Below are 144,179 nucleotides of genomic sequence, written 5' to 3'. Positions count from 1 at the left end.
TGGTCAAATGTAACTAATGTTATATTTGGGATACCACTTTCTTCGTTAAGTACAGATCAACCCCAAAAGTACTAGAATCTGTACTTTACTAAGAAAGTGCTATCCCAAATATAACATTAGTTACATTTAACCACTTTCTAAATGACATTGTGTATTCATAGCTTTCGGCCATGGGAGCCGTGCCAATTTACACTTGTCAGCGGGGGTACTCAAAGTATGTGATCTAGACTACCAGTTGTCGGACTTTCATTTTTGTTGAAGCCTCGGTGGCTGAGTGGGTTAGATCGCTGACTTTGTGTGCTGGCGATTAGGTGCCTCACCCTGGCAGGTGTGGGTTCGAATCCCGGACGGGAATCAACCCAAAAAGTACTAGCATCTGTACTTTACTAAGAAAGTGTTATACCAAATATAACATCAGTTACGATAGTTTACCAGTTAAGCCTTATATTAAACGACAAAGATACAACGTTTTAAACTTCCGGTATGCATAACAATACTTTGAATGATGTGGGACTGACATACTCTCTTAGGGGGACAATAATTTTACGCTACTTCACCCCCCCCTCGAGGGTACAGCCACTTAAAATCTAAGTTATTTATTAGCACTACCAAAATATATAAAATATATTTTATGTACATCAAAATTTATGAATCCTTTCAATTTCCTATAGAGAGTACAATACTAAATAAGTGTTGACATGACTAAAAGGTCCTTGACTGTTTTGACACTATAATATTTATCCCTTGTGATGGAAAAAAATCAATAGAGTAAAGCAGAACATGCTTGACTGTGATTCTTTCATCACAAGGGATGCAAAACTGAGGATCCTCACCTTTCAATAAATATGCATGGGTATACCTGCTGTGGCCAATATGACATCGTCGCATAATGACCTCTTCAAATCTGGACTGGCAGCCCAAGAAGGTATATCTGATAATTTGTTTAATTTCATGTAACGTATTTATACTTACTTGGGTGTCCCACTTCTTTTGCATTAGATCACGAATGTAAGATCCAATAACAGGTTTATAATCACTGTATTGGATAAGAAGTGGTGTCAGATTTGTTGAGTGCTGCTTTAGCAGCAGCATCGGCCTTTGTGTTACCAGATATACCAACATGGCTTGGTAACCAACAAAAGACGTTGTCATATTGGCCATCAGCAAGTCATTAAATAACTCAAGAATTTCAATTAAAAATGGACGTTTACAAGACATATTTTTAATGGCCTGAAGGCACGAAAGTGAATCAGAAAAAATAATGAATTCTTTATATTTGGATTGATTTTTAATATATTTAGTGCTGTTAAAATTGCGTTTGCTTCAGCTGTGAAGATTGAACTATTATCTGGTAATCTTGATGATATTGTTCTGGATCCAATCACAGTGGCACTAGCAACTTTGCCACCTTCCTTGGATCCGCTTTAACAGACAGACTTGGGATAGCAGAAGTGCAAAAGGCTCCAAGGCAAAGCCTCAGGCCTTGGTGGTGGATAGTGTCAAGTTTTTGTATATTACTTTTACATGCTCCACCATAGACGATGGAGCCGTAATCAATTTTGGAACGGATCAGTGATCTATGCAAATGTAAGAGGGTTGTTTGATCCCCTCCCCACTTAGAATTAGTTTACTACTTTCATTGAATCGAGTGCCTTCAGACATTTAGCTTTAAGGTATTTTATGTGTGGTAAGAAAGTTAGATTGCTGTCAAAAATAAGTCCCAAGAACCTGGCCTCCTATACCGCTTTGATAGCTGTGCCATTCAAAAATACTTCAGGGTCTTTATGCGTCTTATATTTTCTGCAGAAATGTATACAATTAGTTTTTGATTTAGAAAATTTAAACCCTTTATCAAGAGACCACTTGTGAATTTTATTGAGACAGATTTGTAACTGCCTCTCTATGGTATGCATATTTTTACCACAACAAGAAATAATAAAATCATCGACAAAAAATTATCCATCCACTGAATCACTTTAAACCTTGGACAGACTATTTGTTTTAATACTAAACAAGGCGACAGACATAATACTGTCTTGTGTGACACCCTGGTCCTGATTATAGTCAGACAGGGTAGAGCCCACGCGGACTTGAAATTGCCTGTCAGTTAAAAACTGAGATACAAATAGAGGCAATCAAATACATTATGTAAATCTTTTAAAATACCATGTTTCCATATGGTATCATATGCCTTTTCCAAGTAAAAATATAATGATACCGCGTTCTGTTTATTAACAATGGCATTTTTTATAAACGGATCCAAACGTACTAAATGGTCGATGTTACTTCTGTTTTTTCGGAAACCACATTGAATGTTAGTGATTAAATTGTTGGTTTCCAAGTGCCAAACTAATCTATTGTTTACCATACGTTCCATGGTTTTACAGACACAGCTTGTTAATGATATCGGTCGATAATTGATAGGATCTGAATGATCCCGGCCAGGCTTTGGTATAGGGATGACAATGGCATTATGCCAAGAAGATGAAAAATTCCCTGAAGTCCATAATGTCGTCAAAGATACAAAGCAGAACTTCTAAACATGATTCAGGCAAGTGTTTCAGAAGTTGATAATGGATGTTATCAGCACCCGTTGTAGTTTCATGGGCCTGTCTCAGTGCAGTATTTAGCTTATGAATTGAAAATATTTCGTTATAATCTTCACCATTGTCGGAACTAATATTAATACATTTCTTCTCTTGTTGTTGTTTGTATTTTGAAATGTTGGTACGTAATTAGATGATGAAGAGTGTCGGACCAAAGTTTCGCCTAGTTTATTTGCAATGTCAGTTTTGTCAGTAAGCAATTGACCACCATCTTCAGGATGATGAACAGCAGATTTTGAACCTTTACCTTTGATTTTTTGTAATATGTTCCATACTTTTGAAATCGGAGTTCGGGAATTGATTTTGAATACATACCTTCTCCACGATTGGCGTTTTGTTTGCTTAATTGTACGTCGTGCCTTGGCGTTTGTTATTTGTTATTTTCACATCATTGAGGTTATGTGCTGTAGGATGTCCACGGAAATATTTTTCCACCTTCTTCCTAATCTCCCTAGCATTTTTACAATCTGTATCAAACCCTGGTTTTTTAATATGTGGAAGTGCAGAGGACTTAGGAATAGTGTCATCAGCAATTTCATTTAGTTTGTCCGAGAACACCTGAATCGTGATCCTAATTATAATGGTCAGACAGGGTGGTACCCACTCGGACTTGAAATTGTCTGTATGTTAAAAATTGTGATATAAAATGAGGTAGTATCGTATGCTTTCTCAAGATCAAAGAAAAGTGATAGCATTTTTAACAAAGGATTCTAATCGTACCAAATGGGCCTGTCTCAGTGCAGTATTTAGCTTATGAATTGAAAATATTTCGTTATAATCTTCACCATTGTCGGAACTAATATTAATACATTTCTTCTCTTGTTGTTGTTTGTATTTTGAAATGTTGGTACGTAATTAGATGATGAAGAGTGTCGGACCAAAGTTTCGCCTAGTTTATTTGCAATGTCAGTTTTGTCAGTAAGCAATTGACCACCATCTTCAAGATGATGAACAGCAGATTTTGAACCTTTACCTTTGATTTTTTGTAATATGTTCCATACTTTTGAAATCGGAGTTCGGGAATTGATTTTGAATACATACCTTCTCCACGATTGGCGTTTTGTTTGCTTAATTGTACGTCGTGCCTTGGCGTTTGTTATTTGTTATTTTCACATCATTGAGGTTATGTGCTGTAGGATGTCCACGGAAATATTTTTCCACCTTCTTCCTAATCTCCCTAGCATTTTTACAATCTGTATCAAACCCTGGTTTTTTAATATGTGGAAGTGCAGAGGACTTAGGAATAGTGTCATCAGCAATTTCATTTAGTTTGTCCGAGAACACCTGAATCGTGATCCTAATTATAATGGTCAGACAGGGTGGTACCCACTCGGACTTGAAATTGTCTGTATGTTAAAAATTGTGATATAAAATGAGGTAGTATCGTATGCTTTCTCAAGATCAAAGAAAAGTGATAGCATTTTTAACAAAGGATTCTAATCGTACCAAATGGTCGATAGTACTTCGATTATTTCGGAAACGACATTGAATATTGTTAAGAAGATTGTGGGTTTCCAAATATCATACTCATCTATTATTTACTATTTGTTTCATAGTTTTGCAAACAGAACTGGTTAACGATATAGGACGGTAATTTGAGGGATCTACATGATCCCGGCCAGGTTTTCGTATCGGTACCACAATGGCATTATGCCATGAAGGAGGAAAATTCCCTGATGTCCATATGTGGTCTCAGGACATGATTCAGGCAAATGCTTGAGTAACTGATAATGAATATTATCATCCCCTGCAGCAGTATCATAAGCTTGCTCAAGAGCAGTATGGAGCTCATGCAATGAAAATACTTCATTGTAGTCTTCACCATTATTTGAATAGAAATTAACTTTTTTTTTCTTTTCCTGTTGTTTCTGATATCTCTGAAACTCGGGAACATAATTTGATGATGAAGAACTTTTGTCAAGAGTTCCGCCAAGTTTATTTACAATGGCAGATTTATCAGTTATTAATTTGTCACCGTGTTTAAGGTGGTGTTCAGACGATTTAGAACCTTAACCTTTTATTTTTTTTAACCATGTTCCACACCTTTGACATGGGTGTCCATGAATTAATTCTGGAGACATAATTCCTCCAAGATTGACGCTTACTATGTTAATAAGCACGTCGTGCCTTAGCACTAGTAATTTTAAAAGTGTTCAAGATATGTACTGTAGGATGTTTATGGAAATATTTTTCCGCACTCCTACACTTTCTTGATTGTTTGCATTCATTGGTAAACCATGGTTTACGAATGTGAGGATTTACAGAGGACTTAGGAATTGTTAGGTCGAAAACAAATTGATAGGATCTGGTACATTTGTGAAATGGTCCGATTTCAATTTTTCAGCACATAATGTTTTATACAAGGACCAATTGGCCTTTGACAGTAGGAAAGTGATCACTTCCACAAAGGTCATCATGCTCAGACATTTGAACTCATTGTAAATATTTGAATCAGTGAGGGACAGATCGAGTGCAGAGTAAGTTCCTGTGGCTGGATGTAAATAGGTGCTGGAATTGTCATTAAATAAGCATAAAATTATTATCAGATAGAAAATCCTCAATAAATGTCCCTTTATTGTTTGTAGTTGTACTTCCCCATTGAGGGTTGTGCCCATTTAAATCGCCCATGATGATGCACGGCTTTAGGAGCTGATCAGATAAATGCTGAAGACCAGACAGTCGAAGTGCAGATGAAGGTGGAATATACAAAGAGCACAAAGTAAATGCAATGTAAAAGGTGAGGCGGATACCAAAAGCTTGAAGATTAGTAAAGGCACAGCACTATGAATGATGTCCTGCCTGACTAAAACAGTAGAGGCTCCAGTGGCTTTGTCACCCGGAGGAGAAAAAGAATGATGACAATTATACTGCCTCAGATCAAATGTATCTGTATGTTTAAGATATGTCTCTTGGCGACATATAGCTGATGGCTTAAATCTTTAACTAGTACTTGTATCTCATTAAAATTCTTACGAAATCCTCTGCAATTCCATTGAATTAAATTTTGAGAGCAACTCAAAGAGGCTCAATTTGAGAATGTGAACGGGGTGAAGGTCCCTTACGCGGTAACGACAACGATGGAGACACTTTCATATCGAGAGGTTCAAAGGTGTTGTGAACCTCGACAGGGATTGTTTAAGGGTCCTTAATTCATTTTTTCGCATTTGTTTTCTCTCTTTCCTTGTTAAAAAGTGAGGTTGAGGCTGTGGGTGCTTCTCAAGTTTAGGCTGTGGTTCAAGGCTCTGGCTCCAGAGAGGGAGGGGTTAATTGGATATCAGCCTGTGTTTCAGACGATGACGTTAATTCCTAGGTTTTGGAATATTACATTGTCTGTTTATCCGAGACCCAGGAAATAGCCGTCTGACAAGCATGATCAACAGTTTGCTTGGGAGAGGAGACTATGGCAGAGTAAGATTTTGGTTGTAGACTGTTTTGAGGTTGGTCCTATACCATTTTTTTTGCATCAGAAAAGGAAATATTGTTTGTGTATTTGATCTTTATAATTTTGGTCTCTCTTTCAAAGACTGCACACTGTTGTTTGGAGGAGGACATGTGCTCACCGTTCCAGTTCGCACATCTGATGTCACCTGTGCAATCAGAGCTATCATGATTCCTACTGCAACGGGAGCAGACTGCAGAGCCACGACAGGACTTGGCGCCATGGCCAAACTGTTGGCACTTGAAACATCACAGTGGATGTGGTATATACACATCCACGCCGATGTTAAAATAACCAGCTTTAATAGAGGTTGGGAGTTTAGAAAGAGCAAATGTAAATAAATAGGTGTTAGTGTTTACAACACTATCATGATCTTTTCTTGTGAAGCCTTTAACAGCTGTTCCTGAGCAATCTCCACTTCTGACATGTCAGACAGGCATTTCGCTTGGTTGCGGACAATGCCCCTGCAGAAATTTAAAAATTTATGGATAGATACTGTAAATGCAGTATTGGCAAAATGATGAGCATTTAACAAATTAATGGATTGTTGGAACATTCTATCAAGAGAGAACCAGACCGGAGACGAGTGACGTTTTTAACGTCACCACAGCCTTTGAAACCACAAACGGGTTGATCTTGAGATGCACACATCATCAATGCCTTCTACAACCAGAAATATTGTCCACGAATCAATATTGGTTGGAGAAGATTCATCATCAGAAGATGAAATATTTTCTGTGTCAACATGTCTTCTCTTGTTTTTGCTACGAGAACCAGTGTGTTCTGGGGTATCCAGAATGAGAGAAAGAAGATTCGAAACCCTGCACAATTTTGCACAAGCAAGGTCATCATATATCTTGATCAAAAGATACATCTAAATTATCAAGTATTCCATGTACAGGGCATGACGTGACCAGTCGATAGATAGATAGAGTCGGGCCCATTCTACTGCCCGTCTAGGTGAAGTTAGGGTCAAAGTGGTGTGTTGGGCAAAAGGAACACTGTTTCTTGCTCCAGTGCCCTCAACCACCAGAATCCCCTCCTCCACCGACACAGGGGCCCAACCCACGGCAAATAGGTTGCCCAATTCGGTCGCCTTTTATTCTGTCCCGGTTCCACACGGAGAAAGAGCTATTAGCGTTACCCAGCACTCACCACGGGGAGGCTGCTCTTCACGAGTGCAGCAGTTTTTTTTTATCTATTCTGGTATATGTATACTGCTCAGACAAGCACCAGTGTGGCACCAAAATCTATACTGGTGCCCTGCTCAACCAAGCTTCACCAGTGTGGCTTCAAGTTCTATACTGGTACCCTGCTCAACCAAGCTTCACCAGTGTGGCTTCAAGTTCTATACTGGTACCCTGCTCAAACAAGCTGACCAGTATGGCACCCAGATCTCTATTGCTCACACTAGCAATCTGAAACACATGTGGTTCTTGGTTTGTCAGCCCTCAATCGTGTGGGTTATATCAAAGTGGTAAACATCCAATATCTGCATGTTTCGAAATTTCCACACATATTAAGCTGTGATGAAACTGAAATACTGTTTCAAACAGTGTTAAATCACAAAACGCATAGTGGGTTGTTGGTTTTATTAAAGTGGTAAACATCTCATAGATGCATATTTCTAGATTTCCACACACATTAAGCTGAGAGCTGTGATGTATCTGCAATACTGTTTCAAACAGTGTTGAAAACACTCCACTCGGGCACAAAACGCATTGGAATGAATGTTATGCACGCTTCTTTGTCACATTGTATCACTTTGTGCTTTGCTCTCGTTAAGGAGATACCTAGCAAAGACGTTGCATTATTTAGACCATTATTCGTCTGTTGGAATGGTAAGGTTTTTTTTTTTTATCTCTTTAAACACTTAAAACGTTCTGTAATAATATTTATCATGACGTGCTAAAATAAATGTAGCTATCTGATTCGTCATGTCACCATCGCAACTTCGGCCTCGTGGTGTGCATGATATTGACATCAGTAACATTATTACCAGCTGATCATGTATCTTAACAACAATATTTTTATGAAAGTACATGTGTAGATGACAAATACTGACAGAGAGTCCTATGGTGGTCGCAAGACATGCCATTCAGACTTGATACAATATTACATTTTGAGTTTTTTATATCATTGCTATGTTAAAATATGTTTGTCAAAATGTTGGTTGGTTTGTTGTTAAACGCCGCACTCAGCAATATTCCAGCTATATGACGGTGGTCTGTAAATAATTGAGTCTGGACCAGACACTCCAGGGATTAATATCATGAGCATCGATCTAACGCAATTGGGATACGATGACATGCATCAACCAAGTCAGCGAGCCTGACCACCCGATCCCGTTAGTCGCCTCTTGCGACATGCATAGTCGCCTTTTACGGCAAGCATGGGTTGCAGAAGACCTATTCTACACCGGATCTTCACGGGTCTTTACATATTGTTGTTGTATGTAACTGTCTTGGTGACATGTTGATTAGCTCTACGTAAACCTTAAACTCACTCTATGTTTGAATGTGTGAAATATGAATATGTGCCAATATGAATATGTGCCAATATTTGTTATTAAATACACAGATTATCTGCCCATTGTTTTGCTCTTCATCATTTCATCGCAGTTTACCTAACTGATGGCAGAATCCACAGATTTGAGAAAAACACACATAGACAATTTACATTTAAAACTTTGTGGTAGTATTTTGTGATTTCGTGAGTCAACGGTTTGTTCATAATAGTCAAGTGAGTGAGTTAAAATTTAAAGTCACAGCGGCATTATTTCAGCCATATCGTGACTTGAGCAAGTTATGTATGTATATAATATAGTAAGACCTGTCGTCGAAGGACAGTACAACAACTAGCAAAACATCACAGATTATAATTGTAAAACTAGTTATAGAATAAGAAAATAATCAGATTATAACAGACGACACAATATAAAAAACGGGCTGTAGATCGCCAGCAACCAAAGTTAGGCCACCATACTAGGGACCATGGGGACTTACGGTACTTCTGCTACCTACATGGTACCCAAGCAGGATGTACACCATCCCTCTGGCCACTGGCGATGATCAGTAAGATTAGCCAAAGACTTAAAATTAACAAAAATACTACGATTAATATCACAGAGAAATGAAATGATACGTTGAAAGATACCGGACTTACGTACCTTCCCAGGGGGACGATGCTTCAACCCCCTGTGAAGATACAGCCACTAACAATCTTAGTTATGATTTCATTCCACCAAATTAAAAATCTATTACTTTATACTGAACATATGATAATCAAAATTTATCTAATAATTCTATTTCTTTTAAAAAAACTGATGATTAAATGAGCACTGAATTGATTAAAAAGATCCTTTTTGGATGTATTTTGAAATACTTGGAAAAATCAATGCAGTCAAGCAGGACATGCTTGAACGTGATTCTTTCATCACAAGGGATGCAGAATGTAGGATCCTCACTTTTCAATAAGTATTCGTGGGTATATCTGCTGTGGCCAATACGACATCGTCGCATAATGACCTCTTCAAATCTGGACTGACAACCCAAGTAGGTGTAACCAATAATTGGTGTTATTGCATGTAATGTATTGATACCTACTTGGGTGTCCCACTTCTTTTGCATAAGGTCCCTGATATAACATCTGATAACAGGCTTAAAGTCACGGTATGGAAGAAGAAGTGGTGTCACAGATTTGTTGAGCGCTGCTTTAGCTGCAGCATCAGCCACTGTGTTGCCAACAATTCCAACATGGCTTGGCAACCAACAAAAGACGATGGCGTATTGGCCAGTTGCAAGGGTATTAAATAACTCTAAAGTAGCAAGTATCAGTGGATGAGTCGAGTTGACACTTTTTAGTGCCTGTAGGCATGCCAATGAATCCGAAAATATGATAAACTGCTTACATTTACTTTGATGTTGAATAAATTCTAGTGCCGCCAGTATAGCATGGGCTTCAGCGGTAAATATGGAACTTTTATCTGGTATTTTAGCAGTGTTGCCACAATCCTTCGATCCATCAGTAAATATAGAGCGGTGACAATCATATTTAGACCTTAATTGGATATATTCCTGCTGGAAGACTAATGGGTTGGTGTCTGATTTTTTTAAATTCGCAAGTGTTAGGTCCACCTCTGGTTTGACAAGTTGCCAAGGAGGCGTAGACAGCAGCTGATATAGTGCAATATTATTTAGGTCGATGTTAGCTGCTATGATATGTGGTCTAAGTCTGATCCCAAGAGGAAGAACAAGTTTGGGTTTTCTTTCAAACATTTCTTCATAAATTGGAGAGAAAACACAACTATATGCTGGATTAGACGTATTTGAGCGTAATTTAGTAATATATTGTAATGTGAGTTTAAGACGGCCTTGTTTGAGGGAAGGTTCATCGGCCTCCACGTATAAACTATCAACAGGAGATGTCCGGAATGCTCCAAGACAGAGCCTCTATCCCTGATGATGTATGGAATCTAATTTCTGTAAATTACTTTGACAGGCTCCACCATAAATGATGGAACCATAATCCAGTTTTGAGCGAATAAGTGATCTGTACAAATGGAGAAGGGTTTTCTGATCTCCTCCCCATTTGGTGTTTGATACGACTTTCAATAAGTCAAGAGCTTTCAAGCATTTTGCTTTTAGATATTTAATATGCGGTAGGAATGTCAGATGACGATCAAAAATAAGTCCGAGAAACTTGGCCTCTTCAACTACTTTGATGGGAGTGCCAGATAGATACAATTCTTGGTCCTTTTGCGGTCTATATTTTCTGTAGAAATGTATACATTTTGTTTTATTTGTGGAAAATTGAAAGCCATTGGCAAGTGACCATTTATGTATTTTAATCAGACACAATTGTAGTTGTCTCTCAATAGAAGACATGTTTTTACCACGACAAGAAAGATTGAAATCATCCACAAACATCGATCCATCCACTGAATCGCTCAGAACTTTTGAAAGACTATTTATCTTGATACTGAATAGAGTGACAGACAAAATACTGCCATGTGGGACACCCTGATCCTGATAATAATGGTCAGACAGGGTTGTACCCACACGGACTTGAAATTGCCTGTCATTTAAAAACTGTGATATAAAATGAGGTAAACGACCTCTCAAACCAAAATCATGTAGATCCGGTAAAATGCCGTGCTTCCAGGTAGTATCGTATGCTTTCTCGAGATCAAAGAATATTGATACTACATGTTGTTTATTGACTACAGCATCTTGAACAAAGGATTCTAAACATACTAAATGATCTATAGTACTTCTGTTTTTCCGGAAACCACATTGAATATTAGTAATAAGATTGTTTGTTTCCAGATACCAAACTAATCTATTATTTACCATTTGTTCCATGGTCTTACAGATACAACTGGTTAAAGACATAGGACGGTAATTTGAGGGATCTGTATGATCCCGGACAGGTTTTGGTATGGGGACTACAATGGCATTATGCCACGAAGGAGGGAAATTCCCTGAAGTCCATATCTGGTCAAAAATGTCTAAAAGGATTTCGAGACATGAGTCAGGCAAATGTTTCAAGAGCTGATAATGGATATTATCATCTCCTGTTGCTGTATCATGAGCTTGTCCAAGGGCAGTACGTAGTTCATGGAACGAAAATAATTCATTATAGTCTTCACCATTGTCCGAAGTAAAATGTATTGTTTTCTATTCCTGTTGTTTCTGATATTTCTGAAACTCAGGGACATAATTGGTTGATGAAGAATTTTTGGCAAGAGTTTTGCCAAGTTTATTTTCAATATCTAATTTATCAGTCATTAATCTGTCACCTTCTTATAGATGGTAAACAGAAGATTTTGAATCTTTGCCTTTTATTCTTTGTGTTTAAAAGAATGTTGTGCCTTGGCATTTGTAATTTTAACCCTATCCATATTATGGACTGTAGGATGTCGGCGAAAATATTTTTCTGCTTTCTTCTTACACTTTCTGGCCTGTTTGCAGTCATTAGTAAACCATGGTTTACGAATATGGGGATTCACAGAGGACGTAGGAATGATTGGTCAGCAATGTCATTCAGTAAATCCGAAAACAACTGTATCAGATCTGGAATATTCTGGAAAATGTCTTTTTTTAATTTGTCAGTACACAGTACTTCATATAAGGACCAATTAGCCTTGGCAAAGTTCCACCTGCATGATGGTGGCTCATCAGTAGGATTAACAGTTTTAAGTAGAGTGGGAAAATGATCACTCCCGCATAGGTCATCATGGACTGACCAAGCAAATTCATTATACAAGTTTGAGTCTGTGAGTGACAGATCGAGGGCAGAATAAGTTCCAGTGGCTGGATGTAAATAGGTGCTGGAATCATCATTAAAGATACATAAGTTATTGTCAGAAAGAAAATCTTCAATGATTTTTCCTTTATTATTAGCATTTGTACTTCCCCACAATGGGTTGTGTCCATCCAGATCACCCATTATAATGCAGGGCTTTGGAAGTTGATCGTATAGACTTTGAAGATCAGACTGTCGAAGATAGGATGAAGGAGGGATATATAAGGAGCACAGCGTAAAAGCAATGTGCAGAGTACAGAGAACAGCAACAGTTTGAAGATTTGTATTAAGAGCTACAGGGCTATGTATGATGCCCTGCCTTACCAAGATAGTTGAGCCTCCCGTTGCTTTATCTCCAGGAAGAGAAAAGGAATGATAATCATCGTACTGTCTTAAGATAAACTGATCAGTAGTTTTCAGGTATGTTTCTTGAAGACATAATGCTGACGGTTGAAGATCCTGAATCAATAATTGTATCTCATTAAAATTATGCCTAAGTGCTCTGCAATTCCACTGTATTATATTGGACAACTGAGTCATGGTGGCTCAATTGGAGATCGCTCGCGTGAATGTGAGGAGGAACTACTCCTCCGCCTGTCCTAAGAGGACAGAGTTACTTCCATGTCCAGAGGCCCAAATGAGTTCTGTAAAGGAACTTCTGAAGGCGAAGGGACAATAGGTGGCTGTTGTCTACTCAATTTCTTTTTCTCTTTTTTTCAGATTTGCTGGTTGTTTGCGATTTGCGATTGTGTCTCAGACTGAATCTCAGTCTGAGATCCTGAACTTGATTGACTGATGGCAGGAATAGGTGTGGAAATAGTGGAATAGTAGCAACAGGTTGTTCTGACTTGACCCATGTCAAGTCAGTCTGACACGAAATAGATGATGTTGTTACGGGGCGTGAGACTGCAGCGGAGTAAGAAATAGTTGATGTAGTTGTGGTCTGATCTTTCAATAGTTTCTTTGCATCCAGGTAGGGTATGTTCCTTTCACATTTCAGTTGCATTATTTTAGATTCAATCTGCCACAAAGGGCAAGATTTAGATGAAGCAACATGTGGGCCAGAACAGTTTGCACATTTCAAATAATTTTCGCAGTCAGTGCTCTCATGGTTGGCACCGCAACGATGACAAACAACCGAGTTATGACAGGATTTGGAGCCATGACCCAAACGTTGACACTTGTAGCATCGGAGCGGATTGGGGACATACACATCCACTCCTATGTGGAAGTAGTCCCCGAGACGATCTTCTTCCATGACACAATGATTGAGGTAACGTTCACCTCGACGTCGGTACACTCGAATCCGTCCATCGCTGTGGCTGAGGTGAAAACGAAACTCGTCAGTGAATAGAACTTGTCCCCACTGCATGGCTGTCCAGCGTAGACGCTGTCTGCACCACTGTTGACGTGCTTGATGGTGGTTCCCTGTCAAAATGGGACGTCTGGCGGGTCTTCTGGCGACGATCCCTGCACATCTGAGGCGGCGACGTACGGTTTGTGAAGATATTCGTCGAAGGCTTCTTTCTAGGTTTGTCAGCACCATACCCGTGCTCGTGGGTTTCACCGAAGTGGTAAACGTCTGAGACCTGCATCACGCCACGATATAACTAGAATACTGTTAAAAGCGGCGTTAAACACAACTCACTCACTCACTCTCTTGATTTAGTTCGGTTCAACGTGGTATTGTGGTCTGTTAATTGTCATGTGAAGTTTATGATTATACGAAGTGAAGCCTACGATAATGATACTACAGTACAACAAATGCAAGACTGCAAACACCAGATTACAATAGTAAGTCACTAAGTTACATGCAGGTATATTTCACATGTCATACTTTAATTGTACAGTAACCTCGACGAAAAAGCATAATTGGTCCCTTGCAACCAATGGTTGTCATAAGAGGAAGTTGAATGAATAAGGCTGATGGCCTGTCAACGTACCCTGCCGGCGTGGATTGTTGCTCATGGTATCAATCATAGGATTGTTTGATCCGGACACGTGTATTTACAGACAGCCGTCATATAGCTACGACATACACCTTTCCAAACTGAAACGCTGAACCTAACAGAAATAGATGTCATCCAAACCAACTCACGTCCTCTGTTTTGATTACGAATCATCAGAAAATATATTTTTACCAGCTGTGAGGTGCATTGACAAAATTTTACAAGCATTCGAATTTTACAAGCATTCGAATAAAGAGCATAAAGTAGAAGGACCCCTCGATGAGGTTCTTGTTCACTTAAGAAGGTCAATGGCCATGTTAGATGAAAAACAAAAAGCCTGGTAGCTCCGTCCGAAGGGCCAAATTGAACTTTATATTGTATGATATGAGCTGTGATGCACTGGCTCACGTTTTTCTTTTCCTTGTGCTGCTCTTCCTGGGTGTTTCTCCGTGAACACAACAGTGGAACTAAACGCAAGCCCACGAGTAAAATGATGGCAAATATACATAATCTCGTGGGTGGTGTGTTACATTTCAGTCTACATGATTCAGTTAATTATATAGAATTTGCTTTTGAATATAAACCATGGATAGACCAGTCAGGAAAGGTGGAACATTAATATCACAGGTTATTGTGAATCCACTTTAATTAATCACACAAAATAATATTAGAACTGGATATTACTTTGTGCGTGATCTAAAACTGGTCCATATTAGTAACGTTCACAATAGTCAATTTAATTATAATGAACAGGCGATGCTGCAGCGTGGCGTCGACGATAACTATGATATCCTTAATTGCCATGTGACAATGGACGACAATTTGATATTTCTAATATTCGCGTGCATACAAACATGTAGTTCCAGAAATAAAATGATCTTATTTAATCATACATATTTACAAAATATTAAATAAAATCCAAATCGAGCCCATAACAATGCTTACTTTTAGAGATGAGGCAATTTAGATACCAAATCATTCTGGACTTGAGTTGGGTATATGTCTCTATTTATTCCGTAGGGTGTTGGAGACATGACGAACTGAATATACAGAAGGGAGAAATCGGCTTGGGACTGTCTGGGCCAGTGTAATCGGATATGTTGCTGAGTCTCAGTAAAGTCTCTGAGTCTCTGAGTAAACAGGCGATGATGCAGCGTGGCTTCGACGATAACTATGATATCCTCAATTGCCATGTGACATTAGACGACAATTCGGTGCAGAGTTGCGTCCCTTGAGCACGCCAGAAACCTATGATTATGTTTCTAGGTTTGTCATCACCGTACCCGTGCTCGTGGGTTTCACCGACCTTCATCACTTCGGGCTTTCCTCCCACATTAAGCTGACACGCTGTGATATAACTGAAATACTGTTAAAAGCGGCGTGAAACCCAACTCACTCACTCACTCACTCACTCACTATTACAGTAATCCTGCTTGTGATTCAGACTTTCCACTTCAGTTCATAAAGGCAAATACCACAAGGGTTCATGTTCATACCTGTACAAAACGTACCATCTATATCAATACACCATCTTCATGTAATGTAGTGAATGTTGAATAAAAGCTATTCTTATTGTGTTTATAGGTCCAAAACTATTTTTACTGACATTTGTTTGGCATTCTGTTGCAAAAAATGGGGTTGACAAGAGGGACACTCTCAACTACCTTCGAGAGTTTCATTTTATCACCGGTGGCCTAAGTACTTTCCTGGGCATTGATTGATGTAAAGTGACGGGAGATGTCATCACTGATAGGAGATAGGAGCAAAGAAGTTGAAGCTCTAATACATTCCACTATGTGTTGTGGTAAAAAAATTCAACACGCAATATGAAGTTTGAAAAAAGATGTTTACTAGCGACAAGCGACAAAGTGGTTGCTCTTTCAACGGGACGACCCAGAATACGTAGAGAGTGTCATGGAAAATGATAAATACAAAAATCTTTTGAATAGGTCTGTATACAGCCTCAGACGAACCTGATCTTGTCCTTTTTCATAGATCCAATTAAATCATTTATACCATTTTTGTCCCTTTTGACACTAGTGTGAAAAAACACATGGCAAATATGCGGACCTCGCTTTCCAAATGCCACGCTTGCATCCCCTGTACAAAGTTGTCCGACTCCCATTGTTCTCGGTGCCTTAGGTTTGGTGTCTTACAGATCTTGTGTCATCATACTGCGCTTCGAATGGCATTACCTACAGGGAGCAGAAAGGGATATTTGGGTTGTCAGGATCAATGGCTGGTTGAGAAAATGATCCTTGAAGAGGCTAAAACTTACCACCGTAACGGCTGAATGTGTTGGATAGACTACAGAAAAGCTTATGATTCTGTACCTCACGTATGGATTTTGAAGTCACTGGAATGTATTGACCTCCCCGAGTGACTACTTGGGCGTTAAACAACAAGAAACTTGTTTCACTCAAGTCTTTGATGATCATGAATTGCTGGTCAACTCATCTTGAGACGTATTCGCAGGGACAGGTGGTGACTTTGGAACACATTTCTATTAGAAGAGGAATATATCAGGGCTATTCTTTCAGTCCTTTGCTTTTCTGTTTGTCAATAAATCCTTTTAGCTTTTTGCTTAGCAAAGAGTAAGGTTATCATCCTGGACCCCCTCAGCACAGATCCCCAAAACCCCTTACTTATCTCCTTTACAAGATTCTCCTTGTCAAGTCCTTTTCTAATGAGATCGGCATGTCCTTTGGACTCGATATATGTTACACTCTTCATTTGAAACGTGGCAAGGTAGAAGAGGGAGGATCAGTCAGTTTACATGGAGGAGGAGTTATTGACCATCTCGTGGAAGGTCAGGCCTATAGGTACTTGGGAACGCAGATTTGGGTCAAACTCCATAATGGTCATATCAAAGAAAAACTTCGGGCAGAGTACAAATGTAGATTTAAGAAAATCTGGAGTTCAGAGCTGAATGTTCGCAATAAAGTTAAAGCCACAAAAACTTATGCTGTACCCGTCCTTCCATATTCTTCTGGTGTTGTTGAATTGACGAAACAAGAAGTTCAGGGTATTGGCACCCTCACACGGAGAATCATGTCAGACAATAGATCCAAGCACCCTCGCTCTAATATACTGAGTCAAATGAAAAACTTCACATTAATCCCATATATGATATGCAACGGACAAGTGTATCAGAGAAGGTAATTTGTAATCATTAATGTCCAAAGAAGGATTTTAATTAACGGTGGTAACCATAATTTGTTCCAATCACCTACGGTATTCGGTAATAACAACAACAGTTTAAATCATATGTCCCAGGCACGAGAATCTGATGGCACACAAATTCAGTAGCGTGTATGGCCACCATGTGCGTTGACAACTGCCACACAACGCCTCCACATGGACCGTGTGATGCTTGTGAACACATGATTGGGAAGACGACGCCATTGTTGCTGCAAAATGGTGCCAAGATCTTGCAAATTCTGTTGTTGGTTCTGGAGTGTGCGCAGACTTCTGCCAAGATCATCCCAGACATGTTCAATGGGATTGAGGTTGGGAGACCTTGACGGCCAGTCCATGACGTTGACTCCCGCATTTTGAAGGAAATTCCTTGTCAAAATTCCTGTGTGGGGTCTGGCATTGTCGTGTTGGAAGATAAAACCGGGTCCATGATTGCCACGGATGACAAGAAGCCTGGAACGTGCATTGCCACAGAAAGCACCCCACACCATGACACTTCCGCCTCGAAATCTGTCAACTTTCTGTACACAACACGGGGCGTAAGGTTCATGACGGCGCCTCCACACCCTCGCCCTACCATCAGCAAATCGAAGATTAAATAGGGATTCATCACTGAAGACGACTTGATTCCAATTCCTCTGAGTCCATCGTAAGTGTCGCTGTGCCCACAATTGACGTTGACGTCTGTGTAATTGAGTGAGAATCGGCCCGCAGTATGGCCGTCGTGTTTGAAGGTGAGCAGTTCCTCCCAATCTGTTGACTTAGATTGGGAGAGTGCCTGGGTTTGCTACCAGGAATACAGCCCTTCTGGGTAATGCAGAAGGCTGTATTGTTAGGGAGTCTTCCCATTCTCCGAAAAGTTCAGGGTGGGTTTGACTTGGCAGCGCTTACTTGGAGAAGTCCCATCCGCTGTCTGAGCTGCGTGTAGAGGAGGCAAGGCCCTGCGTTGATGATGAGCCTAACCAGCCGGACTGTGCCAGGATCACCCAAACTCTTTTTGCTGCATTTTTTATTTTAATCTGTATATAATAATAATAAATAATGTGTAATATAATGTGGTGTGATTACCAAAACATTTAATGATTCTGCGTTAATATACGTATGTAGGTATTAGATCTTCTCATAGTTTATGTATACATAGAAGCAAAAGAAACTGAACCTCTTAGTTGATTTTATATGTTTGATTTGCAGTTTGAAAGTATCTTACGCAAGCGATAGTATATATGTGAAAATTAACCACCGGCGCTTAGTCAGCACTCAAAGAATACTTCTACGTGGTTTTATTTTCTTTAAATAAAATTTGATTGAAAACTAATAATAATTACAAGAATACATCGCATACCAGACGACTGCTGATGTGTATCTTAGACATCCTGTCTTTGAAAATCATTAAATGTGCTTTTTGCGAAACAAATTTACATTTCAAACGTGGTATGGGTTATGTGGTAGCAAATTCATTTCTCACCCGTTTCATTGTACCAATTTATGAAAATTACCCAGATTACAATTTACCAACTGATGCAGGAATGAGTCATGGTCCAATTGACATAATCTAATTTAACAACACTTCTTTCAAGTGTCAAGAACATAAAACACAAACTCGGTACCCTTTCTTTGTGCCTCAGTTTCTACGTGAAGAGAAATAACTGGTTGTGCCTCAGGCAATGTACAAAAGTATGTACTATTTTTAAAGATTTCAATTACATGTTCTCTATCATTTCTAAATTTTCAAAACCTCATATTTCGGAGCAGTACAAAAGGATTGGCACTACCATCACGTCAAACGCCCTCAATAAACAATCTAATGGTAGGTTAACTTTTCGTGCTCTTTTTATTAGGCAGTACATTGCTTTTGTCGCGTTTGCTCTTAGTGATTTCATATAAAACACAATTTGTCTATTTCTGTGAAGATTTATACCTAAATATGTATAATTATCAACAATATCCAGTATCTTTCCCCCCAAATAAAATATTGATTTGGTTGATTTGGCTGGACCCCCTCCAAAGATCATTATTTTTGTTTTTGAAATATTTACGTTTAGCTTCCATTGTTAGCAATATTGGTTAAAGGAATCTAACGATTTTTGCAAATCAGATTGGGTATCGCTAAATATGACTGTATCGTCTGCGTAGAGTAATACTAAAATATGTAACCAAACTGTGATGTCATTTCCCGATATACAATCAAATGAGATCCCTTGGCATCCTTGTTTTGTAAGATACGATTCAAGATCAATTAAAAAATTTGAAAACAGTAGTGGTGATAGATTTTCGCCCTGTCTAACACCTGATTGACAAGGGAAGTACTCTGATTCTGCATTATTTGATTGTACCATTGATTTAATATTACTGTACATATTTTTAACTAAAGTTAGGAATCGGCCCTCAATTCCACTGTTTTGCATTTTAGACCACAATCCTACTCTCCAGACAGTATCAAATGCTTTTGTAAAATCTATGCACGCACAATAAAGTGGTTTTTTTTGACAGTTTCAACATATGTATCAACGAATGGATAACGAATATATTATCAGCAGTTTGAAATTGTTTCCTAAATCCCGACTGTGCCGGATTTAGGATATTATTGGCATCTAGAAATTTTGTCAGTCGTTCGTTTAGGATACTGGTGAAAAGTTTTCCGAAACAGCTTAATATCGTAATGGGTCTATACGAGTTTGGATCAGAAGGGTGGCCTTTATTTTTGAAGATAGGTTTTATAATTCCCGAGAGCCACCGCATGAGAATACAAGATTGAAAAATTCCGTATATAGTGGGGCAAGTACTCCAATGCTATCTATTATATGATCATTCTCGACAAAATCTAGCCCAGAAGCCTTGTTTCTTTTAAGTTTCTTTGCAGCCTTTATAATTTCTTCAGTCGTTATATCATCGTTTAAGGTTTTAGAATCATACACCAGTGTTGCAGTTGCATATCTTTCTAATTCAGAGTCATCAATTTTGTTTTCATATAAGTTTTTATAAAAATTATAGAAGGAATTAATATCAGGAGCATTCGGATTTGTGTCTTTCTTACATCCTGTTAGGATCTGCGAAAATTCTTTAGGCGAATGGTGAAGATTTTGGCGAAAAGTCTTATTTAATTTGTCTTTATATTTACTTATATTCCTATCCATACATTTCTTGTAAGCCTTTGCTTCTTGGTGATATGCCAATTTATTAAATACTGTTTTCGATTTTCTAAGTCGCCGTTTTGCTTTATTAAATTTCTTTCGGGATCGTCTGCATTCTATTCCGAACCAAGGTTTATCTTTTTCGCGTTGTCTGTATTTAACACTGGTTTCTCTGACTCCGAATGTTGCTCGTGCAGCGTTAACAAGCACGTGCGCGATTTCATTCGCGACTCTGTTTACACACGACGAGTCGCCGTGACCTGTCCGTGCTTCGTGCACAGTCTTCATCAGTTTATTTATCTGTTTAACATTTATATTCTTTATGTATACATCTGATTTATCAAGCTTGTAATGTTTAGGTTTGTTAGCGGCATTTATATAGATGCATAGTAGGCCTTTACATGGATTACTGACAGGAGGTGTGACTGCGCTAAGTGTAAAGGTGAGAGGGCAGTGCACGTCTGAGTAGAGGGGTGAGTAGTCAATTATATTAAAATCAGAAAAGATAGGAAGGCACATTTGCGATACGATAACATAGTCGATAACACTTTTATCTTTACATGTTGTTTTACCTATTATTTTATCATTCCTAGCCTGCCATTACCAATAAACAGATTTAATTTTTTACAGATTTCAATAAGTTTAAAGCCAAAGTTATTTATTCTTGTTTTGTCGTGTGTTGCTCTCACGCGTGGCAACCCAAGTCCATCGAGCACAGATTCAGGGTTAAGTTCTGATCTAATTTCATCAATATCCAGATTAAATTCTTCGATTATGTATTCATCAAGAATTTCGTACTCGCATATATTATTTGTCCGGGCATTAAAATCCCCAATTAAAATGATATACTCACTTTTTGACATAATATTAATTATTGATTCCTCAATTTCATAAAACGTATCGTTTGAAATATACTTTGATCCTTCGGATGGAATATAAACAGTCCCCAAGTACAGATCCTTATCAAAACTAAATAGTTTTTTACATACTTTAGTCCAAAGAATGTAATCGCATTTTTCTTCAGTTACGGATATATAATCTCTATATTTACTTTTATATGCTACACCTATGCCTCCTGGTCGCCTTACAGTACCCAGCCTATTCTGAAGAAAAAGAGTATATCCGGGTATATTAAACTCATCCAAACTGTTTGTTTTCGTTTCTTGAAATCCAATTATGTCTCTTTTAGCTATTAGGTAAAAAAATCCCTTATATTCTAGGCCATGTCTGAGGCCACATACATTTAGACTTAAGAAATTAAGACTATTATTTTGGTCATGAACAGTACAGTCATCATCATCATCATCATCATCATCATCATCATCATCATGTGCAACAACATCATGTGCGACAGCATTGGCATCATTATCACAATTACTAGCAAATTCAGAACCGTGGTTTACAGCATTTATATTATTAAGTACAGATTTCTTTTTCTTTAATTTACATGAAATCTTTGCTTCACGAGCTGTGTTAAAAATAACTTGGGTATAGGCATAATAGTTCAGGACATCTGTCACATCATTGGTATTAGGTACATCTGTGTTTGCATATGTTTCGATGGAAACATTTACATCAGTTAAATTTGTTTCCTTATCTAAGGACACATGGTTATTCAAAATATTAACAGAGTCCATTGTATTATACACATTGTGAGTACCATTTGGTTTGCTTGGTACATTTATCTTTAAGGTTTCCCTGGACTCATGTGTAGGTTGTGTGTGATCTATGGTTTTCAGAATATCAGATAGATTGTGAGCATGGTTTGTGTTTTCTGTTGAATTAACTATTACCTGTACAGCAGAACAATTGCCAAGATTACATACAGTAGGGGCGCGGTTAATCAGTGCATTTGAAGAGTTCGCGTTATCAAGTACTTGGTTAACAACATTCGTGTTTACAGTGGTTTGACTTGAGATATTTACCCCAGAGTGTGTATGGTTATTTGGGACAGTCTTAGGGTTATTACACATATCTTCTGTGTCGGTAACATTTGTGTTTACATTTAGTTTATATTGAATGATTTTCTCAGAGTTTTTATTAAGCTTGTTTATGGTAGAAACATCCTTCTTACCCCTCTCTGCATGAACCTCTTTATTGATAAATGTTGTGATTTGAGCACTTACTTCGACATCTGTTATTTTATCAGCTGTGATACAGATGTGATTATCCAAAGCTACTGCAACAGGCATATCATCACATATATTTCCATCAAATTTGTTTACATTTAATTGGGTTGAGATATTTACCTGACCTTTTGGAATATCATCATCATCATTAACAACATCATTTGCAACAGCTTTGGCGTCAATATCACAATTAATAGTAAACTCTGAATCATGACTTACAGCATTTACATTATTTGGAACAAATGTGTTTGCCATTGGTTTGCATGAAATACTTTCTTCATGAACTCGATTAAATGTAACTGGGGTACAGATGAGATAATTCAGGGCATCTGTGACATCAGTGTTGTAAGTTCATCTGTATTTGTGTATGTTTGAGTAAGAATATTTACATCAGTAAAGATATTTTCCCTATCTGAGGAAACATTGTTATTCAAAATATTCACAGAGTCCATTGTGTCATAAACATTGTGAACACCATCCGTGTTTTCATTTGCCTTGCTTAGTACTTTTACATCAGAGTCTTTCTGAGGGTATTTTGTTGACAGAGCGTGATCTATGGTATTCAAAATATCAGGAACATTGTGGGCATGATTTGTGTTTTCTGTTGAATTCGCTATTACATCTCCATCAGAACAATTGTCAAGATTACATACAGCATCAAAATAACAGCACTGCACCTCGACCTATGGCGTAACCTCCCAATTGTCAGACTGCTTTAACCGGGATTAGGTAAGGTTGAGTACACTAGTAACAGACCGATCCCGTTCCGGCCGATCACCCCCGTCCCCTAGCTTCCGTCCTCGTTTTAGACATAAACGGGGACAACCAATGGTTAACCGCAAATGCGCCACGGCCGGCGAAAGTTGATTGCACGGGCGATAAATTTGGCTTTGGATATTCTGGTACCAGTCTTTGTCAAAATATACAAAAAGGCTTATATGTATTCTGTTTTGGGTGATATTTTAGTTTTCAAATTTTGTTCTATATTTTTTTAATCAAAATGAGTCATTTGTCCGAAGTAATTGTTTATCGCTCAATGAAGAAAGTCACCAGTGCTGAGAGTTAGAAGTGTGCAATACTTCGAACCACTCATGTTAAGCGGTGACAATATATTGTCAATATATAAAAGGTGAATATATATGATATATATTATAATATAATATCCATCTGTGGACAGGCCAGGGTAATTAAATTGTGTTTATTACTTTCCATCGTAATTGTATGGAAACTGCTAATCCAACAAGTTGCAAATCATATGGATATCTGTAAATAGATTTGCCAACAGTTACAGCATGCAACATTGCCCACGTTCTATATCTGGTGCTCTAAGTAAAATTAACATAATATAGACTGAAAGGCATAGAGTTATGGGTTTTGTTATGAAGCAAAATAAAAGAATAGATTCTCAAAGTAGTAACATGTTTCCCCTCTCTGCTCCACTGCTTTTTTTAATAATGCATTAATCATAATATCTTGTTTTGGCATCTGGGACATGGGATTGAACATTTCAAAAGGGATAAATCTAGACCTGCTCAAAATCTGATATTCAAGGCCAAATCTGCAGCAAATGTCAGTAAAATTTCCCTTATCAAAAGTTTCAATGCCATCCTATATGAACTCAGAAATTATGAGTTACAAATTCCCAATTTAGAAAAAAATGGGTTTTTTTTCCAATTTCGTTGCCATGGGCACGTAGTTTGGAAATCTAAATTTAGATACAAATCTCTGGTCACACTTCCAGAATATTGGAGGTAATGACGTCAGTATTTAGGTACATGTATGTGACAACAGTGGAAAACATTCAGAGAATCCACGATACAATGAGCACCTGTATTTGCCATACTTATGGGTAAACAATCTGAACCTTCATTCAGAAAAGGGAAACGTGTGATGCCAAAATTATCTGAACAGAGGGTCTGCAGTACGTCCAATCAATTGATTTGCATTGAAATCAAATACAACACAAATTAAAACTCAAATGTTATTTATTGTTTAATAGAATTGTTATTGAATCCAAGAATGTTAACTGTTAACAACTAAACGTGTAAACTAAGTACAACAAATATCTGAAACAAAAAAACACATGTTGCCATTATTACTGTTACTGAATATATACTCACACGCAAAAGAAACGCAAGTGGTTTTAAGCAAATAGGTAACAAACACGGAACCATAAATTGATACGAGTTTTAGTATGTAGTGAAGCCTGATGGTGTTATCAATATTTTTGGAAATTTGCTCTTTTGGAAGCCCCGAGTAAAAACACAACATACAAAACGAATCGGCAAATCGCACCATTTCAATGAATATGTGGGTATCATGCACCCATTTCTCGCGAAATCGAAAATGCACGAACTGTCACGAACTGTAGTGGGTATAAAACTGTGGCCGATTCTTGGACCTCCCAATCCTTTGTCAACAATGCCACGCCTAACTCAAATTCAGAGAAATCAGGCTATCGGACGTTTGGAAGCTGGAGAGTCTGTCCAAGATGTTGCCCGTCATTTCAACGTTAACATAACCACAATTACCGTCTCCTGCATCGCTACAATGCTACACAGACCACAGATGACCTTCCTCGGAGCGGTCTAGGGTCACCACACCTCAACTGGATCGGCAGATTACCAGTCAACACCAGCGACATCCGTTCCAAACTGCAAGTGAAAGTGCTCGACAGACTATAGGAAGACATAATCGACACATTAGCCGGGACACTGTGATCTGACGTCTCCGTTCCAACAACCTCAGATGTCGCCGACCAGCACGTCGTCCTGTTCTCCAACCACGGCATCGACAAGCACGACTTCAGTGGGCACAGGGTCATCAGAATTGGCGTCATCGTGAGTTGAGGCGTGTCATCTTCTCTGATGAAAGTCGCTTTTGTGTCTCCCATGCAGACGGAAGAGTCAGAATTTGGTGGCGTCGAGGTGATCGTTTCGCTTACAGAAACGTTGTGGAAAAGGATCCATGGGGTGGACCTAGCGTCATGATATGGGCAGGGATTGAACTTAATGCGAGACTTGGACCCATGTGCTTTCTGAATGTTGGTCAAGGTCGGGGACACGGCGTCACTGCTCAGCGGTATATCGACCAAGCGATCAGACCCCACTTTGTTCCATATTTTGCACAATATCAACAACACTTTTTCCAGCAGGACAACGCTCGTCCCTATGTTGCAAGAGCTACCATGGCCTTTCTGCAACAACACAACATCCGTGTTCTACCGTGGCCAGCCCTCAGCCCTGATCTGAACCCCATCGAACACTTGTGGGATGAGGTTCAAAGGCGTCTGCACAATGTGCGCCCAGTCCCTACAACTGCCGATGAACTACGCACAGCTGCTCTGGATGTTTGGAGGAGGATCCCTAGGGCCTTCATAAATCGTCTGATCCACTCAATTTACAGGAGATGTGTGGCAGTGATCAATGCTTATGGTGGTCACACCAGGTATTGACTGACATTTTGGGTATTGACCCGAAACTGTGTAAACCCTTAACATTTGAAAAAAAACAATTATGTCATCTGCCTTTTAATCCATTAAACTGTCTTCAGTCCAATTTTTGTCAATCTTGCCCTATTAGTATTTCTTGTCTTTACTGTTGAAAATAAATAACATGTATACTGCATACTCGACTTGCGTTTCTTTTGCGTGTGAGTATATATAATATGATATAGATTTAATTTTACAAATCAGGAAAACATATCGCATGTGAAATAACAAGTTTTACTTAAGCATGACATAGCATATATGTTGATGCAATTGTCAGGTAGCTGAACACTGGAATTCGTTAGATATCTAAAAATATATCAAAAGTTTGCTTCAAAAATACTGATGTGAAAATAACTTTTCCTTAAATATTAAAAGGACACACAAACAATGGGTCTCAGATCGGTTCATTTTCTAGTATACTGACTGATTGTCATCCAAAATGTCCAAAAGTTGTTTTAAAATTTGGTAAAGTGTTATCAATATATTCACGTTCGTCCACATGTGCACATAGGCGCACGCTCATCCACACACCGCTTTCAACTTTACATAGTCCACTTAGTTACAATCATAATATAATTATACACTCTTCACCCTTCACTTTATATGCAACAACCACACGTGCAAACAAACACTTCCGCTTGTTAATCCTCTTTGTATTGCTTCTCAAGTGACATCATATATTATACGTCATTTCAAAAACCCTCACTTCGCCATCTTGCAGGTGAGGTGAGGTGAAATGGGGTTTAACGTCGCGTCCAAGATTATTGCACTTATATAGCGTCGTGCATGTACGTGTGTGTGTTTGTGTGGCTGCTTGTACTAGTCTGGACTGATGCCGATTTAGAGTGCTAGTTCACTGAGATACAATGCTGCAGTTTAACATGAATACCCCACTCAGACACAGTATACCGACTCCGAGCCGACCAGTCCTTGTTTTAGCGCCAGAAAGGGTCACAACAAGTACCATCTTTAAACGTCTTTTTGTATGACGCGGTCGGGGATCGAACCCCGGACCTTCCGCTCACCGGGCGGACGCTCTACCACAAGACCACGGAGGCGGTCCTCGCCATCTTGTAACTGCTACGGTACGCGATTACACTTACATGACAGGTATGGTGGTGACTCCTGGGCATTGTATGACAACCATTTTCGCAACAGAATGGCTCGTGACCTGACCCGGTCTTGGGGAGATACGCACCTCTGGCTGCGTTTCATGCAACCAGGTAAGCAGGTAAATCCCCTGACAACAACAAGATGGGATTTCAACTGGTCGAGGTGCATGCTTGGCTTGTGTATACCCTCACAAGTGTTTTAGGTGCCATGCTACATGCTGGGAGTACAACGCAAACGCTGCCGGAGGACCACTACAGGCTGGTACATCACCTGTCATACCCAGAGGGTTCTTCAATCAATGATTTCATTACTCAAGATTTCTGTTCTGTTACATATGCAAAATTTGATGAAGCTATTCAAATGGTTCAAAAACTTGGAAAAGGAGCCCTGCTCGCAAATTTGGACATAAAGTCAGCATTCAGACTCACCCCGGTGCGTCCCGAGGATTATCATTTACTGGGAATGTGTTTTGGAGGTAAATATTACTTTGCCAAATGTTTACCTTTGGGATTTCAATCTGATGTTCGTTTTTTGAAAACTTCAGTACTTGTCTTTATATCACAAAGAAAACACTTTCATCTCATACACTGCATTTCTTGAAAGAGTTCTTGTTGGGCGGTGAATCGGCCTTTTCCAAAAGCAGTTACATGTTGGAATCAGCTATTGATTTCTTTCAGGAATTTGATGTACCTATTGCAGCACATACCTGTTGGCCCGACAACATCGTTGACATTTCTTGGCCTCACAGTCGACACTGTTGCCGTGGAAGTGAAAGTACCGGGCGACACAGTCACATATGTCGTAGATGTAATACAAACCTTGCTACCTTCAGGTAAGAGCAAGGTACGGGTTTGCGATTCAATCGCTCGCAGGTGAGTAGCAGTTTCTAACCAGTGCGATTACAGCAAGAATAACCACATACAAAACGAGTGATGAAATATAACCTATTTAAAAAATAAACAACCCATTTTGGCGGTGTCTAAAACGTAGATGCCTCTTAACGTTAAGGGTAGAGGCAATTGGGTGGTACAGCCCATCAATTTGCGCAGTTTGAGGATTTTCAATTTAGGGCACCGCTTATTAAAGGTTTCTTTGTAAACCCACCTCTAATAAGTTTATACTTAAATTCGGCATCTTAGAAAAGTAATAGTTTGCTCTTCCCTCATGCATAGCCCTGAACTAGTATAACGTATGCGTCCTCGTGCCTTAACTAGAACAGTTCAGGGCAAACTATACTTTATTACACTATACATGGGAGTAGAGCAACCTGTATTTCTTAATTATATGTCATATAACATGCATGATGTAAGATGTTGAAGACAAAAGAGTCACGTCCACTCAGAACATTTGAGAAATCCGAGGGAGTATCATACATCTTTGTCGGAAGGGGGCAGTGGTATAGTCTCGGCGTTAACGCGTTTGCTCGTCACGCCGAAATGGCGTGATGTTGCTAGTTTCCCCCACCGTGATGTTACTGGGAACACCAGAAATGGGTTACACACCTTGTACCCATGTGGAAATCGAACCGGGGTCTTCAGCATGACGAGCGAACGCTTTAACAACCACTAGACTGCGCCACCGCCTCCGCATCATACGAAGTGAAGAAGACGAGGAAGCATTCGAAGGGGGAGTAGTCGAATAACTATTGCCACAGAATAGTTACAAAATATGTCATTACATAACTGATTTCGGTTTCTGTATTTCTATAGTAGGAAGCCCCCTTGCAAACAACACGAAATGTGTCTTTTCAGAAAATAGATACAAGTTGCCATTTATAAAAATGTTATATTTCGAAATATATAGTTAGGAGTTACTTAATTACTTTTCCAGATGGGTGTATATATCTCTTTCAGTGACACGTGTGTGCGTCCACTGACCATGTCGAATACTATTACCTACCGCAGCTGGTTATCAATATGACGGAAGCTTATTCAATCCGTGGCACTATTTTCCTATCAATCTCCAGAGTGATCCCTCTGTCCTGTACGTAATTAGTGACGGGCCTCCAACGTTAACCAGCATCTGTTGCTTATAATAACCTTCCGAATGCTGCCTTTAGTTCATCATTGCACTGACAGTTGTCCGTCTACTTCTGCGTGTTTTATGCACATGTCCAGTGGTGGTAGGTACCCTTCATCATTTTTGTTGTTTAAACTGCAATCGAAATAACTTGTTTAGGTGCTCTTCATGGCTTATTATGTTTGTTCAGTAATACCATATTGAAAGACTTATTCTGACTATCCCCCATCTCTATTTTGTATCTTTCAATGCATCAGTGCTGAGCCAATAATCTGAGGCTCAACAGAAGAAGAAGACTTTGATCCTGAGGATCAACACAGGGCTTGGAAATTTTTTGGCATACCTACCTTTAGATGCGAGTACCTATACTGTCACAATAAGCACATAGATATGTAGCCCAGAAGAAAACAGTAAATTTGGCTGTTATACTTTCAGAATTAGGAATAAGCATATGACACATTTGAGTTTAAATACTTCTCTAATGACACGTCCCATTTTAATTCTTATATAAATCTGGAAACCCAATAGTCCAGAAACTCTACGGTCTTTGCCCAGTCTCGGTCAAAGGTATTTACAATAATAAACATGCTGTTTTCATGGGAACATTCTAAGGAAGAAAAAATGAAAAAAAATGTCCATGGGCGACATAGTGTAAATATTGATTTTTTTAACAAATTGTTTTCATTTGGCAAAGACCGTAGTGTTTCTGGACCATTGGGTTTCCAGAATTAAATGGGACGTGTTTAATGTAAAAATAGCAAACAAACAAAATGAAAACAAAAATAATATAATATTTTCACGACTTTCTGAAACATTTGCTTTTGTTATCAAGAAACAAGAGGTGTTGAATTGACACATAACGGCAGTATACATGATAACTGTTTATTTATGTATCTGAATGGAATGGCATCAAAACTCTTTCGTTGGCACATCGCAAAGAACAAAGAAGAACGAGGTGTGGCTTATTTTACGATAAACATTGTTCCATATGACGTCATTTCTGGGGATTCGAACATGCGCTCGCAATTTGATGACGTCTAGTGCGTTGCTCCCCATAGATGGAGCATGGAAACGCAGATAAGCGACGGCCGAAAGATCTCATCCAAAAGCGTGATAAACAATCGATATTGGGGGAAAAGGCACAGGTAATCTCGACGTGAGGATAAGGAGAATATGCTGGAACTATCCACTAGTGCCTAAAATGGACTTGTCCGACATTGCCTAGGTCGGATTCTATTAAGGGGGTCATCATTATTAAGAAAATATATATGTTTAAAGCTTGTAAATGTTATCGTCATCCTAAAGAGGCTGTAAATAATGTTGATGTCTCATATAAGAAATAAACGACTCGTGATCGTCGTTTATCGTACAATAATGCACTGCAGGGAGAATAAACCTTAAGGGGCGATTCCGTTGTCTAGTGGATAGAGCGTCTGCCGGGACAGCGGAAGCTCTGGGGTCCGATCCCCGATCGCGTCATATCACAAGATGTTAGAAGATTGTACTTATTTTTACACCTGTCTTCTCAAACCTGCCTGGATCTCGGAATTACGGGGATAAAACAATGACTGGTCAGTTTTCTTTTTCTGAGTTGGCTATCAATTTTAAAACTGTGGCATGGTATCTCAATGTGCTAGCACTATAAAACCGGCATTAATCGGGACTAGTACAGCCAGCCACCCGCACAAACATACAATCACACACGTGCATGGACGTCGCAAAAAGAGTGCAATAGTGTTGAACGCAACTTTAAACCCCATTACACTTATGAAATTTAATTCAGCTATGTATGAGATTTTCACGTTATTCATACATGTCTTGTCAAATGACCTTGATAAACTTAACTATAATGTAGGATTATTGTGGCCAAATACCCATGGCTTCTTCTTTCGGATGATATATTGAAAAAAGTAGCTGATGCAAGTATTATGGATCTTGATGAGAAAGACAATGTAGTTTGTGTATTCGCAGGAGTTAAAATTAGTAAATCAACATTTGTATGTACAAAATGTGCGTGTGAAAAACTGAAAAAGGCATTTTAGTATCAACCACGATATTGTTTTTTGCTTAGGTCGAATTAACCGTTCACCAGCTTCAAAGGAAAGGGAGATAATTATCTTGACACAAGGTCCAAGTGGTTGCAGTGAATGTAGGAAATTGTTAAACAAAATTTCTGTTGAAAAATGCAGGTGATCTAATTATACTGCATGATCTCATACTGAAGGATGTAACGGTGTAATATTGATGCCTCATGAAAGGAATAACCGATTCGTGGTCGTCGTTTATCTAACAATAAAACACTGCAGGGAGAATAAACCATGAGGGGCGCTTCCGTTGTCTAGTTGATAGAGCGTCTGCCGGGACAGCGGAAGCTATGGGTTTTAAACCCCGTTAAAAGATTGTATTTGTTGTTACCTGTTGTTACAGTATATTGTTATGTTATATTGATAAATGTATTCTCCTATGACTTGGTAAGCAAATTGGAGAACATGCAATTATTCGTACAAGACATTTTTCTTTCTTGGACAACTCCAGTTTGAATCAGCGAATAAAACCGCATATCTAATATGATCAGACTTGTTCAAAATATGAACTTGATACAGAAGTTTACCGTTGTAACATATTTGGCAAACAGTCATGGTCACATGTGGTTAAAGATCGATTAAAATATTTTCAAGAACGTTCTGGAGTGCAATATGTTGATCAGTTTGCCTGTAGTATTATACAATTCTTCCCTTAACGATGAAACGTTCCGGGAAGAATTATATATGACGCTTGAACCGACCTGTGACATGCCTGAAGCCGATTTTGTGCCAATGTGGTCCAGTGACAATGATTTATCATGAACATCCTAATGGGGGTACAGTGTATGCTTTCTTTAAAGTTGTTCCAGACTGTCATTAGTCGGGTATGATGGCAGTGATTTGTAAAACTGTGAGTGTAAACTCTCCATTTTGAACGGAAATATAGACAACCTGTCTCTCCATCTGAATAAGGTATTCTTTGAGTAGAGACCGCTAATTTGGACTGTCTGGTATGCGCACACTTCCATATACGTGCAACAGATTCATGAAGCATTGCGAAGCCGAGGACTGTGTTGCCACTGTGATCACCGTAAGTATATTGAGTATTACGCGCATTCACACACCGATGCATCACTTTTGTCTTTTTTCTGAAAAGGGTATCTTCAAATTGTAATCGACATAGTATGGAATATAATTGGGTTGCTAACGAGTATGTAATATGTTGCTATAATACTGACATCTTAAAACATAGAAATTGGCATATATGTAAATTTGGATATTGAGAAGTTTGTTATAACCGTTGTAATATGTCTGTTTATCAAAACGCAGAAAGAATATACTATGAAGATAGATATATGTTTACTGTACTTCTCATGAAGTAGTTTATCGTCCCTCATAACCTTATATGAATAGCGTTGTGTTACGTGTATGTACATTTTACTATTTATTATATGTTTATCATGATTCACAACGGTTAGATGAAATGGAATATACGTCTGTCGTTTGATGACTTGATTCTGATTGGATAAAGTTGATTGGGGTGCATCTGATAGGTATCATTGACAGTTTATTGACACCGTTGATTGATAGGAATTATATGTTGTCACCTTCACGAATTCATCTGCTAATTAGAATGTACAGCGCATTTCGATAACTATTTTTAATGTCTTTTCGTTGTTTTGTTACCCAAATATTCTAATATGAGTGATTGTCAACATGTATACTTATATGCGGAGTCATACACGTTGCATCTTATTGATTCTTTCCCCGATCAGTCGATAGATGAATTAAATGAAAGTCGTTAAACAATTGCGTCACAAATACAGATTATATACTTGCTTATTGGTCAGTGTTCATCTCATCCATGATGCTGCTTCTGTATGTAGTTGATAGATAAATTACCTCAGAACGCAGAGCTGATTACAGCCAGCTGACATTCATTATTCAATAGACGGAGAACTGTCAATTCACGTACCTGTATATTCCTACTCGAACAAATGAGCCGATGCGGTAATTGGTCAGCTGCATATGAAAAGTATTTTAGCAATAAATTTGAATTTGCTTGAAATAAAGAAATTATTTTTCTGAAATAATGTGTTACAGAACCTCTTTACAAACAAATTGACATTGACTGAAACATATTGTTATCAATATATTCGAAATTGTTTGGCAGGGCAGTACGTGCTTACCACTTTTGCAAACACATTGTGTCATTACTGATTATTAGTATACCATTCACATAATCTTCACAACTATTTTGCCTTAAACGCCCAATAGAATCTGTTTCGACGGACAACACAATGTTATATACATGTATAATAACTCTCAAGCAAAACTAATTGTGTAATGATTAAAGTTAATTGTGCGAACAAATATTGCTAGTTTATCATTATTAAATAACCAGGTTTGATTGTTCAGGCCTTTGGTATTTACGTAATGTAAATAATATGTAGGTATTACACTCTTGTGACAAATCTAACTTTCCCCATCCCCCCCCCCCCCCCCCCCCCCCCAATTAGACAGTTGTATCTAATTACAGAGTCGGCCTAATTTACAGGTGAATCTACAATACCTGTTCTCGATATAAAGTTCAACCTGCCACAATACACGTGAGTGAGTGAGTGAGTTTGGTTTAACGCCGGTTTTAACTGTAATCCAGTTATATCGCGGCGTGGCAGCTTAATGTGGGAGGAAAGCCCGAAGTGATGCAGGTCCCAGACGTTTACCACTTCGGTGGAAACCCACGAGCACAGGTATGGTGCTTACAAACCTAGAAACATAACCGGGATTCGAACCCACAATCAAAGGTTTCTGGCGTTCCCACAATACACATGAATAAACAGTTATGCAGGTGTCAAATACTTAGCGTGTATATATATTTTAGTGGATACGTGCATTACATATTTTCGTCAATTGTGGATATATTAGGCATAAAGACACAAAACGCTTATGTAACATGAATTGTTGCCTTGACATACAAGAACGAATCTTGTTTTTTCTCCTCGATCCTGATGTGTATAATCCTGTCAGTAAGAGTTATGTTATCGGTACACAAATAACTTTCATCCGAAGTCAGTGTGGAAGGAGTTTGAATTACGTCCGTCACTGGCCAAAGAAATCCTCAAAGTATAGTAACATTATGCAAACGTTTTTGCCCAAATCTAAGCTTCTACCAGGTTCATTTGGTTCTTAAGTTCATGTGAATTATGTGATGACAAATCCAAGGGGTTCTGGCTCACTGCCACCTAGTCCAGATTCACACCCCCAAAATGCTTCTATGGTGCTCTAACACAAATTATGCGATGCCATCCAATTATCGTCATGTGTCAAGATGCATTACGAGGAAACAATTTATTCTTAATCTCACAGACCCGTGAAGATTCCGGGGTAGAATAGGTCTTCAGCAACCCTTGCTTGCCGTAAAAGGTGACTATGCTTGTCGTAAAAGGCGACTAACGGGATCGGGTGGTCAGGCTCGCTGACTTGGTTAATAAATGTCATCGATCCCAATTGCGTGGATCGATGCTCATGATAAATCACTGGATTGTCTGGTCCAGACTCGATTATTTACAGACCACCGTCATATAGCTGGAATAATGCTGAGTGCGGCGTTAAACAACAAACCAACCAACTTAATCTCCTACCAGTTCCTTGGTTTTGGCATGGAATGCTTGCCGCGCTTGTTGTCTCCCCTGTTCTATGAACATGTTTTCTCGTCGTCACTAATGCCACTGGTGTTACGAGAATTTGAACGAATTTCCTGCTTCATTGCGTAGTATTTGGTGAGTTCTGACAACACTAAACGAAACTCCCCCTCGGATATCTTGCAATCAGCACGTGATGTTGAAATATGATCCTCAATGCTATTTAACTTTGCTTCAGCCAATACTCGAATACTATCCTGTTTTAATGCTTTTTTCGCAACTTACAAGAAATAAATTTAAGAGCTATCCCTACCAGTCCAGAGACTCCAGCTGCTACTTCCATGCCAAGTACGATAGGCGCGGCGATTATAGTTGATAATAAACCAACACCGGCTGCATTAAGCCCCATCCCTTAAGAGCATTCACAGTTCTGCGATACTTTTTTATATAATCCAGTACTAGAATCCTCTCTATTTGAAGACATCGGGGTAGAATAGGTCTTCAGCAACCCATGCTTGTCGTAGAAATGAGTGTGTTAGTCGCTCCGATGCCAGATGACCCAGACCATATGTTATTGGACCGTCCAGCATTTAAAGATACACTTATGGAATTCTTGTTTTGGGATGCGTCAGAAGATGCCTTCATGATATTACCTGTCTAGTAATTAAATGGTTTAAATGAAATGAACGTCAACGTTGTAGTACTATTGTAGGGTCAGGAAACAATCTCATCAATACAACCCTTGAGGGGTCCTAGTTAGTAGTCCGCACATTTCGCTTACTAAGATATTTATGCCCTATAATATACACCTTATAAGGCTAATGTATACTCTCATGACATTGTCGACCGACCAATGAAACACTCTTGTATGATATAATAATATATATTATGGGTTTATATCCGGCGCTCGATGAAGCATCTGAAAGTATGGGTTACATCAATTAAGTGAAATAAAACATCAAATAGAGTTGGTTGGTTGGTTTGTTGTTTAACGCCGCACTCAGCAACATTCCAGCTTTATGACGGCGATCTGTAAATAATCGAGTCTGGACCAGGCAATCCAGTGATTAATATCCTTAGCATCGATCCACGCAATTGGGATCGATGATGACATGAATCAAACAAGTCAGCGAGCCTGACCACCCGATCCCGTTAGTCGCCTTTTACGACAAGCAGAGTCACCTTTTACGGCAAGCAAGGGTTGCTGAAGACCTATTCTACCCCGGAATCTTCACGGGTCCCATAACGTATTGAAATATTGCGAAAAGCGGCGAAAACCCATACTCACTCGACTACAGACCTGGGGCCTTGAGGCTGCAGTTAAGATCGGGGGTGCTTTGTAAAGCAGACCAAACGTAATTCTTTGTCACTGTAAACGACGACCCTAGAATTATCTATCTTCAAGGGAAAACAAATCAAAAATTAAGGAAAATTAATGTTTACTGAAGTTTCCTGAGAAAACAATATGTGAAATTCTGGAATTCCTCATTGATACCTTCTATGTAGAAATTTGGAATCCCTTATGAGCATCACTTGCTTTCTCCATGCTTTCTCCTTCTTGCTCATCTGTTTCTTTATATGTCTAAATCGGAATTTCCAGTTTGGATTGCACAACAAGCCAAAAACGTCGCTTTTTTTCGTATATGATCGACCCGTGAAGATCCAGGGTAGAATAGGTCTTCAGCAACCCTTGCTGGCCGTAAAAGGCGACTGTGCTTGTCGGAAGAGGCGAATAACGGGATCGGGTGGTCAGACTCGCTGACTTTTTTTAAGCATGTCTTCGTATCCCAATTACGTAGATTGATGCTCATGATATCAATCACTGGATTGTCTGGTCAAGACTCGATTTATTTACAGACCGCCGTCATATAGCTGAAATATTGTTGAGTGCAGCGTTAAACAACAAAACAACCAACCAAAAACCGGTTATGGTCAATGGACACACAAAATGACGAAAAATTCATTAAAACCGATTGATCAGTTAGGTGTCTCTGAAAAGTGTCGAAAATGCATATGCGGCATAATTTCAAGTGTACAGTCAACGCCTTTCTCAACCCCAACATGACCGTCCAATCACTAACCAAACCATTCACAACCCTCCTTGTTACGTATCGTAATTATACAATTAATTGAATAATAGTTTGTTTTTCCAGGGATTCAACATTTGTCGACAGAAAATGATTCCGAAGACGCTTGCCTTCTTTGTGGTTTTCGTTTGCTGTAGTACGTACTTCCTTTATTGTAAACTGAAGAAAGATTTCAGAATGGATTTGACAAGGGACTTCTCCCGATATACTGCAGCAGAAATCACAAACAATATACAGAGTAATGCAAGAAACATTACAAAATATTTTGACGGAAATATCGAGCGAGATTACCCTGGAACCGGAAACATAAAAGAAGGCAAGGATGGATGTCTGGTCAGCGACGATGGAAACAGTGGTAACTATACGGAAAGACGAAAAAAGGCTCTATTCTTTGAAAGGGTATCACATAAGAACAAAGAGGAATATAGGGACCTCATCAGAACCTTCAGTAAATATGTGCCCTCCAACATCACTTACTTCCTCTATGCAGGAACTCTCCTCGGATCCTACTCACATCACGGCATCATTCCCTGGGACGATGATATGGATATTATTGTCAGGGAAAATGACAAACCTGCATTACTGACATTCTTGAAGTCTCTCGGTCCAGAGTATGAAATTTACACTCAATGGTCAGTAAACTGGAAATTGTATCACACAAAATCCCCAAAGGCAGGTACTCGAAAATGGAATTGGCCATTCCTCGATATATTCTTTTATTCGGAACACCCTTCTTTCATCCAAGATTGTAGGGAACTGTGGAAAATATATAATAAGCGTGATGTGTTTCCTTTGATGACACGGCCCTTCATGGGAATGATGCTGCCAGTACCAAGGAAGACCCGGGAGGTGTTGGAGCTGCATTACAAGATAGATCTATGTATGTCGAATTCCTATGATCACAGACTGGAAAAGGATGTGCCAAAAAAATGTGTATCAAAACTTCCTTGTTCTCTTCTGAAAGACAAGTTTCCCTTTGTGGTCAGAACGTACTCATCAACAAATACATCTGTTGAAATACTTGAATATGGCTATAGCGTTCATCAAAAAGAGACTTTGGCATAATAACATCTGTCCTGTCAGTTGTATTCATGCCAGTGTGGACAGTGCCTTCTATAAGTTTCCTTGTGAGAGAACATTATATTTTCCTGATCAGGATTGACTTGTGATTTCCGGTTGACGCCCTTAAGTTTTGTTCTTTTTAATTTAGTTTATTTTGCATCCATAATCCATTGATTATCCCTTCTGTCGTGTGAAGAACATATAAAATCCATACCGGTTTCCTCTCAAGTGTGAACCTACTCCACTTTACTTCAAGCTGGTAACACTCATTAGATAAACAGCTGTATAGATTTTAGCAGGAGTAGGCAGCGGTTGTTATGCTTGTTAAACGGGGCAAGGGATAAGGCGTTATACAGACTTGCAACTGTAGCAGCTTGATACTAAATCTGCTGTACAATGTTGGAGATGTAGATGATGGATGTTGCCTCAATAAAGTGAACAAAATACCTTCGCCTGTAATAAACAGTGTCTGCATTTACAGAAACGAGTCTTCAGTTTGGATTGTATACTAGTTCCCGGACGCAGAAATTCTTCCATACAGTTTATTGTCACTCCAGGTTCACTGCAGTTCCGTTAAGATTCCGGGTGAGACTCAGTCTTCTTCAACCCACGCTTGAATCAGGGGGCGACTGACGGGATCGGGTAGTCAGTCTCGCTGACTTGGTTGATGCATGTCATCGTATCCCAATTGCCTGGGTCGATGATCATAATGTCAATCTCTGGATTGTCTGGTCAAGCGCCATTATTTTCAGACCGCCGTCATATAGCTGGAGTGCGGCGTTAAACACAGGTAACGTTGTGCCGCCATTTTAAGACTATGTGTGTTGGTCAGTGGACATGTACAAAGGTTTACCATGTTTATGTGTTTGGAAATAAAACAAGCACAACATGTCAAATTATGTAAACTGCAAGTTTGCACATATTTTTCGGTTTTCTGAAAAAGAATCGTACAGTCTGAGTTTTGGTAACATAACTTTACTGCAAACCCTGACACAAGCTAAGTGATAACACACTGCACACAGGACAAACAGTGGAAAATGTGAAGACTCCACACGGAAAGTGACAAATGTCATGGTCATGAGAACTCAAATTCTCGTTTCTACCATTACACTGTACACTGACTGCCATGGACAAACTGATATTATGGATCATGATCACACGTTGGGGAACGTTAGCCCATACTGTCTGTAGTGTATGTGCAACCTGTTTCAGTGTCCGTTAATTAGGATAACGTTGTCGCTGAAGCAAATAGTTGGTTTGATAGCGTGCGTGACACCTTGACACGTCGCAATGGGGTCAAAGGGGTCGCGTTGTCCGGTCCGTGACTTCAAATAAGGACGACCCAAGAAAAGCCAGGGTAAAATAGCTCTTCAGCAATCCATGCTTGTCGTAAGAGGCGACTAGGGTTTATTGGTCCCGTCTGTGTATTCCAGTTGTTTGAAAGGCATGCAGAATCGGTGTTTAAAACAGGTACTTTTAAGAATTTTTATTACATGATTTAATTACAACAGACCCGTGAAGATTCCGGGGTAGAATAGGTCTTCAGCTACCCATACTTGCCGTAAAAGGCGACTATGCTTGTCGTAAGAGGCGACTAACGGGATCGGGTGGTCAGGCTCGCTGACTTGGTTGAAGCATGTCATCGTATCCAAATTGCGTGGACCAATGTTCATGATGTCAATCACTGGATTGTCTGGTCCAAACTCGATTATTTACAGACTGACGTCTTACAGTTGGAATATTGTTGAGTGCAGCGTTAAACAACAAACGAACAATTGGATAAGGACCTTGCCAAGAGTAATCGATTGTCCTGTTGCTGCAAAATCCATGTGCTTAATTTCACTTTAGTTTGCAGCTTCACTTCATTAGCATTACTATTCAATCGGACCGTGTATATCTGTGGTAGAATAGCTCTTCAGCTACCCATGCTTGTCGTAAGAGGCGACTAACGGGATTGGGTGGTCAGGCTCGCTGACATGGTTGATCCATGTCATCGTTACCCAATAGCGTGGATCGATGCTCATGATGTCAATCAATGGATTGTCTGGTCCAGACTCGATTAGTAACAGCGACGTCATTAAGCTGGAATATATGCTGAGTGCGGCGTTAAACAACAAACAACCTGGTCAGTTTTGTATTGTAGGGTCAACAATAACATTTAGTGTTTTGTCACGTGATCTGGATTAACCAATGAAATTAATAAATCTTAATAGGGGTATAACGTTGCAGACTATTCACTGAACAATATAGCTGAGTGGTTAGATTTGTTGACAAAGGTATAAGCAGCAATTGAGATTATTTTAATGAATTATTTAACATGTGTATGCACAATCCAGGAAGGGATCACAGGACTTCTCACCTGTAAGTGGGCCAGGTAGATCAGCATTTGATTACATCATCACTTCACATGGACAGTGGAGTACTGTGGGAGATTTCAATGTCCATGAAGTCAGTCACATCCTCAGTCAGTGTGATGATATCGCCAACAGTCTCCCTGCCAGATCAGTCAACACTGGCCTGGAGAATCGCACATAAAATACCTTGAGGAATATCGTCTAGACTACTCTTCATCCTCTGTTTCATTGTCATTTTGCATGTGATTGACTGAAGTGCAAACAGATGACACTTACGTACAATACTAGTATTAGATTTAAAGACTATTCTTGAGTTGCAGTTTAACATATATGATAAATCAGCACTCGGTGAGTCTGTCATGTTTGCGTTTACTCAAAGTGAGCTCCACACATTATATTCATGCGGGGGGTCGAACCGCGGCGTGACGAGCAAAAGCTTCAACCACGTATGGTGGTAGAGGTATATTTGTCGGAGATTTCAATGATCTGTTTTTATTGTTGTATACTGTTGTATGCTGATGATCTATGTATATTTGATGACTCAGTTATTGGTTTGCATAGAAAAATTAATGTTTTATCTTCTTTTAGTAAAAAATTGGGTTTGAAAGTTTACTTTGATATAAAACTGAAAAACTTTAAAATGTTGTAAAATGGTTTTATGATGATGTACATATAAAGATAGGAACATATTACAGTTGTTTAGGTGTTGTATTTTCATACAACCGATTATCATGGTCAAAATGTGTGCAAACTTTAGTCCAGAAAGCTAACAAAGCTCTTATTCCCATTAAGCAATTACACATTAAACTTAACTCCCTTCCTTTACCAATATTGTTTCAAATGTTTGATACGCAAATAAAACCAATATTATTTTACTGTTCAGAAATCTGGGAAACCCATAATTGGAATGTTTTAGAAGCTATACAAACTAAATTTTGTAAATATTTACTTGGTGTCCGGAAATCTTGTACAAATGTTGCTATTTTGGGTGAATGTGGACGCTATAAATTATATTGTAAGACTTATGTACATTGTTTGAAATATTGGTGTACACTAACCACTATGTTAAATGAAAGATATCCTATACAATGTTATAATATGATATTTAGATTAGATCAAGTAGGAAGAGTTACATTGGCTACTAACATTAAGAATATTTTGTATTTATATGGTTTTGGTTTTGTATGGGAAAATCAATCTGTTGGTCACGCTGATTTTTTTATATGTGAGTTTTCACAAAGAGTTAAAGATTGTTATATACAAACATGGCATTCACAAGTTAATGATTACAAACATCTACAATTTTATTCGTTACTCAAAACAGCATTTGTTATTGAACCGTATATTTTAAAAATCACTTGTAAAGAACTAAGAAGAATGTTATCACTATTAAGAATTGGAGAATTAAATATCATGGTGAATATAGGAAGAAAAAGTAATATTGATTTTAATTTTAGATTTTGTCCTTTTTGTAAGAACATCATTGAAACTGAATTACATTTTATGATATAATGTCCATTATATGATGATATCAGACAGAAACACATTCCAAATATATATATTGTAAATATCAGTTATTTAAGCATATAATCTCAGGCAAACTAACTGATTTACTTCAATGCTGTAAATATATTAAAGAGGCTATTGTATTACGTTCATCCAATTTGTAATTATTATACTTGTTTAATGTTGCACCAATATGTATATTCTATATGTCAATATATATTTGTACATGGGCCTGTGGTCTTTATACTGAATAAAGAAATTGAATTGAATTGTGTGAATTTATTGGTAAGCGATGGTTTACGCTTTTAGCAATATGCAAGCCATTACAGAGCAGAGGATTCCAGCAATGCCCTTATACATTATAGCTATAAGGAAAAGCGGACTTGCTTTTAACCACAAGGCCATTCCACTCCTTTGTTGAATGTGTTATTTGTCGATTCCCAAATTATAACAATATGTTAACTTAGAAATATGTACGTAAAAGAATTTAATGTGAAACCAACAAACGGTATACAATCAACAATTGTATTACAAAATTCACTAGGTTTACAAAACAAATCAATGAGTGATTGGGGTTTAATGCCGCTTTTAACATTATTCCAGTTGTATCACGGTGTGTCGGCTTGATGTTGGAGGAAAGCCCGAAGTGATGATGGTCTCAGACGTTTACCACTTCGGTGAAACCCACGAGCACGGGTATGGTGCTGACAAACCTAGAAACATAATCGGGGCGAACCGGGATTCGAACCGACAATCATAGGTTTCTGGCGTGCCCATGGGACGCAACTCTGCACAGCGAATCGCGGCGCCTTAGACGGCTGGGCCACCCGTGCCCCCAACATGACATGAACAGATCCTTACCTTTGTGGAATGTTATAACAGTTTGTCCAAGAACTTGATTTTGGAGGAAGAAATCTCTTTTTCCAGAATAGCATTTGATTGTGTGACCCTTGAAACCCTTCAGACCATCATCTAGGTTATCTGCTGATGAAGACCACTGTCAGATCTCAACTCCCCCAGACCCGTGATGAATAGCTCTTCAGCAACCAATGATTACCGTAAAAGGTGACTATGCTTGTCGTAAGAGGCGACTAACGGGATCGGGTGGTCAGGCTCGCTGACTTGTTTGAAGCATGTCATCGATCCTAATTGCGTGGATCGATACTCATGATGTCAATCACTGGATTGCCTGGTCCAGACTCGATTATCTACATACCGCCGTCATATACCTGGAATATTGCTGAGTGCGATGTAAAACAACAAACAAACCTATCAACTCCCTCAACTTGTCACGTGTACTGGTTAGGTTAACCTGAAATTAACATACGCTGGATCCAGTCAGTTAAAGTTAAAAAACGATGCAGAAAAGTAATACCAACTTGAACTGGTCCCGACTCGACTATTTACAGACCGCCATCATATAAGCTGGAACATTGCTGAGTGCGGCGTTAAACAACAAACCAACCAACCAAATCATGCATCTGAAAATACATGTTCAACAGTTTCACCCAAAATAAGGCTTCAGGAATGTTTTACCAAAATTCATTCAACCAACCCAACTCAACATATTCACAACCACATCAGTTTATCACTTGATCAATGCATTATCAAATATTTTATGGTAATTAGTTTGATTGTTTGTTGTTTAACGCCGCACTCGGCAATATTCCAGCTATAACGGCGGTCTGTAAAATAATCGAGTCTGGACCAGACAATCCAGTGATTGACAGCATGAGCATCGATCCACGCAATTGGGATTGATGACATGCATCAACCAAGTCAGCGAGCCTGACCACCCAATCCCGTTAGTCACCTTGTACGACAAGCATAGTCACCTTTTACGGCAAGCATGGGTTGCTGAAGACCTATTCTACCCCGGAATCTTCACGGGTCTGTTGTAATTACATTATGTAATTTAGCAATAATAAATAATAAAAGTACCTGTTTTATACCCCAATTCTGCATGATGAAAACACAAACTGTTAACATGTACAGTTAAGCTGATCTGGAATTCAGTGTACGACTGTCAGACACAGCAGTAAAATAATAACACTCACATACCAAAAAAAATAACAAACAAAATTAATAAGAATGTTGTTGAATTATCATTACTGCAATGTTAATAGAATGAATTTAAATTCTGAAACAAAATTCACCTTTGATTGCAAATGTGCCACCTTTAGATCTTTGGATGTGTAGACTTCAGCAAGATAAGCTAGAAGGGCATTTATGGTTTTGTACACGGTCTCAAGTGCACTGTAAAATGATAGCCATCTGACTCTGTGAACTTCTTTATTCTTAAGCTGGGGTAAGTCTAGGATGGCATTTACTTCTGCCATTCGGGCAGCTTTCTTTGGTGAATATTTGAAATAATAATAAATTGCTGTGAGCGCTTGTTGGAAGGCATCCAAGGCTGTAACACCCTGTGCAGTTTGGCTTGCATACGGTGCAAGTCTATGTGCGATGTAGTGCACCTTGACCATTCCAGGATTTTCTATCTTCATCATACTTGCCACACCCTTACCCTGACCAGTCGTGACCGATGCTCCATTAGAGCCGAGTCCCATCCCCTTTGACACAAATTCCTCTTCTGGAAAGTTCTTTTCTAATTTCCTGTGAAAGAGCCACTCCAGTATATTCTGTAATGTTAATATTGGTTAGGTAATGGGTTCTGGGTAGAATAGGTCTTCAGCAACCCATACTTGCCGTAACAGTCGACTGTGCTTGTCGTACAAGGCGACTAACGGGATCGGGTGGTCAGGCTCGCTGACTTGGTTGATACATGTAATTGATCCCAATTGCGTGGGTCGATGCTCATGATGACAATCACTGAATTGTCTGGTCCAGACTCGATTATTTTAGACTGCCGTCATATAGCTGGAATATTGCTGAGTGCGCCGTTAAACAACAAACAAACAAACAAACAAGCATATTCACTAGATCCACAAGTTGGGTGTAAATAACCAATCTCTTGTTCACACACATATCAGTGCTTTCATTAGTTAAAATTAAAATCAATATTTAGGAGGAATTATTTTACTAAGCGCATGAAACAACAAAACTGGTTTCGAGGTACTCCAATAATGAAAAATGGGGTGGTCACATGTTCAAGCCCCTTTAACCAGAAAATAAACAAATGTTACCCAGGTCACAATCGCTCAGATTGACAACTGACAACAAAGAATTTGGGTCACATCAGTTTGTGTTTCATAAAACATGGCTGACAAAGATACATCAGCCAATGACGTAGGCGCTTTCAATTTGACAGTGCGCTAAGCGGCACAACTTTCAGAGGACTGACAGAGTGATTTCCCTTAGACCGTGGACGAGACGCTCAACGTGTATTTACTTACACCCTTGAAAACACGGAATATATTACACAGGGGATGCAAAAATTAACTGAATGCACTTACAATGTGTGAAAAGTACCATATACAACACAAACAACAGGAAATATCACAAATTCAATTCTTTATCACAGTTCCTCATCTTACTTGTAATTTGTTGTTACGCGTATCTATAAAATACAAATAATCAAAAGTAGAAAAGACGCACATACTGCTTGGCCCCTATACAAGATAGTGTCATCTCGCCTGAAACTGAGGTTGTGACAAGAGACGTCAAACATGTGCGAGATTTTAGACATGCAGCTTAGCTGGGATGGAAAAAAGTTGTTTACTGTTACAGTGGAATTACATTTGTGAAAGAGACCATGGGAATTGGAAGAAGAAATTACCTGGAAGTTGTTCACGGGAGCAGTGGACAGTGGCAGGATATTTGTACCAAATTACGTTCGTTAGCGAGCTGCTGCTGTCCCTGAAGAATGTTCAAATAATGTCGTTTTTGAGCCGAGCTCGAGTCAATGGAATACGACTTCAACGATTCATCGGTTTTGTGGCCGGTAATTTAGCAAATCTCGCGATTTTCAATACCAGCGTTTGACAGCAAAGTAACAGCAGTTGCCCGAAGACAATGGTTTGTATACACTTTGAGACCAGCGTTGGTAGAAATTTATTTCATCATGTTGCCAATGACATTTACACCAACTGGCCTCGTGGTGTACCATTCGGTGTCGTCGACGTGGACTCGTCTCTTGGGAGCCTGGTTAAAAGCACCATTGTTGGGATTGAGGAGAGACATGTATTATTTTAATGAAAGTACAGGACGTGTACAGAATTGGTCCGATGTTGCATAAATGCGTTTGTTGGGCCCATTTGAGTCTTTGAGGTCCCCCTGTGATTTTTGGTGACTTCGGAGTGTGTCATTTCAATAAACTCGAACCCCTGTTCATCAGTGGATACACGAAAGGAAGATGCAGTTAATTCCCTTTGGTTTTCTTTACCACGACGAGCGACACCGAGTGTAAGGTCGAACCACACTTTACGAAGCAAGCCGGAAGGAGTTTCCGTATCCAAACTTTCACGATTTTTTTTAAAACATTCTCGGGGATAGCAGCATGATGTGTTGTCTGGTCAAGTTTTTTTAATCATGGACAGAAAAACATTGTTTGCAGTGTGAAATTCCCGGTCTTTGATAATGTTTATGCTGCGCTCAAATGGCGGGCCCCTGATGTGCCTGCGTATGGCAGCACGCAACCCAACAAAACTCGATTTTGAATAAAGATCTCCCTCAGCATTTCTGACCTCGGCATAAAAGAACCCCAGTCTCTCAATGAGTTGAGAAGCAGGAAGCTCTTCGAACTTGGGTTCAAAACCTCGGAAACCAAGCCATTCTGGATGTGAAAAACATTGCCTTGTTTAGGGTACAAATGTGACAGTAAGTGGGAGTAATTTGTTATTATTACGGCGTCGTGTTGAAATGAAATTTCCGCACATCCATTTTGCGTAACATATCTCAAATCATACAAAACGAAATATTTAATTTACGTTAAGATTTTGGTCAATCTCGTTATATTATTGCCATTTTTTGCGATGACACATTGGTCACGCTTTACATTGCTATAATGGCAATGGCGTAAGGGAGGTAACTTTCGCTGATGTTGATCGAATCTGCGTAGGAATTTTATGGGGCCTTTACACAAGATGGCGACCTTTGTGCCTCCCGTGTGCGACCATACAGTTTGCCAGGTCGTCGTTGGAGGCTCAAAGGAGGCAGAATGGTTGCCTAGGTCGTTCCAAGGTGGTACACGGGAGGTTCAGACATCGCCATGAACGCCATGGTCGCCTTGTTTTTTTTAACATGTTCAAAACAGTCGCACAAAGGTCGCCAAGGAGGTTGGTTGCTCAAAGGAGGCAGAAGGGAGGCACAAGCATTGCCGTTGTTGCAGAATGAAGGCACAGTGGTCGCCCAATGGTCGCCAGGTAATAGATGCGTTTTGCTGAAAAACTGTCCCGTAAATCTGGGCGATGCTTCTGCCTCCCTTGTGCCTTCTTTGGGCGACCAACAGCGTGCATTGAACGATGAGTATTGTGACCGCCGTGCCTCCATTCGGCGACCACGGCAACACTTGAGACACCATGGCAATGCTTCTGCCTCCTTTGAGCTATCTGTAGTGCCTCCTCAGCCTGCCTATAAATATAGGGCTTGTATCTGCAGTGTTTCATTGTGGTTGCAAACGTTGAACAACACGATCAGTGACTGCTGAACAACTGCTGGATCAGTTACATAGAAACATGATTTTCTGGGTTTAGGCGACCATTGAACGTCCTGGCCAGTTTTTGATCCCTCGAAGGTGGCACAAAGGTCGCAGCCCTGTGTAATGGGGGCTTAAGGTATGTGTTTATGTATTCTTTTATGTTTCCATGCCTTACGTCTAAATATTTTAACTCCCCAGGAGGTATTACGCCCAGTAGATTTGGAGAGGACATTATGTTGAACAATGAATGCAAGAAGTACCATAGTGGGCGTCACTCAAGGCAGAGGAAAACCATCATATGTTACAGGATCCGAGATGGACCAAACCTTGCCTTTTGGGATGAGGATGCATAAACATTCCCACACATTCGATATGATCAGTCATTTAAGGTCAAGGTAAGATAATGCACCTTCCAACATAAGGCAAATGATCCGGATTAGAATAGGTCTTCAGCAACCCATGCTTCCCATAAAAGGTGACTATGCTTGTCGTAAGACGCGACTAACGGGATCGGGTGGTCAGGCTCGCTGACTTGGTTGATGCATGTCATCGTAACCCAGTTGGGTGGATCGATGCTCATGATGTCAATCACTGAATTGTCTGGTTCATTCTCGATTATTTACAGACCGCCATACAGCTGGAATATTGCTGAGTTCGGCAAATAAACAAACTAACAAAATCAGGCACACGCTATAACGACACACGTGAGCCACGTGAACTACTGCATTCTCTAAAAAAATAAAACACGTTACCAACTGATATGCGACCAAAGTGCAACGACTATTGTATTGATTTCGTGGAAACGATAATAATCTTTCTAATATTTGGGCGTTTCTTCTCGTTATCCTGTCGCCGTATATACTACAAGCTTTGATTGTGCTTATATTTAATGAAGAAAGGGGGCGAGCTGAAATTGGGTTTAACGTCGCTTCACATTATTACACTTACTTAGCGACGTGTATGCACGTGTATGTGTGTGTGGCTGCTTGTACTAGTCCGGATTGATGCCGATTTATAGTGCTAGCTCACTGAGATACCATGCCGCAGTTAAACATGAATACTCACTCAGACACAGTATACTGACTCCGAGCCAACCAGTCCTTGGTTTAACTCAATGCCGAGCGCCAGACAGGGTAACAACAAGTACCATATTTTAATGTCTTTTGGTATGACGCGGCCGCGGATCGAACCCCGGACCTTCCGCTCTCCGGGCGGACGCTCTACCATTAGACCCCGGAGGTGTTGAAGACGAAGCCCGAACTAGGAGTATTTAACACAACTTGACCACCACCCCCATCTATAGTTACATTGTACATGTTGCATCGATAGACAGATAACAGTTACAGGAAATTAATCGCTATCTCTCATGTGACTTTTTATTAGTTTTTAAGGACTTGTGCATATGCATACAACCTGTTGGCTTCACTTCACGCGCCTAACACTTATATATTTTGTATATTTTGGTTTGAAGTTGAAATGATTGCATGTTTATCATACGTCCTCCTGTTGGCTTTCGGTGAGTAGATTTGCTTATCCTTAATACAGGTAGTAATATTCTTGTTGGTCTTTTCTTTTCTTATCCAACATTGCAATGTGAAATTATGTTTGTTAACAGGAATGTACAGCCTACTGTCCAGCCATAGCTACAGTAGAAAGCAGTTGTGTATATGTGCGCAGCTCAAAACCTTCACGTTCGTCTATTGTGGGGTGAACGAAGCATATTGGGCAATAGAGCAATATAGAATTGGCAGTACTTGAATGATACAGGGTAGAAGGAAGTGATGTTCGTTTTCAACTGCATCATAATTATACTGAACAAAATTAAAAACTTCACAATCCTAAAATTTTAACATTTTGACCAGTTATCATTGTAGGCCCTTATTGTGTATTTAAACAGTAATGGCCACGTATTGTCTTCAGATAACAACCGTTTTTGTGCAGGTGAATCTATCAAAATCATGTGCACAGCACTATAGTGGCAAAAGTGTTTTTTCACGTGCAACTGGTCACGTGGCCACAATACCGCACGTGTTTTCAGCCATGCTTGTTAGCAGTCATTAACAAAAAAAGAAAAACACAAGAAAACAAAAGTCTTTACGGCCATTTGTCATGCCACGCCTTTCAAATGTGCAACGTGAACGTGTCATCGGCATGTTGCAGACGGGAACGTCCGTAGCTGAAGTCGCAAGGACGTTGGGTTGTAGTCGACGGACTGTTTATGATTTACAGACGCGTCTACAGCAGACGGGTACCACCGCTGATCGCCCTCGGCCAGGTCGACCACGTGTTACGTCACATGCAGAGGATCGTCAGATTGTCTTACGTCACCTCCGTAACCGATTTTTGACGGCTACATCAACCAGAAATGAACTGTTGATGGGTAGACTGAGTGCGCAAACTGTTCGAAACCGTCTGAGAACTGCTCACCTTCAAGCAAGACGGCCATACTGCGACCGATTATGACTCAATTACACAGACGTCAGATTACTTTTAAAAATGCGAATTTCTTAATTTGACTCAGTATATATTGGTTGCACTTCAGTGTGGCTTCATTGACATTCAATAATAATGACGCTCTGGAATATTTACCTTTTTGCACAGAAATTAGATATTTGCTGCTGTCTTCAATGTATGACTCTAGAATTTATAAAGATGTCTTTGGATAACGATGTCTGTTCATATTATATGTTTGTTTTTGTTGAACAATCTTTATTTCCACTTAAATTCAGTGAAAGATGGTTGATAAAGATGCTTATATAAATATATGTCCCCTTCAAGTTATAGCAGCAGTATTATACAATAGAATAAACGTTTGGGAAGGTTGAAATGATTTTAATAAAATTTATTTCGGCAATTTGGCTCATGAAGGACAATTATTGTTACGTGTTTTATTAAGTGACAGATAAAAAATGTTTACAGGCACAGTGTCAGATACATAACTTGGTGTTGTACCAGTTTTCTTAATTTGTGGAAGTGCCGTCTGTCTACCAAAGAGGATAGGCAGGTTTTGTTATAGAAGTTCCAATGACTTGTTCCCCTCACTGCAGAGCACATTGTCCATAGTGCATGTAGGGATTTACTAAATACCTCACTGTGATATGAGGTATTTTGCATGTGCCGTAGCAAACAGAGAGACGGTTATATCTCACAGGCCCACAGACGGTTAATGACCAGACCAGTATAAGCGACTTGTGAGCACGATCGGTCTATAATTAGGTTAGGTGAGGTGAAATGGGGTTTAACGTCGCGTCCACCTACTGCACATATATAACGACCTTCAAGCATGTGTGTGCGTGTGGCTGTTTGTACTAGTCCGGACTGATGACAATTGGATAGTGCTAGACCACTGAGATACCATGCCGCAGTTTAACATGAGTACACCGCTCAGACACAGTATACTGACCGACCAGTCCTTGTTTTTAGTCCTTAAATGCCGAGTGCCAGACAGGGTAACAACAAGTACCATCTTTTAACGTCTTTTGGTATGACGCGGCCGGGGATCGAACCCCGAACCTTCTGCTCTCCTGTCGGACTCTCTACCACTAGACCACGGAGGCTATCATCAGGCATGGGTATCATCTGAATGAAAAACAACTTTACAAGTTGCTTCGATAGGACGATAGCCACATTCTTTAATACATGATTACATATCTTACCACAGCCCAGTAGATTTCGATATGCCAAGTAACAATAATACATCCTTTTAACTTACGGACCGACTATTTGATATTCGGCGTTTTATATTGTTTCGAGAATAGAAATATTTTTCAGCTACGAAACGCGATACTTTTTTATTTATAACTAGGAGCCTGATTTTGCAACACCTTGCAACAATATAATTGTTTTGGTAGGTTATAATATTTTCAACAGTCTGAATCATAATTATATTTTTGAAGAATTTTTAGCAATTTATTTTTAATCGATAAAATCCCACCTTGACCACCACCCCTATCAACAGTTGCATTATACATGTTGCATCGATAGACAGATAATAGTTCCAGGAAATTAATCGCTATCTCTCATATGACTTTGTATTAGTTTTTAAGGACTTGTGCATATGCATACATCCTGTTTGCTGTGCTAATGACGTGAATAACAATTTCAAGTTAAATTAAAAATCTATACTGATTTCCGCGTAGAAACCGATCTATCAGTGCTAATGTCCCGAGAGCAAATACGTGTTTCAAAGCGGGATATCCAAGTAGGGAGTAATTAACTAACTAATCAATATCTGTAAATCATTTGTTGCAGGGGAAGTAAGAAGAAATAAAACACTAAGATTAAAGAAGTGATAAGATAATGTTTTATTATCCCGAGGGAAATATAGTGACACAGACCAACCAAGAAAGTTAAAGGTTACAATACTGTGAATACTAAGTAAATGCGAAACACTTTCGTATGAGTTTTGACTATGTTAAAATGCTTAAAGCAGCAAAGGAAATAGAGTCTCTGCTGACCTTTCTCCGAGATGGCATCTGTGTTTGAATTAATAGTTTTGAATCAAGAATAGTACCAAGGCATTTATATTCATCAACGACTTTTACATCATTCGTCATTCTGAATGTTTACAGCACATTTTGAACTTAACGTTTCAAAATAGTCAAATACCATTTTCTTTGGTTTGGATAAATTTAACACCGGAATATTTTCCTCGCACCATGTAGTAATATTGGTAATTTCTGTTCTATAATTAATTTTTGTTTCTCTAATTAGGCCGCAGGCAGCTGCGTCGTCAGCAAACTTATTTGTCAAACAGTTGTCAGAAGTACTAAAACAGTTATCTGCATACAGGATAAATAAAATTGGTGAAAGAACACAGCCCTGTGAAGCATTGAGCAGGATATGCTGTTACTGTGGGTGAACGTGCCCCATTTACACGATCAAAATGTGGTCTGTTGACAATAACAAAAATTCGCCCATTTAGTAATAGCTGGATTAACGCTAATATCAGCGAGTATTCTCATAAGCAGAAGAGTCTGAATGGTATTTAAAGCAGATGAAAAATCTACAAAGTTCTGACATGTGAGTTGTACACTTTTCTTAGTGGGTTTGGATATTGTGGCAGAGGGACAGATGTGCGTCTTCTGCACTTTGACCTGGTCTGTAAAGCAAACTGAAGTGGGTCGAAATTATGTAATACTTTCTTAATAATACTTTCAAGGAATTTCTTCGCAACCGAAGTCAATGAACAGATGGATTGTTTTCTTTTGAAAGGGGATAACACTTGATGTTTCCAAACAAGGGGGATTGAAAGATTGTTCACAGACATTTCGACAATTCTTTTAAAAATACCAAACAAATGTTCTCTTCACTCTTTTCAAACAAAGCCAGACAAATTATCAGGGTCACAGGCTTGACACTGAGTTGATTAAAAGAACTAATAACATGATTCTTTGTTATGACAAAGTTATCCGATTTAGGCAGGGACTGCTGCACATTTTCAGTTTCCTCTATAAATCAATCTTCTTAAAGCGTGTTTAAAAGTACACCAACTTGGTGTGAGAGAAAAGAAAAAAATATATGATAGAGAAAGGCCCCCCAAGACAAAATCAACTACAACATACGATTGTCATCACATCATTGTGACGTGACTGTGGACCATGCAGCGTGTTGTGAAGTCAATATCAAGGGGACATGGTACAAATCAGTAAAGTGTATGATTAGAATGATAACAGCAGCCACTTCACACGTTTCAACTTCCTTGTCTCAGCGTTGGTAGCGTAGGATCAGCATGACCCACTTCCATGGACATTTATTATATTTAATACACGCACGCACGCACATACATACATATATATATTCATGACGTCGTAAATTGGACAATGCTATTTTTAGAGGGAAGTGAATAATCATCAGTAATAGACATTTGCAGAGTTCGGATTCTATACAGGGAGTCATATTTTTTTTAAGTTCAGGTAATTATTTTTATAGCTTGTAAATGTTATTTACATCCTTAACGAAAGAGGCTGGAAAATATGCCGGCATCTCATATAAGATATGTACGAGTCGTGGCCGTCGTTTATCATACAATTAAACAGTGCAGCGAGATTAACCACTCAGTGCACCACTTGTGGTTTCTCCTGCAATGTTTCTGTACGATCACGAGTCTTTTGTTTCCTAAATACACTTTGTTTTTGTAAGAAAATCTTTGGCGCTAAAATTATACTGTTTATCCACATCTGAAAGTAGATTAATGCTTGCCAAAACTTTAAATACATTAAGTTAATATACTGGATTCGTACAGTGTGGGCAATGAATTAGGACGCAGCTCTCATCTCCAAACCTGTTTCTACACTAAAAGCAAAGTTTCTGCCAAAGTGACAAATTCTCATAACTTACTTTTTCCAGTCTGACAACATCACATAATCTTTTCTACCTAAAAAGTACATTTGTTTGTTTCCAACACTAACTCCTCGGTACGTCTCTATTTTGGACTTATACCATTCATATTTATTCATTTGTTTTAATTCAGCCAGGAGCCGTCATATAGCTGGAATATTGCCGAGTGCGTACTTCTCGTCACGATATGGCTGAAATACTGCCGATGTGACGTTAAATCTTAACTCACTCACTCACTATTGCTGAGTGCAGCGTTAAACAACAAACAAACAAAACAGAAAACAAACAAAACTAATTCAGCCAGGAGAAAAAAATTGTCGCATACTATAACATACGTTTGTAATTGCAACGTGTTTTTCCACCTTTTTGTTCCAGTTTTTATTCGGTTTCGTGGGGCTCTGTGCCCAAATAAAAATACATGTGTAACGGTGTCCATGCCAATTCTCCATTAATACTAGTAGCAGCATTTGGAGTGTATTGTTCCACACCTTGGTCGAAATGCATTGCTCTGTGAGAATGAGAGTGTGTAAGTGAGCTGGGTTTTAACGCCGCTTTTAACAGTATTCCAGTTATATCACGGCGTGTCAGCTAAATGTGGGAGGAAAGCCCGAAGTGATGCTTGTCTCGGGTGTTTATCACTTCCGTGAAATCCACGAGCACGGGTATGGTGCTGACAAACCAAGAAACATAATCGGGGCGAACCGGGATTCGAACCCACAATGATGCACAATCATATGTTTCTCGCGTGCCCAAGGGACGCAACCCTGCGCAGCGAATCGCGGCGCCTTGGAGGACTGGGCCACCCGTGCCCCCAGAGACAACGTTAACGGACAAATGGTCAAATGTAGCCATGCCACGTAAAAGCTTCGTAAAGCTTTGTGACAGTTTGTTGTTGCATACCGACAAAGGTCCTACACTAGGTAATTAAAAGGCCAAGGCCATGGGCTCGACTTTCAGTTTGTCATGGATAACTCCCTCTTATTCTGCCCCAGAACTTAAGCGCTCACTTGGTATGATGGCAGAGTTATTCTTCTATTTGATAAAGCTGCACAAGTTGACATGTTGGGAATTGGTTCGATATTGCATTTCAAAACATGACTTGGACAACGCTATGTGTCCATGTACAAACATCTGCACATAAACTTTAGACATGGACGAAAGTAGTTGTGGTGTCTACCTACCTGAAAGTGTCAAATTACATGTACCGCAACTTTGTGGCACTCCATGGTAAAATCTCATTATATGCAACAAAGTAATAGCATGTACTTCTCATGTATGCATAATTCCCATTTCCATTAAATGCAACAGGACTGGTGTCCTCGAATCCTGATGTAGATACTACCTGGATGAAGACCACTCTCCAAAACCATTTCTCTGAAACCCGCCACCACGACACTAACACGACATACAAAGCTGAAACCAGGGACTTCATCACGAAGGAGTTCCGAAGCTACGGATTGGATACATACAGTCAGATATTTGACACGGATCTTCCGACGGTAATACTGTTTTCACATGCTTTGCTTTCATATGATTGGTTGAATGTGTCTGTAGCCAATGTACCGGACTTCACAACTTCCTACAGACCAACCAACATACGCTTTAATTTGATGTTTGGTAATGTATGGCACATTCGTATTTGGGTGTCGGTGCAAAGAGCATATTTAAATGTAACATACAACCAAATGTTCTTAAATGAAAGGAACGTCTGTCATCGTTTTCATATTTCTTTGCTATTCGGGGGCACTGGTGGTCCGGCCTTCCTAAACGCCGCAATTCATGCATGCCAGAAACCTATGATCGTGGACATGGATCGAATACCAGATTCAGCCTGATTGTGTTTCTGCCTTTTAGCACAATAGTCGTTCTCTCGGTTTCCGCCAAAGTAGTAAACGTCATCACTTCGGGATTGCCTCCGACACTAAGCTGACACATGATGACATACCGAAACTGGTTTCAAAGCGGCGTTCAACAACAACAACGTGAGGCACTATCATAATATAGTATCCCATCCTCGTGTAATACCCTCGATTTACCTTCCAGGTGAAAGGTGTAAATGTTATCGCAATTTCGAAGGGAACGTATTTCAAAACAAATACAGATCAAATAGTTGGAATCGGAGCTCATTACGACACTATGCGAGACACTCCAGGTAAGTATTGAATCGTAATCATGGTTCATAATATTAACCTTCCCTTAACAACCCAAACTACTGCATCCGAAACGCAACAGCTTCATGCCGTAGCGAGGGGGGTGAGTTAAAAGTTCCCATCGGCATTATTTCCCATAAAGCGGCGATCGTCGCAAGTATCATTATGACCCTATGAGAGACACACCAGGTAATCTGTTGTTTTTTCATCATGATTACATTCCAATTCCCCTGGCATCCAAAGTAACTGCATGCGAAATGCAACAGTCGACTTCTTCATTCATTTGTTTTAGCAAAATGAACATTTTATCAAACATGACATGACCAGTGGAACTTAGCACGAGCAACGATTAACACCGAGTGTTACGACCGCACGTAAATAGTCAGGTCTCTGCTTTGATTGTGTTTATATCTGTTGAAGAAAGGTGGGTGAGGTGAAATCGGGTTTAACGTCGCGTCACATTATTACACTTATATAGCGACGTGCATGCACGTGTATGTGTGTGTGTGGCTGCTTGTACTAGTCCGGACTGATGCCGATTTATAGTGCTAGCCCACTGAGATACCATGCCGCAGTTAAACATGAATACTCACTCAGACACAGTATACTGACTCCGAGCCGACCAGTCCTTGTTTTAGTCCCTTAGTGCCAAGCGCCAGACAGGGTAACAACAGTTACCATCTTTAAACGTCTTTTGGTATGACGTGGTCGGGGATCGAACCCCGGACCTTCCGCTCTCCGGGCGGACGCTCTACCACTAGACCACGGAGGCAGTCCACTTCGACAAGTGAGAGAGTCCAGGAGGACCTTATATGACGAGGGTCACCCATATATGCTAATTTTAACATATAATACCTTGAAAGCAAATGTCCAGAAACCATCAGAGAGACAAAACACTAGCCCCGTACGCTTCTTGCAGGTGTTGACGACAATGGCGCTGCAGTGGTTGCAATGTTACAGGCAGCCAAACATCTCGCCAAGATTTCACGAAACTACGCCGTGGTTTTTGCAGCCTTTGATTTCGAAGAATGGGAAGAGCCAGGTTGGTACTCTAACACTTATGGTGGATACTGCTGGATAAAAAAGTTTAGTATGCTTAAAATATTTACGAAACAAACACATCACTCGCGACCGTACTGTACACTTTTATGAAAAAAAGCGACAAAACCCTTTCTATGTTCATGAGAAATCTCTGCCCAAAACAGTCGATTCTAGGATTCCGTCTACATCATGAGCATGTATTATGAATCACTATCAAATAGTGATGATACCAGGTGTTCGCGAAAAGGTGACACCCGTCAAAAACACACCCAGAGGCAAGTCAATTGTTCACCCGATACAACACGGGAACATATGGTACGTACTAGTCTGTTTCTGTAGTTGATTTAAAATTTGTACTTTTTCAAAAGGACCTCCCCAAGTGGCCTGTGGAAACCTGAGTTGTGGAAGCAGAAAGTTCCTCAGTGACTGGGTGCCCACGTTTTGGAGCACGACACCCGCTGTAAAAGGGGTCGTCGTCATGGACACCATTTTTAACATACAGGAAATGAAGAACACCCAACGACTCCCACCTGGCTTAGATAAGGTAGTGGCAACATATTATTAATCATCATACCGAAACATATTATATTAGAGGTGGTTATTACCTTGCATCTGGCTGGACACCAAGTTTACTTGAATACAGGATAGTTATTCAAGTGGGTTTTTTGACCGAATACGTGTACCTCAATACTTTCGCAATGATTTCCCGCCTTTCCGGGGGAACAAAACTATTTTTGTATCAGCCTGTGGTACTTTCTGATAGCTTTGCTGAGCCTTCTGTCTGACGAATTCCCGCTTTCGTGGTTTCGGTATCTAACAGTTACCGTTTATATATAGCGTCAAAGCCACTGCACAATCAGTCTCGAATATCCGTCAAAACAAATCCAAGTGAGTTCAAAAGGCAAAATAGCGGTGAAAATTATATGAGTGCCAGTATGAGCAAGAACGCAATATGTGACCTTGTTTCAATGAGGTGATTTCCTTTTAGTAAAAATTATACTTGCTTGTCAACCGCAAATTTTCAAAACGTTTGAAATTGGTCTGCAACCTTTCTAAGGTAGGGAGTAGGGATGTTGTTCAGGATGTATTACTTCTTTGAAAAGTACACATAGGATACAATAGGAAGACGTCACAAGAATTATTAATTGTTCGATGCACATCTTCTACAGGTTGCCCCGAGCGTTGTGAACAGCGTAACATCTGACGGCAACAAAGGAGATTTCATCGCAGCGATTGGTCGGCTCTACGACTCTGACGTCCTTGATGCCTTCGTCACTTCTTACACCGCCTTGGGTCAACCCGAGTTCGAGCTTGAGAAGATTAACATCACCGCTCTGACTGGCCCCACAGTAACACCACAGCAATTCATGATGTTCCAGGACTTCATGAGGAGTGACCACTACACCTTCTGGTCAAACGGAATCAAGGCAATCTTCCTGACGGACACAGGTGATGGTTTGAGCGCAATTGTCATGTGACTTGCGTCTGAGAGATAACTGAGATATTTTTATCATTATTTAAAAAAACAACTTGAGTAAGGAACATACGTCATTAGTATCGAACTTAAAGCATTACGACTCCGATGTTCATTTGTTTGTCCTGGTGAAGCAGAATGTTTACTGTTAAAAGTACCCCCCCCCCCCCCCCCCCCCCTTGAATGATTGCAAGGTATGATCTGCAATGATGTTATAGGTCGCTTTCAACAGTGTACCAGTTATGTGGCGGAGAGTGATATAGTGGGAGACTTAAGCCCCAAGTGACACTTAGCACCATACCTGTTGATTTCACAAAAGCATGGTACAAGTCTGAGACCTGCATTGCTTCGGTATTTCCTTACACATTAAGTTGACATTTCGTGACATAACTAGAATACTCTTCACTTTCTTACTTCTTTGGTTAGGCCAACGATATGGGCCGCAGTGATGCCAGTATTTAATGTATACCACTTTCGTGATAGCCACGAACTCCAGTATGGTGTTAACGAGCCAAGGTTTGTGATCAGCACGAATCTGAGATTAAAGAGTTTTATATAGGATCCCGGAACGCACAAACGGACGCAACGCCAACGACTATGGCGCTACACTTTCCCAAAATGACCTGCTGCAGTTATTTCAAAACGTATTAATATCCACAAGACTGAATAAATTATATCTTGTATGAACATGACCAACACTGCACTCTTCTTGCATTACTTCAAAATGTAAACGTTATGTCTCAAGCCGACTTCCGAGGGTACATGGAAGTCTGCTACCATCACTCCTGTGACAAGTTAAGCCGAGTGAATGACAAGATGCTTCAGTTTCTCGGGAAGACTACCCAAGCCCTCATTGGTACTGTCAACAAACTGGCACCATCTAACGCGTCAGGTAACTCTGGCCATGATACACTGTTTGGAAGCTTTTGATGGAATTGCTTTGGCTTATTCCTGAAATATTATCACTGACATGAGTTTAACGGTGATTCAACATCACAACAGGGCTTGTCAGATTGTGGAAGTTATGCCCCAAGTGATATTTTACGCAGTTAAAGCTGGACCTTGACACCAACGTTCAGGACACATATTAAGTAGGAAAGGGATACAAATCTTTGTATCGGTTTTGGACAATGGGCCGTCCGTTCTTCTGAAATAGAACACAATTGAAAAAAAACATATTCAACAATGGATGGTGGCGAGACAAAAGAAGCTGCAAAACATATATCTACAACAGATGGTATTGTCCATTACTGCGTTAGGGCTTTCTTTGTCAATCTTATTAAATTATTGAAATGTGCTGTCCTCATCAAAGCTGTACCTAGGAGGACGCGACATTGTTATAAACATCAACTGAAATGGTTTGCTGCAAAAAGAAACAATGTTGTCTGATGCAGGGTCATAAATTGGGAATTTTGACACTGAGGGGTATTTTACCCCCCATTCTCGTTTCTATTAACACATCTGATAACGTTCATAATGTTGTCCTAATATTTGCTCATGACTTCAGTCTAAAGATCTTGTGTGGCAATAACAAATTAATTTACAGGACATATCTTACGTTTTGATTGCATATTGTTGTTTACAATCCTTGTTTGATGTTTCAGGGATCCCTGGGAACAATGCTGTCCTGTTGGCATGTCTCGTGGCTCTGTACTCAAGACTCGCAATGCCAGAATAGAGAGACATCCTACTCCAAAAACAAAGTACTTCATTCAGCGTGGTACAGTCCCTTGTGTCGCCTTGATCTGCAATAGAGACACTTTGATAACTGAACGTATGCGTTTCTTGGGTATTTTGGCGAGTTAACTACACGGTATATCTATTATGAATTTTATGCATGGTTTAATTTCTATTTAATTTAATTCATTCAGGATTGTGTTCAATCTCACAATCAGGGGAAAGAGGACGAGTACATCCAGATTCAATGGCCTATTTCTGTTGTCTACATAATATATCGGGCAGCAATGAGTAAAGCTGTTGCAAGATAGCACTGTAAACCACATACCGACCAACCCAACAGCAAATAAGTCTCACAACATGACGGCTGATTTTAAGGAAAGCCTTCTTATATATAGTTAAAATAAATTAGGTATACAATTTGATATCGAAACTGATATATATATATATATATATATATATATATATATATATATATATATATAAGGCTGCTCGAAATTCTATTTTACTCATAGGATGACTTTGTGTCCAAACATTTTTTTAATAAATGTAAAAAAAATATATGTTGTAGCTTCATATGTGCACAGTCATATAACCACATTGCATAATCTTTTGCAAACTGTATTTCCTTTTCGATTCTTAAGTAGAAAATAATCAATTGCTGCCATGATTAACAAGAAATAAAATTAATAATAAAATTCCATGTATACCTTAAAGTGGTTGTTATATGTGTTTTAATAGCGTACCTATGATGTGATAGATGCACTAACGTTCACCCAAAATACCAAAGACACTGATATATACGATACATCTGATACAACATACATGTATATCAGTTGATGCTGCTGATCATACAGAATTGGCAATAGAAGTGTTTCAGTCGATGTGCCTGAAGACCGAGTGCAGGGCAGATCAGTTTAGTCAGGCTCAATCATGTACAGGCCTTCGTGATACATGGAATATTGCAGACTGTGACATTCACTCACTCAGTGTACTGCAAAGTTTGGTGGTTAAATTTATCATGTCAAACTAGCGGATTTGTCAGTAAGAGACCAGCGTTCCCTCGACGTTGTAAATAAACTTGGGTTGTGTTTTGCTCTTAACATAACAGTTTGGGACTACAATGGGAAAGAAAATGCAATCATCGTTTCCCAGGGATATGTCATTACACTGTCTGGTACACTGTTGGTGTGTACGATGGTGCCGCACTCAACAATATTCCGGCTATATGACGGCGGTGTGTAAATAATCGAGTCTGGACTAGACAATCCAGAGTAGTATAGGTAATGATGGTTCTGGCTCACTTCCACTGGAGCTGGATTCATATATCTATACCATCACTACAGAGGGAATTTTTTATGCCAAAATGACTATGCGATTCAATGATAGTCATGAGATTAAGTTAAATTGACCACCACCTGGAGTCTATGATATAAATTTTTATAGGTAATGATGGTTCTGGACCACTTCCACTGGAGCAGGATTCATATACCTATACTGCTACTACAGGGGGAATTTTTTATGTGTAAATGACTATGCGATTCAACGATAGTCATGAGATTAAACTAAATTGACTCCAGCTCACCAATACCTGGGTCCAATCATTGCTTTAGATGAGTCTAAATGGTAATAAAAATATTCTTCATTATTTTTATCGATAAAGCGATATTCAACATTTTTATTAAGTTCTTCGTTCATTTTACTAGGAGACCAGACTATATAACTACACTCTTTTTGTAAATTGATAAGAAACAATTGATTACCGTATTTGGTTGGTTTGACATCACTGATATAATAAAAACCTTGTGGTAATTCTCTCCATTTAATAGTTTTTTCCATTATTATATATTTATGTAAGCATTTGTCTAAATGTAATCACACGCTAGTAAGCAATTTATTTTTAATCTCCAACCAGTTCTTTGGTTTTGGCACGGAATAATTGACGCGCTTGTTGCCTCCCCTGTTCTATGAACTTTTTTTTATCGTCTTCGCTAATACCACTGGTCTTACGAGATTTTGATTGAATCTCCTGCTTCATTTCATTGTATTTGGTGAGTTCCGACAGCACTAAACGAAACTCATCCTCGGATATCTTGCAATCGGCCATTGCTGTCGAAATATGATCCTCGATGCTGTTCAACTTTGCATCGGCGAGTATCCGAATACTATCGTGTTTTAATGCTTTCTTTTGCAACCTACGAGAAATGAATTTTATCGCTATTCCTGCCAGTCCCGAGACTCCGGCGGTTATTTCCATGCCGAGCACGATAGGCGCGGCGATTATAGTTGATAGTAAACCGACACCGGCTACACCGAGTCCCATGCCAGCTACTACAAGAGCGGTGTCAACTCCGTCCAGGGCATTCACGGCTCTGCGATACTTTTTATACAATCCAAGTCTCAACTCCCTATCCTTTTCTATTCGATGTTTTATGTCGCTTATTTGATGTAATCGAAATCCATCAACAGTTTCCATCTTTTCATCGAGCGCTGGATATAAACTCATAGTGTATATTACGAATATATAATAGTCTTTAATTGGTCTTGCTTAAATGTCTTGAGAGTATAGATCAACCTTATCAAATGTATATTATACGGCAAGAATATCTTAGAAAGAGAAATACTACCACTTTTAATAATTTGAACCCCCTCAAGGGATGTAACGGGTGATGCACCGACATGAATAATACTGCAACGTTGACGCTCGTGTTTCTTGAGCCATTTAATCGATAGACCTTGTAATATTTCGAAGGCATCTACCGGTGCATCTCCGAACAAGACTTCAATAATAACCGTAGAAATATTAGGTATTGCGCTCAAGTTCTGTTTAATATCATCGAATTCTGTAACCAAATTTAAACTAACATTTTGGATTGCCGGACGACTATATAACATATGACCTGGTTTTTCTGGCAGGGGAGTGACTAACACACTTTTTCGTTTTGACGGGATATAGGCCGCGAGTACGATGCCACTATTTATTATCTTAGTTAAATTATGTCCCTTACCCATCATCGCATAAGGTGGGGTAATGACGATATTCAGTAGCCACTTGATGTTTGCCTCGACCATAGTCCATTTATTCTCACTGTTGTGAATAATATTGTACGGAGTGGTTTTAAGGAGTCTACTAACGTCGACATCGCTTAAATCTTCTAGATTACCCGTGAATGTGACTTCTTTCCGCTTGTATACATTATCGTGTAAGTGTAAAGCGTATAATTTACCATTGTAACCGGGTTTATCAAATCCTTCTGTGTCTCCGAGATCGGAAAGCGCAATTGTAATACATTGTCTTATCGTTCCAGGGCCTGATGCATCAACCATTATTTATAATATGGAGTGTTACACTTAAGTATCCTATATGTACAGGTTGGTGTTTTACATCTAATACAGAAATTTTGAGGTCTGAAATAATACCCCGCTTTAATTTTTTATATTGTAATGATGAGAAAGATTCCGTTCTACCACTATTATATTTTTCATTTTTCACTGGAACACTTCTGAGCAGAGTTGAAGGACTTTCTAGTTGAATATTATCCGTCGTGCTTATTTGATCAAGATGGATGAACAACTCTTTATAGGGAACTAAATCAGGTAATGTATCTCCATGTATTGTTATGTTGGGGTTTATAGGTTCATCGAGGAGTGGAAATCCAAGTTTAAGTACTAAGTTAATGTACATAATTACACCTTTTTCTCCAGCGGCTAATTTCAGCATCCCAGTCGCCTCATTTTGTGTGAGACTAGCTCCATTAGGCTTAAAAAATTCATCATTGAGTGAGCATACGCTGTAATACCCATCAGGTATAGTAATGACATTATAAACAGTACGTGAGGATATTGTGAAAATCACATTATTTTCTTTCGCAGCACTTATATTGATCCACCTCGGGTAATATGTTACATCGCATAGAGCGACTTCGAGTTGTCCATCCGAGTTATCGATAGTACGAAGCAGTTGAATAGACTGACCATTTGTTATTCCCAGGAGTGTAACATACATATCAAATATACAATGATACTATATCATAACTTAAATATGGAATCAACCATTATTTATAATATGGAGTGTTACACTTAAGTATCCTATATGTACAGGTTGGTGTTTTACATCTAATACAGAAATTTTAAGGTCTGAAATAATACCCCGCTTTAATTTTTTATATTGTAATGATGAGAAAGATTCCGTTCTACCGCTATTGTATTTTTCATTTTTCACTGGAACACTTCTGAGTAGAGTTGAAGGACTTTCTTGTTGAATATTATCCGTTGTACTGATTTGATCAAGATGGATGCACAGCTCTTTATAGGGAACTAAATCGGGTAATGTATTTCCCTCATTTGATGAATCGACTATTATATTAACATTGGTTGCAAATCCAATTGTAATTCTTAAGTTCCTGTAAGGAATTACACCCATTATTCCAGGGGATAATTTCAGTCTCCCAGTCGCCTCATTTTGTGTGAGACTAGCTCCATAAGGCTTAAAAAATTCATCATTGAGTGAGCTTACGCTGTAATACCCATCAGGTATAGTAATAATTCTATCTCTTTCATGTGTTATTATTATCTCATTATTTCCTCTCGTAGCATTTATATTGGTCCACCGTGGGTAATACGTTACATCGCATAGAGCGACTTCGAGTTGTCCATCTGAGTTATCGATTGTACGAAGCAGTTCAATAGACTGGCCATTTGTTATTCCCGGGAGTGTAACATACATATTAAATATACAATGATACTATATCATAACTTAAATATGAAATCAACTTACATTACTAATCAATCGATTATAGTAACTGCCTCTGGTGCTGAATTTTTAGTTAAATTCCCCGATATCTTTGAAAACTACAGGGTAACGGCAACTAGCGATAAAATGGTGCACGATTGGTTTCACAATCCGATGCAATTTTGGCAGAATCAGTTAAACTTTGCCATATGGTGTGCCACAACGGGATGTGGCGTATCTCTTTACGCTCCAGGATTTGAACTGAATAAGTCTGTTATGTCATTTCACGTGTACTATCAGATTAGACGTATACTTAAAGAAATTAGTGCTCCATTACCGCAGGATCGAGCGTGGAATTCCACAAATAATAATTATGATAGGTCCGCGTATGAGCGTATTTGTCAGGAATTTAATGTTTCTACGAGTAAAGATTGGCGTATTAAAGGAGCAAACCATGGTCTAGGTGTTCCTTACACAGAGGAAAATAAATCCGTCAAAGAAGAAAGCGATTATGTATATAGAGAACTTAATAAACCTCCAGTTAATTTTGGTAAGTTGTATAGTACCAGCAAACTTTACGCAAGAATATATGATCATTGGCATAAAACCGGTCATTGGTATCATGGCTGGGAACTTTATAGTAATGATTGGAGAGGGGATATTATGAGTTTTAAGAGTGGGTTAATTTATATTGTTACAAAATTTATACAAATGAACGATACCGCAAACGCTTGGAATGAATTCCTTAATGATAAAACGGAAAATAATTTTACTAACCCAGGATTTGTAAGAGTTAATGAATCGATAAGAACTTATGTATGGGCAATTCTCGGAGCGCAATCTCAAACACGAACGTCCATTATCGGTTCTGGGACGGCGATCGATGCGCAAAAACAGTTTGTCTCAAACGTGGAGGACGCCATTAATTCGCCAGTTGACATACCATCGTCTATAAAGCGTTTTCAAGATGCATTACAGTACGCTCAATCCAAAGTGGACTTTGTTTATGCACCGGGACTATACATGTCTCCGAGTAATATGGAACTTAAGATCGGTCAAGTGATCGGTTATAATAATAAAATTGTTATCGCTATCGATCAACAAAAACCAGGTATAAATTCAGATATGAACGTCAAATTAATAACGCAAACGATCACGGGTGAAAAGGGAATAGTCAAGCCGCAAACATCTTTTATCGCTCAACCATCTACTGATGCACAAGTGTCACCGCATATTGCGGCTAAAAATCAACAACATATCGATGAAAAAACAGCGCTTGTAGTGGGTGGAGTCTCGGTTGGCTTACTCATGATTTGGTTAAATAGTCTTTAGCGAATACGTACAACAGCCCTGCAATTGCTACGATCAACCCCCACAAGTTTTGACTAAGCCAAGTGGTGGTCTTAGCTAATAAATTCAATAGCCAGGAAACCACACTCCCTATTATACCGGGAAGTGCGGCCGCGGCTTTTTCAGCTAGCTTTCCCAGTGCTGAACCTAATGCTTTTAAATGCTTTTTTATCCACTCTCTTATACCGTTTTTATCGTTAGGCGGTGTACTACCACCTGTGCCCCTGTTAACGAGAGAGTCAAAGTCGATATAATAAATCCCAACGCGGTTAAAATACTAGCAATTGTTATTCCCTGTTCTCTGAACAATGTTTTAATTTTATCGGCCAGTGTAGTGTCATCGTTGAGGACTTGATCGATAGTTTCTCGAATACGACTGATTTGCAAAACGAAGTGCCTTTCTATTACTGGAAGCAGCTTCGAGGCGGGCCAATCTTTCCTCTTCTAGGTTACGCAATCTTTCAGCAACGCGGCGTCTACTGAATTCATCGCCCGCCTGTTCGAGTTTTGTTTTCTCTTGAGCTATATGTTTGTCGATTTCGGATAGCTTGGCTGTATTATTGATGAGTTCTCCCCGCATAGTTTGCATTGCCTAGTCAAGACCTCATAATTCCCTAATACTGAACTCTGAATGTGGTACCTGTAACGTTGAATTATCGTAGTAGGTATCTAAGATTTCTCCGAGTCCGTTCGAGGCCACCATCGAGGCTGCTTCCAAATCATCTGTATTAACGAGTTCTTTCCTCATAGTCTGAAGAGCCTTAGTAGTCTTCGCGGGAAGTCGTCCGTATTCTACAAAACCTAATTCATCACGAACAAACTCGCGGCTATGTCTGCCGGCTATAGTAGACAAGGCTAGGGGCTTACGAGTACTATAATGCATAAGCTCAATATGCGGAGAGTCACGTACTCGCAATGTTCCTTTACTATCTAGCATAAACTTTGAATAGTCCCGACCTATTGGGATAACATAATTTTTATCTTCTTTTAATGCATCGTAATAATCATCAACGGCTGATTGTAAAAGTTCATCATTTACGGTTGGGATCATAAAGCTGGTTTCATCAGTACCCTCTTCGACGGTACTAGTATCAGTTATGTTATCTAGATCAAAGTCATTATGTTCAAAATTAGTCATTTTTATATTAAAGATAGGGTACATGTTTTCAATATAACAATGTCTTCGCAATACGGACGCAAGTTAAACCCACAACGTAGACTTCGAGATCCATTGGGGGTCAAAGCAATTCGTCAGTCTGTAACTATAACTAATAACCCTAGTACCATCGATCAGAATCAAACGCTTCTGGTTCGCTTTCCTAATCTCGGCGCACACGATGTGTTAGTTCCGGGAACTGTCCGACTAGCATTTACGATTGTTTTGAATTCAGCCGACGTTAACAGGGAGCCGGTTCAGAACTTAGGTCGTGCTATCGTTAAGAAAATCGCCATTAAAATTAGCGGTAATGAGGTTTTGAGTATCGACGATAGCGATGTATACTATTGTTACATGGATCTCTGGAGAACGGATAAAGAGCGGGAAAACTTACAGTACCAAGGAATTTGTAATAAGAACACATTGAGACTGCGCGTAGGTGCTGAAAATGGTGTTGATACCAACGAAAAAGATCAGGCCGTTGCCGACGCATTAGGTAACAGATTTTATGTTCCCCTAGACTTTGAATTACTAGATTCCCACATGCCTTTTTATCAAGCATCCTTAGGCGATAGGTTAGAATACGAACTCACTTTTAACGACTACGGTAGAGTAATCAGATCCGCTGAAGAAGCTAGCTATTCCATTGACAATATCTCGCTCAAGTACGATATGATAACGGATCCTGAATTAGCCAGACAAATTCGTAACCAGTATTCGGGAAGTTTAGCTATTTTGTACGATCACGTGCTGCGACACCAAAAGATCACGAGGGACAAAAAAGATACGATGTGGAATATCAATCTAAACGTCCCCACGAGGTCGTTGAAGGGTATTTTAATGTTGTTCGAGGACCCCTCCGATGCGTTTAAAAGAAATACCGAGAAGTTCTACAATCCCAAGATTACGAAAGTAGAATTGACTATCGAGGGCGTTCCTAATCAACTATATAGCCAAGGAATGCTAGCGTATCACCAGTGGGATGAGATTAAAAAACTTCCTTCTATAAAACGTTCCCCGGAAGTTAACGCGGTCGTGAAAGATCTGTCTCTCGGGAGTGTATCGATGGGTGAATACCTCACCTCGAAGTACGCGCTATGGCTAGACATGCGAACAACGGACGATGACCAATTACACGGCAGTGGGAGGAGAATAGAAAATGCTAGCGAGGGTGCCACCATACAGATAACAAGGCTCCAGGAATCGTCTGGTAAATTAAACATATATTTGTACGTGATTATGGATGCGCAACTTAATATACAAAATGGGAGATTCGTGCAAGCAATCTATTGATAATCGTTTACCTAAAGATCCGCACTGCGCTATCATATGCGGGCAAACGGGCTGCGGAAAAACAGCCTTTATTCTAGATATTTTAGAAAGTCATTATCGGGACGTTTTCGATCATATTATTATTCTGTGTCCGACTATAAGCGTTAATAAAACATACTTATCGAGAGATTGGGTAATGAATGACGACGGAATACACAGAGTCGATCCGGGCGATCGTTTACAAGACTGTCTCCGAGTATGTCACGAAAAATACAAAGGAGAATCAACCCTTTTCGTAATAGACGACTGCAGCGCGAGTAAAGAATTAACAAAAAAGAAGGATATGCTTTCGTATTTAGCATTCTCCGGTCGGCATACTCAACATAGCGTTTGGGTACTTACTCAAAAATACAACTCTGTCCTGAAAGATCTCAGAGAGCAGACCAAATGGGTAGCGCTGTTTCATTGCAAAGATCGAGATTCATTCGAGGAATGTTTACGCGAAAATGACGTCATTTATACCAAGAATGAACGTGACAAAGTCAGAAAAGTGTTAGCGGCAACGAAGCACTGTAAACTCGTATTAAAAACCGATCAACCAGCTGCTTACGCAATTGCTTAGCAAAATGTAGCAAAATTATAGCAAAATGTAGCAAAAATGTAGCAAAATGTAGCAAAATATAGCAAATTGAACATTAGCGGTTAATATTACATAAAATGTGGTTCGAAATCATCATTCTTTCGCAACAGTTCATTATTACGGGATGTATTGGATACGTCATATTATATTATGTTAGACTTAAATATCTCCTTAGGTATTACATTATGGAATGCGACGAACTCATCGAACAAATGCTCAAAGAATCTGATCAACATACAGAAGAACATGCAGATAAACATAGAGAAAGACTCGCGGCTTTGGTAGCCGGTGGAAAATGTTCCCAATATTTGGGAGAAAATTATACCATAGAAAAAATTGATAACATGACCGACGAAGAGATTAAAAAACTGTACGCGCGTTACGAGTCTAGACTGGGAGCTACCATGACTAAAACTATAGGGTCGTCTATATTACAACTATACACAGTCGTAGCTAGTACGTTTCTCCCCATCCCGGCAGAACATCGCATGTATTTATGCGAATCTCTAGAGAAAGACCCATTCATCGAACACGTTATAAGCTCAGTGAGCTGTGAGTTTTATCATAGATTCGGAATGTTCTTAGCTCCGTTCACCACAGCTTTAATAACGGCTAGGTATTGTCAATTTAAACATACGTGCCCACTTAATAATAATGGAGACACAACAGGTGACACCACAACAGATTGCGGAACAACAAGTGAATGAGGAACCACCACAAGTGAATGAGGATGCACCACAAACAAAAAAACAACCCAGAGTTACTAAGAACCCCCAAAAAATAGCTGCAGGAAGAAAGGGAGGGCTGGCGCGCAAAGCAAAATTAATAAATAATTCAAATCCGATTAAAACATGGGCACTAGTAGGAGTTGCTGGTATAGCGGCTGTATGGTCCTTTTATAAGACAAGAGAAGAGAAAACGTCACCCCCGCCGCAACAACAAGTTCAATTAGAGGTTAGTCCTCATATAATGCTATAAGAAGCATGACTACTCCAGTTACAGACGGTAAAATGTTGGTAAACGCGACGTATCATTCAGCGGTGGTCACCGGCTTGGCCATTGGCTATGCCCGTATGGCTAAAATGATTACTAAAGCCACACCTCCCAAGCTAGATTTTAATGGATTTGATATAGGTATGATGATTCTGGATATTGGATTAGCAATGGCAACGAAGGATATGCTCATCAAACAAGGACTTATCCCGGAAGACATAATGAAGTAATTAAACATTTGAATATTTATATTCATATGGCATCAATTGCGATGATGGTCGGTGGAGCTGTTGTTAATGCTCTAGCTTTTTCGGGGAGTAATTATTTATTTTCCAGTATGAGGGAATCAAACGCTAAAGAAGTTGAAGAGGAGCGTAAACGACATAATAAAGCATTAGAACAATACCAAACAGCCCAGTTACAATATACGCAGCAGAGAATGAAGAGATTAGACTTTATTCATGAAAAACTGATTAAGGGAGGACATTCAATTCAAACGTTTAAGGATGTCGAATCCGCCATGCACGAATACTACCTCGTTTATGGGAAAAAACTCGACCCAATACCGAGACCAACAATGAGTCAGTTTTATACACCGTCAGAGGCTCAGAAAGACAGAGAGGTCGCATTTGTTATTATTGGGTTATCCGCAGTATTGATTTTCAGCTATACAATAGTGTAGATGTGATTTGCATTTAGACAAATGATATGATAGATGTATATACCATGAATAACTGCAAGTTTACACTCATGGGGAAGACGACTCTATGTAACCGCCGCTGTGTTGATGTTTACTGCGGTATACACAATTATTACATCAAGCGTGGACACATAAACTATAAGTGTTCTGAATGCGGGATAGGGGTCAAAGGTCGTTATTGTTTATGTAAGAAACATGGTGCTGATAGGGTCAGGAATCAGATTATTTATGCTAGGAAGAGAGATTACATCAATGAGAGGAATAGGTTGGGGAGGATACGTATTTAGATATATGAAAACAACCAATTAGACAAATGAACCATTTTGCATATACCATTCAACCACTATGGTTTTTGTCAGAGAGTTAAAAGCTATGGCAAAGCAACGTGGTCTACGTGGATATTCTCGAATGAGAAAAGCTGAATTGATTACCTTACTCGGTTTGGAACCACCCCAGACTGTTAGAGAACTCAGAGTTCGAGCGAGAAACAGTGGGCTGAGAGGTTATTCTCGAATGAGAAGAGCTGAATTGATTGCTTTACAAGATAATAATAATGATGTTCATGATATTCAACAAAATAATAATAATCAACAACAACAAGAATTAATATTTGTACCCACATCCGCCGGCCTTGGTAAATATCTAAGAGGTTGGAAGATGGATATTAATTCCAACATGGATGTTAACGATATTAAGCCCATCATATCAAGTAAAATTAACGAGGAGTTAGATGATTTACAAAGTATAAAATACCAGCTGACGATTAAAATGACATTGAGTAAAAGTAACGCAGACGATAGCGTCGAATATACCGAACCATATTTCCGAAGCAATCAAGAAGTTATAACCGAATCCGATACTATAAACGCATCATTAGATACATCAATTCAGAGGATACAGGAAACTTTAGAACGCTGGACTAATAGAGGTTCGGGTTGGGGTGTGGATTAAATCGATAGTTTATATTTAGATATAGCAAATTATATGCCTTTCAAAGGTGGATCTTATATAGATTTACCCCCGTATTATAAGAAGAAAAAAGCCATAATTAACGTAAAAAATAAATCCGATGATTGTTTAAGAATGATGATAAGATCTGCATTGTTCCCCGTAGACAAAAATCCGGATAGACCTTCTAGCTATCCCCAAAACGATGGACTCAACTTCGATGGTATAGACGAACCTACACCAATATCACAAATTGATAAGGTGGAAAAGCAAAATAATTTAGCTATAAATGTTTTCGGACATTCTAAAGGAATTGTTGTACACAGGATAAGCTCCGCTCCAGAACATATTCCCAGAATCAATTCATTTCTGATCGAAAAAGATGGAAAATATCATTATACGTGGATAAAGAGTTTAAACAGACTATTGTACGATCAAACAAAACATGCTAGAAAGAAATATTTCTGCGAAAGATGCCTGCATGGGTACAGCAGACAAGATCTATTAGAAGCGCATAAAGAAGACTGTAGAGGTGTTGGACAGACCGCTATCAGGATCGATATGCCTAAAGAGGGGAAAAATATATTAAAATTTGAACACTATTGTAATCAAATGCCAGTACCGTACGTAATTTATGCCGACTTCGAAGCGCTTATCAAGCCCATAGAAAATACCAACCAAAGCAATCAAGAGAGTAGTTTTACGTACAAAACTCAAGAACATATTCCTTGTGGGTTTGGATATATAGTTGTAAGGTATGATGGGAAAACAAACACTCCCGTGATTTACAGAGGTCCCGATGCAGCGGGAAAGTTCCTAGAATATCTACAAAATGAAGAGAGAATAATCAGGGAAGAATTATTATGTAAGAAACCCATGCGTATGACGATAGATGATTGGAGGGCCCACAAGAAGTCAACGAGTTGTCACGTTTGTAATAAACCCCTGGATGGGGATTCCGTAAGAGATCATTGTCACGTCACGGGTAATTATCGGGGAGCCGCTCATAACGAGTGTAACTTGAAACTGAAAATGAATGCTCAAACAATACCCATCCCCGTTGTGTTTCATAACCTTAGAGGATATGATTCACATCTCATTATGCAAGCTATCTCAAAGACCGACGGCGGTTTAACGTGCATTCCTAACAATATGGAAAAATACATATCGTTCTCGTTGACTAAACCTATACATTATAGGGACAAGGATGGGAAATCTAGAAGAAAGCAAAGTAATGGGCTTAGATTCATAGACTCCGTACAGTTTCTGTTATCTTCCCTGGACAATTTAGCTAAAGCGAACAATCCCGATGACTTCGCCATAACAAATCAATATACAGATAAGATAACTCGTCATTTGCTGCTGAGAAAAGGTGTATATCCATACGAATATATGGATGATTGGTCTAGATTCGAAGAAACTGAATTACCACCCCTCGAATCATTCTATAGTAACTTAACAGAATCTAGAATAACAGATGCCGATTATGAACACGCTCTGACGGTCTGGGATAAATTAGGTTGTAAGAATTTAGGCGATTATCACGATCTGTACTTAAAAACCGATGTACTGTTACTCGCCGATATATTCGAGATATTTAGAAAGACGTGTTTAAAACAATACGGCTTGGACCCGGCATGGTACTATTCCAGTCCCGGACTATCGTGGGATGCATTGTTGAAGAAGACCGGCGTAGAACTAAAACTACTCACAGATTACGATATGCACTTGTTTATTGAGAAAGGATTACGAGGTGGTATATCGATGGCAGCGAAAAGGTATTCTAAGGCTAATAATAAATTAGTGGAAGGATACGATCCGAGTAAACCCGACACGCACATATTATATCTCGACGCTAACAATTTATACGGATGGGCAATGAGTCAACCTTTACCCACGGGTGGTTTTGAATGGGTCAATGATATCGATAATAATGATGAGAATAAAGGGTACATACTAGAAGTTGACTTGGAATATCCGAGTTCCTTACATAAAGACCATAACAGTTATCCGCTAGCTCCCGAAAGATTAATGGTTAATAAAGATTGGATGTCGGAATATCAACGTTCATTGATGGGTAATAATAGGTTAGCTAACGTAGAAAAACTCGTACCAAATTTGATGGATAAGACAAAATATATAGTTCACTACAGAAATCTCCAGTTGTATCTATTGTTAGGTATGAAACTTAAGAAAATACACAGAGTTCTAAAGTTTGATCAAAGCCCTTGGATGAAGCCCTATATAAGGTTGAACACAGATTTAAGAAAGATAGCTACCAGCGATTTCGAAAAGAATCTGTATAAGCTCATGAATAACTCGGTTTTCGGTAAAACTATGGAGAATCTAAGGAAGCGTGTTGATGTTAAATTAGTCAGATCTAATGAGGAAGAAAGACTCAGGAAACTCATAGCCAGTCCGGCTTTTAACAGAAGCAAGATATTCGATAACGACTTAGCCGCGTTGCATATGCAGAAAAGTAATATAAAATTTAACAGACCGGTGTACGTCGGTATGAGTATTCTAGACTTGTCAAAACACTTAATGTATGACTTTTATTACAACGAACTTAAGAAGCAATACGGCGATAGATGCGAGGTGTTATATACCGACACAGATTCTTTGTTGATGGAAATACAAACCGAGGATGTGTATAAAGATATGGCAGAAAAAATAGACATGTACGACACGAGCGATTACCCTAAAGATAATCCACTGCACAGCGTAGTAAATAAAAAGGTATTAGGTAAGATGAAGGATGAATGTGCTGGGACTCCTATAGCGGAGTATGTAGGATTAAGACCTAAGATGTATTCTATAAAGAAGTCCGATAATGGAGAGATAAGAAAAGCCAAGGGTGTTAAGAAGTATGTTGTAAAAAAGCATATCAAACACGAACAGTATAAAGAATCATTATTCAACGGTAGAACGTTCAAACACGAGATGAACTCTTTAAGAAGTTACGATCATAGGATATATGGATTAAGAATGAACAAGACATCATTATCCCCCTTAGATACAAAGAGATGGATTGATAATGATGGTTTAACTACCTATGCTTATGGTTATGGTGGTAATACCGTACCGTCGGGAACTATGAACAACTCTTCTCGTACAAATGCCCTGCCCGGTCCATCTTGAAGATAATAAAGAATAGGCTCTCCTTCTTTCATAACCAATCTACTAATGTTATACGTCTTAAGGGACCATATGGGATCGGTTGCGCGACGTAGGCCTCCTTCGAGTTCACCTGCCTGGTATAAATATCTTACCCTTACTCTATCCGGAAGTTTTCGTTCTTTGCCTCTCCTCGGTGCTGAAGATTCGGAAGTCACGGATTTCATTTTAATCGCATCGGATGGTTTCTTCCCTATTAATCTCGTCACTTCATTATTCAGCGCTGATACAACGGCTGATAATCGTGTCACCCATTCGGTTGATCTCAATCGCTCGGATTTCATTTCGATCCCATACTGATAGCCAAACAAACGTTCAGCTAGTGTCCGGTTAAATCTTTCGACGATAGCTTGACTACGGTGGGCCTCTCTTTCACCACGGACGATTTTGACATCGTGATTTGTTAACAGTTTAGTTACCGATCCCATAAACTCTCGACCGGGATCTACTTGAAATAGCTTAGGCCATTTTAGCGGTCCGCGTTTATATATGCGACTCAGTGCATTAGCTACTTCTGTTGAATCTTTCGAGGTTAATGGCTCTGCCTCTTTGTATCGACTAGCCACATCCACTACTGTTAAAGCGTATTTATACGTTTTACGTTTTACCTTATCGTGGGGAAGAAACAAGAGGTCAGCCTGATGAACTTCATTCGTCGTAAAAATATCAAACTTCTTCCTCGGTATATAACGCGGTGCCGGTAAATATATTTGCCACAACGCTTGTTTCTTTAACCAATCCTTGGCCACATCTTTAGATACCTTAGCCGCGGTGGCTAATTTTTTTATTGCTCCTATACCTTTCCAATATCCTCGTGGGCTATAGTAAATTTTATTCATTATTAATTAATATTGATGTTTCGTTTAATACAACTAATGACTATCGTTGAATCGCATAGTCATTTACACATAAAAAATTCCCCCTGTAGTAGCAGTATAGGTATATGAATCCTGCTCCAGTGGAAGTGGTCCAGAACCATCATTACCTATAAAAATTTATATCATAGACTCCAGGTGGTGGTCAATTTAACTTAATCTCATGACTATCATTGAATCGCATAGTCATTTTGGCATATTCCCTCTGTAGTGATGGTATAGATATATGAATCCAGCTCCAGTGGAAGTGAGCCAGAACCATCATTACCTATACTACTATCCAGTGATTGATATCATGAGCATCGATCCACACAATTGGGATCGATGACATGCATCAACCAAGGCAGCGAGCCTGACCACCCGATCCCGTTAGTCGCCTTTTACAGCAAGCATGGGCTGCTGAAGACCTATTCTACCCCGGAATCTTCACGGGTCTGGTGTATACGAACTCCAAATACATGAAAACTTTGAAGTTCTTTTATTTTCATCAGGTCTTACTGGTTCTTGATTCACTTGAAACTTGAAAAAAATCACTTATCTATCTACCGGTCATATAGCCGAGTGGTTAACGCATTGGCTCATCACACCAAAGTCCAGGGTTCGATTTCCTCCGTTGATGCAATTTGCGGCCCTCATGTTTGGTGTCTCCCGTTGTGATATGGCCATGTGAACCTCAGCTCACTCACTCATTTACTAATCAACGTTACAAGCGAGCTGTTGTAAAGCGGCAAAATCCTTTAGATAAGAGGTCTACTTTGTCCATTGTACAATTCCGAATATATGTCATAAGCATGGGTGCGTGTTTTCAACTTGTAGTTCATACTGCGTGAAACGGGGACATGTGTTCTCAGAAACCACTGAAGTTACATGAATGAAAGTTTGCAGGCTTATCTCAGGGATACCTGCCGAGACCGAGTTCGAAAAGAGGCGGTGTGAATTATTGTTTTACAGAGTTATGGCCCTTGCACCCTGCTTTTCAAGTTGCATGTTGCATGAAACGGGGACAAGTTTTTGCAGAAACTACTGAAGTTATATGAATGAACGTTTGCATGCTTAACTAAGAGATACTTATCAAGACTGAGTTATTTGTTCCAGAGAAGGGGCCTTTTGTGTGTATTAATTTCATATCTTGATGACAGAAAGAGGCCAAAGTGCATATCCCTCCTTTAGGCTTTGTAGGTATCTTATTTGTAGTTTATATTCACTACTATATGAAAAAGCAATATTCTAATGTGCCCCTTGACAGGGGATGGGGATGAAGCTGTTTTCTTATTATGATGTCATGTACTTGGCGACAGCCATATAATGCCCCCAATCCCCATTATATGGCTGTCGCCAAGTACATGACATCATAATAAGAAAACAGCTTCATCCCCATGGGCCTAAAAAAGGTAATTTAAAAAGCCCATAGGCCAAAAGTTATACTTTTTAACTTGAGTGATCTCCCTTTCCGGATATTCCCCAACACGTGTTGTGGCAGGCCTATATGTGGCTAATTTGCACCAATTTTGCACCTTAAGCGCTGTTAAAGGTTTCCACATATGCAAGACGCATTTGACCCCTAACGTAGGTGACATTCTTGAAACTAAGTGTGACAGTTTAAACGCATATGCCAGACACGCCGTGTCGGTACTGGATAATAACGTCATTGTGTCCCGTTCCCGTTCAACAGAGTAAATTGTGCAACTACTTTCTTCTTCGTGGATGTGTCATTCAAGTTAGAAATTCTGTCACATAAACCAACACGTTCTAACCTACTGCAAGGTGGACTTGAAATTCCTGCATTGTTTATATTCATTGGCACAGAAAAGGACAGTAACAAATTGTCTAACATGAAGGTAATTTAAGCAGGGCTGCCAGAGAATTAAATATTGATCGAAAAAATCTCAGAAGATGATGTCGGAGGAACAGGTCATGTTAAATAATGACAGCAGAAGGAGCAAACGTCGCATGGGCAATCCTGGGCGTAAACCGTAAGAACCAGACCTCGAAGAAGCATTGTTGGTGTGGTTTAAATAACAAAGAGCTGAAAAGCACGTTGTGAATTACATCAATATACGGGACCGGGCATTAACGCTGATGAAGGAAATGGGAATTAGCGAATCGCTAAAAATTAGTGATTCTTGGCTCCGTAAATTTGGCAAACGCCACAACATTTCATCCAGGGAGATCACCAATCATGGACAGCAGGACAAACGGAACTTAATGATTCAACAAATGGTCCGCTATGATCATTTCCGTGGTGTGCAACAGTTGGCAGCAGAACTCGACAAGACCAAGATATTTAACATGGATGAAACTCCTTTGCTACCTGCATGGACCCCAGCAGGATTTACATCATCCCTTTAGTCACTGGTGACTTTAAAAAAATCTTAGTTCTTTTATGAATACCGACCCAGATTTCATAAACTTAAGTTTTGACTTAAGAAAAATCTTTTATGAATACCGCCCTAGGTTCGATTATGTACATACCGCGGTCATAAAGCTGATTGCGGCGTTTAACAACATATACGCTTCAGCAAAGTGCATGCGTCGTGATGTAACACGATTCACTTCCTATGACACTAGCTTTTAAAATACGACTACTTATATTTTAGACCGTTCAGCAATATAGTGAGTGAGTGAGTTAAGATTTAACGTCACATCGGCAGTATTTCAGCCATATCGTGACGAGAAGTACGTTAATAATACATAGATGTAGACCAAATAAAAAGCTGTCAACGAAGGACAGTACAATAACTAGGATATCACAGATTCGATTTAAAACTAGTTGAGAATATATAAAAGCCATAAGTATCAACAACACAATATAAAAATGGGCTAGGGATCGTCAGTAACTAAAGGGAGATCACCATACTAGGGACCATGGGGACTTACAGTACCTTTGCTACCTGCATGGACCCCAGCAGGATTTACATCATCCCTTTAGTCACTGGTGATTATTGACAGGGTTTAGCCGGGGATTTAAAACAAATATCTACGATTAAACCACTGGTAGACATAACAATACTTTGATTTATGTGGTCTTACATACCCTCTCAGGGAACAATAATTTTACGCTACTTCAACCCTCTTCGAGGATACAGCCACGAACAATCTCAGATAATAATCCTATACTACCAATTTATAAAATATATAACTTTTTACATCAAAATTTATTAATTAATTCTATTTCATTTAAAACACCGATTACTAGATGTTCATGTATTTGATTAAAAAGATCCTTTATAGATGAGACTTTGAAATATTTTCCCTTGTGTTGGAAAAATCATACAGTCAAGCAGGGCATGCTTAACAGTGATTCTTTCATCACAAAGGATCCTCACCTTTCAATAAATATTCTTTTGTGTACCTGCTATGGCCAATACGACATTATGACCTCTTCAAATCTGGACTGACAGCCCAAGTAGGTATAACCAATAGTTGGTATAATTTCATGTAACTTTCTGATACCCACCTGGGTGTCACACTTCTTATGCATTAGATATCTGATGTCACATCTAATAACTGGCTTATAATCACTGTATGGGATCAGAAGTGGTGTCACAGATTTGTTGAGTCCTGCTTTTGCAGCAGCATCGGCCATTGTGTTAACAATGATTCCAACAAATATGAATTGTTGATATGTAGATATGTTGATATCGGTAATTGATATATGTTAGAGCTTCTGCTGTAAAAATGGGGCTGTCATCTGGTGATCATGATGATATTGTTCTGGATCCAATGATAGTGGCACTAGCAAATGCGTCACCATCCTTGGATCCATCTGTAAAAATAGTTTTGTAAGTATCATATATGTTTCTTAATTCATTATAGTCTTGTTGATAAAGAAGTTCATTTGTGACAGACTTCTGAAGTTTAGTTAAAGTCAGGCCAGACTCTGATTTTACTAACCAAGAGGGAGAAGCAAAAACCTGGTTTGGGGCTATTGTGTCAAGATTTATTCTTGCAGCAGCATTAGATGGTTGAATTCCAGTTCCCAGGTGGAACAAGCGATGATTTCTTTTCATAAAGGTCACCATAAAGGGGGTTAAATAGGCAGTCAAACGCTGGGTTAGATTAAAATTTTGTTGGAATATAATTTAGTTAGATATTGTAATGATAATTTTAGACGATTTTGTTTCAATGAAGGCTCCTCATCCTTCACATATAAACTGTCAGTAGGAGATGTTTGAAAAGCTCCAAGGCAAAGCCTCAGGCCTTGGTGGTGAACAGAATCGAGTTGTTTTTTCAAATTACTCTCACAGGCCCCACCATAGACAATGGAGCCGTAATCTAGCTTAGAGCGGATGAGTGCTCTGTACAGTTAGAGAAGGGTTTTCTTATCCCCTCCCCACTTGGAATTTCGAAACCACTTTCAACAAATCGAGTGCCTTCAGGCATTTAGTCTTTAAATAGTTTATATGCGGTAAAAAGGTCAAGTGATGACCTTATACCTTACACCAAGGAACTTGGCCTCTTTCACAACTTTAATAGGAACTCCATCCACAACTAAATCAGGGTCTTTATGAGGTTTATTTTTTCTACAAAAATGAATGCAGTTAGTCTTGACTTTTGAAAACCATTTTCAAGGGACCATTTATGAATTTTATTCAAACATAACTGCAGTTGCTTTTCAATAGTATGCATCTTTTTACCACAAGTAATTTTAAAATCATCCACGAATAGAGATCCATCGATTGAATCGTTTATAACCTTTAATAAACTGTAATCTGTATGCTAAACAATGTGACAGACAAGATACTGCCTTGAGGGACACCCTGATCCTGATGATAATGAACAGACAGGGTAGAACCCACGCGGACTTGAAATTATCTGTCAGTTAAAAACAGCACCGATGTTCAACATCCTTTTGGAAGAATTTCTTCATCTTACGAGAATTTAAGCGCCATGTTGTTAGTACGCAGGACACCCATAAGGACATTTGAAAAGTCACATAAGCGCCACGCTTTGAATATCGGACCAACAGTTGGTCACTCGCACTGCCGGGGTCCCGTCTGTGCATGCAAAATGGTTCGTTTCCTTGATCTATCAGCTGAATTTATAGCATGTCCGTACCATTTTGGAAGAGGGAAATCAGAGTGTTTGCCAAAGACACTTCATGTTTACTGTACCACCCTTTACTGAAGACGTGAAAGTCAACACGCTCATGTCTGCTTGCATATCAGTGACAGCTTCGAACAAAGGGCAAGGTCACCACCGGAACAAGAAAAGACAACTGTGATCTACTCAGCATTTTACGCTAGAGATAGGGAATGTTATTGTTCACCTTGGAGATATTTGGGGCCACATAATGAGAAATCAGGCACACTTCTACGGAGTTTTCAAATGATTTGTATCGGAAATGTTCATTTTGAGTGATCTGGTTGTGCAGTCATGAACAAATAACTCCCGAAACAGTGCTACAAAATAGGCTTCGAAGAGGACACAGATGGCACAACCGGATCATCCCAAGAAAGTCTAGATATCTGTCCAGACAGTTTAAACTGACTTCATTTCACCACACTTATCCTTTTACATTAAATCAAATTGGAAGTTGCGAAAGTAGTCGGGTGCGTCACGCTCATTGGGACCCTCGATCTATTGAACGGTAGTCGTACATTGTAAATTGGGCATATACCTCCATTATATAATGGTTGTGGAAGCTCAATGCATAACTTTTATTACTTGCCCGTGAAGAGATCACCCGTTTAATAAACATACAGCTGTATTATACATTGTGTAATACCAAAACGCGTGCTTATGTACTATCGGAACACGTTTCTAGAACAAATATTGAAAGCTCTCAACATCCCTTGGCTTATTCAACGACATTGCGTGTGGAGATGATAGATCACCGAGAGGAGCTTATGCACACTCGATGACCCCAGCAACCTTGTTGCTAGGCTGACGTCACATGGCATTGTTTCGCCGAAGGATCTTGCAACAAAATTCCGCAAATTACGTCATCGGGTATTGTGACGTGATTGTAAACTTTGAGGCGATCGTACAACATTTAGCGCAACGACAGTCGTTGGTCTTAGTTAAAGTATGTGAGTTGCGATAACCCTAACGCTACGATAATTTTGTGGAACGGACGCCTGAATTCTAAAGGTGGACCGTTGTATGGTATTATATTCATACGTTTCAACTTTTGACGTGTTTGAAATATTATTCTGTTAAACTCAATTGTATTGTGCCGTGGATCGTGTAGGTGTCAGCCTATTCACACTCGACAGTATAATTCTAAAAAACGTTATAAATGGCAAGTAATAAATAAAATACTAAACTCGCTCCCGTGTAAAACCAATTTTATGAAACTCGTGAATAGTTGTGGTATCTGACACGCTTTTGCTCGTCAGATACCACAACTATTCACTCGTTTCATAAAATTGGAAACGGGAGCTCGTTTAGTATTCTATATATATATAGGATGCAAACCGAATTTGATGCGTGTCACTATCTTGTTTGGTTTAATGAAGTGTTTGTTAATATCTCTCGCTCACATGAGATTGCTTCAGTTCTGCCTTGTGGTTGCAAAAAGGAATGACGTCTCGCGATTTTTATGAATGAAAAAAGTAGTCCCGGTGTGACAGAGGTCACGGTTATCCAATCAAAACGAATAAAACAAGGTCAACCTTGTACGACACGCGTGTGACGTACGGATTGAGTATCTTACCACCTGTATCATCACCAGTGGGTAATAAAAGGCAACATGTTCAGATGGATTCATTTGTTTCCTTCTGAAAGGTATTTTCAAGTTCGCATAGGACATTTTGTTAAAAGTGGTACTTTTCATTATTATGATTAATGGCATTTCCAGACTTTCCATTGAATACAGATGCTGCACAGCTGGTTGGTGAAATTTCAAGTTTGTCACTGATGAAATTCAGAAATGCTTAGACATCATGACGATGTGGTGTTCTAAATGGGGGTTTAAGGTTTCTCAGTCCAAATCTGTTGCAATGATGATGACCAGACGAAAAATTTCTTTAAATATAGAGATACGTTTTGCTGACCACAAAATAAAAATTGTTCGTGAGTTTAAATTTCTTGGTGTTTATTTTGATCAGAGACTAACGTGGGGTCCTCGCATGTCTCATGTTGTAAACAAATGTAATAAGCTGATAAATGTGCTTAGGTGCATAACCAAAACGAAAAGGGGTGCCGATTGGGCTGCCAGTCAAAGGCTATCACAGTTTCAGCCGTCCAGGGCCCCGTTCCACAAAGCCATCTTAGCGCTAAGGTGATCGTAACTCCCATACTTTAACACTGGCTTACGACAATCATAGCGCTAAAATCGCTTTGTCGAACGGTGCCCAGGTTCATTGCGTTAAAATGCCACAAGGCTTCCGTCGTGAATTATGTCTCTCAAATATTTTCTCAAACTCAGATCTTAAACTAAATGGAATTCAGGTAATAATGTTGTTAATGACTGTGTGGAGATAGTGATTTGCGATTGGTCTCATGGCAAGGTCCCTTTCGGATTGAGCTTTCACGGTTAGGCATGGAGTAATACAGTGCGACCCAGATGATTCCTCTTCACCTCCAGATTCTGCTCGGTGGCTGCTTCTGAAACCAGGGATTTGTTATGATCTGAATGTTAATCATTAGCAAACAAATGCGTCCAAATGTCATACAAGCCGAATCTCAGGATAACTGAACATGCCAACTTCACCCGCACGTGTTTACTGATGCTTCAAGGAATTGGGCAATTGTAGGTACTGCTGGGGCATATTGGAATTCCGATTTCTGCATTTCAAGAGTGTTCAGTCTAAATGAAATTCATTAAAACTGATTAATTGGAAAGCGTCAAGAAAGTGTCCAGAAAAGGGTAAAATGGACGGGAAAACAATGCTTTTTTGCTCCGCCATGTACAACTGTTAACGGCCAATCAAATGGCGCTGGTCCCCCGACACACGTGATGCCCAAGGCTTCCTTTAGAAAGCATTAGGTTTCGTATTTCTGGCATGCTTTGCACTAGTATCCGCCGCGCGCAGTGCAGCGAGATTTGCTGATAGGTCAGTTTTAGGATATGAAACTTGTTAATGGACTTCAGACACGCTCCATGGAGTCAAACTAAACCACGTTACCAAGTTTATTGCGATACAATTCCCATCCGCTATTCACAGTTACCTCTATCGGACAATGTGTTTGGTTATAACATTAAATAGTTTTTTAATGTGAAGGATATATAGCCTTTCCATTGGACGTGAGGTAACATGACCGCGAAATTGAAGTTCATACGTTTTTCACGAGATTGTATTCGTGAAATGACGTAAACACTGACGGACAAATTTCACATTCCTTGAGAATTCCCCAGCACGAAACATTTCAGAAACGTAGTTTCTGATCATTTAGACACTGTATTTTTTAACTTAACGATTAGCATACATTGGGAAAAGTCAGACAGTTTGTTTGCATGGCTGTTCAAGGATATCCTCGGTGCAACCCCTTCTAGAGAACAAAACTAAGAAAAGCACATGCAAACTATTGTAGTTTCGACTCGATCCGTGTCCAGACAACAGTGACAGTCTACAGCAATCTATGAACTTAACTTTGTATCCATTTGACACATCTTCACAATCACCTTCAATGACCGGTCAGCTGCTCAGTGATGACAAACACTTGTAATAGCCCTAGGTTCATCGATATCTTTGGAAATCTCTCCCGTGACGTTTATCGTGTCGGCCATTTTGACGTCTTCTACTTGATGTGAATGTAATACGACGCTCTGTCGTTGTGATTGACTTACTGATGTAGTTCTTAACAGACCTTTCCCAGCAACTAAAACAGATGTTCCCGTAAAGCAAGTTGAGCATACATACGCTCTTGTAACCTCTCTTTTCGGGGAACTATTTTATCCCGCGATACAGCTGGTTGTTGTATGGCTGTCAGTGTAAACAAGAAGTCACACATATAGATCTAGCGCTACTTCCCTCAAGGTATAAAATAGTGATATACAAAATTATAAGAACTGACATGTGTGAGTTCATTGGAGTATCAACCTTCATAGAGTGAGGGCCAGACATTGTAAGGTCGTTGCATGCTACGGTTTGGGGCGTTAATAAACTACACTGACGCAAGTATACTCGATCAAATCAACTTCATAATTGAATTTGCTTTCTCGTACATATTACATAGCATCACTACACATAATTTTGACAGTTGCAGTAACATACAATACAGTGAACAGTATTTCAGTTATATCACGGCGTATCAGACCTTTCAATGGGTGTTCACGAAAAGGTTTGTATATCCTGCCACACCGGTGTCACCCGTCACAAACACATGCAAAGACAAGTCAATTGTTCACCTGAACAAAGCACGGAAACACAATGATGCCAGTCATCATTATAACCGAGCTTGTAAAAACATTTTGTCCGTCAAAAACATGGACATGGATGAATAATATGGACATGGGTGAATAATATGTTCCTACAGGTAATACATGTCATACATTTGGCAAGACGTGTTCACTGTGAGCATTAATGTTAATCAGAACGTTTAGACTCTGACATCAGCATGCAGTTGAACTCATCACCAATCCATTCCATTGTTGATAATCCTCCCTGAAGAGTTATGAAATCAGAAGCTGCAACAATGCATTTAAACATTTTATGTTTTAATGGACATGTTAGGCACAGAAGGGACATTGCCGCGTTAACGTTGTCGCATTGTTGCCCTTACAAAAACAAGCAAAACGCATGAAAATTAACCAATGCGACAACTCGACATTTGTCGCATTGTCGTGCTTTGAATAAATGTGTTTTTTTATTTTACCAAAGGGCGACAAAGCGACATTTTCAATGGTCAAAATATGTCTCGTTGTCGCATTGTCGCCCCAAATGTTTAAGAAAGGGGTTAAGTTCAGTTAATGTTACAGTTAGGAAGCGGTAACCAAGTTATATCTGTTGTAGTAATTCCAACCGATAGGTCTTAAAAACACAAGTCCGTCTGCAGAGCCATTACGTTTTAACGTGAGCTCTTAAAAAAGTGAGGCCAGACTGCGTGGTACCCCAAACGCAATCCACATGCCTCTAGTGCAGTGGCCGTCCAGAAGATCTTACTCTTGACAGTATAAGACAGCTGACGAGTGTACGCCCGATCTGTGTTCTCGTTACAGCAACCCATGCTTGCCGTAAAAGGCGACTCTGTTTGTAGAGGCGACTAACGGAATCGGGTGGTCAGGCTCGCTGACTTGGTTGATGCATGTCATCGATCTCAATTGCGTGGATCGATGCTCATGATATCAATCAGTAGATTGTCTGGTCCAGACCGCCGTCATATAGCTGGAATATTGCTGAGTGCAGCGTTAAACAACAAACCAACCAATCAGAGAGAAAATACGACAAAGCTACCAAGATAAAGTACTTATTTTTATTGTCTATGATTTCAAATTTCCACAACAGATTTAATGACAACGTGGACATTATCATATTTTCATAAAAATATATACAACCATGATCCTTAACTTATGACTATTCAGACCATTGGGGGTCGGCCATAGCATACATAGTAATATTAATTATGTGGGATTAACAACTATCTGAGCAAGTTGGGGGGACAACACTTTCTGAAAACAGCGGAAGTGAACTACAGTAGCAATTCTAATAAATACCCATTCCATATTCAAAAATTCCTAATGAAACCGTATTGCTTAGTTGTTAATCCCATATGACATAATTGGGTACATATAATCAAATTCTATACATTTTTGCTTTCGACCTAAAATATTTTCGGCAATGTCATATGCAGTCTGTGTCAGAAGCTTTTTGGTCTACCAGCCAGAACATGGCACCTAGCATCATCTTCAGTAGATACTAGGGTCACTATGTAGACTGTTATTAAATGAGCTTACTAGACCAGACAGAATTTTAGTAGGCTCAGGCTTCGGACTAGTGTCTAAAGTCACAGATTGCACATGATGATTAACTACTATTACAGAGACCTGTCACCTTTCAACCGAGACAACAATGACAAGTTGGTTAATATATTGTCTAATTCATTATCCATCACCCTTGATTATCAAGTGTATTATATCTGCATTTCATTCTGATAAATACCAATGCTTTGTTTTGAGTATGGTCAGAATGATGAAAACATATTTTCCAGCAAAGAATCCATTCACATTTTCTGATTCGATTAAATGTATTGATTGCTCACTTGGATGACATTGTGATTGTGAATGCATGCACATGTTGTGTATCTACTTGTGTTAAGAAGAGGTATTTTTTTGTGTTGATTTCAAGTTTGTGAGCAAGAGAATTTCTTTGTAAATTAGTGAGTATGGTTTTATGCTGGTTTTAGCAACATTCCAGCAATATCAAGGCAGGGGACACCAGAAATGGTCTTCACACATTGTACCTATGTGGGGATTCGAACCTGAGTCCTCGGTGTGATGAGCGAACGTATTAACTACCAGGCTACCCCACTGTTCCATGTTAAATAAGTGATAAGAGAGGACGTCACTTCCGAAACAAAGCCATGTGGCGGATGGGTCCAAGGCAGTGACCATAATAAAATGGCGATACAATACATTAGATAATCAAGGATATTTGTCAGTAGGAACACTCCATGTAGGTCTCCAAAGAAATTGAATTGTTTCAAGATGGTCACACATTCTATTTGATTTTACTGGAATTCCATCTAAACATATATACTGAGGGAAATAAATAGAGGATGGTAGGGATGAAACACCCAGAAGATGCAACTGAAAGTTGGCACCGAGCACATGACAGGGAAGTCTGGCAATGTAGCAGGTGACCAGGGTGCCTTGCACCAAGCGATCTTAGTGCTAAGGTGACCGTAGCTCCCATACCTTAACATAGACATAAGACAGTTGTAGCACTAAGGTGCAACAGCACCCAGGGCTTATTTTGTCTCATGTTGCTGATAAAAATCATAACTGCATAGCAACAAACAATTTCCAACAGGAATTGTTCCCTTATTTCTTTCCATTAGTATATATCAGGTATGAATTGGTATGATCCAACACCAAATAACTATTGCTTGAATGTCATTTTACTGTTAAGGATCCAACAAATTTATCAACAGGTAAATTCTTACCATACTTCACGGGATTGTGTTAATAATGTTCCTCCATCACCTGTCAACACACTGGGCATATGCAGTTAGTGGTGGCGTGTGTATGTTTAGGCAATGAAACGAGGCTGTGAAAAACTCACGGAGGTCAAATGAGTCCTACTCGAGCATGAAGTTCGTGCCAACCCTTTCCTTGCATGATACTGAAGCAATATATTGAGTGGATACCAAAAGGTGATGTATGCAACAAGTTGCACACAATGCAAGGCTCGAATTAAGGAACTTCATTGAACTTGCACCAGATGCATAGTGACATTAAAATCTAGTTGCACCAGACAAAACCAGCTTGCACCTTGGTCCCATAAGTTTATCAAAGTTGAGTGAGTGAGTTGGGTTTAACGCCGCTTAAAACAGTATTTAACTGCGTGTCAGCTTAATGTGGGAGGAAAGCCAGAAGTGATGCAGGTCTTAGACGTTTACCACTGAAACCCACAAGCACGGGTATGGTGCTGACAAACCTAGAAACATAATCGGTGCGAACTGGGATTGAACCCACAATTATAGGTTTCTGGCGTGCCCAAGGGACGCAACTCTGCACAGAGAATTGCGGCGCCTTAGACAACTGGGCCATCTGTGCCCCCCAGTTGTAACATAGACAAGATAGATGCCTTTTCTACATCTGGATAAAAAAAACCCTCAAATCTCACTAATTACACATAACACAGGGATTAGTGATGTACATAAAGCTTAGTGGTACTGAGTGTGTTCAAAGATTGTTGTTGTGTGGCCAAGTAAGGGTTTGTCAGACAAAAATGAGAATCATATTTACATGCACTTGGTGCAAGTTGACATAAATATTAGGCTACACTTTTCAATAATAGATCACTCTGGTGCATGTTTGATATAGTTACATCAAGCCCTGGGATGTTAAGTGAGTGTTTGTCAGGTAAACCAAGTTATCATTGCTTTGAGTCAGGGATCTGGGATCCTGACGGTGTGCCGGCAGTGTGACTGCAAAATGTCCGATTTGAAAAGGCCATAACCAGACACTTTATAATTTGCCAACTGGATGTTTTCGACTATTCACTGATTTCCAACTTGATGGTAGATCGTTGGAGCGAGTGAGTGAGTTGGGTTTAAAGCCGCTTGGGTTTAAAACAGTATTCCAGTATCACGATGTGTCATCTTAATGTGGGAGGAAAGCCCGAAGTGATGCAGGTCTCAGAGGTTTACCACTTCAGTGAAACCCATGAGCACGGGTATGGTGCTGTAAAACCTAGAAACTTAATCGGTGCGAACCGGGATTTGAACCCATTATCATAGCTTTCTGGCATGCTCAAGGGACGCAACTCGAATAGCGAATCATGGCGCCTCAGATGACTGGGCCACCCGTGCCCCACCCTCACCCCACCGCCCCCACCCCCGACCGTTGGATGATTCATTGCTTACAAACTACAGTGCAAAGCAGCCATATGTATTCACAGCTGATGGAGGAATGTCATGTACACAAGACCACAATGTATCAATGACAGCATATATGAGTGAGTATATATCATTACCCTTGAATTGTTAATCCTGTGAGGTATGCGTGTGCATTCCATAGCCTTTCCAACATCAAGCTACACATTAAGGAAGCAGGATGCTTCAAAGGATATCTTTGTAAGTATATACAAGACAGTAATTTTCTAAAATGCTTAAGAAATGTTTTATTGAAATTGCAAAACTTACTGATCAAGTTTTAAATCTTCAGTTCATTGTTATTTGCTGAGTTCTAAGGTTCCAACTTATTTTTATTTTTAATGTACTGGAAATAATGACCCTCCCCTCATTCTAGTCTCATTATTGGATGACCCTTCCCATGTCCTTCCTGAATCGACAAAATGCAAAATCACATTACATTTTATCATAAAATGTTTGTTTATAAACGACTCTCCCCAAATATGTGTATCATTTTTTTATGACCCTCCCCTATAATTAATGACCGGTCCCTAAATGTTTCTCCATCAGGGAAGGTGACTGTGACACGTCTCACTTTGATTTACTGCGAGCACTTTTATAAATATCCCACCAAAGTTAGAAATAAACCCCACTGAAATGAGCAGTGGATATTTAGAGGTTTGGATAGGCAATAATAAACATAAGCAAGTCCCAGTGCAAAAAGTGTAACTTTGTACAGTTAAAAATTTGACAGGCTGGCTTAATAAAAGGTTGATCCAAATTTATACAACACATAACTAGTAGTGATGTTTTTTATTGACATATAATGCATGTAGCAATGCCCCTGAAACAGTAGAAACCTTTTGTTTCAAATTTTCTACAGTACTTTAAAGAATTTCCCCCTGAGTTTTGTACATGGCAAAACAATGGGAAAGTTTTTCCTGAATATCATAAAGTTATCAATACTTAAAATCAGTTGACCAGCTTCTGAAACAAACAAACGATGGCAATAGCATAGAATAAATGAAAGCATCTTCGAAAGCAATTTAAAAAGTAAAGCTTCTATCATGTTGAAGTATGGGAAGACTCCTTATTTGTCTTTTAGTTCCATTAGTAACCATGGCAACTTGGACTTGTCATCTAGTTCCATCAGTAACCATGGTAACTTGAACTGTCATTTAGTTCCATCAATAACTATGGTGACTGTCAACAGCCTTATCTCTCAACAGCCACCTAACTTAAAAACGAAAAATAAAATTTACAGGAACGACTCATTATCTGAGAAAGCAAATTTAGTTTTGTACGTAGCACTGTTGTCATGAAAGTGAAAAAACAAGTATCACATACAAGTGTGGTTTGAAGTTTCAAATTAAACTGATGGGTATCAACATAATGATAACATTCAAAACAGCTTGATCTTGTATCTTGTAAATAGCAGGAGAAGAGGTAAAAGAAAAATATTGACTCAATCTACGAACACAAAAATTGTAACAAATGGCCAAACACTTCACCTTTTCATTACTACTTAGTCCTAAAGGAACTGGTAATTTATTATGGGGGGAGATGGGGAAGAAAGGATGGTATTCGGACTGTATCATATTCCCCCTCCCCCCTCCATTTTATGTGAAATTATTTCATCATCCTCTTCCAATTGAAAAATGACCAGTCCCAAAATGATGTTCATTTTTATTGTTTATCGGGAATATTAAAACTGTCATTTTTTCATGCTCCCCATCCTCATATAGTTGTGATAGATTTTGGCAACTACCCCTCTTTCGTTGTCATTTTTCATAACCTCCACTAAACATGCTAAAATCTCACTGACACCCCCCACCACCCCATAAATGACCAGTCCATAATCCTCAAAGATTCTTCACATATGTATGGGTACTGTACAAACTAATATGGCATTATTTTATCGTGAGACACACAAATAATACTTAACTTTCATCTGTGGACTAGATTTACATGAGATAGGTAACTTGGTGACAAGATTCCTGGTTTGTTATAGAAAGAGTTACCTCCCTTTCACCATATTTGTTTTCAGTTACGGAACTGGTGAAGTTTCACGAAATTTTAAATTTTATGTTGTTTTATTAACGTGAGAGAGTGAGTGAGTATGGTTTTACGCCGCTCTTAGTAATATTCCAGCAATATCATGGCGGGGGACACCAGAAATGGGCTTTACACTTTTTACCCATGTCAGGATTCGACGTGACGAGTGAACACTTGAACCAATAGGCTACCCTACCGCCTCATCATTAACAGTGATTAAGCAGGTTCTTATATGATATATACTGTCACTTTGAAAAGCTGTTCTTAAAAGTGATAAAACATCTCCATATATATATATATATATATATCTGTTACTGACCATCCTAGATTATTCAGTGTGTTATATCTTCATTCTGTTAGCATATATACACCAGCATAGCTTCTTATTGAGTCAAAAGTGGCCAATGGGTTCAGGGTATTTATTCTAACTGAATGGAAATATTTTACCCTGAATCACTGAGGATGGTTACTGACCGATTTACAGCCCATAATATAACTTTTGTCTTTTCAGAACTGAAATGCCATATACAGATGATAGTACACTCAAAATACACACATTCATAACTCATAAAAATATGTTACACATATTCGCAATTACAAGAAATAGTCACACTGAACAATATGTAACTGGCTAAAACAAAGTTTTTTCTCAAAATAAAATATTCCTTTTTATACTTCCTTGTTCATTGGCAATCGGATAGCAATCAAAATGTTTATATTCTCGTCATAAACATACACAATATACTATCATAAGAAATATTTTCTCTGACATACAAAGAATATTTGATTTTGAGCCAAAAGTGAGTCTTGTAATGAGCACTGTCTCTACGCAAGAGGATATAGTGACAAACTGAATTAAAGCTAGGAATGAAATATTTCAATGCTCCTGAATTTGTACTCCTAGGCAGCGAGGTGTAAAACAGATATTCTTCACACAAATACAAACAAAATAGAGGAACACAAGTTTTTGGGAGACAACAGCATAGGAATACAGATATAATGACACTTTGAAAATGATATTACCTGAAACATGAATAAAATATACATTATTGATTTTCGTAAATGCAAAATACATAGTCATTCCTCAGTTCCTTTTCACAATTCTGAGCATGTGAAATGATGGATGATAATTTGGAAATTTATATTACGTGCACATGATAATCCACATCCTTTTGTAAATCCCACTCCATGTTACAGTACTGCTAGTTTACATCCTGATTGCTGAGAACCAAGTTCCACATCCACACAACTACCTTCGCTTAAAGAAAGCACCTTGAGAAAAGTTTATAACTTATTCCTTTCTCTCTCCGATTTCACTTAGAATGGCCTGCCATTGGCACTCTCTGTCTCTTCTTTGTCTTTATAACTTGTAATGCTTGTTAATTTCTAGAGTGTTTCCATGGCAGCCATCTGTGCTACAGAGCGTGTATGGTCTATTCATCCCATCTGTCACCGTTTCTTCAAATGGTTTGTTATCCATTCTAAACCCTGGTACAACCTGCAAACAAAGTTCATATTTCATTACACAGAGTGTTGGTTTGTTTGTTTGTTGTTTATCGCCGCACTAAGGATTATTCCAGCTATATGACGGCGGTCTGTAAATAATCGAGCCTGGACCAGACAGTCCAGTGATTGACATTATGAGTGTCAATCCACGCAATTGGGATACAATGACATGCATCAACCAAGTCAGCGAGCCTGTCCACCTGATCCTGTTAGTCGCCTCTTAAGGCAAGCATAGTTGCCTTTTACGGCAAGCATGGGTTGCTGAAGACCTATTCTACCCTGGATCTTCACAGGTGTACACAGGCACAGGGAGTGATGGATATCAGCAACATCCCACAGAGCTAAAGACAAGCAGCATATTTGTGTAAAATACCCCCCCCAAATTATTCAAAACCCAAATACTTTAAATTAACTTGCATACAGAAACGCATGCATTAAATGAAAAAATCAATTGTATAAAAACAGCACGCATAAATCATGGTAAATACCCAATAAAGCTTTTTCAGCATGCGTACAAAGAAGCTCATTTCCAAAACACAATTACCAGCTAATTTACTTTCCGAGTCAAGCCTATATATTTAGAACAGTTATACACATTTAAAACTTATTTCATTTTTTAAATCTTAAAATGTTCACTAATTTTGGGAAAAACCCAAAAGATTGATGAATAGAAGAGTGAAAAAAAATTGGTTACCCAATAAAAAATGTAATAACCCAATTAATATAGAAACCCTTGAGTAAAAACTCAATTGCTCAAAAATGACACCTGATCCATCTCAGACACCTGGTATGACCATGGATTCATGGGGTACCTATTGTAGCCCTGGTCCCCACAGAGAACAAATGAAGCGCAGAACTTATTCAAATCTGCTTGGACTGCCAATCTACCCAAGCCTAGTCACCCACTTCCCAACATGGCAACTGTGGTCTTACCCTTCCCCTGTCAGGGCACAGCATCCCTGTATATGCCATACATGGTCTTTGATTGAGGTAAGAGACAACTGTTGAGAGATCTCCGCCGCCGACATACATCCCTTGATGTCTTGCTTGTTGGCAAATACCAGCACTGACGTCTTCCTCAGATCCTGCAATAAGAATTGGTGAGTGAGTTTGGTTCAACAATCAACATACCTTCAAATTAGGGCTGGGACGGGTAACTCGGCTACCCGGGTCGGGTGGGTACTGAGTAGGACCCGGGTACCTACGTGACTACCCGGACCCGTTTAATGACAAAAATTATCTGGAACTCTTTTGGTCACTAATGTTCGCATTTCTTTCTGACTATGCACCCATTCCTTCTGACTTTTGACGTGATTCAATAAAGTCCACCTTCAGCCAACTTCAGTGTATGCATGACCAGATTGTTTAATACATGTTTCTATATACATCTGGCCAAGACATTTTGAGACATCTCTTGAGAGCTAGAGTGGGTACCCGGGTAGGGTCGGGAAATAGGGAGGTTGGTACCCGGGTAGGGTCGGGTAATAGGGAGGTGGGTACCCAGGTAGGGTCGGGCAATAGGGGAGTGGGTACCCATGTAGGGACGGTAATAGGGAGGTGGGTACCCATGTCGGGTCAGGTCGGGTCGGGCAATAGGGGAGTGGGTACCCATGTAGGGACGGTAATAGGGAGGTTGGTACCCGGGTAGGGTCGGGTAATAGGGAGGTGGGTACCCAGGTCGGGTCGGGCAATAGGGGAGTGGGTACCCATGTAGGGACGGTAATAGGGAGATGGGAACCCAGGTAGGGTCGGGTGATGGGGGGGTGGGTACCCAGGTAGGGTTGGGCAATAGGGGAGTGGGTACCCATGTAGGGACGGTAATAGGGAGGTGGGTACCCATGTCAGGTCGGGTCGGGTCGGGTCGGGTCGGGTCGGGTCGGGTAATAGGGGATAGGGTACTCGGGTAGTAAATTTGGACTCGTCCCAGACCTACTTTAAACAGTATTTCAGTTTTGTCACAGCATGTCCATTTGAAGTAGGAAGAAAGTCTGAAGTAATGCAGGCCTAAGACACATTTTGGGTACTTGAACTGCTATGATAGGTTTCTGGCAGGCCTAAGGGAAACAACTCTGCACAAAGAATTTCTGCTTAAACATATCTGTTAGCAGACTTATGTTTTAATACTTAATATGATCATATATATATTGATGTGATAAGTGTCGGGTAATACCAAACAGCTAACGCTACAAGTGTCGGGTACTACCAAACAGCTAACGCTACGTCCTGTACTGTTACCATGGTTACCTACCTCATGATGCATCATTTTTGTCAGTTCTTCCTTCGTCAAGGACAATCTCTCTCTGTCTGTGCTGTCAATCACGATGATTATAAACTGAAACATGAAGGCAGTCTCCGTGAATATACATGAAACATGAAGTCAGTCCACATGTTTATACATGAAACATGAAGTCAGTCCCCATGTTTATACATGAAACATGAAGTCAGTCCCCGTGAAAATACATGAAACATGACGCCAGTCTCCGTGAATATACATGAAACATGAAGTCAGTCTCCGTGAATATACATGAAGTCAGTCCCCATGTTTATACATGAAACATGAAGTCAGTCCCCATGTTTATACATGAAACATGTAGTCAGTCCCCATGTTTATACATGAAACATGAAGTCAGTCCCCATGTTTATACATGAAACATGAAGTCAGTCCCCATGTTTATACATGAAACATGAAGTCAGTCCCCATGTTTATACATGAAACATGAAGTCAGTCCCTGTGACTAAACATAAAACATCGATTCAGTCTCCATAATAACAAACACAAAGAATAAGTTAATCATCACAATGACAAATGGAAATACAAGGTCAACACTACACAAATGTTTGTTGTGTAACGCCTCACTCAGCAATATTCCAGCTATATGAAGGCGGTCTGTAAATAATCGAGTCTGAGCCAGACAATCCAGTGATTGATATCATTAGCATCGATCTAAGCAATTGGAATACAATGACATGCATCAACCAAGTCAGCGAGCCTGACCACCCAATCCCGTTAGTCGCCTCTTATGACAAGCATGGGTCGCTGAAGACCAATTCTAACCCTGATCTTCACATGTCCAATGAAACATTGTTAAGTTGTCATCAACTCAAAGATCAACTCAACTAGTGTTTGTAATTGTTTTAATGCCACACTAGGCAAATATATTTCATCTATATGACGACGGTTGTAAATAATCCAATCTGGACCACACAATCCAGTGATTGATATTGTGGTCAAGTCCAACCCGATCACAGTATGATGAAAAGCAATCCACCAAGTTATCGAGCCTGAGCACCTAACCCATTTAGTTAACTCACACATCTACATTGCCGAGCACCTACTTCCTCACAGGAGCCCAAATAACTACACACGAAGAAAATAGAAAATGTGTGATCCTTATAAAAAAAAAGACCTACTAAACAGACATGCTTCATGTGAATCAAATTATTGATAAATCAGGAAGAAAATAATTATTCACTGTGAAGAAGTTGAAGAAAACATGATTTTTTCATATGACTATTGGTTATCTAAACTATAGCAATATGAAAGAATCATGGCATGACAGATTAACTATAGTAATATGAAAGAATGGGGTGTCTTTAACTTCTTTGTGTGGCCCCATTTCTGGTGTCCCCTGCCGTGATATTGTTGGAAAATTGCTAAAAACGGTGTAAAATCAAACTCACTCACTCACTATGTGACAATATTCGCTCATCTTTAACATATAGCTATAAGAACAACATAAAAGGTTTTGTAACAAGTGTGTCCCTCTCTCATGGGACACAGCTATCAGCAGAATAGGAAATGTGACACCTCAGAGACATGACATGGATCTCCACACACTCTAGCAATATTCCAGGTGAGACTCACATGCCTTCTTTAAAAATCAATATTTCAAAATCCTACAGCCATTTGGGCTAGTCTCCAGACACCCTTACACATAATCTTGTCACATCTTTTTATCTGATTTTCAGCAAAGGTGGGGCTTGATATTTATTGTCTGACTGAAAGTCTGTCACTCTCTCATTTATTTATGTTCAAGGCAGTGTATTTGTCTTAAGAGAGTTTTATAAATTCACATCTTTCTGGCAAAAAGAAAACACAGCGACTTGGGTTAAAAATTGCTTTGAACAGTATTTCAGTTATATCATGGAAAGTAAGTTCATTATCTGAATGAATATTTGAAAGCTTTACTGAGGTTATTGGAAACAGATCAATATCCATTTTTCTCACAAACGCTATGATACTCTCATGAATATAAATGCATCTGATTAAATAGGCCTTATCATTACCTACATGATAGCTTGCAACAAAAGAATATTCTAACCAGCATAAATAAATAATATTGCGTGAACCGTATCTGATATCCAGCACTGAAGTGGATGTTCCCACGCTGAAGCAGAGAGTAGCTCCATTACCGTCATAGATCTCAGCACCACACTTTACATCTAGATCGGCAGCATGATTGGCAATATCAACATTCAACTGAATCAAACAAGTCAAGTTGGCAAACAGTCTACTTAATCAGCATTAGAATTTTTACTCATTTTATATTCTTAAACAGAATCAGGTCTCACGAAAAAAAATTTCATTATCAAGAAAGGTATGAGTGTCCTTTGTCCCCTCCTGGAAATGTCAAATTGTAACTTTGAGCGTTAGAAATTGGGACTAGTCCTGTAGTCCTTGCCAAACTGCCCAATAGTTATATCATAAGGGCTACTAGAAACCTGCTACTTTTAAGGGTTTTGCTATATGTTATTATTATAAGGACTAGTGGATTAAAATTGTTAGTTTCCCCAGCTGAAAGGTACGAGGGGTGTTCATTAAAGATTTCCCCTGACCCACTTCCGATGGACCTAGTGGAATGAAACTTGGCATAGGTATTAGTCTTTCTCCACATAGGAACCACCAAGAGTAACACACTTCTCCCACCGTTTTATGCAACTATGGAGACCTCGCTTGTAACAGCCCTCATTTTGCGTCTCAAACCAGGACTTGACTTCAGAAATCAGTGTTTCATCATCTGTGAAATGTTTTCCCTTCAAAAATGACTTCATGGTTGGAAAGAGGTGGAAGTCAGATGGTGCAAGGTCAGGAGAGTAAGGAGGATGTAGAAGGATTTCATAGCCACAGGACCGCGCTTCTGTCTGGGCAACATGAGAGTTGTGTACTGGAGCATTGTCTTGCAGGAGACGGACACCCTTGGTCAGCATGCCACGCCTCTTAAGCTTGATAGCGTCCCGCAATTTCCGCAGCAGTGAAGCATAATAAGCTCCTGTGGTACCCTTTGCCAAAAAATCCATCATCACTACTCCTTGCTGGTCCCAAAACACCGTGAGCATGACCTTGCCTGCAGAGGGTTGGACACGTGCCTTCTTTGGGGGTGGTGACTCCACATGCTTCCATTGCATCGACTAAACTTTAGTCTCAGGATCATAGTGATGGACCCATGTTTCATCCTGTGTGATAAGTCTGTCAAAAAAGTTTGCCTGTTTTTTTTGGGCACATGTCCAAAAGATCCTTTGAGCAATTGACTCGTTCCTGCTTTTGGAAAGGTGTGAGCAACCTGGGAATCCATCGTGCAGACACCTTATGCATGTTCAAATTGTCATGGATGATTTTTTTCCATAGACCCTACACTGATCTTGACATCTTGTGCTAACTGGCGAACAGTTATACGTCGGTCTGCCAAAATGGCGGTCTCCACTTGATGGATAGTGTCCTCATCAATGGCTGAATGGGGGCGACCAGCAATGGCAGCTGTTTCCACAGATGTCTGACCACACTTGAACTGGCGATGCCAGTGTTTAACAACGTCATATGATGGGGCATCTTCCCCATAAGTTGCTTTCATTTCATCAAAAGTTTCTTTTGGTGTGCGACCTTTCAAATATAAAAACCTAATCACTGCTCGGTATTCTACTGGCTCCATTGTCACACCCTACTCGATCATAACACCTGTAAAAGTGGTAAGATTAATAGTTCGGTGCTGCAAATTCAGACATAATCCATAGATACATGTATCATTACACATGTGAAATTTCAACCAAATATGATAACCCTAAGAAGTTTAGGGGAAAGCTTTAATGAACACCCCTCGTATATCAGACATTGACACCTGACATTTTTTCTATCTATTCCTTGCAAATTTTGAACATTGGACAAGCGAGAAAGATTACAAATTAATGTAAAAGGCTGGATTTTAAATCTAAAGGTTGACATGGTTAAATCCAGGAATAATTCAAAGAACATCTGCACTGTATCTACTTATCTACCAGTACATCTCCTCAGGAAGAAACTTGGGTCAAAGACTGCCCTTGTTCAAATACCTGAAGAACACTTCCTGAAAACATCCCAATCAGCATTCTTAACACCTTTCAACCTCAGCATTTGGAGTTGCCATAAATCCAAAATATGAATACTCATGAATACTCATGAATACTCATAAATATATCTAAAACTTTGGAACTTTTTGAATTATGCGCATCTCAGGGCCAAGAGCTTTTAATAGCTGTTATTTTAACGCTTCATATTTTGCAAAGGGCAGGATAGTAATAGAGATTTGTCCTCATACATCAAAAAGCAGTTGGGAAAAAGATTCAAAACAATCTATCTCCTGAAGGGTAATCATTTTTTTTATTTCATAATAACTACATCCCAGTGAGGATTGCTAAGGCCAGGGCTGAAACCAGTAATTGGGGAAAAAAGGTTCCAATACTGGCCATCCGTCAATGTTTAAGGTACTGTATTTACCATAAAAAGCCCCCCTTACCAAATTTTACACCAATTTGTTAACAAAAATCATTAAAGTGCCCCATTATACTAGAGTGACAATTTACATGCCAGGCAATACTTTTTTGTGTATATTACAGATCTTTTTACAGAATATACAGCAGTGTATAGGAAGGGGTAATTAATTGCCTTGTAACTATTATTGAATAGGTCTTAGTTTCATCAATGTTTGAACCGAGTCTCTTCTCTACCGCCAGATCTCTGACAAGGAATTTAACTTGAGTGTGATTTTAACAAGCTCACCACGTTGTCAATTTTTAAATTCTGCCTGGGGGCTTTTTACAGCGAATAGTGTAATTGGTCTTTGTAACATTTTTCAAGTTTAGTGTATGAGGCTTTGACCTCCATGCATCAACCTACTACACCATACCAAATGGTTTCTTTTGAATACTTGTCATAAGCCTCTTGTTGAAAGATGAAGAATTTGGGGTCCCCAGATTGCAATACTATAAAAGACCTCAAGGACCGCAGGAACCCCAGGCCTGTGGATGCCTGCTTTGGAATAGTTCCAGACAGATTGTTCCATTGCTTGTCACCCTGACATAAGGGACGTTAATTTTACATCAACTAAACACAAGATTCTGGGTGAGATAAAAAGGTCAGGGTCCCGTTCCTCAAAGCCATCTTAGAACTAAGGTGATCGTAACTCCCATACTTTAACACTGGCTTACGATAGTCATAGCGCTAAGATCGCTTTGTGGAATGGTGTCCAGGTGGTCAAGCTCGGTGACTTGGTTCATTCCATGTCATCGTATCTCAGTTGTCAATCACAGGGTTGTTTGGTCCAGACTCAATTATTTACAGACTGATGTCAAATATCTCTCAACTTCCCCCCTGCGGCTATTACCTCTGTGTTGGTGTAGTATGTGTTCCAGGCCGACCGGAGCGTCTCCTGTCCGCCGATGTCCCACATGAGGAAGTGGATGTTCTTCCACACTACCTCCTCCACATTGCTGCCGATAGTGGGTGACGTGTGGACAACCTCGTTCATCAAACTGTAATCACATCAAGCCTTTAATAATACATCAATGCCAAAATCTTTCAAGTCTTTTCTAGCCCGATCTTGGCTCTTACTCAACATAATTCTCAGTAGATGTAATGTCATCATATGGACGATAATATCTGAGCTCACTAGAAGAAACATAATGTTACTTGATTCGGGCTTGATAGTGGATAAAGTCAGAGACTGATGATATATATATTCTAGTGCAAGGGAGGTACAATGTTTATAATTTCATTCTAAATACAGAGTAATCTGTAACCATGGCAAACTATAAGTCACTTGTTCACTGCTTCCAATAATAAGAATTTATCAATTTTAAAACTAGAGGTCCTTACAAGCATCCATCAGTGGCTGACTGAGACTAGCAGACCAGTGGCTGTCTGAGACAAGCATACCAGTGGCTGTCTTGGACAAGCATACCAGTAGCCGTCTGAGACAAGCAGACAAGTGACTGTCTGGAACAAGCAGACCAGTGGCTGTCTGAGAAAGGCAGATCAGTGGCTGTCTTGGACAAGCAGATCAGTGGCTGTCTTGGACAAGCAGAGCAGTGGCTGTCTGAGACAAGCAGATCAGTGGCTGTCCTGGACAAGCAGACCAGTGGCTGTCTTGGACAAGCAGATCTGTGGCTGTCTTGGACAAGCAGATCAGTGGCTGTCTTGGACAAGATCAGTGGCTGTCTGAGGCAAGCAGACAAGTGACTGTCTGGAACAAGTAGACCAGTGGCTGTGTGAAACTAGCAGACCAGTGGCTGTCTTGGACAAGCAGATCAGTGGCTGTCTGAGGCAAGCAGACAAGTGACTTTCTGGAACAAGCAGACCAGGCTGTCTGAGACAAGCAGATCAGTGGCTGTCTTGGACAAGCAGATCAGTGGCTGTCTGAGACAAGCAGATCAGTGGCTGTCTTGGACAAGCAGATCAGTGGCTGTCTGAGACAAGCAGATAAGTGGCTGTCTTGGACAAGAAGATCAGTGGTTGTCTGAGACAAGCAGATCAGTGGCTGTCTTGGACAAGCAGATCAGTGGCTGTCTGAGACAAGCAGATCAGTAGCTGTCTTGGTCAAGCAGATCAGTGGCTGTCTGAGACAAGCAGATCAGTGGCTGTCTGAGACAAGCAGACAAGTGACTGTCTGGAACAAGCAGACCAGTGGCTGTCTGAGACAAGCAGATCAGTAGCTGTCTTGGACAAGCAGATCAGTAGCTGTCTTGGACAAGCAGATCAGTGGCTGTCTTGGACAAGCAGATCAGTGGCTGTCTGAGACAAGCAGATCAGTGGCTGTCTTGGACAAGCAGATCAGTGGCTGTCTGAGACAAGCAGACAAGTGACTATCTGGAACAAGCATACCAGTAGCCGTCTGAGACAAGCAGACCAGTGGCTGTGTGAAACTAGCAGACCAGTGGCTGTCTGAGACAAGCAGATCAGTAGCTGTCTGAGATTAGCAGACCAGTGAATTCTGGAAGAAGCAGACCTGTGGCTGTCTGAGACAAGCAGATCAGTGGCTGTCTTGGACAAGCAGATCAGTGGCTGTCTGAGACAAGCAGACAAGTGACTATCTGGAACAAGCATACCAGTAGCCGTCTGAGACAAGCAGACCAGTGGCTGTGTGAAACTAGCAGACCAGTGGCTGTCTGAGACAAGCAGATCAGTAGCTGTCTGAGATTAGCAGACCAGTGAATTCTGGAAGAAGCAGACCTGTGGCTGTCTGAGACAAGAAGACCAGTGGATGTCTGAGACTAGCAGGCCAGTGACTGTCTGAGACTAGAAGACCAGTGGCTGTCTGAGACAAGCAGATCAGTGGTTGTCTGAGACAAGAAGACCAGTGACTGTCTGGAACAAGCAGACCAGTGGCTGTCTGAGACAAGCAGATCAGTGGTTGTCTGAGACTAGAAGACCAGTGACTGTCTGGAACAAGCAAACCAGTGGCTGTCTGAGACTAGAAGACCAGTGACTGTCTTGGACAAGCAGATCAGTGGCTGTCTGAGACAAGCAGACCAGTGGCTGTCTGAGACAAGCAGATCAGTGGTTGTCTGGAACAAGCAGATCAGTGGTTGTCTGAGACTAGAAGACCAGTGATTGTCTGGAACAAGCAGACCAGTGGCTGTCTGAGACTAGAAAACCAGTGACTGAGACTAGCAGGCTAGTGGACATGTCCAGGCCAAGCCAGTGAACTCCTTCAACAGTTCTGGTGGATTCCATACCAAACATGCTGACAATGTAAAAGAGTTAGTTAGCATCTATACTCACAACTGATACAAAATTGTGGTCTTCCCTGCATTGTCCAAGCCAACTATTATCACCTTATGTTCTGAAACACAAAAAAACATGTTACAAATTGAAGCCCTCATGAAGACTATGTTTGAATTACATCCCAAAGCCAAAAGTAACCTTATTCACCGTAATTTCTAACAGACCCCTTACTGTCAGGCAGACTGTGACCCCTGTTTAATTAGTTAGGGAGACTCTGTACCCTGTCTTACACAGTGATGACAGCACATCAATACACAATATGTAACAGTGGTAACATGTAGGTATCTGTTCAGGCAATGAAAGCGATGCATTGTTCTCAGGGTTAGACTGAAATAATAAAATTAGGGGTTCATGGGACCCCCAATAAATAATTACCAGGGTCCTTACAAGACAAATGAAGGTCCTGTAAATTAAAGTAATCAAATGGTATAGTGAACAGTAAGATTTGATAATTACGCTAATTACAGGACCTTTATATTTCATGTAAAAAAGTTGGTATACTGAATATTAACTGTGCGTCCCTCAGGATGCAACGTACCGTATTCGACATGATAAGCGCCCAGGGCTCTCTCAAATTAGAAAAAAGGGGCTCTTATTAGAATATTATTTTGGTGAAAGAAAACAGAGTTGAAATATTATCATAGGCGCTTATTGGAGCGGGGCGCTTATTACGTCGAATGCAGAATTTTCTTTCAGCGTCCATTCTACACATTTGTGAGAACTGGACACTCATGTCTGCGTCATGTAAAACCCTGGTCTTGATGAACCATACTGTAGAAAAATGATTTAAGTATGCCTTGACATATCCCTTATCTCCATATTCCCCTGGATATCCCATCAAAGGCTTAAGTCAGGCTGCTAAAGTGCCCGCCACTTATATTTATTACTGCCTCTGGACAATGGCACCCTGTGACCTGTCACTGGCTGATGCAGTTTTCATGTCCCTCATCAAATTTATTGCGACAGCTCACTTTAAGTGTGAATGCAAATGCACTGAACTTGTCCAAAGGATTTGTCTTTATGCAAGCCATTAGTAGAATACTGGAATATCCTCAACCTTATGAGTACTAACCATGTCAACACATATGAACAGGGTTAGAAACTAATTTTATGTTCAAGAGTGTGCAAACATGATATGGTGTAGAGTTGCCATCTTCCCATTGGTAACAGTGTCAGGCACTCTGTAAATAATCGAGTCTGGACCAGACAATCCAATGATTGATATCATGAGCATCGTTCCACGCAATTGGGATACGATGACATGCATGAACCAAGTTGGTAAGCCTGACAACCCGATCATGTTAGTTGCTTACTAAATCAAATAACATTCGAACAGACTTGGGCTAAGGACTAGTTAGTGAAGTCACACACTGCATTGTGGTATTGTTTGTTTGTTTGTTTGTTTGTTGTTGTTGTTGTTGTTGTTTAATGCCACACTCAGCAATATTCCAGCTGTATGACTTCAGTCTGTAAACAACTGAGTGTGGACCAGACAACCCAGTGAATGATATTCTGTGAATGATGAATGCCATTGGGATATGATGACTCGAGGGCTAGGACAAGTTCAAATATACTAACCAGGTACCCAACCTCCTATTACCCGACCCGACCGGACCCGGGTACTCACTGTAGGGCTCAAGAGTTGGGTACAAAATGACTTATGTCCCATTGGGAATTGTATTACTACAGCCCTTGGGCAAATGCTATTTACATATAAAATGATCAGATCATGCAAACACTGAAGTTGACTCAAGTTATATATTTACTCAAATATATCCAAGTCAAAAGGAATGTGTGCATAGTCAGAAAGAAATTTACCGACTTGTGTAACCTTGGAGATATAGTGATTTTTTGTCATTAAACAATATATCATGTGACTAACAGTTCCAGGTAGTCCAGTGGGTACCCAGGTCCTACTCAGGACCCACCCGACCTGAGTACCCAAGTTACCCATCCCAGCCCTAATTTCAACCCAGTCACTGAGTCTGATCTTCTGATTTCTAACGCCAGCATGGTAGGCTGCTGGGAATCAATTCTAACCCATTATCCCGACAAGGTATTTCTGCCATGGAGTGGCAGCGAATCAGGTCCGAGTCAATCAAAAAACTAAATCCTGCAATATGCCCTACATATATAAGAAGCAGAAACACAATAAACAGACAATGCTTCCTAACAGACACTGTCACCATGGTAACACAATATCTTAAAGTAATACAAGAAATAGATATCCTTATTGAAATCTTACATGTTTTTCATCATTGCTTTGATGCAGATAACACGATGCTGAACAGAGAAAATTCAATTATTTCTGTACATATCATATCAGTTACTATGGTAACCAGAGAATTAGGACAAAACTGATGGGGCCCACCTTAAGTTACCTTGACACTGAAAGCATGACTTTAATCACAAAACACTGAAGGAGACGATGTGTAAACATTTAATAGCAAATTATTTCAGGGTTTCATAAGAATAACAAAGGGCTTATTGATTTCATTACCATGCTGTCGACTCGGAACAAATGATCTCAAGCATGTATTGAAACTACAAAGATGAAAAACCAGACAAAAACTGGAATCATCCAACACAGAAACTTGTAGTTGCTGACTGCCATGCCAGTGTCCACTAATTGTGGGTTCGAATCCCTTTTACAAATGCCCTGGTTTATAATGAGCCTTGGTTTGTCAACACCAAGTGATTGTGTTCATGGGTTTCACCACTCTTGTTAAATATCTTCCAAAAAAAGATAAGATTTTGGGGGTATTTTTATGCCTGAATGCCCCACTCAGCAACATTCCAACATCAACAGCCGAAAATAATTAAGTCTAGACCAGACAATCCAGTTACCTATATTGTGAGCAGAGTGCCACACCATCATCATGCATCAGGGTTACTGAATCACAGCGACTATAGTGAGCTAACTCGTAGTTCTCAAAAGTTATTAATAGTGTGGACATACTGTACACAAGTGAGGTTGAAAAATACATAAATACCCGGTAGACTGACCGATTGCATTAAGGCGCATTGACACAGATAAACCAACTGAAGCTTAAGGTAGACACAATATTATGGATAACAACTTCTTTAATACTGTGAAAAGCAAAGTTTCAGTATAGACCCATATACCGATGTCAAGCAAGTCAGTCTTGACAACGGTATAAGGATCTATACCAAAACGTCGCTTTTCAGAGTATTAAAGAAGTTGTTATCCATAAAATTGTGTCTACCTTGTCATCCGTCAACTTCTAAGTAATGCCTATCAAACAATTTGAAGCTTAAGGATTTATTAACACTGGACAATAATCACCTGTAAGCTACACAATTAAGGCCTTAGTACAGTCAGTACTTAACTATAGGACTCATACAGCATGAGTACGGTAATACAGGCTATTAAACAAAGCTGAAAAGCACCTACATTAACTATTCAATTTATTATTATATAACTGCCCCGATCTAAATACACAGAGGGTATTACAAATGGTTCATTCACACGAGGCAACATTTTATGGAGACTTTATAACATCATAGTACCTGATAGCCAGTTGCCTTCCTGAGATTATTCCCCTTTCCTGTAGTCCGGTAATTAACATGATTAAAGGTTTATTTTTCATGAAGGTTCAACCAAATTGACAGAAAAGGGTTTTTAACGCATTTCACTGTCTTGATAGGTCTACTTTAAAAATAATAATAGTTAACCAAAATTTGACTTGGGGAAACACCCAAAATAGGTCAAAACCAAGATGGCCGCCATCAATACAAACGAAAATCGAAAAAGTAAAATAAAAAGAATCAATCAAAATCTAAACATGGATGATGTCTCTATTTATAATCAACTTCATAGGATCAAGACAGGGGAATATATATTTAACAATTTTGAAGTGAAATCTTACACTGAAATAAATTATGGCTGCCCGAAAAGTGAAAAAAATGCAATTGTTCCATATCGGACTACAAAATACTTAACACAGGCTTATAAAGAGGGAATAACCCTGCAATACTACAGTTTACAAGTCAAACTTACTACCAATTCAAATGCCTAAAGTTCAAGACAGTCTTTATATTCACACTCATATTCTGGACATGAAGAGACGATTATTCAGTAATGTCAGAAAAGTCATGACTTGGTCCATTTGAACATGTCATCTCTTTGCATTGTCCACATGCTGAGGTACATTGTAGACAGTTTTTTTCTGCATGAGCATGTGTTTTCATCACACTTTCCAGCGCAATTGTATCTGACTATTTTCAACAGAAATATAGGAGTGACAGCCTGGTGCCTTGGCAGGTGGTGCAAATGGTGCAATGAGAGGTGCAAATGTTTAGCAAGTTCAGCCTTGCGGTCGGGTAGGGTCAGTAGACAACAGCAGAAAATATATCATCCAGGTTATACTTCATTCCTATATTCTATTCACTCCACACATATATTACAATGAAGATATACTACACTCATTGCAAATAATAAATTTACAAATACCGTATTCGACGTAATAAGCGCCCCGCTCTAAAAAGCGCCCGTGGCGATATTTGCTAATATATTGACTAGTGAACAATCCCAATTAGCATCCTTCCAATTGATCAATGTACACAAGACATATTTATTTATTTTATTTACGATCTTTCAACTCTTTCACCAAAATTATATTCTAATAAGAACCCACTATTTCTAATTTTGAGATAAAACATAATTAAAAATCAGTATTCACACACTTATAAGATACATTGAGCTAATTTCAAATTATGAGTTGTACAGTCAGTATTTTCCATCACCATGATCACACTCATTATGTTGTGTTATATGTTTTCTTTTCAAAGCATCTTATTACACAGATTTAGGTTAGGTGAATGAAATTCAGAAGTCTGTTGTGGACAGGTTAGGACAGGCAACTATCCCTCACGGGTGGGTGCAGGGAAGGTTTTCACACACCCCTCTCTCATAATCCCTTGGAAACTGTGGTGCTACCCGTTTTGCCTTCCTGCAAATACCTAAAACTAAAAAGTCCCCTTCAGGCGTATACACCTTACAGACCTACACAGGTACACCCTGCCACAACACCTGTCTATATAGAGAATTGACATCGCCTCAAACCACCAGTTACATAACCAGCTTCTGTCTGCGAGTATAGTTTAAATCCACTTCTTGCAATATTCCAGCGCTATCACAGTGGAGGACACCGAAAATGACCTTCTCACATTGTACCCATGTGGAGAATTGAACCCAGGTCCACGGCGTGATGAGCTCAGGTAGTCTTTCACCTGAAGTGTCCGACCAAGACTATATATATGTATCATAATACCTCTTGTCAGCGTCAAAAACCCGTTCTCTGTGTCATACACAACATTTACTAACGTAAGTAATTCTACACATGTGTAACTATAAATAAGTGCATATATGTAAATTTACTATGCGTTCACATGAAAAGCATCTTAGTGTGTAAATAAAGTATGTAAATTGCGTAAGGCACACATATTTGTCAGTCTGTTCACGACTTTCAACACAAAACAGGTTGTTTTCTAATCAAAACTGGATGAGAAGAGCGTTAATTCACTGAAAATTTTCGCGTGAAGCAACGTGTTTGATTTAATTTGTATGCAGAGTTTTGACTTCTTAAAAGCAAAAGAAAACACTATCCACTCAACTCTGTATATATGCATAAAAGTTTTCAACTGTTGCAAAAGAACAGATATTAATTAGATCATCCTCTTACGTTACCATATACGTTCACATTGCAACATATACACACAGTGCAAATTTACATTTACATTTGCACCTGCTCCAGACATGATGCAAATTTGCTCCTGGTGTAACTATAGACACATGAGTAAACACGTTCACATGACAAGTATACTCACGTATGTATTTCTACACACGTATGCACATATACACACATATGTATAGAGGCGCATGTGAACGGGGTATTAGAGACCAGCCATTTGATATTCTGGAAGGGTATCCATGGATTTCGCTTGCTAAAATAATTTCTCGAGAAAAAATGAATTCCAAGTTATGATACAAAATATAAAATTTTCACTGGATATTGCTGAATGTCCTGAAAAGGTTAATTCAAAGTACAGAACGTTTTCCTGAGAATGGAGGAGCCAAACAAATTTATTTTTTCCTCAACACATTGTTTCAGGATATCCAGGACGTCCACTAAGCATTGTCTGTTGTACGGTGTATCCTCTAGCTCCAGGCACAATGTACAGTGAATGGTAACTGTAACAAGTTGAGGTCGCCAAGCTGTCAGCACCATGCATCAGTTACTAACTGTGTATACATGACACTCCAACATGTCAAATGAGTAAATCATCTCTATACTCATGGTGTCACTCTGAGCAAACTCAGGCAGTAAATTTGATGACTATCAGGCTGGATCAATATTATCCTTGCTTAATTGCTTAATGGAACAGGAGTGGGTGGGTGGGTGAGTGAGTGAGTTTTTGTTTGTTTAACGTCACACTCAGCAATATTCCAGCTATATGGCAGTCTGTAAATAATCGAGTCTGGACCAGACAATCCAGTGATTGACAACATGAGCATCGATCCACGCAGTTGGGATATGATAATGCATCAACCAAGTCAGCGAGCCTGACCTTCTGACCCTGTTAGTTACCTCTTAAGACAAGCATTTTCTGATTAGAGGAAAAAAAGACTATAAATTACTGTTTAAAAACACACCATCCCCTTTAATGTCAGCATATGGTGCAAACTGATTACACATTAGTTACGGGTTTCTGTCAGTGGCACATGTTACAGGTCACCCTATATATGTGTGCAAACACATTTAAACTGAACATCAATCTGTGCATAATGAGCATTCCAATGTCGGTACAACGGCCATAAATACTGAAATTCAGGCTTACTTGGGCACCAGGCAATATTATACAACAGTTACACTTGACAGGTCAAAATGTGAAAACAAGGATCCGAGGAGCCGATTATTAACTTTCTGAAGAACAAAGTTTCAGCTTAATCCAAGTGGTTCTGGAGACAATGAGTGTCGTCAAGAAGAATAAAATACGAACAGATTATGGGCCATGGATGATGACCTCACAGAAAGATGATGATTTTTAACATAAGGCTGTTATATTTCACTTGAAAAAAAAGTACAATTCTCAAAAATCTGAAGCGGCATAATATAATCAAAAGCACTGTGGTAGAAACCAGACAAATTCCAAAAACATTGAATTCCTTTGAAAAATATATTTTTCTTTCAGTTTTCAGTTCAAAGTGTGATGACAATACTTCACACACTTTCCAAGTGAGTTCTCAAAGGTTCTGAAGACAAAAAAAAATGCCTCAAAGCATTATTCAGTCTCATTACCATATAATTTCTGTTCAGTTTGCCACTTCAAAGTGTAAACGCTGTAATCAATCCTGGCTAAGTGCTGGCTGAGAGAAGCTGGAGATGCTGAACATCTCTTGATGCAATCCATCCTTACATGTTTCGCAGTACATGTGGTGCAGACAAATAATCCTTTAGACAACTGATGATCAAGATCAACATGTGATCCTTCTAAGTAAATAATCTTTGATGACCAATATTTTGATAACAATGTGTATCCGTTGCCTTGATTGCATGATATACACAGGTGTGTTGGCTTCTGTAAATGTAATATGACATGATGGCCCCTACATGGACATTGGGAAAGATGCTGCAACATGGCATGTGACATGACGTAAACAAATCATAACATGACATTGCAAAATGACATGAGGTATTAGCTTATATAACATGACACTGTACACAACATGAGATAAGCTTAAAACAAGACTTGACAAATGCAAAACAACATGAGATAAGCTTAGAACAAGACTTAACGGTGGAACACAACATGGGATAAGCTTAAAACAAGACTTGATATTGCAACACGACATGGGATAAGCTTAGAACAAGACTTAACAGTGGGACACGACATGGGATAAGCTTAAAACAAGACTTGATATTGCAACACGACATGGGATAAGCTTAAAACAAGACTTAACAGTGGGACACGACATGGGATAAGCTTAAAACAAGACTTGACAAATGCAAAACAACATGAGGTAAGCTTAGAACAAGACATAACGGTGGAACACAACATGGGATAAGCTTAAAACAAGACTTGATATTGCAACACGACATGGGATAAGCTTAAAACAAGACTTAACAGTGGGACACGACATGGGATAAGCTTAAAACAAGACTTGATATTGCAACATGAAATGGCCATATAATGAAGCAATCAGATTATAACATCACATGAAACTGAACATCACAAGACAATGCACTGCAGTGCATGTGGCGAGACTCCCCCCCCCCCCTCTCACCCCCATATCCACCCTGTTCCTCATATACAGTATGGGCCGACACTGTCCATGAGGCAATAATACAATAATATATCACTTGTTTAGACTTTAATAGACTTGCCTAAATTAAAAGCAAATCAAATTACCCTTGATGTAAATCATTTATAAACATTCAAGACAATCCCAATAAGTACTGGGTATGAGGTCAACATTTTTTATACATTAATAGCTTATTTCAACATGAAAATGATTATTGATTTCTATTTCCCATGACAACATGTAGAGCTGTCCCCACTGAGCAGAATATAATCAAATGTCAAATTCTAACAAAGACAAGAAAATAATAATTCATGGTGCATTTTCAAATCTTTCTTTTGTTCTATAAATTTATGATGAGCCAATCCCGAGTTCCATTCCTTTATGCCATTACCTCCATCTGACATGGTAATATCATACGACGTCTTGTCATGCTCACTGGAATAGACGGAACTAAAATTAATATTTCATTGTCTGTGGTAAGGGGGTTTGACATTTAAAATCTCGTTAACTAGCTCACAAAACAAGGAATTCCATCAAGTGAAGATCAGGAATTGCCTCCTTCCCCACAACTGTATGTAAACCATGGAGTGAGTGAGTGAGTGTATTGTGCTGACACTATAAACCAGAGACCCTATGGGATTTGAACCTATGATCTTCAGATTCTGTCACAACTCTCCACACAAATTAATCAAACATGCAAGGTAAACACAAAAAGTTGACAGCTGCGACTTCTTGTCACCAGTGTACATGGAATTGTCTGAACATGAAGTATTCTATACAAAAACCGTGAAAATAAAGTATCCCAATACATATTGCACCCTGTATGTACTGACAATAGGGGAAATAGCCATTCCCAACCACCTGTCCACTATCAATGACAAGGAAAAGGACAGTTTATATATTTCCACTTGTTTTGCCCAATCCTTTAATCATGTCAATGACTGGCAATCTCCAACCTCAAAAGCCTGGTTCTTGTTGGCAAAGCGGCTGAACCAATAACATAGCTGGCAATCCTGACATGACTGACGCGTTTGCCCAATCTGCTGAACAATGACATTCCCAAGGAGTCCTCTCACTGTTGGCCGAAGTTTACGTTATCACAGTTTTTTATGAGACAAAACAACAGCTCAGTTAGCGCAAGTTTACAAAATTGCATGTTTTTTCTTGGCCATGAATCATGTCGTTACTGCAAGGCAAGTTTGCCTGTGTGCTAAATGGGAGCGGAACTCACTGATCATGTGGGCTTTTTCTCAACTTAAATCTATATCAAGCAATAAGAAATTAAATTCTTGATCTGTTGCATCCTGTTGCAGCCTTGCTGATGTGGCCTTCAAACAACATTGACTATCTTTCCTGCGAGAAGAAGCAGCGTCCTTCACTACTTGACTGTCTGTGACGAAATGCTCTCTCGAAACCATGCTCAAAAACACGGTTGATTATTTTTCACTCATGAACACACTGATTTCCAAGTCTATGCTCCAAAACAACACACATCTAAATACAGGGCAGATAAGTACAGCTCTAAAAGGAAGAGCGCACTACAACAATAACACATTGAACTGAGTCTGATCATTGCTAAAATAACACTAACATTTTAAATTCCACAAAACAATGACATTAAAAATAATTCAAGTATTCTTGGAAGCGTATTGAAATTAGCATCTTCCTGAGGCAAGGGAGTTAACTCACTTTAAAAGGCCTGTTCCCAACTTGCGAAACTACAGTGGAATAATGGAGTTATATTTTGGCTGGACTAATAAGACTCTATGCATATATTAGTCCAATCAAATCAATAATCAATCGCGTAACGAAATCGAAATCTGGCTTGTCAACTGTTGTGCAGATTTCAGTCCTTTGCAGGTTTTGCAAAACATGTACCACCAACTCGGTGTCAACAGATATTTTCCAAATCTTTTCATGATTTGAATCAACATGCTCACATGATGCACTTTGCAAAGTAAGACCCATTTTATCATGTTTATCACAAAATAGGTTTGATTATCGAATAGATCGTCTTGACTAGGCGCCGCCTTTTCGTTTGAAGCAAATACAAGTGATATGAGAGATAGAATTCCGGTTGGTCAATAGGAGGGACATAGAAGGGACATAACTTGTAATAGCCACTGGTGGCGCTACGACTGAGCCCAGAAATTCCAGTATAGTTCAGCAAGGGTGGAAACTAGACTTCTACAGTCAGTTAACTCAATTGCCTCAGGAAGATGAAAGTTAGTGGATTAGGAAACACCTACCTGGCTTAAGTGAGGTCTTTTATCTCATAACTTATCTTTCAGAGATGAACATCTGGCCATGTAAAATTGACTTTCAGTTTCTGAGTGAATGAGTTAGTTGGTTTAACATTGCTTTGAACAGTATTATCATGGTGTGTCAACTTAATCTGGGAGAAAAGCCAAAGGTGTTGCTGGTTTTTCTGCTGTTTACCACTTGGGTGAAACCCATGAGCATGCCCATGGTAGTGACTAGCCGAAATTCACACGCTGGGACTTTTGTTACCGACAGTTTTTTCACGACACATTATTTTTCAAGACATCCACCATGCCCAGCGAACACTTATTTTGTGAAACCTGGGGCAAAAGTATTTACTTTTTTACAGAAGTGTAGGCCATCGGCCCATGGTTACATTTGCATTACAATGGACATGATGTACACAGATCTTATTGTTCTGACAATAATGTACTATGAAGTGACAGCGTTTGACAGACATAGATAGCTAGACATTTAATTAATTTACAATCAGTTGTAGACATAATGATATTAAATGTTTGTTTGGTCGGATATTCACACTATTTCTTTGGTAAGTGATCTACTCGTAACTTGTTATAACTGGGTCAAACTAACAAAAAATAATACTCGTCCTCCACATACACAAACACAAACACAACATGTATATTCTGGACCAGACAAGCCAGTGATTGCCATCATGAGCATCGAGCCATGCAATTCGGATACAATGACATGCAACAACCAAGTCAGCGAGCGTGACCATCCAATTCCGTTAGTCACCTTTTACGCCAAGCATCAGGGTTGCAGAAGACCTAATCTAACCCAAAATACAAAAGAAGCCAAAGAACACCTGTTTTGTTCCATACCTTCAAATCTATCCTGCCATTATGTGAACACATCAGGTGTCTAACTTCTTGTGAGTAGTATGTACATGAACAGATAAAAACCCTGATAAATACCGAGTGACCAGCAGCCTGAAGCTGATGGCAAAACACTGACAGCCACCGTCCCAGGGGCACGTCAAACACAGCCTGGACATACAGTACACTGACAGCCACCGTCCCAGGGGCACGTCAAGCACAGCCTGGACATACAGTACACTGACAGCCACCATCCCAGGGGCATGTCAAGCACAGCCTGGACATACAGTACACTGACAGCCACCATCCCAGGGGCACATCAAACACAGTACACTGACAGCCACCATCCCAGGGGCACGTCAAACACAGCCTGGACATACAGTACACTGACAGCCACCGTCCCAGGGGCACGTCAAACACAGCCTGGACATACAGAACACTGACAGCCACCGTCCCAGGGGCACGTCAAGCACAGCCTGGACATACAGTACACTGACAGCCACCATCCCCGGGGCACGTCAAGCACAGCCTGGACATACAGTACACTGACAGCCACCATCCCCGGGGCACGTCAAGCACAGCCTGGACATACAATACACTGAAGTAATTTAATTGTTTGTCCTTGTCCTTGGTGTTGACAGGAGCATTCCACAGGTAGCGCAGCGGCTCTTGTACTACTGAGAGTGAGGTGGGATACACTCTGTATCACCTTGGAATTGGCTGCAATAACAGCAGGATTCACAAATTGACTGAATATAGAAAAATGATGCGTCTTTGTGATGATTGAAATTGAATTACCCAAGGTTGTAAAAATACAATATGGTTATGATTATTAATTTAGCTTTAATTTATATATTTCAATAATTCAGATAACTCCTACATGAAAATGATAGGACAAACAGGTGAGGTGAAATGGGGTTTAACATCGCGTCCATTTTTGCACTTTTTTAGCAGTGCGTGCGTGCGTGTGTCCTAAAAGTTCATGGATGTAATAAAAGCGATATATTCTGTATATCGCTGTGTATAAGGCGAGTTTTTCATACCTAGAATTAGGGTGCTTTAAAGGGGGGTCGTCTTATACACAGGGTTGACAAGTTTTGATGTTTTTTCCCCCAACACAAAGACATTACTGTGAGGATGTAACACCAGAAATACTATGTCAACAAATCAGTACTGAACTACGCATAATAATCATGTAATTGGTTATAAAAAGTGTTCATTAAAATTTATATATCTGGACTTATGTTTGTAATCTGTGTTATTAATTTTATTCAAAATTTCATTCAATACAATTAAGTTTGACAGTATTGTGGTCACTGGTCATTATCAAATTTGAGCAGATATTAGTACCTGGATAAGTGCAGTATATAAATGTATAATATATTAATAATTAACAAACCATGTCAAATAATTTATGTTGTTATTGCTTCACTGAATATAACAAATAATACATCAGCTGCTGACTTGTTATTGTATTCGTGTATTAATTTTCGTATTTGTTAGGCGATATTCATGATACGAATCGTATTCGCCTCATAGTAATCGTTGCAGCCCTAATGTGAAGTGATCGGAAGATCGCACGACTCACCGTTATTTACAGCAACCACAGTCATATTATATATGTCAACATAAAGATTTCACCATTGCGAACCTGGGAGCATCGATGGTGATGTCATATTGTTCCATATGAAAAAATATCCGACAATAGCGATCAGCTGTACCAAAGTGCTACGCTTTAATGGTTCTTAATTTATTTCAAATGTATATAGTAAAGCTGCAACTAAAATTTACAACCAAACTCCTGATAAATTAATAGTTTCAGATACAATTCTTCCGGTCATTGTATACAAATTCTATAAAGTTATTGGGTAATTATCAACCTAATCACCGGTAGATTCCGAGAAACATATGTACAGCTGATTGCTACTTCTGCGGAAGACAAACATGTTTTTATGGCAATTGTTGGGATTGTGTATGCGCTGGTGATGTGCTTCATTCCGATTTGCTTTATAGATAGGGTATATAAATCAGCACTGATTTTAAAGGCTTGTACAGGGGGGTCGCCTTCTACGTGGGGTTGCTTTATAGATGGCGAAATACGGCAAGCGCTGAGCCAATTTTCTGAAACAGGCCCTTGCAAGAGATGCTGGCCCAAATACTTCAGCAGATCGAGTCAACTCCTGACACTTCAAAACTGGATATAGTGATTTAATCATCTGTGGTCAACAAACGGTTCCAATACAAGTAAATTAATTAAAGCTTATTCGGGTGGAACAAAATGAGTTTCTAGTTCTGGTTACATATGGAGTCGTCTGCTGATGTTTGTTATCTCAAATACAATCATCAATACATTCACTTTCATCCTTGTATTCAGCATGTTCAGACTGAGTTTCCTAACAGGTGAATCAATAATTGCTTGTTGTTTCATGTATGACAGCGCACAGCCTTCAGATAATGCTCGGTCATGTCGTTCCGCATTATAATGCTTTGTATAGAAATCCTCAGGAGTTGTGCAAAGGAAAGCTTGATGGCAAATGTGGTAGACATCATGTCCAAATGAAATAATTTGACAAAGGGTTGGTTGGTTGGTTGGTTTGTTGTTGCACGCTGCACTCAGCAATATTCCAGCTGTATGACGGCGGTCTGTAAATAATCAAGTCTTGACCAGAAAAATCCAGTGATTGACATCATGAGCATCGATCCAATCAATTGAGATATGATGACATGCATCAACAAGTCAGCGAGCCAGACCACCGGATGTCACTAGTCCCATCTTACGACAAGCATAGTCGCCTTGTAAGGTAAGCATGGGTTGCTGAAGACCGTTTCTAACCCGGATCTTCACAGATCTCACCCACTATGAGCTGTAGCAGTAAGCATGAACAGTGTTTGAAAAATGGCATGAACCACCAGCCTTCCGCTCTCAGTCAGACGCACTATCCACTAAAGTGAGTTGGGTTTAGCACCGCTGTTAACAGTATTCTAGTTATATCACAGGGTGCCAGCTTAATGTGGGAGGAAAGCAGGAAGTGACGCAGGCCTCAGACGTTTACCACTTTGGTGAAACCCACAAACATGGGTATGGTGCTGGGCTCTGCTGACAAACCTAAAAACATAATCAGGGCTAACCGGGATTGGAACCCACAATCATAGGTTTCTGGCGTGCCCAGAGGACGCAACTCTGCACAGCGAATCTCCCCCCATGCCCCCCTATCTACTAGACCATGGAGGCCGTCATTGCTCAGTGGGAAAATATCATGCTGAATAATCTTCAAACGCAAGATGTTCGATAATTTTACAGAAACAATAATGTTCTGTCAGAATAGAATAGAATTGGTCCTCCTTATAGGTGTTTGCAGACCCTATATTATAAATATTTTTTATCAAATATATTATTTCTCCCCCCCCCCCCCCCCCCAAAAAAAAGTTAACAGTTACTTTTGGATTGATTTTTGTTAATGAATCAATTATTTCTCCAATCTATCAATATGATCAAAGATGGAAAAGCTAGGCAAAAAAAATATATTTAGACCGTTTTAATTGTATGAATGTGGCTTTTGGCTCTGTTGGATCAAATCTGTTAAGCAAAAACAGATTAAGAACGGACAATGTTGAACATTGACAACCGTCCATGACAAACATCACCATCAAAATGGCCGCTTACAGTGTGAAATCCAACAGGTCTGCCTGACAATGAAGCTGACAGGTTTCTGGAGGTGATGGAGCTATGTCACTATGGTGACAAAAAAGGTGTGACTGCGGTTACCATGGTAACTTATTTAACTAACTAGAATTATTGAAAGTAGCCACTAAAGATGCCTCCCCTGCTGAGCTAATTACAGGCTACGCCCATCACTCCGAAGGCACGCAAAATAGAGCCTTAAAGGATGTGGAGCTCACCTAACTTACCAAGTTACAATTGTTTTACATTTCAACCTTATTTCGATACACATATCTACGCTGCCTTAAAGAAACATTGGTTCAAAGAAAGTCTGGGAAAAAGAAAAAGAAAGTATTTTTGCAACATTGTTTAAATAGCAAGTTAACTCCACTAAAACATGGGCGGCCATCTTTAAAATCAGATCGGAATTCTTTTGCAACCGTTGTAAACTCTTTGCATAAAACTGTTACAACGAGCAAATCAGTTTTCATATAAACAACCTTGAAATTAGAGGATGCTTGAGCCATGATGAGGGAGCGGCAAGGAAGTTATTCAATGAATAACTGAACATTTTGTCTGAGAAATGTGGATTTCCAATCTTAATTTTAGACACAGCACAGTCAATATATTCCAGATAACAACCTGACACAACACTATCCAATAATCCATTACTGGTTGGTTTTGTTGTTTAACGCCGCACTCAGCAATATTCCAGCTATATGATGGCGGTCTGTAAATAATCGAGTCTGGACCAGACAATCCAGTGATTGATATCATGAGCATCGACCCATGCAATTGGGCTATCCATTACTGAATAATGGGAAGACGTGCGACATGTTGATATTACGTATATAATGTCATGCTGACACAGGCATGATTGAGGCTGCTGCACAATCCATCGAACAATTGATGTGAACCAGTTAAAAAGCATGAAGCAAAAAATAAAATGAATTACTGAAAATAATTTCAATGTCTGAGAAATATATTACTCCACTTTTGATAGAAATAATCAGATATGTCATCCTATTGAAATATTCACTTGACATATCATAAGAATCAGTTTTGTGTGCCATGGAAAGATAAGATAAGTATAATCCCTATGTAAAGTGGAGCACATATTAATCTTGTTGTCATGTCTGCCCAGGGGTTAATTGATGACCTGATGTACCGTGCTATAAATAACTCCCTAACTCAGCCCCCAGGCTGAGGGCCAAGCTTCTTGACATGGATACAAAAACAACTGTCAACATTATCAGGAATGAGAGAGAGGTCTTTGTGCAACAGGCGGTCCTGATTTCCTGTGGCGGGGCAACGACCTCAAGATGAACGCCCTCAACATTACATCAGCATCCTTTTCAGCTTCGTCGTGTCACTAACTGTAAACATCAACAGTAGCATGGACACTTTTTCCTCAACAACTGTGGACCCCGAATTTTGAAACACTGATAACTCTGAACTGATTCACCTCTGTACAGTGAGCCCCTGTTAATCAGGATAGTCTGTCCAGATTAACAAGGTCCTGCTGAATCAGTACATCAATCGAGGTGCATTAAATAACACTCACTACCTCTCACATTCTCCCTCATCATTCATCCCCCTTTTAACTTTTCACCTGTTCATCCACTCTGCTAGTCCCGTGAAGATCCCGCTAGAGAGTAGCAACTCAAGCTTACCTCGAAAGGCAATTATGCTTGTCGAAACAGGAGACTAACGGAATCGGGTGGTCAGACTCGCTGACATGGTTAATGCATGTCATTGTATCCTAATTGCCTATAACAATCAGTCACAGGATTGTCTGGTCCAGACTCAGTTATATACAGACGGACGTCATATAGCCAGAACACACTGCTGAGTGCAGCGTAAAACAACAAACAAAACAAACACCTTGCTGTATCCCAGACTCCCCTCACTTCTACACACAATCCTCCCTAAAAAAATCCTCCTCACTACCCCACTACCTGCTTCACCTTTCCCCCCTCCATGACCTACCCCCCCCCCCCCCCAACACTGTGCTACTTGGTACTTCCCCTTATGAACCTCTCCACTCACTCAGTATCTGTATAACAGCCAAGTCAATAAGCCTCAGGGTCAGTGGCCAGGTGTTACACCCCGGCAAGGACCTTTGTCTGGGTGTGTGAGGACACTAATGGCTTCCCCACATACACAAGGATGATTAGCACACCTCCCCTCGCCCTGAGAACCAGGCAGATAATGAGCCCCACCAGTAGGGGATTAACATCTTCACACCAGAGGTGCCAATTAGCCTCAATAAGATCTTACAATAATTACATAATATAATTAAGTGGAAGCTTGACACTTGGGCAAGGTATGTGTCGTTGAATTAACATTTAACTTATTTTAAGTCATCCATCTTTGCAACTGAATAATATGACATGATTTTTCTTCAACCGTCAAAAGAAATATTGATACAGGAATGACAGATATGACAATAGAAATGGACATGAAACGTTTATTATCCTGTTATTCCAAATATCAATTGAGCACAACCCTCTAAAAGCCTGATAGGGCAGTGGTTGGAACAATGGTTTGCCAAAGATCCGGGTTCGATTCCCCACATGGGTACAATGTGTGAAGCCAATTTCTGGTGTCCCCCACCATGATATTACTTGAATATTGCTGGAAGCAGTGTAAAACCACACTCACTCAATTCAAAAGCCTGAACTTCTAGTTCTTCTAGTCAGGATTTCTTGACGATTCACATGAAACATTCTGACCCTGGCTAACATGTTAACAAAACTTTCTATCCCTGCTATGACACTGGGCATGTTTAAACAGTCAAAGATTTGCAAAATGTAATAGACCAATTCTGTGACCTAATGGATAGGAGACCAGAAGGTCAATGGTTTGACCCACGTTGCAATATAAGTGCAATAATCTTCAATGTGACGTCAAACCCCATTTTACTTCAAGTCAAAGTTTAATAAAGCATACAAAGAAGACACAAGTATATCAAATCACTTGTGCAACTTGATTAAAAACATGAAAAAGATTTGGTAAATATCCGTCGACGCCAATTTGACGGTACACAAACCCTGCAATCGACCGAAATCTGAACCGCGGTCGCCATGTTGTTTAGGAACCGCATGACGATTTCGTTACGCGATTTGGATTTGACTTTTACAGTCAGTTAAATCCATTGCCTCGGGAAGATGGTCAAATACATGTCTAAATAATAAGAATACATAGAGACTTTTCTATGCATTATTTACAGTATTAAACCTCATGGATACTACAGTAACATATGTGTAATGACTCTATTTGGTCGTTAATTAAAGATCAGTGAAGAATTGTTAATTATGTAGTTATACTAATGGGTTTCGGAAATTTTCATATATATTTGTACGCTAACAACTCAAAAATAATTGCTTAATCATGATTTTGCATAAATACATGGCTCACATGGAACTCTGGCAAACATAATATAGAGGCCTGTGTTTTGTTACACAAAGACGACACTCATACCATTAGTGTAATTGCTACTCGATGGCTACCTCATTAAGTATTCCCAGAGGAGGTAACATTCCGACTTTTTAGGTGGTGCTGTAATGCAGGGATAGAAATAAGCACCAGCTAGATAGCCCAAGACACATTTCAAGCACATTTCCCTCATGCTAATGGTATCTAAGGGCTAGTTGCTTTTTGAAGGGGGATTACCTCTCTGTGTGTGTGTGTGTGTGTGTGTGTGTGTGTGTGTGTGTGTGTGTGTGTGTGTGTATGTGCATATATATATGCTTGTGGGACTGGCAAAATTACCAGTACCCCCATATTTTTGCCAGTCCCAACTTTCAACAAATAAAAAAAACGCATAAAACCTTTTTGGTTTTAATTCTTTCAACATCATGTTCAGTGCAAAGATGTCATCTCTGAAGAAACTTAGTTAGATCTATACATCATTCACACAAACTTCAGTCACAAATTTCTCTTTTTTTAAAAATTTCAAGACGAAGTCGCTACAAATGGATATTCAACCTAGAAATAGACAAGGGGAAACCCTGATGGTAACAGACAAGCTGACGAAAAATGTACTTATATGAATATCCCCGATGTTTTGTTCAACAATAAAGAATTATAAGGTACTTTATTTGCAGGTCCACAGGGACTGGCAGTCACATGAATTACATCCAAGCCTAATATTACCAGTAAAAACTGGTAATTACCGGTAAACAGGAACACTGATCACTATTTGGAGAGTAAATGTTTCAGGTTAATTTCTACCGCTGGCATATCAAACTGAGCTCATTACAGCAATACAAGGTGTACAATAACAAGCCATCTCTCATAGTGGTAAATAATCCAGTCAGACATTATCAGGTCATGTTGATGTAAAGCAGTGTTAGCTGAGACTGATCAATGTGCAGCATCAGGCATTGTACATCCGAGGAAATAATGACATAACATGCTGTGACACTTGTATTGGTTATCAAGGCTGGAGTATGGAGAGAGACACCACACAAGCTTCCCTGTGTATGTGCTCTGATCGATACAACGTAATGGAAATGTGGAGAAAATGGGCCAAACCTACGTATGCCTCTACTCAGATAAGATAACACTTTATTATCCCAAGGAAATTTGGGTTAGGTTACATCGGCACAAGGTTTCAGCTTATTGATAAACACAAATAGACAAGAACACCACAAACCATGCAAACATAATTCACATTGAATGTGGCCCTCGTGAAAAAATGGGCAACAATTATTTATCACAAAATTTATCACAAAAACCTGGTAGTAGCTGGTATGAATGAATTCAGGCCTATTTGTCCCCAACATCCGTACCAGCTGGTGAAGTTAAAAGTCAGAATACTTAAAACAAATGTTTTATTTAACATTGACATGATGATAGAGACAATTTAAAAATGTCTTAAACGATGATGGAAATACAAGCCCTGTTGACCCTTTTCATAATTATGTCAGACTGACCTAATGTATTCGTGGTAGAGAGTGTCTCAGGCACCTAGCAAATTAACAAGTGGGACTGTTTATCAAAACAATGCACATTAAATTTGTTGATAAATTGAAGGATGACAGATTTTTTTGTACCAGTTATTAGCATGATTAGGCAGTCATATACCCTTTAACACTGCGGCATTTTCTGTAAAAAGATCTGTAATATACAGACAATAAAATACAAAATATGGAATGCCATGTAAGATTTCCTTGGTATGTGGCCAGGATTTTGTAGATTTTTGTAATGGCATATTGGAGCGGTACTGTTAGCACGGTTATAGAACTGCGAGTGTGATACCATTACTGCTTTACATAGACATGGCATCTGAACACTTAAGTTTCATTTTACATCTGTAGTAGACTCACAGATCATCAATATGTCATATGCTTGTCATCCCATGCATGTAGACTTTGTGAGAAGCCATGTTGACAGAGGCTGACACAATAACCACCTGAATAGTCAGCTTGGCTACAGATGTTAGATACATAAAACATGTTGTCACAGACTTACGGTGCTATCACATATCAGCAGTGTCAGCCATGAATAGTTAGACAACAGCTAAACAGGTACCATGGGTGACAGCCCTGAATAGACAGACAACAGTTTAACACAGGCACCATGGGTCAGCCATGAATAGACAGACAACAGTTTAACACAGGCACCATGGGTCAGCCATGAATAGACAGACGACAGTTTAACACAGGCACCATGGGTCAGTCGTGAATAGTCAGATACCAGTCTAACACAGGCACCATGGGTCAGCCATGAATAGACAGATACCAGTCTAACACAGGCACCATGGGTCAGCCATGAATAGACAGACGACAGTTTAACACAGGCACCATGGGTGACAGCCATGAATAGACAGACAACAGTTTAACACAGGCACCATGGGTCAGCCATGAATAGACAGACGACAGTTTAACACAGGCACCATGGGTCAGCCATGAATAGTCAGATACCAGTCTAACACAGGCACCATGGGTCAGCCATGAATAGACAGACGACAGTTTAACACAGGCACCATGGGTCAGCCATAAATAGACAGACAACAGTTTAACACAGGCACCATGGGTCAGCCATGAATAGACAGACAACAGTTTAACACAGGCACCATGGGTCAGCCATGAATAGACAGACGACAGTTTAACACAGGCACCATGGGTCAGTCATGAATAGTCAGATACCAGTCTAACACAGGCACCATTGGTCACCCACAAAGAGTTGGACAACAGTCTAACACAGGCACCATGGGTCAGCCATGAATAGTCAGACAACAGTCTAACACAGGCACCATGGGTCAGTCGTGAATAGTCAGATACCAGTCTAACACAGGCACCATTGGTCAGTCATGAATAGTCAGATACCAGTCTAACACAGGCACCATTGGTCAGCCATGAATAGTCAGATACCAGTCTAACACAGGCACCATGGGTCAGCCATGAATAGTCAGACAACAGTTTAACACAGGCAACCCTGGGTCAGTCATGAATAGTCAGATACCAGTCTAACACAGGCACCATTGGTCACCCACAAAGAGTTGGACAACAGTCTAACACAGGCACCTTGGTCAGCCATGAATAGTCAGACAACAGTCTAACACAGGCACCATGGGTCAGTCGTGAATAGCTGGACCACAGCTCAACACAGGTCTGGTGTTAAACTGTCTGGGGGTCCAGACTTGATCATTCACAGGCCACCATCACAAAGCTGGAATACTGCAGTGTGCTGCATTAAACAACAACAACAACAACAACAACAACAACAACAACAACAAATAGCCTCAAGCCCAACCAATCATAATTTCAAACATATAACTTCCTGTAGCTTGAGTCATGCTAACAAAATCAAACCATGATCTAAGGTGAAAATGTCAATTTCACAAATAAATTATTGATACCGGTATTCAAATAAATTTTTCACACACTGAACACCAACAGTTACCATGGTTACCCACAGAGAAGTTTTCCAAGGCCCCGTTCCACCAAGCTATCGTAGCAAAGTTAAGGTATGGGTTTACGATCATCTTTGTGGAACAGGGCCAAAAAGGGGACAAATTCCTTATTGACATCACATGGACCCCAGTTCCCATCAACAACTACATGTCCTTGTTATCAAGACTGGACAACCACCAGACCATTTATCATGACCTTGATTTGGGCGTATAATGTGGTCAATTACATGGTCAACAGCACTTTGACCATGTTGACATATTTCCTCTGGGCATACTTTGCAGTGGGACAATAGCCAATGTCCAGTGCTGGGTCATGAGAGAGACTGGGATGGGTTGATTCAAGGGAACGATTCGGAATAGCATTGTTGCCAGTGCTAATTCACATGATTTAGGAGGACATTTAAAACAGATTTGTTTCAGGGAACCTGCTTCACACAGCAAACAGCACTGATTTTGAAGCTTTTTGACAGTTGTAACATGTTTAATTATCTTGATTAAAATTAAATTCATTTTCATACTGACCATTTCACTGACATAGTTTCATATTGATTCCAGATCAAAGACATGATGACAAAACAGACATCTCATCAAATTACACTGTTCGTTTATGATGGGAACCAGTGGGATATAACGAGTACACAACTAAACATTGTGTATTTTCCTCCTGTCTGTGTATTCAGGAAAACATCTTCACCAGTGTTGACGATAGACTAACACTTAGTCAATGGAAACATGTCTTTAAAATAATCTTTTGTAAATTCTTCAAAAGCACCTTTCCTCTTCTGCTGTTTTCATATCAAGCAAACAAGACTTGGTTAGTCTGATCTAGACTTGCCTAGGCTTTTAGATAAAAAATACCTAAAAAATATAAATTCCACAGTCATGGTGCAGGACTGTGTTGGGTAATGTGGAGATAATTAAGGATGTGGAGACAACTGGCGGTTTAACATGTTTAAGGTTACCACTGAGTACTTCATGTTAGGTACTGATAGCTAAGGCACTTACGCAGACATTTTTGGAAACATTCATTTACTGGGAGCCTTGAGAAATGTTGAGTGACTTTTGGAACATTTCAGACAAGGATGACCTGTATAAAATTGCTGCTCAAACAATCACCTTTCTTTGATTGTTAACCTAGATACACAATATTCAATACTTCCGAAACTACAGTAAACTATGTTTATAACAAACATGCAAAAAGAACTGACGGGTATAATAACAAACGTATTGTTTGGTCCTGACCATTTGTTATACATATGCTGTACATATGCTGATGACAAACTACAGTTATAGCATGTATAACAAACTAAAATTAGTGGTCCCTTTGAGTTCGATATAACTAGTAGTGGGACAATACACTGATGAATCGGTGGATCCCAACTTTTTACTTCTGGATACAAGTATCAATCACAATCGCACACAAAGTAAAAAGTATTGATTCTTACCTTAAATGTATGCTTTGATATGTTACACAAAACACTAATTACTAGTGAAAATGAATAGAAAAAACGTAATTATTTTCATCCATTGCGCCATACTTGACACTGCCAACTATAAATCGTTAGTGTGCCGGGTATTTGGCCATCCTGTCTATGAAAAACATGGCTCATGCACCATGTATCATGATACGTATTGGATCACACAGTTGGTGTATCATCCCAGCCCTAGTTAAAACCGTAGTTTACAGTAACTGTTTATCATGATTGATATTACATGGTTCTATTCGTTCACACTTCACGTTTGTTTATTTGGGTTTTGTTTGTTGTTTAACATGTTTAACGCCGCACTCAGCAATATTCCACCTATATGACAACGGTCTGGAAATAATCGAGTCTGGACCAGACAATCCAGTGATTAATATCATGAGCATCAATCCACTCAAATGGGATCGATGACATACATCAACCAAGTCAGAGAGCCTAACCACCGGATCCCGTTAGTCGCCTGTTACGACAAGCATAGTCGCCTTTTACGGCAAGCATGGGTTGCTGAAGACCTATTCTACCCCGCATTTTGACAGGTCTCACACCTCACACGATTGTGATGGCAGCGTTGTTCAAAGCCATCAAATCAAGACAATACATTCAGGGCTCGATTTAAGGAACTTGATCTAACTTGCACCAGGTGCATGTTGGCATAAAAACCTAGCTGCACACGACAAAACCAGGTTGCACTCTGGACCCATACATTCAACAAAGTTAAAAAATAGGCCAGTCTGCTGCCAGTGTCACATAAAGGAATGCTGTCAAACTTAATAGGAACATGTGTACATAATCTTGGAAGTAACCACAGTTTGATGACATCAAACCTAAGAAAGCATGACAAATTACACCTAAAATTGGGATCAGTGATGTAATAAGGTAAATATGCCTTAGAGGTATTGAGAGTGTACACACCCTATACATACTAACTCCAGACATACAGTATAAAGAGATGTTTGGGGTTTTGTCCCTTGAATGTTTGTTCAACAAGAGTGGAATCGATTGTGAACATGCAACATTGCTGCAACACATCAGTTTGAGGTGGATCATGGCATCCATGAGGTCTTCTATGATATTTGAATCTAGGAACCCTAAATATCCTAGTTTTAACAATGGGGTTATGACAAGGGCCCCCTGACTTTCATCACGTTCATGTGTATTTCAAACACTGATAACCATCATGCCCACAGGTATTTATAGTCCTATGCCTCATTTAAAAGGTAAAGCCACTCCTACAGTTGACAAAGTACAATTAGGTCACATGCCTTGTTACCTTATACCTGTCAACAGGGTGAAGACAAACTCATGTCACGCTCCACTGACCATGCTGACTACAGTCTGACGCCATAGCTATTACAACTTGAACATGATGAAAAGATGTAATAAAATAGACCAGCATGAATACAACTAACTTGTGTTACCATCATGATGTTGAAAACATTAAATCGGCATTTCTTTGACAGGGTTTGGACTTGAATGGAAAAAGGTGTGCAATATAAGTAGTAGACAGATAGCAGTCCACAGGAAACTAGGTTGGTTAATGACAGATTAAAATGTGCCAGACCAATAATGGTTATGACAGTTTTTCGTGCTAATCTGACAATAATTTTCATTTACGGTCACACAATAAGTATTAAGAGTACAAGGGTAAACATCTTTTGCAGAACTAGAGGGTACCCGATCATCACTATAATCTATTCAACACTCATTCAATGTAAGTTGAGGTGAAAATAGAAAATAATTTGTGTGTTTCAATTTGACAGGTAGAGGTCGATTATGGATGTACCAAAACAGAAACAAACGTGATTTGGGCCTATATAGGCCTATATATCATTTGACTTTTGGTTTTTTTATATAAGTATTGTGTCAAATGTCTGCGACATACAAAAACTACTCTATTTCCCCATAATGAAATCAACTGACATGGATGAAACGTAGATACGGGTGTAGATAAACATCAGTTCTTGTTTTTACATGGAAAATATTTCAAGAATGTCTTTTAAACTTACCTTCGTTTGTGAACAAACTCCAAAGCTTTGAGAACAAAATACCCATTTTGAGCAGTCTGTTGTATACTACAAAGTCACTAAAACCAGTTTAAGAAACGAAAACTGCCTCCAGTCATCTACAATACATGCTTCTGGTTCCTGGTCCACAAAATCATGTCTAGAAAACCCGGGGACTTCTCGGTTTGACAATAAATAAACTTGCGTAAATTCCACTTGCTGTTGACACGAGCTACCGGAAGTGGACTAATTGACAGATGGGCATGCGTTAGTCATGTGTTCTAGCTTCCTAGCAGCTGTCTACGTGATATAGTTATGACCTGCGCCTTCAGCTGGTTTTGCGTAATATTACAGCGATTAATGCTTCTTAACGTTTAATGTACGAGTTGACCAACGGAATTATAGAGTAGACCCGCTCCTACCCCTCTAGGAGTAGTCATCGTGATTACGAGATCAGGCACTGTGTCAACATGTCACCCAACTTGCCTGACGAAAAAGGCTAGTCTGTCTTACAGAACTTGATACAAATATATGAAATACATGTACATCCCATGCAAGTCTATAATGTTTGGCAAGTCTAGATTTCTGTAGTATTGATATCAGTATTCTGAAAATGAAGAGAGTCTCTGGGCTACTTTTTATTAACATTTTATTAAGATAATTTAACAACTATTTTTTTCTGTACGATATGTTAATTTCAGAGACTAGATGTTAGTCTAGAAAAAGGCCATTGTCTCCAGTTGTAATAAGTGAGTGAATATGCGGGGTGGTGTTAACGCTGCTTTTGAACAGACTTACTTACATCAGGGCGCGCCAGCTTGGTACGGGAGGAAGCGACACAGGTCTTAGATACCTATGTGGTGAAACTCACGAGAAGAGGGTATGGTGCTGACTAACCTAGAACCATATACAAGCAGGGCGATTTCGAACTCACATACCGTATTCGACGTAATAAGCGCCCGGGGCGCTCTCAAAATTAGAAATAGGGGGCTCTTATTAGAATATTATTTTGGTGACAAAAACAGAGTTGAAAGATAAATTTCGTTGTTTATGCTGACAGCTTGAAATGTTTATGTACGACAGATATATTTTTCCAGATTTTAATTGCCCATAAATAAGGGTGCATATAACACACATGTGCGTATTATACCGAATAAATAAGTCTTGTGTACATTGATCAATCGGAAGGGATGCAAATTGGGCTTGTTCACTAGCCAATATATCAGCAAATATCGCCGTGGGCGCTTATTAGAACGGGGCGCTTATTACGTCGAATACGGTATATAGATTTCTGGCACGCATAAGGAACGCAACTCTTTGCGGCCACCCGTAACCCTGCATTGATAGTTTAACATGAATACCCCACTCAGACACAGTATACTGACTCCGAGCCGACCAGTCCTTGTTTTAGCCCCTTTGTGCCGAGCGCCAGACGAGCGCCATCATTTAACGTCTTTTGGTATGACGCGGCCGGGGATCGAACCCTGGACCTTCCGCGCTCCGGGCGGACGCCCTACCACTATACCACGGAGGCGGTCTAATACTAATAAATATAAAACAAATATAGCCTTGTGTAGATAAGAAACTATTAGTCTTGTAGCTTATTATAGCCAATATTGTCGTATAAGTCAACTAAACTAATGTAGAACTGGTCATGTATTATGTGTAGGTGAGTGAGATTGGTCTTAGGGCTGCATCACATTTAGCTGATCCATCCATATATTGTTCAAGTTTATTATTTTTTTAATTTGATTAAACAGAACTGTGTCAATTTATCATGCCCATCCCCAACATATAGTTGTGATAAATTATATAAATATATGAATTATATAATCTTAAATTTCCATCACATCACCCAGCGTTGTTCTTCCTGTTTTTTTGGGACAATTTGGGGCCGTTTTGGCAGGTACTCATTCATTTTGAACAGCACCTCTTTCTCCGACGAGATACGGCGGGCTGGGATCCTGTCTACTTACACGAGCAAAGGGGTTAAGCGAACCAACAGTGGAACCAGTTAAGACGGGTCAGCTACCTCCCTCAGCCATGGACACTTATTAGTAACCTATATTAAGGGTATCAAATAATTTATATTAAGATACATTTTATTAAGATAATTTAACAACTATTTTTTTCTGTACGATATGTTAATTTCAGAGACTAGATGTTAGTCTAGAAAAAGGCCATTGTCTCCAGTTGTAATAAGTGAGTGAATATGCGGGGTGGTGTTAACGCTGCTTTTGAACAGACTTACTTACATCAGGGCGCGCCAGCTTGGTACGGGAGGAAGCGACACAGGTCTTAGATACCTATGTGGTGAAACTCACGAGAAGAGGGTATGGTGCTGACTAACCTAGAACCATATACAAGCAGGGCGATTTCGAACTCACATACCGTATTCGACGTAATAAGCGCCCGGGGCGCTCTCAAAATTAGAAATAGGGGGCTCTTATTAGAATATTATTTTGGTGACAAAAACAGAGTTGAAAGATAAATTTCGTTGTTTATGCTGACAGCTTGAAATGTTTATGTACGACAGATATATTTTTCCAGATTTTAATTGCCCATAAATAAGGGTGCATATAACACACATGTGCGTATTATACCGAATAAATAAATCTTGTGTACATTGATCAATCGGAAGGGATGCAAATTGGGCTTGTTCACTAGCCAAAAAAAAGGAATGCGTGGTTTTGCAATATATGTCTCATTTCCAACAGCGAATATACAATCGCAAGAAGGAGTTCCCCTTTTTCTATCCTAATCACTACGTAGAAAATGACATTACTATTACGGTTCTTATATGAATAGAGTAATTTCAAAAATACCCCAAATCTAACAAATATTATTGAAGTATCGGCTGACACCTTATGTTTAAAATATACACTAATGGTTGTTGGTTGGGAAATAGTATTTTACAATACTTCCGGTTTACATCACTTCCTCATTGACTTCCTGCACATGGCAAAATGAAAACAAGTCTGTACGTTTACCGATAAACGTTTGACGATATGGAAGGAAATCTCAGTGTGTATCCCTTTGACGTTATGTTAGTAAATTAGGCAAGAGGTACGTCTACCGCCGCGCGAATTAGTTCACGCTTAGCTGATCCCGTCAACTGATGCCGTGATGGGGTGACGAGCCGATCGACCGATCCGCGACGCAGTCTTTTGAATCGGCTTCACGTCTTGCCCCTCACGGCTCTCTGACTGACGACTGGACTAGTCAGTCGGGCACAGCATCGTTGAGAAAACGTTTATTTATGTTTATCTACATTACCGGAGAAGCACTTTTGTCAGATTTTAAGTAGGAGGACTGATTTCCCTTTGCCACCTTAAAGGGGCACTGATCTATAGCAATTCCCCGGGACTGGTTGTTGCCTTTGTTATTGTTTTTCCCCGTGAGTACCCGGATGATATAGCAGAAACCTAGACTAGTTCGCGACCTGTGCTGCACCATACGTAAGCGCATTTGTCACTTTTATTGATAGTATAAGGGCGTATGGTCCTATTCATCAACAAAATAAAATACAGTTTTGGAAATAATATGGAAACGTAGGTATCTTTGTGGGTAGCATCGGTAATGGTGACGAAGTTTTGATTAGTCACTTGCTTGCTAATTGTGCGATTTTCGTTTACACTAATTTGGCTTGCAACACAAAGTAAATATTTCTCCTGAGCATTGCTTACTTTATCGTATTTATATTTTTACAGTCAAAATGTGTAAAATTTTCACTTAGGAAATTTATTATTCGTCTGAATATTCAGTTATTATTAAATGAAAAATATGTCCATCTGTATTATTATGACAACGAATTCCAAACATTCTTATGTTTAATATCATCACCAAGAGACTGTAAATGTTACGATGAAAAGTACATTTCTATATTGTTTGGCTTCTAATCCTACATAATAATCTGTTGTGATGTTTTTAGGCCCTTTTGATCGTCTAAGTCAATTTTAGTCAATCTGTTAACAGAAAGAAAATGGTTAAAGAAATTGACAGATTTTTCAGTCAAACTGACTGAAATATTTACACATTTTATAAATTGCCAGAGAGAATCACATTTTACAAATTGACTGTATAATACAAAGGAAAAGACTTGTGAAAACAACGTCTATCGCGCATCGAAGATATTCCCAACCAAGACGTAGAGGAACAAGAATGAATCTGTCAAATGCTACTGCAAATGAAGGAAAACAAAATGCGAATATCATAATTACAACCTACCAAATTTATGTGTATAATTTTAAGCAGCTTCCTTGTTCGAGGAATGTGTCCTTGAATATCCACACAAAGGAACAATATCCCACACGTCTGCAGCTGTACAAAGAAACTTATTCGATGTCGAGTGTCTCTGTAACAATCAAATATTTTAAAATATATATATCATTTCGGGAGATTATAACCCGTGTTTGTTTCTCAACTGATCACTTAGATTGTTTCAGGTGTTTCACATAGGTGTCAAGTCTCAAAGGTCGGCTGAGAAAGCCCACGTCACAGCTATTTTCATAACGTCCACGGTTCCTAAAAAATCCATTGTGTTAGATAACAATGAGCAATTAATCAATGTATTATCAGTTAACCCTTTGAACAAAGTATTTTGTTTTTACATCGACACTTCACGCCATGATATGAATGTATTCCCTTTGTTTTAGTAAACCTAGACATGTGTACACTCACTTTTGACATATCCACCGTGCAAGATAACAGTTATTAATCAATCAGTGTATTTTCTGTTAACCCTTTGATGAACCTTTTTGACGAACGATCCGTTGATTTACCAAAAAAAGTAAATCAACTGACCATTCATCTCTTGCAGGGCTGCCACGTGCATATTACATAACACACATTTCACTTCAAACCTGGATTTAGATTGAATAATTACCCCAGACACAATAAATGCCAAATGGATCCTTCGTCAGGTATTCTGAGTGGTGCTACCACTAATGATACCTGTAATAAATTCATTAACTGAGCATCAAGTGAATGACGACAAATACACAAGTGTAGGGTTATACCAGAAAACGTGGATGACAAGAAGAGAGTAGCAATCGTATTATCGACGCAATCCGAAATCCGGAAATGCTTTCACTGTATGGATGTTTTTTTTATTATTAAACTATAACAATCAAGGGTATTTCTTTTTGTCTGTTTGTCTAGGCTGAAGAAATTAATTAACATGCGCCTTTGTCGAAATCTTTATAGATCACGGTTAACCAATCAGTGTTCAAAAATGGGTAAAACAAATATTGTCTCCAAGTTTATTTAGCTATCCTTGCAGACAGTAGCCCAGTCTCTGGTCACGCTCAGTTGCGTTGCGTATCATCCGGGTACTCACGGGTAAAAAACAATAACAAAGGCAACAACCAGTCCCGGGGAATGCTTTAGATCAGTGCCCCTTTAAAGGTTGGCAGGTCTAATCGAGTTAATTTAATTTGCCAAAGATAAACCAGGGCGCATTCACAAATACCATGAATACTTAGTTAGTGCTTGTTTAGCTAGTGATCAGTGTCAAAGAGTGTTTGTTCCTGTACTGAAAATGTCCCTTTGTTCTTTTTGTTTCTCTGCGAATTTTTCCCATGTAACAGTTTTTTAAAAGAATGTTTATTTCCCAACTGGGAATTTTGTTTCCCCAGATTTCTCAAGTGTTTTAGATCCGGTATGAATTTCCTAGTGATAATGTTCCCTAACCCTAAACCAAATACTGTAAACTTACATTTATAACGAACACATTTATAACGAACTGACGGATACAACAAACTATTTCTGGGTCCCGTCCGTTAGCTGTATATGTGCTGTCAAATGCTGATGACGAACTATAACGTTATAACGAATTAAAATTAGTGGTCCCTTTGAGTTCATTATAACTGTAGTTTACTGTATGCAAGTTGATTGCTTTGATTCATTGAAACTTTGTTCCACACGCATGTGCTCAAATGTGACTGGGTCGGAGACATTCACACCGACAATGTTTCCGTGTGGAACTGATCATTGTTGACATCAGCACTCAACTGTGTACCTTTATGCACATGTACGGGGGGCACTTTTTCGGGGAGAAAAACTTGAAACTTGTTAAAATATTGTATGGATTCACCTTAAATAACTTTGGATTAATTAGTTAAAAGAGGTGAGATAGCTCACCCTAACCATGCTAACCCTGACTCACAAGTAAGCCTAATAATTGTAAAGGGGTAACCAGGTTACTTTCATAAACCTGAGGGGGCACGGGTGACCCAGTCATCTAAGGCGCCGCGATTCACTGTGCAGAGTTGCGTCCATTGGCCACGCCACAAACCTATGATTGTGGGTTCGAATCCTGGTTCGCCCTGATTATGTTTCTAGGTTTGTAAGCACCATACCCGTTCTCATGGGTTTCACCGAAGTGGTAAATGTCTGAGACCTGCATCACTTCGGGCTTTCCTCCCACATTAAGCTGACACGCCATGATATAACTGGAATACTGTTAAAAGCGGCGTTAAACCCAACTCACTCACTCACAAACCTGAGGATGAAAAGGGGTGTTTGATCGGGAAGGGGTGCCTTACCTTGTACTGACCAGGAAAGGAGATCCAAGGGCTAAGGATAGGGAAGGGGTAAGTAACATAACCTAACCCTAACACAACTAACCCTTAGGATTGAGAGGCACATTAGATCTGTGAAGTGAGAACCAGCTGGAGCAAATTAGCGGTATAAGCTGCACCTGGTTAGATGAAGTTTTGCCATTGATACAGTGCATGCCAAGGGAAATTGTTCTTTGTTCTCATTGAACAACAAACTTGAATTGTTTGATAGGCATTTCTTAGAAGTTGAGGGGGCACGGGTGGCCCAGTCATCTAAGGCGCCGCGATTCGCTTTGTAGTGTTGCGTCCCTTGTGCATGTCAGAAACCTATGATTGTGGGTCCGAATCCCGGTTTGCCCCAATTATGTTTCTAGGTTTGTCAGCAACATTCCCGTTCTCGTGGGTTTCACCGAAGTGGTAAACGTCGGAGACCTGCATCACTTCAGGCTTTCCTCCCACATTAAGCTGACACACCATGATATAACTGGAATACTGTTAAAAGCTACGTTAAACCCAACTCACTCTTAGAAGTTGATGGATGACAAAATAGACACAATTTATTGATAACAACTTCTTTATTTAACTGTAATGGTGATGTTTCAGTATAGATTCTTATAATATACCATTGCCCTGCTTGACAACAGTGCAAGGATCTGTAGCGAAAGGTTGCCATTACAGTAAAATGAAGAAGTTGTTATCCATAAACTGTGTCTACTGCAACAAACATGAATAATTGACACAGAATCATGAGCTTGATCATAACTTGAGATTCATGTCATGATTAATGTCCAAAACTTGGCTGACTTGGTATTTACCGTACATCAGAGCTCTAGCTGAAATGGCACAGATTTAAAACATTCTTGACCGACAGACAAGGTACCTGACCAAGACTGGAACATTTTCTAGACAAAAATGACAACTTACTTTCATATGTTTGTATGCTATTTTGTATCAATAAAGTTCATCATTAGGTGAATATTTGATATTCTCAACGGTCGTATGTATTTATCTCATAATATGAATTGTTTACCTGGATACAATGACTCTTGCTATGAGCAATAAAACCAGTATATCTGATTTCATTATCATGAAATAAATTAAAACGACCAGTTCCAAATGTAGATAATAAAGACCCTTGAACATTGAAGTTCCATTGAAGGAATATTTGTGTTCTGTGTGGGTCGTCTTTTGTACAAATCAAAATTCTAAATAAAAGTGGTTATAAAAATGAAGCTAAATTGTTTAAGAAAGCCGACATCTGATTGGCTGAAAACCCTACTCATCCTTCATTTAGATTGGACAAAGTTCACTTGGGGTTTACCTGGTGCATCCCACTATGAAGTGGTATTGTTTTGAAGTAAAATATCTAATTGTAATTAGAATGTGTTGTGAGCAAACCTATTGCAATAGTCTTGTACAATGTGGAACGATATATTCAGATAAACTTTGGTCAAAAACTGTATCGTTTGTCCTTGACGAATACAAGTGATCTGAAGGTGCCGTTCCCGACTCCGAGGCAGGCCGAGATAGCTCATGGGACACTCAGTGTTGACGAGGAACCACGTCGGGGAGGAGTCAGACGGACACTCTCTCTGAAGGGGAACATCTTGAATGTGTAAGGCCACTTTATGTATTTGATGGTTTGTTGTCCTTGATAATTATGATTCTCAAGGGTTTCATATCCCCTTTTGTTGAGATAAATCCCAGGGCCTTGTTCCACAAAGCGATCATAGTGCTAGGACTGTCGTAGGTCGGTGTTAAAGTTTGGGAGTTACAATTGTCGTAGCTTTTTGATCACTATGGGAAACAGGGCCCTGGACTATCTGCTACTACAGGGAGAATAAAACATGAGGAGTGCAGCCCCAAGTGGTTTAGTCTCTCTGCAGTGTTTTATTGTACGATAAACAACGACCACAAATCGTTTATTTCTTATATGAGCTATTAACATCACTCAGAGCCTCTTTAAGGATGTTGGTAAAATTTAAAAGCTTTGAAAAATATTCACCCAAATTTTAATAATGATAACTCCCTGAATAGAACCCAACCTCGGAAATGTCAGACAAGTCCATTTTACAAACAGGAGGGTTAAGTTTGATTTATCCTGCATATTCTCATCATCCTCGCATCGATTATCTGTACCTTTTTTCCTGATGATTGTCATTTCACTCCCACTTTTGGATTTGATCAGTCGGCAATTGCGTTTATATCTGTAGCTCAGCTACATCTATTTGGAACAACTCAACAGACACTTCCCTCTCAAAAATAAATGACATCTTCAAGTTGCCCATATTCGAATCACCAGAAAATGACATCATGATAGAACAATGTTTTATTATGAAATAAACCACGTTTCGTTCTTTATTGTTCTCTGCAGGGGGCATGGGTGGCCCAGTCGTCTAAGGTGCCAGAAACCTATGATTAGGGGTTCGAATCCGGGTTCACCCACATTATGTTTCTAGGTTTGTCAGCACCATACCTGTGCTCGTGGGTTTCACCGAAGTGGTAAACGTCTGAGACCTGCATCACTTCGGGCTTTCCTCCCACATTAAGCTGACACGCTATGATGTAACTGGAATACTGTTAAAAGCGACGTTAAATCCAACTCAGTCACTCACACTCACCATTATTGTTCTTTGCCAGTTATTGTGAAGCTATCTAATATAATAGAACACAAGGTGAAGAGCAGGGAACTGTCCTTTATAAAGTTTGTTCCTTCTGCCCTTGGGAAGAGGACCGCCTCCGTGGTCTAGTGGTAGAGCGTCCGCCCAGAGAGTGGAAGGTCCGGGGTCCGGCGCCATACCTAAAGACGTTAAAAGATGGTACTTGTTGTTACCCTGTCTGGCGCTCGGCATGAAGGGGCTAAAACAAGGACTGGTCGGCTCGGAGTCAGTATACTGTGTCTTAGTGGGGTATTCATGTTAAACTGCGGCATGGTATCTCAGTGAGCTAGCACTATAAATCGGCATCAGTCCAGACTAGTACAAGCAGCCACACAAACACACACACGTACATGCACGTCGCTATATAAGTGCAATAATCTTGGACACGACGATAAACCTAATTTCACCTCACCTCAGCTTGGGAAGTGTATAAAATTCAACTATTGGTACAGTGTGGTTTCTGGGAAATCTGATGTATTATCAAATTATTATTTATTCATGATTTTTGTTTTTACATGAGATACCCAGAAACTATATGGTGCATTTGATAAAATATTATTATTAAGTAAAGTAACAGTTCTTTAATCTTTGATAGACACCTTGGATTTTTTATATTCATTTACCTCTGGAATCGTATCAGAAGAAAAAAATTACAATATGTAATTATTATTGTTTCAATTTTTAGTAATTTAGGGTTGGCGGATCTGATATCTAAGTTAAACAAATCTGGTCATCACTGTATGCAATATTGTTGCAGGATGTTCGAGGCGTCGGAGGCAAGGAAACTGCGAGTGAGCGTGAATTCTTTCATGGATCATCTGATCCTAGTGACACAAACTCTTGACATGTTCGGACCTCCCAGCTGAGGAAGAAGAAAGTTTTATGTACAAATTCACATCATCTCTTCACCTACCTATACATCACCTGTGATGAAGCTATCAAGCACAGAAACTGCAGCCTCATCACTGCATACACATCACCTCCAGTGATGAAGAATGCGTGATGTACAGATTGTCTCATCATGTCCAAAAACACAGCGTGATCTCCTGTGATGAAGCTAGCAGCAGTTTCAACATGGGAACTGGTCATTTTTGAAGAGGGGACTCACTTTCTGGTACCAATGTCCAACCTAGGTCACCGTGCTGAAGATAATCTGTGTTCAGAAGAAAAATAAATCTTGCAAATAAATCTTACAAATATGCACAAAATATTCAAAATCCGTTGCATAGCAACATTTCAATAACAAACAGGAGCCTTTTCAGGCTTAATAATTCCCAACATTATCAGGAGCACTGCAGACCTGGATGTATTAATTTTTTCCATGAAACTGAGACATTGTGTCTTTCTAATTAGAATATACATTAGCTGCTAGATATACATCATAAGACATGATTCAGCAGACAAACTGTGTGTTAAACATGTTGAATGACTTGAATCGAACTTCATGGGGCTGCCAGTTTTCCCTGCCAAGTCTCCCTCTAACGGAGGGCTGGGATGAGTCTTCTAAAAACATGCAAGCTCGTGCGAGACCTGAAGTTATTCTGTTTACATATCGACAAATTTGTGTGATTTGGAGGAAAACAAACTATTTGTCATTACAGGCATTGTACTGGCAAGTCCTGTAAATCCGCCATGGTTGGTTGCATATGATTCTGTTTGATTGACGAGTATCTCAAATAAACGAAATTAAGTACTATCAATGTTCGTGATCGAAAATCGAACAACTACACTATAGATAATGATACAAACATGTAATAAAAAAGGGGAAAAGGAAGTGTCCCCATTATGTTAGTCAAGTCTTGTTTATCTGACACTCGTTAATCTGACAATTGTCTTTAGCCGACACTAATGATGGGAACCCATTAAGTCAGTGCTGTTTAGACCCGCTAATCCGACAGTTTTGCACTTCGACTCCAACACACCTGATTTGCAATTAATTACCAAAATCACTAAGTAATCAGTCTCGTTAATCCGACACAGTGATCAGCGAACTGAATGGTCATCAGCCCGCGAGTACACAGCCTGTGTTTTGATGTGAGACGAGTTGGCTGGTAGATGCATATTACAACGGCTGCAGAGATAAACTTGCTTAACAGTAAACAATTAATGCTTTAAATAAAGAAAACAGGATTTATCACATGCTTGGATTATCTCAAAATCAGATACAAGTTCTCACTGTCACTGAGGACATCACATTAGAGATCACGTCAGAACAACCTTTCTCGAACTATCCTGTTTTGTTTATTTAAAGAATTAATAGGTCTAAATAGCACTGTTTAATCGGTTACTATCATTAGTGTCGGATAAAGATTATTGTTGGATTAACGAGTGTCATATTAACGAGACTTGACTGTACATGCATTATGTCATCATCATAATGGCCATTATGTCATTATCATACTGTCCATTTGGGAAAAGGCCCATGAAGATCCGGGGTAGAATTGGTCTTCAGCAACCCATGCTTGCCCTTAAAGGTGACTATGCTTGTCGTAAGAGGCGAGTAATGGGATAGGGTGGTTGATGTGTGGATTGATGCTCATGATGTCAATCACTTGATTGTCTGGTCCAGACTTGATTATTTTGCAGACAGTCGTCATACAGCTGGAATATTGCTGGGTGCAGCGTTAAACAACAAATCAACTAACTAAACTACGATGTATTAAGAGATGAAGTGCTGTGTTTGATATTTATGGACAATATTCATTTATTTGTCAGTTCATCAGTCACTGTAAGTCTCAAAATTTTGAATTTACTTATTTCTGAATTCAGAAACTTGATGAGCTGGTAACATATATTTAATACCTTATTTGAGAGGGAGAGGCTAGTAACCTCCCTTCCTTTCTGAAAGAACTGCTCCTGAAAGAACCCAGCTGACAGTACCCCTCCCCACTGACAGAACACCCTGCTTGGATATAAAACAACCCACCCTCCTCTGACAAAACCCATCGCCCCCCTGATTGAACCTCTTCGATTTTCTAGAACACCTCCCTTCTCCGCTTCTGTGGCAGCTAGGGCCCCTGACTTCCATTTGCCTCATTTAAGTCATTTTCTTTTGCAAACTTTGTAATAAAACAGTTCTTCCTTTTGGTTTGAAGATATAGAGCGGTCTTGTTTTCATTGCATCCCTGGAATCTTTCTTGAGAGAAAGGCATGATGTACTGAGGCCTGCCCTGGAATCCAGGAGAGACAGGCATGGTGTGCTGAGGTCTGCCCTGGAATCCGGGAGAGACAGGCATGGGGTAGCAAGGTTTGCCCTGGAATCATTCTTGCGAGACAGGCATGGGGTAGCAAGGTTTGCCCTGGATCATTCTTGCGAGACAGGCATGGGGTAGCAAGGTTTGCCCTGGATCATTCTTGCGAGACAGGCATGGGGTAACAAGGTTTGCCCTGGAATCCAGGAGAGACAGGCATGGGGTAGCAAGGTTTGCCCTGGAATCATTCTTGGGAGACAGGCATGGGGTAACAAGGTTTGCCCTGGAATCCATGAGAGACAGGCATGGGGTAGCAAGGTTTGCCCTGGATCATTCTTGGGAGACAGGCATGGGGTAACAAGGTTTGCCCTGGAATCCAGGAGAGACAGGCATGGGGTAGCAAGGTTTGCCCTGGAATCATTCTTGCGAGACAGGCATGGGGTAGCAAGGTCTGCCCTGGAATCCAGGAGAGACAGGCATGGGGTAGCAAGGTTTGCCCTGGAATCATTCTTGCGAGACAGGCATGGGGTAGCAAGGTTTGCCCTGGATCATTCTTGGGAGACAGGCATGGGGTAGCAAGGTTTGCCCTGGATCATTCTTGGGAGACAGGCATGGGGTAGCAAGGTTTGCCCTGGATCATTCTTGCGAGACAGGCATGGGGTAGCAAGGTCTGCCCTGGAATCCAGGAGAGACAGGCATGGGGTAGCAAGGTTTGCCCTGGATCATTCTTGGGAGACAGGCATGGGGTAGCAAGGTTTGCCCTGGATCATTCTTGCGAGACAGGCATGGGGTAGCAAGGTTTGCCCTGGATCATTCTTGCGAGACAGGCATGGGGTAGCAAGGTTTGCCCTGGATCATTCTTGGGAGACAGGCATGGGGTAGCAAGGTTTGCCCTGGATCATTCTTGCGAGACAGGCATGGGGTAGCAAGGTTTGCCCTGGATCATTCTTGGGAGACAGGCATGGGGTAGCAAGGTTTGCCCTGGATCATTCTTGCGAGACAGGCATGGGGTAACAAGGTTTGCCCTGGATCATTCTTGGGAGACAGGCATGGTGTACTTAGGTCTGCCCTGGAATCCAGGAGAGACAGGCATGGGGTAGCAAGGTTTGCCCTGGAATCATTCTTGGGAGACAGGCATGAGGTAGCAAGGTTTTCCCTGGAATCATTCTTGGGAGACAGGCATGGGGTAGCAAGGTTTGCCCTGGAATCATTCTTGGGAGACAGGCATGGGGTAGCAAGGTTTGCCCTGGAATCATTCTTGGGAGACAGGCATGGGGTAGCAAGGTTTGCCCTGGAATCATTCTTGGGAAACAGGCATGGGGTAGCAAGGTTTGCCCTGGAATCATTCTTGGGAGACAGGTATGGGGTTCTGAGCCCTGCCCTGGAAACATAGGGAGACAGGCATCGGATGCTAAGGTCTGCTTTCGAATCCTCATGGGAAGAAAAGTATTGGTTGTTTTCTGCCCCAAGATTCTCCCCACAGTCAGGTATGGGATAGCCATGATCTATTGTATCAGGAAACTTCATGGAGGGATAAACATGAGGTAGTGAGGATCTATTCTATCCTAGAATCTTTGTGGAGGGACAAGCATGAGATAGTGAAGATCTCTTCTATCCTGGAATCTTCGTGGAGGGACAAACATGAGGTAGTGATGATCAATTCTATCCTGGAATCTTCGTGGAGGGGCAAACATGAGGTAGTGAAGATCTCTTCTATCCTGGAAACTTCGTGGAGGGACAAGCTTGAGATAGTGAAGATCTCTTCTATCCTGGAATCTTCGTGGAGAGACAAGCATGAGATAGTGAAGATCTCTTCTAACCTGGAATCTTCGTGGAGGGACAAACATGAGGTAGTGATGATCTATTCTATCCTGGAAACTTCGTGAAGGGACAAACGTGTGTGTGTGTGTGTGTGTGGGGGGGGGGGGGGGGGGGGGGGGATCCCCACATGATCTCTGATATAGAAAATCATCATACAACCTGGATTATAAAATTGTGAAACCCAACACAAAAAGCTGTCCTTCCTAACACCTGACATTTAAAGATTATCTACAAATTCACGAGCGATGTACATTAATTGAAATACATTTTTTCATCTTTTTCTTATTACTTACAAGTGACACTTAATGATATACTACCGACAAAAAATAAGGGAACTGATGAAACGATGGTGAAGGTGTCATGACGATAAATGTCTAAAATTAATTTCGGGAGTGTTGATCAACATCTGGTGTGCACATAATTTCAGGGCGATACACGCACGAAGCCTTGATGGCATCCTGCCAATTAGCGGGCGTATAGTTGCATCTGGTATTACCCGCCATTCCGTCTGAAGAGCTACCACAAGCTGGGTCAAGTTGGCGTCTGCAGGGTCTCGAGCCATCACTGCACCCGAGAACACCCAACAGATTCTCTGTTGTGGACATGCCAGAGGACTTAGCGGGCAAATCCAGTGTCCGTATGCCTTATGGTCAGAGACACTGACGATCTGGACACGAAGTGTTCTGGCATTGCCATCTTGGAGCTCAAAATGTCTGTTGATAATTCTGGAGAATGGAACAAAGACAGGAAACAAAATTTCGTCAACACACCGCTGGTCAGTCAAATGTCCATGAAATCAGGCCTGTCATGGGGTGATACTGCCCCCACCATGACACTACCGCCACGATACCGATCATGGCCAAGATGTATTTGTTTGTTTGTTGTTTAACGCCGCACTACGCAATATTCCCGCTATCTGGCGGTCTGTAAATAATCGAGTCTGGACCAGACAATCCAGTGATTGACATCATGAGCATCAATCCACGCAATTGGGATACGATGACATGCATCAACCAAGTCAGCGAGCCTGAGCACCCGATCCCGTTAGTCGCCTTTTACGGCAACATGGGTTGATGAAGACCTATTCTACCGGATCGGGGCTCATGGTTAAGGTGAGGTGAGGTGAAATGGGGTTTAACGTCGCGTCCAAGATTATTGCACTTATACAGCGACGTGCATGTACGTGTGTGTGTTTGTGTGGCTGCTTGTACTAGTCCG

General features: G+C 39.7%; 4 protein-coding genes across 4 annotated transcripts; 3 read left to right on the top strand and 1 right to left on the bottom strand.

Annotated features, from left to right (window-relative positions):
• The first annotated feature begins 37,225 nt into the window (after positions 1-37,225).
• On the top strand, positions 37,226-38,200 carry LOC139470489 (uncharacterized protein RT0683-like). Its single transcript, XM_071252894.1, has one exon. It carries the CDS (start codon positions 37,226-37,228, stop codon positions 38,198-38,200), a length of 975 nt encoding a protein of 324 aa, XP_071108995.1.
• Positions 38,201-49,129: 10,929 nt separating this feature from the next.
• LOC139470368 (uncharacterized protein YfbL-like) lies at positions 49,130-60,335 on the top strand. The gene is made up of 8 exons (XM_071252765.1): positions 49,130-49,169; positions 55,301-55,491; positions 56,036-56,144; positions 57,062-57,184; positions 57,552-57,727; positions 58,353-58,632; positions 59,403-59,549; positions 60,262-60,335. The coding sequence occupies exons 1-8, from the start codon at positions 49,130-49,132 to the stop codon at positions 60,333-60,335; spliced, it is 1,140 nt and encodes a 379-aa protein (XP_071108866.1).
• Positions 60,336-90,348: 30,013 nt separating this feature from the next.
• LOC139470336 (ADP-ribosylation factor-like protein 5B) lies at positions 90,349-128,965 on the bottom strand. The gene is made up of 6 exons (XM_071252713.1): positions 128,733-128,965; positions 103,230-103,290; positions 100,834-100,981; positions 95,448-95,531; positions 94,133-94,284; positions 90,349-93,191 (listed from the first exon to the last, which is right to left on the bottom strand). The coding sequence occupies exons 1-6, from the start codon at positions 128,776-128,778 to the stop codon at positions 93,143-93,145; spliced, it is 540 nt and encodes a 179-aa protein (XP_071108814.1). The 5' UTR covers positions 128,779-128,965; the 3' UTR covers positions 90,349-93,142.
• A 2,707-nt stretch (positions 128,966-131,672) lies between these two features.
• On the top strand, positions 131,673-140,460 carry LOC139470078 (EKC/KEOPS complex subunit LAGE3-like). The gene is made up of 3 exons (XM_071252368.1): positions 131,673-131,757; positions 136,776-136,904; positions 138,707-140,460. The coding sequence occupies exons 1-3, from the start codon at positions 131,738-131,740 to the stop codon at positions 138,813-138,815; spliced, it is 258 nt and encodes an 85-aa protein (XP_071108469.1). The 5' UTR covers positions 131,673-131,737; the 3' UTR covers positions 138,816-140,460.
• Positions 140,461-144,179: the final 3,719 nt, after the last annotated feature.

Source organism: Haliotis cracherodii, unplaced genomic scaffold (assembly GCF_022045235.1).
Source record: "Haliotis cracherodii isolate W230 unplaced genomic scaffold, xgHalCrac1.p SCAF_20, whole genome shotgun sequence".
Classification (NCBI taxonomy): Eukaryota; Metazoa; Mollusca; class Gastropoda; order Lepetellida; family Haliotidae; genus Haliotis; species Haliotis cracherodii.
The sequence above is the reverse complement of the archived record's forward strand: the minus strand, read 5'-3'. Positions and strand labels throughout refer to the sequence as shown.

What these genes read in the sequence shown, in the direction of transcription:
- LOC139470489 (XM_071252894.1), top strand. Translation starts at nt 37,226, where the DNA reads ATGATTCCGAAGACGCTTGCCTTCTTTGTGGTTTTCGTTTGCTGTAGT.
- LOC139470078 (XM_071252368.1), top strand. Translation starts at nt 131,738, where the DNA reads ATGGAAGGAAATCTCAGTGT. An exon ending in ATGGAAGGAAATCTCAGTGT is followed by an intron (nt 131,758 to 136,775) that starts GTATCCCTTTGA and finishes GACGAATACAAG; the next exon opens with TGATCTGAAGGTGCCGTTCC. An exon ending in AAGGGGAACATCTTGAATGT is followed by an intron (nt 136,905 to 138,706) that starts GTAAGGCCACTT and finishes ATATTGTTGCAG; the next exon opens with GATGTTCGAGGCGTCGGAGG.
- LOC139470368 (XM_071252765.1), top strand. Translation starts at nt 49,130, where the DNA reads ATGATTGCATGTTTATCATACGTCCTCCTGTTGGCTTTCG. An exon ending in CGAAGAATGGGAAGAGCCAG is followed by an intron (nt 57,185 to 57,551) that starts GTTGGTACTCTA and finishes CTTTTTCAAAAG; the next exon opens with GACCTCCCCAAGTGGCCTGT. An exon ending in TCCCACCTGGCTTAGATAAG is followed by an intron (nt 57,728 to 58,352) that starts GTAGTGGCAACA and finishes CATCTTCTACAG; the next exon opens with GTTGCCCCGAGCGTTGTGAA.
- LOC139470336 (XM_071252713.1), bottom strand. Translation starts at nt 128,778, where the DNA reads ATGGGTATTTTGTTCTCAAAGCTTTGGAGTTTGTTCACAAACGAAG. An exon ending in ACCACAATTTTGTATCAGTT is followed by an intron (nt 100,982 to 103,229) that starts GTGAGTATAGAT and finishes ATGTGATTACAG; the next exon opens with TTTGATGAACGAGGTTGTCC. An exon ending in CATACTACACCAACACAGAG is followed by an intron (nt 95,532 to 100,833) that starts GTAATAGCCGCA and finishes TTCATGTTTCAG; the next exon opens with TTTATAATCATCGTGATTGA.